Below are 144,179 nucleotides of genomic sequence, written 5' to 3'. Positions count from 1 at the left end.
CCTCGTTCTATGTTCTATTACATAAATTACAATTCAAAGTCATTGGCCGACATTCGAACGATAAATAAACCAAATGGAATTTCAAAAATATGTCAATCAAAAGAATATGTCTTACAGCAGTCAGTTTTGTACGAACTATTTTTCGATAGAGATGTTTTCGTAAAATTATTTTGAGTTTATTATCAATTTAGTTTGTAGATTTTATTTTTATATTTTTTATCACAGTGTTTTTGTAAGAAGTGCTAACCTAAGGTTTTAGATACAAATTATGCCAGAGTAAGTATTTTTTTACTAAAATCTTTTAGAACCAACTACTATTATACCTATAATAACTAAATATTTAATAACTAATTAATAATAACTAAATAAAATAATATGGCAATTATAAATTGAGATATTAACTACCATATCTCTTAAGTAGGTACGCAACGGGAATTATATGTAATAGATTGGACATAAGCAGGCGTTAATTTGCAGATTTCTATTATACACAATGAACATCGTCTTATTTGCTATAATCCGGAAAATCAGGAAAATCAGTACGGTACAATTCAAAATAAACTTCTGTAAAAAGACTCCAGTCCAAATAAAAAACCAATTTCAGAATCATACACTAACATATAATTTGTCGATTACGGAAACAATATACTTCCACTTTAAAGTCTTAAAAATAATTACTCTTTTACTAATAAGTATATTCCTTTCCCTTTTTCCTTTTAAAATCTCGCCAAATAATCCCAAACGCCCGATATCTGTCCTGTCCGCCACTTTCCGCGCCATCTTTTTGCTCTCTCCTTTTTCTTTTTTATCCCCGCGTCGGCTTAGTCGCCAGTCCTTCCAACTTTCCAACGTGGCAGCACCGTCTTATCAAATATTAATACTCCAAATCCATGACTAAGTTCTTTTATAATTTCTAGATTCATTTTATAGATATCATCTCGTATTGTATATCATCTCGTATTGATAATCTAGCTTAGAATGGCATTTATCTTTGACGAAAATTCAAGTAACCTTACACTTCTCCAATTTTTATGTGCTTCATACTCTTAGGTAGGTACTCTTCCCTGCAGGTCCTCCATCTCTCTATGCACGTAGTCCATTATTAATAATTCATTTCTCCTTAGAATGCTAAGGTGTCAGAGCGAAACGTGCGTAGAGGGAAGTTGCCAAAAATCTGTTTGATGTGGCGTATAAAGATCGAAGAAATTATAAATTGCACCCTACAAATTCTCCTGCTTTTCGCGGAATTTAGCAAGCACCACGCCACGATGCTCCAGTGCGGTTTGGCGTGAACGTTGTTTAATGTTGTCAGGTGTGTTCAGTGCCCCACGGCGGCGCCGTGCGCTCGCTCGGCGGGCGTCAAGTGCGGCCTACAAGATGGCAAGCCAATGGATGGCAAGCAAGAGCAGCCGTGCCCATGTCGTTCCTGCTGCTGCGGCAAGTCGCCACTGGTTAAAACGGTATAACATAATTAACGCCACGTTATGGCAGTTTTTTTATTTTTCCACTATAAGTTGGCCCATGTCTGCAATCTCTCCTTCTCTATCCCCAATAACCAGTGATGATGATAAAATAAAAGAGATACCAACCCTCTAGTTAGTCGCCTAAAAATTTGCTATCTAATGCAAAAATTCAGATTGGTCTGGTGGTTCGAGGCATGAGCGCATTCTAACAAATACACTTCTATTCCCATATAAATCCCGTAAGGAGTAATTTTTTGAAATTGCGCTTTTCATTGCAAAATATATTTTTCAAATCAAATTGGTAGTTCTTGAAGTTAATGTGTTCAACAAAAACAAACAACGTCTACTTTCGGCTTAGTTATCGGCATATATATTTACTAGCCGCTGCCCGCGACTTCTTCCGCGTTTGTTTTTGTTTTTAAAGCATAATAAAAGTTTATGAGACATATGTGGCATTCATAGCAGCAAAAAAAGTCGATTGCGCTAAATAAACATTGCTATCTGGAGTCAGTAAATGGATTTGACCCACTTTGGAGGTATGAAGGTTTTAATTATAACTGTCTCTCTTACTGATGTGAACGTTGCAGGACGTTGTTTCTTGCATGCCATGTTTTTAGGGGAAAGTATTCCACTTACAATCTAGATGAGTTATAAGCTTGGTAAATTTTTACTTTTAAAAAACTTTATTACCTCAATTTTTTAGTGTTACAAGCAACCAAAGATACCGGATTCGTATGCCCCGCGCCGATGCTACATGAAACCGTCCGCCCCTATAGAGTCATGCACCACGTACAAGCTCTCGTATCTCCCCGTTGACGGATGCAAGAACCTACGAGGAGAGCCAAGGAAACCGCCTCCGAACCTCGTGCCAAGCTGTGAGCCCATGGAGTCCAGTACTGTGCAGAAGGTGTGGTTACTGCTACTTCATTAACAAGGCTCCAATTTTTGTTGACCTCCCTGGTGCAGCGGTGAGCACTGCTCAAGTTGGAGGTCCAAGGTTCGATTCCCGGCAGGGGAGATTTAATAAATTTAATAAATGTATGTTAAACTTTTTAAGCTTAGCTTAGTTAGTGCTTTGCTTGTAAGGAAATGATTGTCATCACTGCACATTCATTTAATTATGATATTAACGTGATTTTAATTATTATTGAAACCCGATCAGGGCTTTCCGAACACTGGTAAGCATTCATAGTCCAGCACTCGTAATTATTCAGATACAATAGATCGTGAGAGCAGTTAATGCAGCTGCTAGAGTCCGTTTGTTTAAGCCATGCTAAGGCGCCGTAGTGACGTACCCACGTCAGAGGTCCATAGCCTTCGTGGAATACTCCGTACTAGGGAAGAAAGCTAAATCGCTAAAGACAATTGACAAAAGGCCTTTGAGTGTAAAAATCTCTAAAATGACATCGGACCAGCGTCATTTGGCATGTTTAAGTTGTGAATGCAACATGCTTTATGTTTGACCCTTTTCTTTTGTATTCCAGCTGTCCTTTCTAGCCAATCCAGTGTGCGTAACGCAGCCCATCCGTCCCTGCCACCACGACATGTGGGGTCAGGGACCGATGCAGAACCTGACCACGCAGCGACACGACTACGTGCCGAAGCCGTGTGTACTGCGTGAAAACTTTAAACCAACCCCGAAGTTTCACAGCGTTGATCAGCCCTTTGAAAGTAAGATCATGTGTGTCATAAACGGTTTAAAGTATGTACGTCTTCGAATTATTATTCTGAGATCGTTGAGGTTTTTCTACGTCTGTTTCTCTAGTTGTCTGGTGCCATATGCTCCATATGTAATATATATAGTCGAGTCTATAAAAGAGTATGTATGCAGGTATGTGTATGAGTTAGTATGAGTAAAACAATGATATGTACGGTATATGGATGATGAAAAACCTACGTTTAAAGACTTTAAGCTTACGACAGCGAAGCTGATACGAACTTAAAGGTAGTATTAAGCATTAAATATGAAAATGGGTTACTTCATTTAATAAACAATAAGTATGAATGACTGTGAATCACATCCAGTATTTCAACCTTTCAATTCAAAAGCCCAAAAAACCTTATTGCTTTTAATCAGAAATTACACAGTAAATATCTTATAGTTTTCAAATTATGGATACCTAAACAACACTCGCAGATATCCCAGATGAATACGAGTAACAAATAAAATAACAATCTAACGAGAGCTACTTTCCCGTTAATTATGATATTATTTCCAGACCGCACTGTGAACAAACTATCGTATTTGGCCCCCGAAAGGATTGAGGTCGTGAAGTCGTTTGCCCCGCACCGCTGTTACGAGCGACCCGCTGCTAAAATGGACGGCTGTACAACGCATAAAATGAGCTACATGCCAAATCAGGTATAATAAACATACGACCGTAAAACTTCATATTCCTTAGTGCCATAACTGTGTGTGTTGCAACTTGCCAGATTGATAGCTTATGGCTCCGATACGTAGTCGCTGGGTCTCATAAAGAGGCTCTTTTTCAAAGTCAAAAGGAATGGCGCGGGGTAAGAGCTATATTCGTTGTATTCCTTCGAGAGTAGATTCACAAAATAGCCAAAGTTATCGGCATACCTAATTGCGAAATTGAAGTGGCAATGGGCGGAGCACATAGCTCAGAGAACCGATGATATTTGAGGTCCAAAGGTGCTAGATTGGCGACTTTGCACCAGCTTGACCCTAAAAACCATCGGTATTATCATGACTAGATGACGGACAAACTACAAGACGCAAAGAGCCATTAGATGCAAGAAGCTAGAGAACTCTCTGTTGTAGAGACTACAAAATGCCCTATTCATGCAGTGGGTTCCATTGATTGGTATGTTCATAAGATAATCAATAGCAGGCTGAGGTCTACTAAAAACCTCAAAGTAACGAGACAAGTATGCTCTGAGTCACACATATCCTTAGCGACAGCGTAGCACAGCTTTAGTGGAAAAGCCACTTAAAGCTGCGAAAACCTATACTGTGGTTCAAGTGCAAGCGAAGTTAGCTCAGAGATCGATCTGTACGCGAAGAGTTTTATTGAAAGCAAGCACTGGAAGCTGTAAGAAAAATAGAATACCTAGAATTATACCTACCTACCTTACAAATAAGAAATATATCTATAAATCTATACATATTTTTGGCCACACCGGCACTCGTTTTTCTCGTACGCTCGAAGGTTGGCTGGTAGAAAGTTCATTAGCAGTAAGTCCGTCTTTTGTTAGCCGATTTCTGGTTGTATTGCACAACCAGAAATCTTCAATATTGCACAAACAAAAACAGAAAAAAAAATACAAACGCACATTGTTGGGCATAAAAAAACAAATCTGCCAATATTGGTTTATTGTGACACTACGCGTTCTTCGTTTGCGTTTATTACGGTTTTTTACACTCCTGTGGGAACAGCCTGTTTTCCTGGAACCAGAAAGTAGCCTATGTTACTCTCCGTTCTTTGCACGAACTCTTTGCCACAAACCAAGTTGATTGACTGCATAGTTAGGGCGTGAAGGAAGGACAACCGGCTTACTTGAGGGCACTGGTCTCCTAACACAATTAGAGGACCAATCCGCACTGGCGGATGGTATTTAAATGAAATCGAACGTACGTTGCGTCATTGTGATCAATAGGTCACCTCCTCAGCTTTGTGTTGCATGACAGAAATACCTATCCAGGAATACTGCAACGCTGGTTTTCAGTAGGGACCCAAATCCCTACTTCCCTACTAATATTATAAATGTCAATGTATGTTTGTTTGTTACGCTTTCACGCAAAAACTACTTAACCGATCCTCGTGAAACTTTGTAAACATATTCTTGGAAGCGTTAGAAGTAATATAGGATACTTTTTATCCCGTCATTAAGCTCGGTTCCTTTGGGAGAGCGGATGAAAGTATTTGACGATTTACACCATAACTCCGACAAATTATAACCGATATAAATAATTATTTTTGTATAGGTTAAAGTATGTGTTTAATTTTGCCCAAACTGTGGTTGGAGATAGAGGACAGCAAACCCCTCATTTAAGGTTTAGCGATACTGAATACTTTAATTTTTTTTAGAAATACAATTTAATGCCACATCAAAAAACAAAATCAAACGCAGACGAAGTCGCGGACAACAGCTAGTATATTATAAGTAGATACCATTCGAAAAAGTTTCTAATTACATATACTGAGTCGTAATGCACCGTTTTTTATTTCAAGATTTTACCAAAGGAACCCTTACCTTGGGCATGTAAAGGGCAGTACCAGAAGCCTTGCCAGAAATTAGAGCAGAATACTACTTACACGATGAGGTTAGTCCATTTGAAATAAGTTGTGTTATGAGATGTCTGTGTGTCTAGAGATCTAAGGCTCTGCGATAAAATAAAATAAATAAGAAATTTAAAAAAAAAAAACATAAAAACTAACACACACGCTTGGTATAAAAAACCAAAACTAATTAAATTAGTTTAGTTGATTTATAAAAGCGTGTTATTTTAGTTCGTCTCAAAGTATTATTTTTATTAGAGCAAAATGAATCGGTAACCAATTCACTGTAAAATTTGTTAATATTAGAGACATCGGCTAAAGATAATGGTCAGAAATTATAATTAACATAATTCCTGTCCTATCGACTATAGATGAAAGTTATGTTAATTAACGAAATTCTTATTTTGAAAATTTTATAATGGAATAATAATCTTGTAAAATTTTGTATTGTGATCGTATCTCGATATATCGACAAAGTTTGAACGAAATCAGACCGTTTGAAGTGGGCCAAAATCAAATTCAAAAGAGTCGGTTACAAAGATACAAACAAACATACAAGCTAATAAAAGCGTGTACAATTAGGTTATGCTCAGCAATGGGATGTTAATATGAACACTTTAAATTAGTTTTCTCTTAATTTAGTATTAACTATAAAAATAACTTAGAATATTTCAGACAACTATTTTTCATGAACAAAAATATATAAGTAAAGCTTCTTTTCAGTTTCCTAGATTCAAAGAACGACTGTCGACGACAGCCTATTATGCCTTCGAGCTGTAATAATCCTGTCACAGTATCTAAGAGATTTGAAACGCAGACAATATATAAAAACAGGTGAGTGAGCGTTTAGAAACGTTAGATACCTAATCCAGGAAAATAGTAAAAAATACTATCTAAAATTCGGACTTCCTCGGACGGATTTTTTTTTTGGCGTGAGGAAATGCTTTATTATTTGGTACTCTCCCTTCTGAAGGAGTATCACCCTCATCATCATCATTTCATGTACGCGATTGTAAATACTACACGGTCACTATAAATCAGAAGTAGGTATTCGATTTATAATTAACTAGCTGTCCCGGCGAATTTTTTTTTATGAATGTTTTATTTGAATACTTTCTATATTTTTATAGTTATAACAGGAGGTATCCTTGACAGTATAATGAAAGTATTTATTTAATTAAAAGTACCATTTTTCCTTTCTTAAATTACCCTTCCCATATGTGCATCGAGATTAGAGAAAAAAACAGAGAGATTAGAAGTTTACATTATCAACATTCAATTTATTATGTGTATAAATGTGTGGAGTGTGCGTTGTACGCGAGCACTATTTATTAAAATAAATATGAATTATATTCAAATTTGTATAATTGCATATGAATTTCACAAAGAAACTAACACAATAGACGACCACTGCAGGACATAGGTCTTTTGTAGAGAGTTCCCTCTTACCACGGTCTGTTGATATCATCTATTCACGTCTTTGGTACGTGGTAGACATGAGATCTGATAGCGTACGTATTACCTTCCTACGGGATGGAGTAGCCAGTGGGTTGCAAGCGCTCTTCTTTAGTCTCTTTATAATATTTTTTACTTCCACAGCTTTCTACCAGCCTCAGCACCCATTCCGGTGCCAGTGAAACCTGTGCCAAACCTTGTCCCGTCCACAGCTCAAATGGAAGGTGATACCGTGCACAAGGTACATAATTACCACACAGTTGAGCACCGATTTCTTTATTTATTTATTGAAACTCTTCATTTCTACACCAATACACAATTAGGAATATAAAGGACAAATAGGGAGAAACACAAAGACTGGAGTAGACTACAAGAGGCGGCCTTATCGCTTTGCCTTAGGATTAGGACAACAAGAGCGAGAACAAATAGATGGTGTAAAATTATTGTAAACATACATTCGCTGATCTGATTGCGCACTGATCGCTGTCAAAGCTGCAAGAACAGCGTCACTTCGTCGAAAACTTTGCTTTTTGAATATAAACGATATTTTGAAACTTCCTATCACAAAGTAATTTTCGCCCAAAGACGGATTTATTAGTTTTGCTAGTAGGTAAAAGTATAACCTCTACCAAGTCATCTTTCTATTTTGGGTTAAGCTGTCATGAAACCGCTCGACTTACTAAAAAATATCTGTACTGATATTGCAATTTTACAAAATCTTCATCCACCACTGCAGGACACTTATGAGAGGGTTTATGCCGTAGTCCACCACGCCGGCCCTAACTTCTTTGAGAACATTATGGAGATCTCTCAGGCATGCAGGTTTCCTCACGATGGTTTCCTTCGCCGTTGAAGCTAGTGATATTTTATTTTAATTTCTTAAAACGCCCATAACTAAGAAAAGTTAGAAGTGCGTGCTTGGATTCGAACTCGGCACCCAGAAAGTGAAAAAGCCCTTACCACTAGGCTATCACCGCTTCACTAAGCTATCATAGATATACTCGTAGTATATGGATAATCGAGAATAATCGAGAACAAACATACCATCAACCAAAGCTTCTTCAATTCGATCTACCGAACTCCCGCAATCTTATAGTCGGAATAACTGCATTCTTAACCCATTTTTTTCGGCGTAATAACGTGTAAATAAGTAGGTAGGTACACCGTACACTTATTAAATACCGTGTAAGTATGTATACAAATATTATAACGCAAGATAGATCGGCACTATCAACTAATCCTGTAGGACTATGAGACGCTGCACGAGTATGTACCGTATTTTATATCTATCTTGATAGATAGATTAATTTATCTACTTTTCTTTCTTTTCTTGCATTATATCGTCTTCTCACAAAGAAATAAGACGAGAAAATGTTAGACCTCTAGGTGCTAGTGCGAATTTCACGCTTGGTCAAATGTCATCATTAAAACCAGCCCTTATATTTTAATTTCCAGCTTTACTTCCTTCCCAACCCCGAGTGCGTCTCGCGTAAAAATCTCTAAAATTAAATTGGACTGGCTTCATTTGGCATGTTTAAGTTGTGAAGACCACATGCTTCATGTTTGATCCTTTTCTTTTGTATTCCAGCTGTCCTTTCTAGCCAATCCAGTGTGCGTAACGCAACCCATCCGTCCCTGCCACCACGACATGTGGGGCCAGGGGCCGATGCAGAACCTGACCACGCAGCGACACGACTATGTGCCCAAGCCCACCGCGATAAGAGAGTCATTTAAACCGCCACATAAGTTCCACAATGTTGAACAGCCTTTCGAAAGTAAGTTTTAGTTCTATAGAGAACCCCTTTTTCTCAAACATGCCAGGTATTTTGAAAATCATAATCTTCATTAAAAATCCATTCACTACAGGGCACGGGCCCCTCAAAAGTCATATGAGAAGATTTTTTGCCGTTATGTCCACATTGGGACAAGTACGGACTAGAGGACCTCAGAAGCTCAGGGATGCGGGTTTCAGCCAATTGCTCACAGGTCGCTTACTGGTTAAACGGGGGCACTAGAACATGTGTTACTAAAATGGCAAACCCTTTACAAGTTACATCGTAACCTTATTCTCACTCATTACCTACTTATTATATATAACGTCAGTTTTGCTGTAACCCGTGGGTACCGTGGCATAATGATTGATAGCTATATACCACATTAAGATATTCTGATTGTAACTTTATGTGCGGGAAGTTATAAAGAGAAAACTTTTTCCTAAATGTTTGACAGTTTGGTGTTTTAGTTTTGCAGCGAAATTTGATTGATTTATGTACTTTCATTCATTAGTTATCTTCATTCATTTTTCAATACAGATCGCACTGTAAACCGAATGTCATACCTCGACCCTGGTCGCCAAAGTCTACCAGAGTCCTATGCACCTAACAGGTGTTACGAGAAACCCGCAGGTAAGACCTAACTTGCTTAGTACCTACTTAGGGATTGTGGCCACAATGTATTCAAAGATTGCTTGATGCATCATAATATATCACACGTTTACAAAAAAAAGCATTAAACGTCGACCAACATTCCTGCCGACGCGGCGCGTTGGAAGAATCCTGACGTCATTTGGTGTAATAAAAACATTTAAGTAGTTGACATAACCTTGTAACGTCTGCGAAAGGTGCAAAAGTCATTTGTGGGATTGAGTATATGCTTTTATAGTAGGATTCCCAGGGTAATTTTGGACCTAGCAATGCACAAGTTTAAACAATGTGTTAAAACACATTTAATAAATCATGGTTACAATAGGATTGATGAATTTCTTAACTGCAAGGCTGCTTGGAAGCAGGTTCCGCTACCATATCTCACAAGATAGACAATTTTATAGATTGTAAGCTGTAAAATAATGTTAAAAAGTGCAATCTGATAAGTTTTTCGCCGGCTCTACGCGGTAGAAACTGCCTTCCGAACCGTTGAGTCACTACAAACAGACTGACTTGACGTTGCAAAAGTACCTAGTGCAAATCTAATTTTGAATTGTGAACAGCGCAGTATAAATTAAAAAATCATATTACTTAGGTTTACTTGTATAATATACTATATAGATATATTCAATTTAGCCCAATATTAGAAAATTTTGAGGTATAATATATGCATAGTAGGTACTTTATAAAAGACCATCTATTTTATGTACCTACTTTTTGTGATTTGTATATTCAAAAAAAGTATATTCATTATTTCATCTATACCTATCTAACTACCCTCTCTCATATTATCAGCTAAAATGGAAAGCGACACGATCCACAAGATGTCATTCCAGCCGGTCTGCGCCCCAGCGCCGCAGCGGCCACCCTGGGCTTGTAAGGGCCAATACCAGAAACCCTGTCAAAAGGTAAATCCAGTTACAGAAGATTTCACCCAGACCCAGTCACCTCCCGTTCTCTATTAATTTGATTATTAAGGTCATTTCTATTGTCCACAGTTGGAAGGCACGACAGTCTACCGCTCTTCCTTCCTACCTCCCGGTGAAGACTGCACCGAATATATGGACCCTTGCTCGTACGGCGATTGTAAACGTAAGTTGACATTTAGTAGCGACAGCGGTTTCTTTGACATTGTACGATCTCCCTGGCGCTTAAGTAAGCTCTGTACCTTAAAAACATTTAAGGTGGAGGTTTCGGGTTTTGATTGCCGGCAGGGGCAATTTGGGAATTTTTAATATCTGAATTTTCTGATGTCTGATCTGGGAAGCTTCAGCCGTGGCTGGTTACCACTACCGACGAAGACGTGCCGTTAAGCTATTTAGCGTTCCGTTATGATGTCGCGTGGTAACCGATTAGGTGTTTGGGTTTAATATAACTTTATAACCCCTGAAATTTGTTAGTCCGTTACCATCTTTGACTGCATCATCACTTAACAGCAGGTGAGATTTCAGTCAAGAGTTAAGTAATAGTGGAATAAAAGAAAATTAACTCTACTATTATTTTCCTTGCAGCTTGCGATTGCGTCTGTCCATCTACGTGCATAGCGACAGATCCCTGTGCCTGCACGTTCCCCAAAGCAGAGTGTTGCGGTTAACCATGTCATTATCACATTGGGAGTTCGAAATTCAAGTGATAAGTAAAAACAAGATGGCGTCGTAGCACGACGCGATAGCTACGACGCGTAATCTGTGGATTATTAAGATACTACTACGGGACTGCTGACAACGAGGTGTAGATAATGACCATTGAGTAAGCAAAGAAGGAGGACCTTTTATAACTACGAAAAGAGCGTGCTCATCTTAAGTATTAAGTCTATATCAAAATGGCGACGTACACTAGTGTATTCCATTGTTGCAATTTGCATATGGTTATATAAAACGTCATAAACAAGGTAACTTTGAAATTGACATAATTTCCATCAAAGACTAATCAGGCCTGTCTCCGTACTTAATTGGCCAGAACCATCTGTTGTACGCAAAATCGCTGGTTCCCGGCTGGGTTACTCCAGCCATCTGAACTCTTTCCAGAAGATAAGGCGCCCAGATCGGTAAGTGCTTCAGGTAGAAATGCTGAGTTGCCAAAGTTTGCTGAGCGGTTTTCTACTGCAGCGTTGAAATAACGTCTTATTTAGGTAGGTACTCTAGAAATCATATGATCAGGAATGATGGATACTTTAATGGCGAATGGGCACACTCAAGCTATGTGACTATAGTACATTCGGGCCGCTTCTTTGTATTTCTTATTTATTTTAATTAATCAACAAAACTGAAGCGTCGAACTGAAACGTGTCAAAGCACCAAAAGAATATATGAATTCCTATTTCACACAACTTTCCCGCATATCAGAATTTCAGTACGGTTTTGATAAAAGCCGATTAGTTATAGTCATATTTATCTACCTACAACGCTTTTTTTCATGATTTTTGAGCTGACTTGTAAAACTTGATATTTAAGAATTTATTAATATTCGATTTGCCTGTTTATTAGTGATATTTCGTAAATCTATTTTATTCACATATTTTTAACCAATAAACGTTTAGATAAATTTTACAAGTTATTTTAGTACAACCTACCTTCCACCTAATGAGTAGGACACCTAGAGCAATAACCTTTCGGAGTTTGTTTGAATTTAACTCAAGGTTTTTTAAAATTAATTATTAAAAACAAAACTAAACTGTGATAGCTTATTTAACTTTATTTACTAAAGTACATTAGTAACTTACTTTGTTTATTGACAATATTTACGCGTTTTACTTACTTACATTATTAACATAATTATATAATTTACTTACTTTATTTACTTAATCCCTTTATTAAATTAAATATATTATTTACTTATTAAAAAGTAGCACCTCAGAAGCAAGGAGAACCTCCTTATTAATATTATAATTACGTATTGTAGTAGTTTGTTTGTTTGTTTGTTTGTCCTGTCTTCAAGCGCTAACTACGCAACCAATCAACATGATTTTAGCATAGTTAGTTTAAAGGACGGAGGGTAACATAGGCTACTTTTTATCATGGGACAACAAACGGTTCCAGCGGGATTTGTATAAAACCGTTCCTATAAACGCGGTCGAATAACGCGGCCGACTGATAGTTAAAATAAAACAATTGCGCTAATAATGAACAACGTTTATTAAAAGTGTTAGTAAGTGGAAATGTGAAAAACTAATAATAAAGGTAAATGCACACTACATCGTGCGCCATAGACACACGGCCACACTTCAGTTGTGTATATAGGTACTAATAATAATTCATGCTACAACTAGAGTATTCATTAAGTTTTACCAGTAGAACCACTCCGACACCATAATATTTGTAGGTCGTATACCTATCGCAATCGGAAGTCGTTTTCGAGTATCAGAAACTGTAACGCCAGTTAAACAGATAATAACGAATCTTAAGTACAGAATAACATCACTTACAGCAGTATTATTTCAAACTTGACGTCTCTTAGTCTGATATATCATATCAAACTGTAATTATAAAATAACACTGTTTTAAGAGACTGTAGTAAGTTCACTGAATTCGTTTTCACATTATTCTTTCAACGCCAGCGCTCCTGGCGGAACGATTGCAAAATTAAATTTAGTAGTACAGAATTTGCGACTCTATACAAGTATCATTAGGTCCATTTTAATTTTACATTATAGTGTTTTATACTCGAAAACGTTTCGGAGCTTGTAAAAAGGACTCGGCGGCGAAGAGTGATTCATCCTACAAGGATGCATACAATTTGTAAATATATAAAAACGTAATTTTTTTTGCTTCTAGGTGTGCCAATTTCGCCAATGTCACGAATACTTGGAAGATCCACAAAGATTTCCAAAAAACATTTTGATAATCTATTGTACAGAAAAGTGACGTTTGACAGTAGTAAACTGTCGTGAGATACGTAATCACCCTGCGGATCATTAACTTCATGTTATCTGTACTAAGTGTGAGATTTCCTACCTAAGTTTACTTATTCAATCAGGTGAAGGTAATTACGATTTTTAATGTTATCAAAAGAGCGCCATCTAGTGTCAATACTGTTTCTCAACATTTTAACTAGATCCCTCAATACTTACCATATAAATCGTACTCAACTTTCACACAATCGAACAAGTAAACTTAGGTGGCAATTCTCACAGAACGCACTGTGTTACTAAGCTAAAAGGTCAATTTAGGCATTATATCTAGTTTACTTTTTGCAAGATAAACTTTGCAGAATATGCATTGAATTTTTGTAGATTAATATTTATTAAGTGATATTTAATTCAAATAAGCAGTCTTAATTGTATTAATATTTTAAGCAAAATCTGTAGTGTTACTCCCTAAAACTGGCTATCCATTCTCAAATAAACAAAATTTAACATAACACTCTTTTTTTTAAATGGTAACAATATAATATATCCTAAGCACAACTAAGGCATAGTCTCAACCTTAGAGAATAGCACAGCATTTTTAAAAGTGAATAATTAAAAACTAGCTAACTACCCTCATATAAAAAAGGCACAACTTTTCTATTTCTCTAACAGACATTCCTAACTACACAAAAACAAATAATTTATTAGAAATAAATGCAAATCTCAAATAAAAATCTGATACCTAAACAATTACTTCTGAATAAAAACCATATAAACTACTGTATTTTCTTAACATATGCCAATAAAAGCTACCTTTGTATCTATTACTAATACATAGATTGTTTTACATGGAATATCTTGTAACAACAATTGTAGTCATAACAGAACTTTTGTATAAACAAACAATTTTATCAACATTCTTGTACTGTGGTATATTATGACCAAAAAATTTTTACAGACTCGGAACAAAGTCAAACGATTTTATATTTAATGTTACAAGTCATATTTTAGTATTTAACATATAATCTCAACATAGTGTAAAACAAAGTTGCTTTCTGCATGTTTATCTGCTAACTCCTCCTCAACCATGCAAAAGATTTTGATGTGGTTTTCACCACTTTCATAATTTTAAACAGATGGTTTATGTAACTAATCCAGTTAAGTGTTTTCTTGCAAGTAGAAAATATTTTGCAACCAAGTCATTGAAAAATAAACTACTGTGTCAGCAGTTTCATACCTCTTTCTGTATTTAAGAATGGCAATTATGTAACAAATTTATATAGAGCTATAGACCACATCACTTAAAAAGAGCTCTTGATAAGTAGTTGTAGTCTCAAAAGTAGTAAGAATCACAGCATTTAGCCTATCCTTCATAATCAGACTCATTTACATAGAATTGTAAAATTCGATTTCTGTGCAGGTTGATCAGCAGAAAAGTATTTTTATGTGAAGCAGCCTCAGCTAGTAATATAGCCAATTATTCTAATCCAACAATTTTTTCAATAATACTGTGCCCTCATTTATTCATATTTCATACTAAATATTTGATATGGTCCTAGCAACCATTGCATAATAAAAAATTCACTAACCAACTTACAACATATCTCTAACATTTTCATTAGAACTCCTCTCCCAAATCTGACCTGATCTGTACAATCTGTAGATCTTATTGCTTACTAAGGTCTGCCCAAATTTAATCATGGCACCTTCAAATTTATGCTGGAACACTTGCATTTCAGTTTCATTGTAACCCTCTGGGTGGAACTTGTTATGATCTCTACAAACTGAGTACTTATGCGCTCCTAGTAACTCAAGAGGTATGTTTTTGCTATTTGTATTTAAATTAAAGAGATCTTCAAATGATGCAATAGTATCTAAATTCCTTATATTTATTGATACCTTTTCTTGCTGCATTGAGTAATAATGGGTCTTCTTCATTATATCTGGATAACCAATTTCAGCATTGTCATCATCCATTTGATTAAGGCAAAACACTAATGATTCGACAATATAAGTTCTTATGGATCTTGTTGGGTCAAAATCATCTAGCATAGCTTTAAGGTTGGTATGAACTCTAGGTACAAGGAACTCATCCCATGATAGAATAGCTACATGGCTGACTTTATTAGACTCTTCCTTATCATACCGAAAATGCCTGAACAGGCAGTCAAGCTCAATTGCATTTCTAACAATTTCATAAGACTTTGAAAACACAAAGGGATAGTTTAAAGGGAAAAATTGTATTTCCCATTGAGTTATGTCAGAAGGGAACAAATTGAGTCTTCTTATGACGTCTTCGGATATCATACTGTCATATATTGTGAAATAGTCAACACCAATAATGTGGTGAAATACAAGAAATTCAATAAATGAGTCCCTTGACACTATAGGCACATGATTAGGAATCACACAAACTGCTGGTTCTATATTGTTTATAAATCGAATGCTTCCACTTTCACGAGTCTTTCTCTTGGTGTTAACTTGTATAATTTTATTGATTGGTGCGTGCATTGGATTTATATTATAATCATTGATATAGAAGCTAACTCCTGTCGGTTTCCCCATGTTTTTGCCTAGAGAACACTCAAAAATGAATAAACGATGATCCTTAATAGGTTCAGATGCCAGTTTGTAATTAAATCTGCCCGCTTTAGGTTTGTTGCTATTTTCGAGCCAAACGTTGCATCGAAAGTTTGGTGCGACATTTGCTTTTCCAATGACTATAGTGTTAATAATGTGAGCGTTCAAAGGAGTTAATTTTTCGTACTTATAGTAAGACCGTAAGAATGAAGAATATGAATAAAAGTTTTCGTCGATTTGTTGAAATAAGGGCGGTGTTTCGCGCACCTCCATTGAAGAGTTACGAAGTATTTCTGACAGCATGGTGGCGTTAAACCCTGGCCCGCAGAACTCCACCTCAGACAAACCCGGCTTTCCAAAGAAGTTAAGCACTTCGAGTACATACCGGAGTCGGTAGTACTCGTGGCGATAAATGAGAAGAGTGATTATACTAATAAAACACACCACAACAAGGATCAGCTGATAGTACTTCCTCATGATGCTGCCGGTTGATTTCCGATGGGTCTTCATTTATGAATGCATTTATTAGGTCATTTATTAGGACAGTGTAATATAAATACTTTAACGACAGAACTTAAATTCGATAGAAATAATCACACATTTTGAAAAAAATTGAAAAATCGACCGTAAATCAAAACAACGATAAATTCAATTCAATCACAGATGCGTAATAAGTAGTATGGTCTAAGATAATAATTCCCAGACTATAGTCGTAAAAATGTAATAGGCCCGTTTTGACATTTGTGCAAGACCATAGAATGTAACTTGGAACGAAACTGAAAGAAACAATAAAATAAAAATCAATTACATACAGTGTTTTAAAAAATACGTAAATTTTTTTGGGACGTTAAATAATATGAAAGAATATATCGCGAGTATTCTTTTTGCGCTTACTTTATAGTAGCATGCAATTTATAATTCTTGCTAAACGTTCCGAAAACAGTTACGTTCTCAGTCTTTTTTTTTTTTATACTAGAGCTGTAACCATTTTTTTACTGAATATCGAAATTAAATATTGTGTAGTTATCTTTACTGCAAAGAATGAGTTTGGTCCTCAAAATGGGTTCTAAATAATGAGTCTGAGTTGATGTATCTGACCAAGCGGCACATGACTGAAGCGTCCCCGCGCGCACTGCCCAGTTTTTCGATCCTCATCTTGTAAAGTTGACTGTGCGCTCGTTTAAGTTTGATATATATTGTTTACTATTACGTTAACTATGGCTCTTCTATTTTGGACATTAATTTAAACATAGTGATTTGACTCGATTTTTGTGTTTGTTATTATATAGTACTAACTCTGTTTCAACATGTTGAAACGTGGACGTATAATCAACAGCCAGTCACGCGTATTGGTTGTGAAGTTAAAGGAATATTTTGAACGAACGAACACTTTACAATACATAATAATATCAATCAAGTACTGATACAAACTTAAATTGATTTATCGTGAGTATCGAGTCCCGAGTCTTATGGTTCCATAACTAGTTACGTCGCGATGACAAATGTCAAAACGGGCCTATTACATTTTTCAATTCAATTCTTGTTTATGGCTTTTGATTACATTTTTACGACTATAGTCCCACAAATGGAGGGTAGAGGTAAGGAGAGTCATCTGTGTATATGAAAAAGTGTCGTCAAAATGTATTAAATTAGGATGGCGCCACATTTGCATCAGGGTAACTCTTAAAAGAAGCGCCAAATATAAATATTGTTAGAGTAGGCTTGAAAAATAAACAAGGAAGTATGGAGATACAAGGAAGTAAGGTTATATTTACCACAATATTTTGTACAACGTAAATTGTTGAAATTCTCAATAATTAACTACTTTAGTCGATAATGACATTAAATTTTTTAACTCGGCATACTTCAATTCATCTACGATTGCTACATTCATACGATACCCTGTGCATCCACCAGCGCCATTGTGGAGGATTTTTGAACTGTTATTTAGCGCAACAACTGGACACTTTTTCAACTTTTCTTCCATATAAGATGACTCTCCTTACCTCTACCCTCCATAGTCCCACACATCCATGCGTCAAAACACAGATGAAGAAGAAATTATAATTATGATCTTCAGACCCATTTGACCCAAGACCTCGGAAATCACTATTTGCTAATGCCCGCTTACAGAAAGAAACTACCTAAATCGGATGCCGAATAATTTAAAGACAAGCCTAGAAAATAAACGTTTCACAAAGGTTTAGGTGATAAATAACGATGTTAATGCCTTAAAGTATTATTATATAATGCATCTAAAGCTACGACAAAGAAAAAGAAATTGTAATATATCGAAAGCCACAAAGATCCGGCTAGTTAGAGCACTGAAATTCCCCATATTTCTCTACGCTTCGGAGAAGTGGATTCTGAGCGAGACTGGGAAGAAAAGAATAGATAGATAGAGCTCTCCAGATGTGGTGCTGGAAGATAATGTTGGGAGTGACCTGTTCCGTTCCGAACATGTTCCGTACGAATTAAGCAATTCTCTACGAACTAAGCATCAAACAGCGCTTATATTTTGCAGTTCAAGCGCGAATTCTGTTTCTTTGGGCACATGACCAGGCGTAATGACGTTTCCATTGAGCGTCTTGTTGTTCAAGGGAAAGTAGAAGGTACCAAAGCACTTCAGATCGCAGATTGAAATTAGTAGGTAGTGCTTTCCTACTTTTTACTGCGGGTGACGACGATCAATCCCAAAAATTTTTGGATTTGATTGATTACTTATTTACGTCGGGGGAAATTGACGTCAATAATTGTAAAGCGTTTAAGAGTCCAAAATAAAATAATTATTTGATCAGTTGTTGATAGAATGGAACCATGCAATAAAATATATGAAGCAAATGAATTCGATTTTATTTTTATTCTAAGCATAGGTTAGTTTTAAAGCTGCATGCTTGTAAGTAATTCCGTGTTTACAATTTATATCCTCTTTGAATAATTATACTTGGACAGAAAACCACAGACTAAATAGCAAACGTACCTGCACGGGTTTTTGCTATTTTTTTCATAGATGCTCCTTTATCTGAGGTTTTTTCAGGCTTTTCCTGTAATCGTGCTGTCAAGTCTCGACTTTTCGATCAATAATATTTTGAAATTGGATGTTTTCTCGTTCCTGTTTTCTAATTATATTATTCTACAATGGATGTAACAGAAATCTTAAACGAGGAACATTTTCAAGCAGAGATAGCTAAAGCCGGCACAAAGTTAGTCATTGTGGACTTTTATGCGACATGGTATGTATAACTTGACTCCATTAAAATTTTTGAGTTTCGTACCACGTTCGTTCACCTTACCCAGTACCCTTTTATCATCTATTCTTGCTTAAACACTTCCAGGTGTCCACCATGTCAGAGTATTGCACCATTTTTTGCGAAGCTACCTGCAAAATTCCCTCAAGCAGTGTACCTCAAAGTGGATATAGATAAGTGCGAAGAAACTGCAAGAAATCAACATATAAATGTTATGCCCTCATTCATATTCTTCAGAAATGGAGTAAGTTTGTATCATTAAAAGGATTTTTATTGAAGTAGCAAGAGCATAACTGCTCTTTCTACTTAAATAAAAATCCTATATATATAAACTATAACTAGTACAAATGAAAATTTTATAAAAGCATGATAAATACAAATTGAAATGTAAACTAGGCAAAAAATATTAAGCTCTGTAGGCTCAGTTTTAAGATTTCTTAGTGTATGTTCCTGACTTGACCTGGGGGCATATTAACTACCCTTAATTTAATCAGTATGTCTGTTTTGTTTCTGAATAGTAATCCCTATTTTTGTTGTCAAGGTGTGTATAGTAAGAACCTTGATTTTTAATTGCAACATTTTTGGGCAGCTTGACTGTACATTGAAAAAGATTTCCTACTTTCATGTTTTACAATGAACACATTATTTTAATTTTGCATACCTTTAGGATTGGTTGAGAGTGGTCTTTAAAAAGCTGGGGTCTATTTTACAAGTAATGAATGAGGGGAATTTGTGTGCTGAGATTGAGGAAGGAAAATGACTGTTTCGTGACATTTTATGATTGAGGGTGGGAAATAATAAAAGTAATATATACTTTTGAAATGGAACCTTCAAAAGATTAGCAAATAATAATAATATAGTTTCCCCGTTGTCCGATGATTACTAATAAACAATTGATACAAAAAAAGCCTGAAAGTTTACTGCTATATTAATTTTAAGTAAAATTGATGAGCAAAAAAACGAGAACGAAATGAGTTATGGTACTATTTCATTTTATGATGTGAATGTTGCAAAAGAAAAAACATTTTCTAAATAAGAAAAAGGGGGTTGTACCAAAACATAACAACCCATTGCCATTTTAATTTGTTTTCAACATTGCAGCACACAATGAAAATGGTATGCATAGACAAACAAAATGTAAAGTAACATAATATCCTAAAGTGTCACATTAACAAGGGATTTGGAGGTAAAGATATGGAACAACAAGTAGTTTTCTCATGCTCCTAGTGACATGTAATGTTTTTTTTTTGTTTTGGCTGTGCCCTATTAGTCTAGTCGACAAGTTGAAAATGGTACAAAATAGAGATACTGCTCTTAACATTAAATTGGAGTTATTAACAAGTAAAGATGAAAAAAAAATTTTTGCATTAGGTTTTTTGCCAATATTTCATAAACTAATGATATTTTAAAATTCAAAAAAAGATTCTAAAAGAGGAGGAATTTTCCAATAAAAAACTCCCAACTCTCGGAACTCTATCTCCATTATTTATAATTTTTATTTAACAATGTAAATAGGTCTGCGCGCGACATTTTTAGATTTGGCGCGCGACATTTTTAGGTATGGCGCGCGGCGTCTAAAGCGAGTACGGCACGTTACTTAATTTATTTAAGGTATTGAATATTATTTTTTTAATTTGAAAAAATTATGGTGTGTTCTGAACACTATAAATAATCTATTTTTTTACAAATTTTTTTTGTTTTTGTTCAAGTAAAAAAAATATTATAAACAAAATGTAAATATATTACTATTATGGCACGATCTTGTTAATTATGAATGTAAGAAAAGACTCTACGAAGCGATTTTTTTTTATAAATATTATTTGAACATGTTTTGTCACTTACAATTAAGACGAGAAGTTTGAGAAAACATTTAATAAAACATGTTTATAAAATACAGGAAAATAAAAAAAAGCTTGCAATAATAATTTTAGAAAAATAAGTGCCTAGACCTAGTATTAATAAATTGCTGTAACTTGTAGATAATAATTGACAATATTGCTGGTTCAAATATCCAGTCGCTACTGAACAAAGTAAATGAGCATTATGGTACTGACGGATCTGGAGATGATGTTGCTGGTCATGTAAGTTATAGCCTCTACTTTGTTTTTCATAATATTATGTATTCATATCAGTCTTGTCTCTTGTAAGTCCAAAATTTTAAACATAACCTTATTAGAAACAATATTATACAATGAACAATAAAAGAGTTTGGGCAAGATTTGTTCATCAAATAGTAACATTCAACAGCTACTTCACTTGCAGTGATTGTAAGGTAGTAATAGCATATATATATATACAAATAAATAAATAAAAATAGTATATAGTAATTTCGACATGCACATCACAAGATATAAGATATAAGCTTAGTTTGGGGAATCAAGTAGTTTTAAATACAAGTCACTGTACATTTGAATAAGCTTATTTCCCTATTGCATAACTTAACACTTCTCCTAATTAAATTTAACACAATATTAAGATTTATGTGTATGATTAGGGGTCTGGGCATTAACACAGTACATTTATAAGCTAAATCAATATGGACAGAAGACCCGATTGATAAAATAATAACCTACAATTCACAGGAGTGTTAGGGTTGCCATTGTAATCCCTTCTTCCCTTCTTATATTATAAATGTCAATGTAAGTTTGTTTGTTACGCTTTCACGCAAAAACTCCTTAACCGATCCTCATGAAACTTTGTACACATATTCTTGGAAGCGTTAGAAGTAATATAGGATATTTTTTACCCCAACATTAAGCTTGGGTTCTTTGGGAGAGGGTATGAAAGTGTTTGACGATTTTACACCATAACTCCGACAAATTATAACCGATTTAAATACATTAGTACAAAATTATTTTTGTACTATAGAGGTTATAATATGTCTTTAATTTTGCCCAAACTGTGGTTGGAGATAGAGGACAGAAATCCTCAGCGGACAGCAGCAAACCCCTCATTTAAGGCTTAGCAATACTGAATACTTAAATTTTTTTCAGAACTATAACTATATTTAATGAAGACGCGGGCAACAGCTAGTACATACAATTCAAAAAGTTTTTGTATCTCAGCTAGTTAACAATGTAGGTAGTTAGATATTTTTTTGAGTTCCATACCCCATTGATGCCAACAGGCCCTTGGAGTATGGAACCCTTACTAAGACCTTACTGTCTGCTATCTGTCTGTCCGTCTGCAGCAGGCTGTTTCAAATTCAAATTCATTTATTTCAAGTAGGCCTACTTTATAAGCACTTTTGAAACGTCAAGTATGCATGTTTGTAGTGACTCTACCACTGGTTCGGAAAGCAGATTCTACCGAGAAGAGCCGGCAAGAAACCCAGTAGTTGCTCTTTTCCAACATCAACATTTACAATCATTTTTCTATCTTGCGGGAGATGAGAGTGAGGCTGGCTGCTTCCAATCTACCTTGTCATTGAGGAATTCATCAAATGTATAGTAACCTCGCTGTACTAGATGCGTTTTTACACATTTTTTAAATGTATGTATATTGGTAGGTCAAGTATTTTCTTAGGAATCATGTTGTAAAAGCGTATACTCAACCCCACAAAGGAGTTCTGCACCTTTCGCAGACGATATGCAGATATCACTAATTTATGTCCGTTTCTGGTAAGTCGATTGTTAATTTCATCTTTTTGTTTATAAAGAGCAATATTTTGTCTCACAAAGACTATATTATTATCGATATATTGCGAAGCTACTGTAAGAATACCTATTTGTTTAAAATTTTCACGAAGCGATTCGCGTGATCCAAGTTTATATATTGATCGTACGGCTCTTTTCTGTAGTATAAATATACTTACAATATCTGCAGCCTTTCCCCGCAGTAAGATCCCATAGGACATAATACTGTGAAAGTATGCGAAATAAACAAGCCTAGCTGTTTCAAAATCGGTACGCTGTCTAATTTTCCTGATTGGATATGGAGCTGAGCTGAGTTTACTCGCTAGGCTTTCTATATGGGTACCCCACTGTAGCTTACAATCCGCTTGAGTCACTCCTAGAAAAACAGTGGATTTTAAGTGTTTCTCCATTTATTATGATGTTTTTATCATTTTTTTTACGTTAGGCAAAACAAATTCCAAACACTTGGTTTTTTTTGCATTTAAAAGTTAGGTATTAACAGTAAACCAGTCTGACAAATGTGACGAAGCACGGTTTGCGTCGTCAAAATTATCTTTGTTTCTATCAGTCTTAACCTTATAATATATATTTTTTAACATTAAAATATATAATTTTTTTCTAAAAAATAGTTATTTTCGTTTCATTATATCAACCCGTTTCCAGATCATATCTCGTAAAAGATTTGTTTCGCTGACGTTTTAAAATCCGTCAATGGATCGTACCGCTTAAACATCTCAACATATTATGATGAAAACAAAGGATGTATAGTCAAAAAAATAAACGAAAATTGACAATAAACTATATTCGAGTAAATTTATTTATTAGATTGAGATCGCGTCCGCGTCTTTATTTTTTATAATGTTGGCAGTTCGTCGAAACTTTCTGATTATTAATCTGTATGTAAGTTATCCACAGACTAAAACCAGAAAACTCAAATCATGACATAAAATGAAAATGAATGATATTGACTTTTTCAATTTAGACACTTGTCACTGATCATGACTGATTAGTATTCCAGTTCAACGTTGTGTTTGTTGTATCCATAATTTCATGATAAAATAACAACTCTCATCATAGCATTGTACTACTATTAATATTTTCAGAGTAATAATAGTGTTACTGTAAGTGGTAGCAAAATGCCTCCAAACAAGGAAGATATTTTACGACAGTTTTGTGATGTTACCGGCGCAGACGACAACCGAAGTAAATTCTTCTTAGAATCTTCTAATTGGCAGCTAGACGTAAGTATCCTTTTAGTGATATTCGTTTTAACGTTTTACGACTTCATATAAAGGCCCACTGTTATTCTCCTTTTTTCCTCATTTTCGACTTATCACTTTGCAGTTTCAAACATCATTGTCACCTAATAGCTATAGTTAACTTACTAAATACATCTATATAGCATAAAAATACACCTAACTACACTATGCATACTTTGTAATGGTAGAATGACCATTGGAAATGTATTATACTATTATTTCAAAATGCAGAGTTTATCTATGAATCAAGAATTTTATGAAAGTAAATTTCAGATGATGCATTCATACAAAGTTGATAAAAGAGGTTCATATAAATATTGCTAATTAATTCATAACCTAGGTAGTTTCTCACTATATTAGATACTATTGAATTTGACGGCCGACTGGCGCAGTGGGCAGCGACCCTGCTTTCTGAGTCCAAGGCCGTGTGTTCGATTCCCACAACTGGAAAATGTTTGTGTGATGAGCATAAGTGTTTTTCAGTGTCTGGGTGTTTATATGTATTTTCTAAGTATTTTATGTATATATAATTCATAAAAATATTCATCAGTCATCTTAGTACCCATAACACAAGCTACGCTTACTTTGGGGCTAGGGGGCGATGTGTGTATTGTTGTAGTATATTTATTATTTATTTATTTAATTAAATCTCACATCATTTCCACAACCAGTCTATATACACTGATAAGTTTTGGTTATTAACTGATTAAATATTGTTCTTTGTTAAACCACTAAACGCGACGGCCAACCTAACATTAGAATGGCTGTTGTATGAGATTCTTTATTTATTATTTAATTGCTCTAGGTACTATGCATCTCTTAATAGGTACAATTATTTGAAAGATATTACATCAGTTTTCCAACACTACATGTGCCCTCCCAATATTTATGATAATTTATGTTACTTTGGGTATGTTAATCTTTCCTCTCATTCTCATATCAAGCATTTCTGCTCTGTACTGTTCTGATGGCTGAATTTGCATTAAAATCATTGGTCATTGTTATCCAAAGACAACATTACATTAGTTAGTTATCTATAAATGTATTTTAGGTGGCACTATCTAGCTTTTATGAGCACGGAAGTAATATGGAGGAGGCTAACACACAACCGTCATCAGCTCTCCCACAGCTGTCAGACAGTGATATGGAGTCCCCACCACAGTCACCCGGTCCACCTCAGAAGAAGGACAAAAAAAAGTCTGCCAACCCACAATTTGCGACTTTGGCCTCTTTGCAACAGGATAGTTCCAGCGATGAAGAAGGTGAGTTTATTGTTGTATAGTTTTGTTCAAACATAATATATTCCGTGCAGCTGGCCAACTGTACAGATAGAAAAGCATCTGAAGGAGTTTTATGTGAAAAAAGATGTTTTTATTACTAAAGATATGTGTATTAATCAGTAAAGGGTTTTAGGCATGAATATTATATGAATGTATATTGTTTGTATTATGATAACCAAAATAATTATCAACCTTTTGTACTTGACAAACATTATATAGAATATATTAAGAAAGTTATCGGTTAAAAGATCTGAAAGAATTGTGGGTTATTTTTTTTAAATTAAAACAATATATTGAATATATATATACCCTATTGAAAAGAATACTATAGGTACACATCAAATTAAATTTTAATTTGATAGTTTTGCAATTCGGACGGATAAATCAAAGAGAGGAAACTGTACTTAATATCTTTTGCTATACACCAACTTGTTCAAAAAAGAGTGACAAGGCCAATTCAGAAAAATCTAGAGAATCCAATATGAGGGAACTGAATGAGGCATTAGAAGAGATAAGAAGGTTGAAAAAAGAGATAGATAGACTGGCAAAAGAGAATTCAGAATTAAAAGAAGAGTTAGGAAGACTAAACGGCCAAGAATCAGGTCTGTGAATATGTATTCAATATAATCAATCATTTATTTATTTATTTGCCTTTCTACTGTCAGCGTATTATGACTTTTAGATTTCTGTAACAGATTGTGGATAACCAGCCTCTGCTTAGCATTTGAGAACAATTTATGATGTGAACGATTTAGTGGAAACCTTGGCTGTGTTATGGTTACCACAGAGATGCTGCATTGAATGCAAGTACATCACTCATCTTCAGTTAACCAATTTTGGTCAAAAAAAAAAACTCTGGAATGACCTCAGCAGAGTTTCTCAACAGATGGGCCTATGTATGAACATGGACAGACAAAAATTTGCACTGGAAATTGTAGACATATACCTAGGACTCACTATCTAGTAAGATAGGTCCAATTTCGAGAAACAGGTTAACTGCCAAATCCAACTCGGATGGGCACCGCGTCCGCTGCAAATACGTTCAGCGCCTGAAGACCTAAGTCTTCGAATAGTGCGTGTGGCCAGTGATGACTTACGGATCTGAAACGTGGTCGCTATCTGTGGGCCTCGTAAGAGAACTATCAATCAGTGGAATAGAAAGAGCTATGTTTGGAGTATCTCTACGTGATCAATCAGAAATGAGGAGATCCGTAGAAGAACTACAGTTTCCGACATAGCTCAACGAGTCGCGATGCTGAAGTGACAATAGGCTGAAGTCATATCAATATAGTCAATATTATTCACACACTTTCAATTTTTCTTTTGTTACAGGTGAAGCTTTCTATGCAGGTGGGTCAGAACGATCTGGACAACAGATATTAGGGCCACCGGGTAAAGGAAGGAAGGATATTATTTCAGAAATGTTCAAGAGCATTAGAGAGTGAGTAACATTAAGAAAACCCAGGGCATTGTCATACCTCAATTAATAATCACATCTAAAAGTCTTTTAATGTGACATTTTTCATGAATAATGATATTTCAGACGTGGTGCAGTTGCTTTTGATGAGGAGACATCTTCAACCAGTCGTGGTCGAGGAGGAGTGTTTGGTGGTGTTGGATACAGATTAGGTATAATTTTCTTTATACCGCTTTGAAGATTCCTATGTTGCCTTTAACTTTTCTTCAGGATTCAAACAGAACTTTAATTACTGTAGGGCTAGAATGCCGGCCATGAGATAATTATTTCTACCCGTTATTCGTATTTTTTGTATAGAAATTGGCAAGATAATGTGCAGACATAATCCTCTCGTCGCGAGCATGCTAGCCCCACTTGTCATTATCACTTGCACATGTTAAATGACGGTAACTAAGCTAGTATTGCTAAGTTCTATAAGTCAAGATCTATATCTCAATTTTATAAATCATTCATACTTCTCGCTTAATTTGAATGTTACTATCTGATTTTAACGAACTATCTTAGTCTATGACGTGTTGGGTGCACTATAAATCTAATAAGTAAACGAAATTTACATCTAGAAATAGCCTTTAAGTCTGATGAATTGGCACCATTATTAGCCGTGAGCGAATAAAGAATCTATACCACAGAGTATGTTTAGGTATAGAGTGTTCAAAATAGTTCTATCTGTGACACAGATCAACACAGTGTTTATATACTCATTGACATTGATTTTTCGATTTTCATACATATTTTAATTGATAGTGTTAGCACCGTTAAACCAGCTCAGAGACAGCTAGAGAGATTCCTAGAGTAGTATTTATATGGCAATTTGCTTCCAGGTCAAACATCGGACGACCATGAACAGGTTACTCCGGGGCGGCAAGGTGGGCAACAGGTAAGTCAAAAATTATTTAGGCTAAAATAAGTGTACTTTTTTTTATTTCACTACATATTAGCCCTTGACTACAATCTCATCTGGTGGTAAGTAATGATGCAGTCTATCTAATTTTAGCGGGCTAACCTGTTAGGGAGTAATACTACTCGTGAATGTGTGGCCCTAACTTTCAAACTTTCATCGTTTCTTTTTTAAATTATTGGATCATTAAACTCGTAACAATCAATGACATCATCATGAGAATAAGAGAAAGAGAAAGACACTGAATTGAGTAAAGTGGTCTTATATTTTTTATAAATGAAAAATAAAAAACCAAATAAATAATCTCACAACGTGAATGGACAGGTTACAGGTTATTTATGCAATTTTGTTTATGTATTTGTATTTAGCTATTTGAATGTAGATTTATAACAATTTTATACAACCTGTTCCTTCACGCTCATGTTGTAAAAGTTAGGGAAAGACAACCTTAGTATTAACTAAGGTTGTCTTTCCCTAACTTTTTAGTTATACACCCCCACATAAAGAGTTAACGTATTAGGGGGGCGTCCATAAATTACGTAAGGTGTTTTTTTTAATTTTCCCCACCTTCCCCCCCCCCCCTCTGGTGAGATGTCGTGAGATTTTATACAACTCCCTTCCCCATCCCCCAATCTCACGTGATATTTTTCAAAATGTGGGTACCTTACGTAAACGCGTTTGATTGTTATTGTAAAAAGATAAAACATATGGTATAAAACAAAAATATGGTGCTTTGACAATCATTAGAAGTATAACGTCTAAGTATGAATGAACTTATTTACTTTCGAACGAATTATTGAATGATCTTAATTGTATTACGATAGCATTTAAAATTAGATCTTAAGCATGTACAATCGAGATTAAATGGACCAAAACAGTATATATTTTTTTTTTAATAAAAAAAAAATTGCTTGTTATTTGCCGAGACCGCCCCTCTCTCGACGTAAGATTAAATGAGATTCGACTCGACCCCCTCCCCCCCTTAAAAATCGCACGTATTTTATGAACGCCCCCTTAAATTCAAATAAAATAATGGCCGTAAACTTTTTCTGCAAATTGTCAAAAAAAAAAAAAAATTGAATTCAAACCAAACTCATCATCAAAATCCCTTATTATTCTGCAGGACAACCAGCCGCGTTCAGTTCGCCTGCAGCTGTACCGCGAGGGTTTCTCCGTGGACGGCGGTGCTTTGCGCCAGTACTCCGACCCTGACAACGCGGAATTCCTCAACTGCATACGACGGGGGTACGTGGATATCATGATGCCAATACGATTTGTTATGTCATTCGGAGATAAGGCTAAGTGGCTTTGGCTTTACTTTCAGGGACCAGAGTTTTGTAAGAATAAAAATATAACACCCAACTAAGTTTGTTAGACCAGGATCTCGTAGCTTTAGTTTTAAGTTTACGAATATGGTCACCGCCGTCATCTCACTACCGTGCACTTCTCATGTAATGTACGCATTAAAAGTGCCACCTATGGGCCTACGTGAGTAAAGTATTATTGACTTTGACTTTGTGTCTAGTCTAAAGATAACAAATAAATTATTTTTCATTTTAAATTCTACATGTCACGCCATTTGATACCCATGTTGAGGGAGCTGTGAAAAAATAATGTAATCTGCCAGTTCATGGCAGCGGCCATCTTGGACCTATAGATAGATAAAATAACTTTATTGCAACAAAAGAATCCAAAGAAAAACAAAGACAAAAGTGCATAGTGTTAGGGTGCAGAGGTGGCCTTATCTCTTAAAGTGATCTTTTACAGGCAACCTAAGTATAAGAACCACTTGGTGTAACGGTGAAGAAAAACATAGTTAGGAAACCCTTCTTATTCTGATAACGACATTGTTATATTTGCAGGGAGATACCAGCGGAACTGTCGGGCCGTGGTGAAGTAAGACTGAGCCTGGAAGACAAGCGGCATGATGACTGCGCGCACGCCGCCGCGCCCAGACATCAGGCCTTCTCCGGCAAAGGACACTTGCTCGGAAGGTAAGTGCCACCCTTGCTTTGAGATTTCGTCATATATATGAGACTGACACATTTTTAATAAATTTAATTGTGTAGCAAAATTTCCGAGTAATGTACGTTTTTTAATTTAAGGAATTGTGTAAAACTGGGGAAATAATTAAACTTTTGATAACCATAAATTCATATTTGCCAGATATTTATGTTCATGACATTGAGTTGGTGGGTTTTTTGATAAAAATACGACTCCATTATCGATGCACCGCAGTCCCACATGGACTCGAGCGATGCAAAGATGCCTGCCGGTGTCTTAGACTTTTATCATATCACTTGCTTTGACGGTGTAGTAAAACATCTTGAGGTGACCTGCATGTCTGAGAGTTCTTCATAGAGTTCTCAAAGGTATGTGAAGTCTACCAATCCGCATCGGGCCAACGTGGTGGATAACGGCCTAGACCCTTCTCATTCTGATAGCAAACACGTATTGCATTTAAGATACGCATTGAGTATTGAATTGTACTTTTAGCACTTTATACTTAAGAACCCATAGCAGATCAAGGGCTTTTTAAAGAATTTGCTTCGGGCCCCGCGCTTTCTTAATCAGGCAATGTATATACCAACTCTTCTTCTTGGTTTTCAGCAATAAGCCGATAAACGTACTAATCCACATTTTACTGTACGCAGCCGGATGTTAGACCATATCTCTTTCACTGTTTGCGATATTAATCAGTGTGTTGGCCCGCAGTCCGACGCCTGCGACGGTGGGTGCAACGGTAGCGGTGGCGTCGTCGTCGGACGACCGCGCGGCCAACCAACGCGCCGCACAAGCCGCCGTCGCACTTGACGAGAGTAGCCCTCTAACCACCGTACAGGTATAACGTTTATTTCTTTATTAGCTTTCCAAGCGAAACAAACAGTACTATTACACATAAACCAAAGAAGTTTGCACAACTTAGTTATACATATGCGATAAAATTAACCACAATTGCTTAGGAATAAGTACCTACCAAGCGAAAATTATTCAAAAACGAAAAAGAAAGACAAAAACTTTAAAGCTTATAATTAATTACTCCTAATAGTGCCAATTTTGACATGAAAAATGTCCGTCTCACAATATTTGCTGTTGAACGCATTGCACGCATGAGAACTGTTAGAAAGTCTACGCAAAGAATATTACAGGTTTGCTGTGGGCTTCAACTTAGAACAGGGCGCGTTTGGAACCCTAGTAACTTTAGTTTTAAGTTTAAAAATGTAGTTACGCCATCATCTCACTACCGTGTACACGTTTCTGTTGTAATTTAAACATCATAAGTGCTACCTGTGGACCTACTTGCATGAAGATATTTTTGACTAAAATTATGGCAGTTTACCTACCGCCATAATTGTTGTATTCATTGTCAAGTCAACATCTCTTGAGAATGCCCCGGATTCGGAGCGAAACGTGCGTAGAGGGTACATTGCCGAGGATCTGTTTGGGATTGGAATATAATGATTGAAGAAATTATTAATTACAGCATACAGATTCTCGCGGAGTATAGAAAATTTAGCTTATTTTTTCGCAAATTTAGCTTAATTTAGCTTAATTTTTCGCAAATTTAGCTTAATTTAGCTTAATTTTTCGAATTCCGCAAAGTCCGTCTTTCATAGGGTTTTATCATCAATAGGGTTGTCACAACACTTAGAAAGTTTCGAATTCGTTTGTATGGAAAAATAAATGTGCCTCTTTTGGTTTAATATTTCTACAGGTGATTCCATATAAAATATACATAAGCATCCTTCATGACGGCCGATTGGCGCAGTGGGCAGCGACCCTGCTTTCTGAGTCCAAGGCCGTGGGTTCGATTCCCACAACTGGAAAACGTTTATGTGGTGGACATGAATGTTTTTCAGTGTCTGGGTGTTTATATGTATATAGTAAGTATTTATGTATTACTTTGTGAATGCGACGGATTAGCTAGAAAGCGGTTGGACTTCTTGGGAGTGGCTTATCAACAACCAGAGGATTACTGTGCCTCCAACCTAAAAGCTTCAATAAAACTTAGAGTGGATATTTGAAGCTATTTAGGGTGAGGGGATACAAGGACGGGGCGAGCACAAAAGATCCTGGAGGGTCGAAGTGCACCCGCTGAAGCGGGCCTCATTACAAGATAGATAGAAGTATTTATGTATATTATTCATAAAAATATTCATCAGTCATCTTAGTACCCATAACACAAGCTACGCTTACTTAGGGGCTAGATGGCGATGTGTGTATTGTCGTAGTATATTTCTTTATCCTTCAGTATTATTTCGTAATTCTGTTACACGTTGTGTATTCAAGTGTCAACTTTGCCCCGCAGTTTCGCCTGGTCGACGGCAGCCGTCTCACCGGTCGGTTCAACCACACCCACACGGTCGCCGACCTCATACAATACGTGTCCCGCGCCGAGCCGATCTACCAGCTTCAGCCGTTCACTCTGCTCACAAGCTTCCCGAGCAGCGAACTGACTGACCGCGCCGCCACCCTGGCGCAGGCCAACCTACTCAACACCACTCTGCTCCAGCGGCTCAAGTAATGCGAGCCTCCAAAAGCTGGTGTCACATTAATTATTACTATTACACATTCAATGTACTCTTCAGTTTCATATGTAACACGAAAATCCAATTTAAATAAAAACATATTTTTTTTTGTCAAAAATTATTGGAAATTTGAGCATTATTTTGACAACCTTCTTTAATTATCTCGAAATTTTTGTTGTGGCCAAATAAATGTGAGTAGTGCATGAAATTCCATATAATATGTCAAATTAATTACATAGTAAGCTCGTATCTGTCTTGTAATTTGAAAATGGAACGATCTTTTAATACGGAACATTGCAAAGTTGCTTGCAAATATAAAGCTGTTTATTGAAAAAAAAAAAAAAAACATCGCATAGGCCGCTGCAGTAATGTACTACATATATTTCTCAATCAAAAAACTCAGTGAGAACGTTAAATTCCTTATCTAATAGAATCAAAATATCTATAATCTAGAGTTGAGGTTAGTTATTCTCTATTATATTCTAATCTACATATAAATGCCGTAAAAATTGACCATTATTCTACGGGGTAAGGGCAAAATTTACATTACAATATGCATTTCGTAAAGTTGAGATTTGAATGCCATAGAGAATTAGTTTCGTATAGATAAGATCTGACCTGTTTTAGAGACCTTATTTATTACATTTCTATACTTAATTATAAATGTACTGTGTAGTGTGTATCAGGAAGAAAGCGTTAATTTAAAAGTAACTCTGTGTTTTCTAAACTTGGCTATTGGACATTATTGATAAAGTTACATAATTATTATCGTGTAAGATTCTCAATGTCTGCATGGCCTATCTCTAAGGATAATAAATAAGCTACCGATATTGAAAACTAATTAATTTTTTTTTTCTATATTGAAATATTTTCAGCTGATCTTTTTCCATTTATGATCGTAAAATAAACTAAAACTGATTCTTGTAAGAAGAAAGACATTATTATATTAGAAAACAAAAAAAATCTTTATTTTGGTTTTAGAGTATGTGCAGCTGCGACAAAATCGAATCTTGAGTCTAAATTCATATTTTGTAATTTTGTATCTCGAAATAATGAGTGAAAGTTAATTTAGCCATTTTTTATTTTCGTGTTTAAAATTGAATTTATTCCTTAAATCCGTGATTGTTACGCAGATTATGGAAGTAATGATTATAGTTGTGCAAATATATTATTTCTTAAATGTAATTTTTGTTTTATTCAATAAGTCCTCTCCAAATTTTCGTAAAGAAAATACGCGATGACAACCATGACATCAGCCGTATCTCAAATGAGGCGAATAACATGCCTTTTTCGCTACTGGACATATTCTAGACACGTCAGATACGTAATAATATTTGATATATTATGTACACAAAATCATTAAAGCTACTGTAGATATATCTTACTATGCACCGTATGTGCACCATGCGCCTTCATACGCTGATATGGAGATATTTTTTCTTATATTATATAATTTCTTACGTACGGTGTTAAAATAAAAAACGTATCTGTCTAGGTAAATGTTTATTTCTCATTCATCTAATCTAAATACACGCAGGTACTTAGCCCGCAAACTGATAGATCTTGTTAATAATTAACAAAAAAATATTAATAAGTACAGGGTCGGAATAAAACCTTAAAATACAGTAATTAATCAATAAGACAAGAGATAAATGAGCACATTTGAGCAATACATAGCAGTATTGTCGTTGCCACTATAAAGAAATCGAGGAGGGATTTCACTGCCTTGTTACATTTGGACGTTAAACTACTGTAGTGAAACGAAAAGCGTCAAAATTTCGATGTCTTTAGTTTGAAAATTCTTCTGTACTTTAGTATAAACGGCTAGGCTGACCGATTTTTCTTCCGTGTTTGGATTGTTTTAGATTCACAATGAGAATAAGTAGTGCAGCTGCGATCGAATTCTGGTTTACAATTTTATTTTTATGGCAGGACTTCTTCGGGGCCTGCTAGTTTTATTTACATATTTTCGTCATTAATTCTAATTTTGTCTACATCAATAAGTTGGAAACTTTTGATTTCGACTTTGAATCCATAGTGCCACTTTCAATTTCGATAAAGTTATCACTAACATAACTTTTTAAAGTATAAATTTAAAAATATTATGGTGAAGTCTAAAAGTCATGCTTTCCCTTTCATTGTCTTATCTGTGGAAAAGGATAGCACCATTAAACAACGGTAAGATTAGTAAATGCCTCCAGGCATAATGTTTCTGTTTTATGTTATTGTGCAATAAAGAATATAAACAAGCTATATTCGACATCTCGAAAACTTTAGATTATTTTCGTGAATTCCGTTAACGTTTTGTAGCTGCGATTTATGACAAAGCTTTGCGATGTTTGGAGAAACTATATCGAATTTCGTTTTCGATCATTTTGAAACTGTAAAACCTCGTAATGAGGGTGTGAAAATAGAAATCAGCGTTCGCTATTCGAAGATAGTAGTTAGAACGTCCAAATGTAAAATAGACAAACAATAATTAAAATTATAAATATAAAGATAGATTAAAGCTAACTAAAAATAACGTTTAAATATTGCCACGAAACTTAAATACTTAAGGGTCTAGGTTTAAGTACAAGATTATCACTAACATAAACCTACATAAACTTGTCAGAGACAAAAATACTGTGATACTCTTGCGAAAATATTTATTTACTGACTATTATTGAGACCTTTTGAATATTATCCATCAATGTGAAGCCCTTTTATTATATATGCGATGTTATACTTTGGAAAAATATTAATATTTACGAGGAAGAAAAAATGCTTTATTATAGAAAAATTTGTATGGGTTTTGACATTAGTTCGCATAACTTAAATTCTTCATTCTGAATAAAATTCTGAATGTTTGTTTCCAAATTTTATTCAAAAATGGAACTGTGAAAACGAATTTAAAATCCGACAGCCAAGTTCGAAGTTATAAGCATTCAATATTGCTGAATAGACATTACAAAACCGTGACGTAACGTCTATATATGACGTAATAGCGCCATACAAATTCCCATCAAGTGTGAAAGTCGCATAACTTCTCTTAGAAATTTAAAAGAACCTCGCACACTTCACTACCACGAAAATAGAAGTATAAATATATGTTTTTTCATAATATTCGGTATAGGGTAGATTATGTTACTGTGAAAAGCAAAATATGGATAATCAAAATTCATTTATTACTCACAATATATTTGTGTAAGTACTTTCAGACGTCAAGTTTGTCTGTATGCGATGAATGCCACTGGTTCGGAAGTTTTGATTTTTCTGCCGTTAAAGATTCTTAACCGTCTGTGGACGCTGCGGTCATTGGCTGTAAATGTGGTAGCATAGTGCGCGAAATCCTTAATCTCTTACTAAAATACGTATAATGGTGCTCGTTCTATCGTACAGAATCTCTAGCTTGACAGTTCTAAGTGCTGTCCTTTTTAGAATGTTTCAGTGGAAAAGGATAGAAACCTTTTCCACTGAAACATTCCACTGAGACCTGTCAATTTTTTTGTACGGCATAATTGGCACCAATGGTGACAATTATGCTGTAAAAAATCTCGTAACTAAATTGGCAGATCTAAAAGTAATTTTGTCCATATCACAAAGTTCCCCGTTAAAAAGGATGGCATTATTTTTAGACTTTTCAATTTAGTTATGGTAAGAGATTTATGTACAACGTAATTGGCACTATTAGATTATTTATACGATAAACTAATTGAGATTTTCATAAATTTATTCACTTTAAATTTATTTTCGAGAATGAAGATAAATAATCAACATTTAAATTAGTATCAACACCCCTATTCTCTAAAACAAGTATTTGTATCTTAGGGCCTCCAATTATCACAAACTTACAAACAAATGAGCACGAACACTCACAGATTCAGTTGGCACATCTTGTTTGTACATACTACCCACTTATCCAGTCGCGACAAATTAGGTCTTTATATTAAAGTCTGAGCACTTGAAAGCTTAAAACTGTGTAAACAAACATTTTCTCAGCCAATTTTCTGTTTCGCTCGAACATTTCGATATAGGTGTCAATTTGTCATTGAATACAATGCTATCCTTTTCTGAATAATTGTTAATAGGACAGCACTACTTTTAGACCTTTCAATTTAGTTTATTTACTAAATTTGTAGACATTAGAATTGACACCAAATTGACAACTTTTTTTTCAGGTTCAACTAATGTCAAAGCAGTTGACTGTTACGTGTTTACAAAGTTATAAGTATCTCAATGAACAGATTTTTTTGTGGTCTTAAGCTAAATGCAATAATATGTTTACTTGTCTAATAGCAAAAATACCCAACGAGTAGAAGTTTTTATCTTATAAGGAACGATACATACAATGCAATATCTCTGGGCCATTATTTAGCCGAACACAAAATTTAACTAAAATATGATTATTACATAAAGCCTATTAAATATATTTCATTTACGGCAAGAAAATAGCGATATTGCCTTTAACTTCGCCGTCTGACTAATTTGTTGACCGTAAATTATATATCAGACGATTTAGATAACAATTTTATTCAGCTAAACTGTTACTGATCAATTCGCTAACGTTTATCTATAAAACTGCCCAATTTTCTGACCGAAGTAAATACCGAGAGCAGAGAAAATTGACAAATGGGCTGGCTTTAAGTTATATAGCTGAACAAATTATGATTTTAAAGCTTTTAGTCAAACGGAGAAATTGACAACAAGTAACTATATTCTTAACGCGATTGAATAATAAATGTGATTATCTAACTTTGTCAATAAAATATATTTTATTTTATTTATAGTGCGCTCTGAAACCTCTACGTTTCGGAAAAATAGAACATTTATTTATTGTCATGATGTTGGTTGTCGTTTCGTATATCCCACCGACGCTATACAATACAAAATTAATTTAATTTTGAAATATCAAAACGTCTCTCTCTAATGAATAAATAGCGAGAAATGATGATGTAAAATTATTGCAATTTATATTTTTAATATTCAAATAATTTCACTACAATATAATTAATATCCATTCAAGACTAGCAAATGTCCACGCCAGAGCAAACAGATGTTTAGACTGACCATAACTTTATTTCTTTAATGCCCAGTCTTATCGAAATTTCTCTTATCATTATGTCACAACTTATCAAAAAACTCGATCTTATCCTCTTCCGCACAATTTTCACAACAATTAACGATTTTCATATTCCAGCTAACTCGAAAAAACTTTGTAATTGGCGTCTACGATCATTTTAGTTCTAGTAGACAAAGAAAGCAAAGTTATTGTTTATACTTTATTTACATCTTTGAGTTAAATAACAACCCTGGTAACATTTTCCCAATGAAGTAGGGGTTCCCAACCTTTTTTAAGCTAGCGGCGCACTTACACGTAAACCGGCGTCCGCGCCCTAACCTATATAGTTAAAATAGATAGAGGCTTGTTCAGCAGATGGGCGCAAAAAATAAAACATCCTCATTAAAATACATTTTGACAAAGAAATAAGCAAAATGCAACCACACCAACAATGGGATGGCGGAGCTAGGTGAACTTCACAAAATTTTTCAAAGTGACAACAAGCCTTGACACTTCTCTAAATGTATTTTCTACGGCGCCCAGGTTGGGAAGCCCTGCCCTAAAGTGTTCTTGGCCAGTATTTTGGCAAAAGTACCATAAAATCAGCCGACGACAATAATTTAAAAGTTTAACCAGGATCTGCTTAGTACTGCAAAGTATTGCCAGCTATTAAAATCAATGCGCAGTTATAAACGACTTTTTGACTCGACAAACAGAATAGAATAGAGCACAATTAGACGATTCATTAGCTTGAGCTTCATTTATTATTGCTTCAATTACGGATTCTGTTCATTCTTCACAATCAAATATTCACATTTAATGAACAGTCTAATTGCGATTAGATATAAACCTACATAATATATTCAAACATCAACATCAATATATATACATAGTACGAAAGGTGTCCTTAACGAGACAATAGTTTAAAATATCACCGCTCTCGAAGACTTAAACAGTTAAAAAGGATTACAGTAAATGCACGAAAAATAGTTGCAGTAGTTTTCATGAGTTGTTAACAACAATATCATCAATTTAGTGAGGAAAACAACAATCGCATGCAGATATTCCGTACAACAAAACGCGTAAATTGCTTATTTACGAATGAGCAGATCGCGAGAAATTTCGGCAATTTGCTCGTACGATTCTTCCGCAAACTACGTGTTAAAATATTCGTAGATGTGGGCGATCCCATAGTCTTTGCACGCACAGGATTTGCGTGCAGTACGTACAGTTGACACCCATTTCACATACAGTATTAACTACTTCAAATGACGGCGCAAAATCAAAACAAAACAGCCGTGCAATTCGCAGATGCTAGAAAAGCTGGAAGTCGCATCGGGACTAAAGCTGGTTTAAGTGTGAGAGGCTGCCATTTTTGCCTTTGAAAATTATTTGGAATGAGACGAATATCAGATCAGCATGTCTGCCAGACTCAAACATCAGAAACAATGCAACCCAGACACGACTTTTTGCGACTAAGAATAGTGTTTAGTTATGACTAGATTAAGATCTTCGCTCGTGTATGTTCTGAGACAGCCCTCTAACCCATTTAATCTCTAGTGAGATAGTAGTTCGTATTTTAGCAAAATGTGTAAGTGTTTATCATTAGCGGAATATCTGCAAGAAATCTTAGAATAAATGCACAAGACTAGCAATTGTATGTCATAATCATAATGTATTTGTTGTTTACAAATATAATCATTCAACAAGCTCTTAATACATCAAAAGGTTAATAGGTCAGTTGCAAACGTTGTGTTAACACCAAAGCGATCCTTACGGCATCCATAAACAATAGATAACGCAATCAGTGCCAAAAATGCCATTGTTATATTGCTTATATCAGTTTATAATAATTTGCACAGAAATTAACGGCAAAGATCAAAGATAGAGAAAGGAATAGACAAATGCATTTATTGACAAATTACGGCATAATTTGATCACGTCGCATACGAACAATTCTGCAAGTCTGCGTTTTAACGCAGCACTTTTAGCTCCTACCATTTTTTTGTTCTAACGTTCCCTTGTAAAAGTCTGTGAAATATTTTGGTAACAAATTGAGTATGCCAAGATGTACTCTGAATGCCAATACCAAGGTGTACAGCTCAAAACCACCATGTGTATAGAATGGAATTTTGAGAATTGAAATATGCCCCTTAAATGAAGCCAACCAAATCTTAATCATATCTTGATGGTTCTTTAAAACTCTTCATACAATCGTAAATGTTACAGGTACTATTCATTAAGTCGTTAGGACGTCTTCCCCTCTCCCCCTTAAGTCTTAGCGACGCCCGTAAATTGACTTCTATTTTTCTGCCCACAAAACTGTACTGTAACTGTAAATATTTAGGGTTTATTATTATGAGAAACAATTACGAATTTACTAAAAATTTGCTAAAGAATAAGTACTATATTTATATAGTAAAAAATACTGAACTTTTGGAATGTATTGAAAGCCTTAATTCCACAAAACATTCAATTGCCACTCTCAGTAGTATAAGAGTAAAATACATGATTATCGAATATAACATCCTATGACATACGTTAAGTGTCAAAATTTCAACATATTTACATATATTATTTAACAGTAACCTACATAATGATCGGTACGATCACATGACCATAATATTGTTAGGAATTTCATTTGATTTTTCATAATTCAGCAATGTATTGCAAACTGGTCATATATTTATAATTAAATTATTAAAAATGGAGGTCTAAGTAATCTTTCTAAAATGATATTATTGTATAGCCAGAGATTTTGATACAGTGCTGAAATCTTCATCACAAAAAAACTAAATAAACAAAAAATCACAATGGTTTCAGTTATTTTTCCTAATTTGACAGGTTTAAAAAGTAGTGCTATCGTTGATTCACAGGGAACACTGTAAAACAGAAAGTTCTCTTATTAGACCTGTCAATTAAGTTTAGTTTATATTTTTGTGTACAACAGAATTGGTACCATTTTATATCTCTATTTTGACTTTGGTCGATCTTATATACGAATAGTGTTGTTATTTCGGATAAACACATTTTAAAATAAACTGAGACCACTAAAATTAGTGGTCATAGTTCGTTTTCCTTTCCTTTCTTCTCTACAAGAAACTTTAAGAAAGGAATGCCTCTACAATTAGATCTGTGTGCCGAATAGTTTTAGTTTCAATCGGATAGTTGTAAGTGTAAATATAAAATAAAATAGTGTTTCTATGTTTATTAAAGTTCCGTGTGGTAGAAATATAATATACTCATTTTTTATAATATTTAACTCTTTAAAAACCGTAAATATTTTTTAGTATATAGTTTCTATATTTTTATTTATATATCTATATTTGCGGCGTTAAAATATGATGCACACAAATTCTAAAACTAATGTGTATTCGATTAAAAATTATATTCATATAATATTAGGTAATAATATAATAGTAGGTAGATAGTATATTGAAATAGACCTTACCTTGTCATTAGGTAGGTTAGGTACATTATCACGAAGCTAAAATTATTTATAGTGTAGATTTCTAATATTCTTATACATTATGCTTTTTACGCTTGAATTCGCAAGAAATAAACGAATTTTAACCTCGTCAAAAATCATCCCCTTAAAGAGAATTAAAAGTATTCTACGTTGAAGCGCGCTTGATTAGAAGGTAAGCGAGTTATATGGTTAAAATTACCTCCAGTTTATAGTAAAACTAAATGTGAGTTTTCTACGTATTAAGAACATGAAATGTATCTTTATCAGGGTAGATAAGGATTCTTCAGTTGCATGAGGATTAAAGCTTTTGCAGTTTATCGCAAAATTACAACCAGGGTGAAAACAAAGTGGAAACTAATGAACAAACAAAAAAGTTTTATTTTATTGATTAGTATGACACAAAATCTATTTATATTTAATTAATTATATCGTAATTAAATAACCTTAATATCCTTAGATATGAATACCAAGTTAGCGTCCATTTATTTATATAAGACGCGTAAATAATTTTCATTTGTTTCAAACCCCTATTCTACGTCAAACTTCAATTGTATATTCAACAAGATACTATTTACAATAATTTCATCAAACATTAATTGTCATAACAATTTTCTTTAATATAATCCTAAAGTGTAAGTTAAGATTGTTCTAAATTTATTAGATCTAGGTCTACTTCAAAATATTAAAGACATTTAAAAATAATAATATGTGATGTTTATATGGGCCTTATTTATACTTTAAAATAAAGGAGGTAATACTGAAATAGCTACTTCGGTAGTAAGGTTTTGTACAAGTGGAAGATTCTTTTGATTTAGGTAAATGTGGAAATTTGTATATATAGACTGGCCATATAACTCAGTCGTGTTTACTATTAAAACTTCTATTCGATCTTAAGTAGAAGAGAACCTATAGCAGTTTTGTATTGTTATAGATTGTTATATTATGAATGTTAGATAGGACATAGAATCCAAGCTGCCTACGTTTTTTAAAATTGCCCACTATTCTAAGTATACGATACCATTTTAATAATTTTCGTAACATTCAATTAAGTTTTTTTTTCGACTTGACTAGGTACAGTATGATAAAGTATCATAGAATTTCGTAATTAAGGTTTATAATTGAATATAATAAGTAAAGATGTAGCTGCAAGTGTTTTAGGATTTTTAAACAATAAAGAGATAAATAGATGCCAATTTTAGCTGCAATTTGTGTTTTTAAGGTAAAGCTGCTTTATAACAATTTTAGAAAAATACCAATATCATATTATTTTAAAGTTGTTAAAATATAGTTGATTCAGTGAATATCAGCTGAGGAAAAATTAAACAAGTCTTTGTTTAAAATGATAAAAGACAGTAACATTAATAGATATTAACAGTACATGTAACACATTAACTGTAAAAAAAAAATTAGGATTAATTTGACCCTAATACTAGTTCGCATTATTTCAATGTATTCGTTGTTGTTCTTGGATTAAAAACACTTTCATTTTTGACAAGTGTCAGTATAATTCACCAGTATTGTCGAAACTGATCAAATTAACACCAATTTTATTGTATTAATATTATTTAATCGAATAGTTTTAAATGTAAATGTTTCTATAACAATGTAAGATTATTTAGATTTAAAATTTGTTTTTGTATTTGAATAATAATTACAAGTGATTAACTTATAAGTATTATATAACAATTTGAACGTCGACAAAGTTTTACACTTTCACTGCCATCGCTTAATAGTTTTTGTCATCTTTTTAAACGAGAAATAGCTATGTCGATATTTGTTTCTATTTATCATATAATCATTGGTTTAAACTATGATTTATATATAGCAATAGTAAATAAACGATTCTTAAATCGATTTTACATATCCCGGAGCCGTTTTTTTTTAAATTACGGTTAAATATACAGGTTAGATACAAATCGCAGGTAACTTTCACGCGATCGAGCAAAATCGCACACGACGTGCCACATATATGTACATAAACACCCACTTCCCCAAACGTCATCCAATAATAGTATAATTGTAAAGTCAAACTGCTTTGTAAAGAGTACCCCAATTCATCAATTATGGAAACTTCTTTCGCAATGTCGATTCGATTTGAAATAGCGTATAGATACTGCATGCATTTATGAATCAAGATGTCTGATAATTTAATTTGTTTTATATAAATACATTTTATCATGTGTGTTATATATGGGGGTAATCTATATCAAATACAAGGAGTACTTGATATATTGATATAGTTCTAGAATTATCGAAAATAATTACGACGATATTAAACTGTACAAAATCATTTGAAAAATCGATATAAATAAGTCATTCGGAAACAATTTTGCCAGTACTGGCAGCGGCGTGCACAGATTTTTTGGCGGCTCCACGTATGTATATACTCGTAGAAGCACAAAGTATAGATAGGCAGTGCCTATTCGCATCTAGTACACGCCACTGTCTACGAAATGCATCACAAAATAAAAATATTATTACAGATTACACAAATCAGCTGAACCCAAGATGAGAGGTGGTAGGAGACCTCGATCAATAATGTACTATAGTCGGAAAAATGTAATAGGCCCGTTTTGACATTTGTGCAAGACCATAGAATGTAACTTTGAACGAAACTGAAAGAAACAAAAAAATAAAAATCAATTACATACAGTGTTTTAAAAAATACGTAAATTTTTTTGGGACGATAAATAATATGAAAGAATATATCGCGAGTATTCTTTTTGCGCTTACTTCATAGTAGCATGCAATTTATAATTGTTGCGAAACGTTCCGAAAACAGTTACGTTCTCAGTCTTTTTTTTTTTTATACTAGAGCTGTAACCATTTTTTTACTGAATATCGAAATTAAATATTGTGTAGTTACCTTTACTGCAAAGAATGAGCTTGGTTCTCAAAATGGGTTCTAAATAATGAGTTTGAGATGATGTATCTGACCAAGCGGCACATGACTGAAGCGTCCCCGCGCGCACTGCGCAGTTTTTCGTTCCTCATCTTGTAAAGTTGACTGTGCGCTCGTTTAAGTTTGATATATATTGTTTACTATTACGTTAACTATGGCTCTTCTATTTTGGACATTAATTTAAACAGTGATTTGACTCGATTTTTGTGTTTGTTGTTATATAGTACTAACTCTGTTTCAACATGTTGAAAAGTGGACGTATAATCAACAGCCAGTCACGCGTATTGGTTGTGAAGTTAAAGGAATACTTTGAACGAACGAACACTTTAAAATACATAATAATATCAATCAAGTACTGATACAAACTTGAATTGATTTATCGTGAGTATCGAGTACAGAGTCTTATGGTTCCATAACTAGTTACGTCGCGATGACAAATGTCAAAACGGGCCTATTACATTTTTACGACTATAGATGTGAAGCATACAAAATGTCCAAAACAAAATGTTCAAATGATCTGTCATGTGTTTAAATATATTCAATATAGCTTTAATATTAGTAAATAATACATTATTCTTACTTAAACTAACATATTCCGTAACTTTTATTGCTTTTTCCGACGTTTCGTGAACAGTGCTTATTATAAGTGCTTATAAGACACATTGGTTATCTCATAAAAAAATTAACGTAAATAGTTAGTTTTTAGTGAGAAATCAAAAAGTCTAAAACTTTTGACTTAGCAATTGTTCATTGTAAAGTCAACAACTTCCGCGTATACAGTACATCGCGGAAGATCTGTTTGGTGTGGAGTATAAAGCTTGAAGAAATTATAAATCACACCGTACAGATTCTCCTGCATCTCGCGGATTATAGAAAATTAAGCTTAATTTTCATTCTTTTGTTTCATTCAGTTAAATAAGTTGATTGCATTGAAACGGATTGATTGCAACAGGGTTTTCTTTCAGGCCACCTTAGCGAACGGATTTTACCTTCGGATGTTATTTTTGAGTGAAAGTTTTTGACGGAATATATATAGCTGTATATCTAGTATATTATTGATCGAAGGCGGGAGGGGTAGGCGGGGTTTAAGATATCAGACACTCTCAGGACCTCGTGCTGGCACTGCGCGACCTTGCGTGTCAGAAGTATATGACCTCCTCCTCCGGCGCATGCGCGGGTGGTGCGGCCGACGGGGCGGGCGTCACGAGGGGCGTGTCCGGCGACCGCACCCGGAACTTGTCCGGAAGCTTGGGGTATGTGTTTGTTCTGTTCACAAAAAAAAACTGGCATTTTTAATCTATCTTATATTATATTTATTCTATACCTATGTTTATGTATGGCTATTGATTTTCGAATATATATGTATATGTAATTGCACTCTTGCAGCTTTTACTTCTGCCAGAGGTTGCCTGTAAGAGATTGCTTGCATGCCTACAATAAGGCCGCCTTCGCAATTCTTCTTCTTTTGTTTTTTCTTTATTTTATGTATATTTTGATGTTTGTGTGCAATAAAGTATTTCTTCTTCTTCTTCTTCTATCACAAAGTTTTATTTAAGTGGAGGTCCCGGATTCGCTGCCCCGCGGGGTCAATTTGAAAAGTTATAATTTTCTAATTTATTTTGGTCTCGGGAGTCTTCAGTTGTTGCTAGTTAGCAGCACCCTACCAGCAGACGTGCCGCAAGGCGATTTAGCGTTCCGGTAAGAAACCGCTTAGAAATTTATTAAGGGTATCTAAATCAAATCTGAACTTCTCCATTAAAATATTATATCACATTGATTTATAAAGCAATTAATCGTGTTCTATATACATTGTGGACTGTAGATTATGATTTTAAATTAAACTGATTGCTGCTTAACTAGGTTATTTATTTTGTTACAATTAATGTATTAAACGCACTTAGACCACCGATGCGTGAATGCTAATGCCCGCCACGTAAGACCCGCGGACCGGTTACGATGCATAGAAGTAGACATCGAACAAGTCATATTTTTCCTTCCGAGATGATGGTGAGACTGCAACTCAAGTTCCCTGTACGTAAATATATTACCTTGTAGCTTTATTGGTTACTTGCTGCTGCGAGGGTAGCGGAGCGGGGGAGCTGCCAGTGCGGGTGTGGTGTATCACTAGGCCTTGCGTCTGTGAACACAGACCAATCTATTATTTCATCTATTAAAATATTAATATTATAGACTTTCCAAAAGGCTAATACAAAGTTTCGACATAATCATATATAATTACGTCAGTGCACACTAATTATTAGTATAAGTTGCTGGTGCGAAAAAGAAACAAAAGCCACTTCGCGGCAAAGCACAGACTCTTGTTCAAGAGAGAGCACAAGTTCGATTTCACACGAAGTATTCGCGCTAAAGCACAGACTCCTATTGCACAAGTACGGCTTCACATGAAGTACGGCTTCACATGAAGTACGAAGCGACTTTCTCCATCTAGGTTTACTAATACAATCGCGTGAAAGTTAAATATATTTTATATGAAATTACTGGTGGATAAAACAGTATCGCAACTAGATGGCTATCTTTCAAATAAGTAAATGAGTTATAGGTAGAAAATCTGACACTATAAATTATTATATTGTCAGTTTTACCACCTATAATTCGTTTATTAATTTATATGCACACTGAAGAGTCGTTTGTATTAATACTTTGATCAATAATGCATTAGATTTCCAGTCTTATGCGCATATAACCTAACAGAAATAATGTCCAATTTTGTTTTTTAGTTATGTTTATCTTTAGAGTGTTTATAAAATATTTATTGAAATAATATTGTTTTTTCGGACGTTTAAAACGAAGACGAAATAACGAAAATAGGCTCTCTTAATCGCCCTTAATTAAAAACCATATTTTTTACGAACTACTGTATCTAGTATATTATTGATCAAAGCATAAATAACAGCACCTATAAACGCCTGGTAGTTATGTTATACTAGATTTGTCGGGATAAACCAATGCCACTGGTAGTTTCTCTAGTTATGCAGACCAAAGCCAAATTTGCCAATTAATTTTGGGTTGAAACCTTGGTCTCATTTATCAACATTAATCTGGTGAAAGCAATACCCGGTTAAGTTAGTTTTGAGCTTCTTCTTAGACTAGAGCCCGTTTGGAACCCTCTTAGCTTTAGTTTTAAGTTTACGAATGTAGTTATCGCTATGATATCGCTACATTATTTTGTGTAATGTACGAATCAAAGTGCCATCTATGTGCCAATTTAATTAAAGAAATATTAGACTCTGACTTTCAAAGAGAGAGACACAAAACAATTATATGATGCTGATAAATAAGAACATGCTGTTACACCAAAAGCCGAACAGACGAAATGGTTGTACATTAAATAAATAATCATAGTGTTTAGAGAAAGAGAGGAGTACCAAAAGCCACAATATTTACATATGCCTACTTTCACTACAGCCAATTACAATGCACTGGTGGAATACGAATGTAAGGACGATAGGTAAGGTAAAGGTAACGTCACGACCGTTGATCTTTTAACTCTATGGTGTCGTTGGATATGATGCGAAGGGGAATGGCAAGCTTACTTTCCCAACCTTACTGTTTTTAAAAAGTTTGTTAATCAGAAAAAATACGGTGGAAAAGAGCAATCTGCTGAATTTCTTAAAGGCTTTCTTACGGTACAGTTTGCCTTCAGTCATTACAAACAGACTGATCTGACGTTTCGGAAGTGCTTATAAAGTAGGTCTACTTTAAATAAATTAATTTTGCTTACTCCTGCGCAGGTAATACTATCTTAGATCAGATTTCGTATCGCGTCGTATTCGGATGGTAAAAAAGAGACCAAGGTGAATACACTTTGTTGAAGATCCGAAAATCTGTTTGTCACCCGATACAAAAAGCTTTGAGCAATGAAGTTACAATTTATGCTGAATACTAAACGATTCCTTTTATAAAGCTGTACGATTTGCAAGTTTAAAGTTTGCAATAAATCAACTTTTGTGCTTCTTGAACATTCACTGATTAACATTAATGTATCACTAAATTTTATATTCTCATTTGATTTGAAAAACGTAAGACATCCTTAAATCCATATTCCACCCGTAACGTCATCTTAACAAAGTAAGTATAGGCGATATAAACAATCTACAAACACCAATACTCGTATTTTACTTACATAAAGAAATCACATTTAGCTGTTAAAATACATTTGGATACTCCGCGTCCTGCAAAACAACCATTTATTCTGTTTCAGCATTGATTCACCCGGATATAAAGTATCTTTTCGATTAATCTTTCGTCGTTAGCACAAAGGCGGCCTGCCGAGTTATAATGGGGTATTGTTTTTGCTTTTTGGCCAGCAAATCCTACAGACTCTCACGGAAATGCTAAATAATTTATTCGTTGTTTTCGGTGGTAAACCAATTTCCAGCGTCGTAAAAAAAGGACATCTATCAGCGGACGGATTATAGTAAATTTGTTTGCTAGATTTCGGTGTATCCGTACAGTCTATACTACCTTATTGATTAATGATAGTACGGAACAAAGCGAACGAAGTCGAACGAAGACTAACGGAACAGCGAAAAGGTGCGGACAATTTAGCTTAGTTGCTACTCTGCAAGTCTAATTCCGATTCTCTAAGACCGATTGGCGCAGTGGGCAGCAGTGGCGTGAACTTTATACTCGCACAAACGCACTGCCTGCCCTAAACTGATATATAACTCGTATAGGAGGAGAATTTGAGCCGTTTTATGCAATTTTCCTGCTGTATGCTTGTCCAGGTTAGAAACCCAGTGCACGTCACTGGTTGGCAGCGACCCTGCTTTCTGAGTGCAAGGAAGTGGGATCGATTCCCGCAACTGATTTCCAGTTTGTGTCATGAACATGAATGTTTTTCTGTGTCTGGTTGCTGTATTTTATAAGTATTTATGTATATATATTAAAGAAAGCTGTGTTAGTTACACCATTTATAATACAAGAACGGCTGGACCAATTTTTATGATATTTAATTTTTTGGATTCCTCTTAGACCGGAATAGGATAGCAAGTATTAAAATCAAACATTCATAAAAAAAAATATCCGCAGTACGAAGTTCGCCGGGACAGCTAGTTATTCATAAAAATATTCATCAGTCATCTTAGTACCCATAACACAAGATACGCTTACTTTGGGGCTAGATGGCGATGTCGTATTGTCGTAGTATATTTATTTTTATTGTTATTATTTATGGCAAGTACAAAACTATCGCCTATGAACGGTGCAACACTTCGCAGGACATGCAAAAAACAAGTCCTAGAAAGTGCTGCCCTGTCCATCACCTAAGGCTTAAGTGTTAAGGCTAATAACCCAGCTCAGCGGCAGAAAAAAGGTTGCGGTAATTCTTCCCTTGACAAGATCTGTCACAAAAAGGTATACTGCCACTAACTGACAACCCTATTGAAGATAAAAGACCGACACGTGCATAGAACTAACGCTGCGCGTCGCGTACCTAATAAAGTGGCAGGACTCACTTGATTTTACTTTTGCGTGTGATGCTGTATCTGATTTATTTCAGTATAAACGACGGCAATGGTTCACTCAGAAACTATTAGCGTTTCGGTTTCACAGATAAGTCTCGGACATAGTAAATGTAACTCTTATGTAACTCTAAAGCCTCTGAAGTATTATTTCGGTTTTACGTAATGTACATCTGTAACTGACTTAGTACATGTACACGACTTAGTAGTGGAAGAATAATAAGGATATAAATAAATAAATAAATAAATAAATAAATAAATAAATAAATAAATAAATAAATAACCTTGAAAGAGCGCTGCATGAAGTTAAAAAAACTATATTTCATTTATTTAACAATAGCTCCTCCTTCGCGGTTATTAATTTTATAAATCCCGTAGGAAACGCTCGTTTTTCTGGGATAAAAAATAGTCAATTTAGTTACTCTCCGTCCTTTGAACTCTACGACAAAAATAAAGTTGATTTGTTGCCAATATTAATTACCATCCTTTTGCGTTTATAATATATATATATATATATATATACTTACTTTGAGGCTAGATGGCGTGTGTATTGTCTGTGTACGTGTGTTCACAGACAATACACACATATATATATATATACGTGTGTGTGTGTGTGTACACACGCCATCTAGCCTCAAAGTAAGCATAGCTTGTGTTATGGGTAATAAGACGACTGATGAATAATTATATGAATATTATACATAAATACTTATAATATATAGATAAACACCCAGACACTGAAAAACATTCATGTTCATCACACAAACATTGTCCAGTTGTGGGAATCGAACCCACGGCCTTGGCTCAGAAAGCAGGGTCGCTGCCCACTGCGCCAATCGGCCGTCATAATATTAGTGAGGATTGAAATTAGCGCAAAATTATAAAAATAATTGTCATTTAATAGAATGATATAGTAGAACCATTTGATAGCAAAAAAACATTTTTATGTACAGCAACGCAATGTTAAAGTTACATCGTCCATCACCACCTGTCAGAAACGCATTCCGTACACGGCTGGACTATAGGGCCAATGGTGCTTTAGGGGTGGGCTTACCTCGCAGGGCGACTCGTGTAAGCGGTGGTATCCCGGTGGTGGCTGCTGGCCCTTGCCGCTCGCCAGCTTCAACGGTAACTGTTGTTTCACCATTTGCTGATGGAGAACCAGTACTTAAAATTAATCAAAATGGAGAGAACTTCGAGTATGACATTGAGATCGGATCAGAAATGAGGTTATCCGTAGTAGAGATTAGCTCAACGAGCCGCGAAGCAGAAATTGCAAATGGGCTGTGAACATAGCAAGGAGAACCGATGGACGTTGGGGTACGAAGTAGCTGGTCGACCTCCAAAGAGTTGGACACACTAACATCAAACCAATCGCTGGGAGCACTAAAAACAAGCGGCCTAGGACTATGGTATAATCTCTACAAAAGTGGCACCAATCTATTAAAAATATTTAGTATATATCGGCACAGATTTTGGTAGACTAACATTTAACTAATATGGTGATAGCGTATTGGGTAGGAGCTCGACTTCACTTTCGGGGGGGGGGCGAGTTTGAATCCCAGTACACACTCTTACTTTTCTAACATATGTGCGTTTTAAGTAATTAAAATATAACTTGCTTCAACGGTGAAGGAAAACATCGTGAGGAAACCTGCATGCCTGAGTTATACATTACAATGTTCTCAAAGGTATGTGGAGTCTACCAATCCGCACTGGGCCAGCGCCTTAACCCCTTCTCATTGTAGGGGGGAGAACCTTGCTCTGTAGTGGGCCGGCAATGGGTTAATGTGATGTGAACCCAACTAAAAATCCACAAACAATGTTCCTAGTCTCATCAAGATACGGTAAAATTAACTAAGTCCAGACAAAAGTCGTCGCCCTAATATACTTTAACCCTTTAAAAGAAATAAGGATCTAAAAGGCATGCTTCATCAACCAAAGGTTGTCTGGAGGAGATCGCTTCAAGCCTTTGCGCATATATATTTATTTACCTTTTGTTTTGTTCAATTTGTTTTTTTTTTGCTGTATGTGCAATAAAAACTTTTTATCTATCTATTTATCTATCTAAAAGGTAAAAATAAACATTTACAATGGTTTTGGAATATATGTATTAGTGGATCAGTCACTTCTAAGGATACTTTATTGCAATAATTTATATGTTATGTGGCCATAACATAAGAAATATGATACCACTATTTATTTCAAGAGCAAATTATTGGTTGTGAAAACATCCTTAAAAATGGCTAAAGAACAAACTTGATATTTGGCAACCTTTAAGTATAAATTACTACCTTAAGTTAGACCATTTATCCGTTCGACTATTTATAGCATCCTGGGTCCGATTACTTTGTTAATTCGGATGACTTGGTACATTAAAAGTAATCCAACAAACAATTTACCTGAATGGCGGGTGCTCGAACGGTGGCCCGTGTCTCATTCTGCGCAGACAGCAGCTGTGGTGGGGGTAGAGCCGCCCCTCGGACGCTGCACGCACTGGTAGAAGATTCTGAGCCCGTTGAGCCCCGGTTATCTGGAATATAAGTCTCATTATGTTTTCTGTTATACGACGTAATTCAGACAGCTGAATTATTGCTACAAGTTTTTAGAAATAAACAACTTGCAATACACTAGGCTTCATAAAACTCGTTTAATTTGTATTATACAAAAGCATATAAAAAAATCCTATTATAATCCTAAACGGTTTCTTTCTTTTTAATAATTTTAAATGACAATGTGAGATGGTGTTAACAAAAAGAATACTTGGTTAAGTTCGTTGTAGGCTTCTTCTTAGATCAGGGCTCAAAGTTTACGAACGCAGTTATCACCATCGTCTCACTACCATGTAATTTTTTTTTATGTAATGTACGCATCAATAGGCCTATATGAAAAAATAAATATTTGACTTTAGCATTGTCTAGCGAAGCCGTACCTCAGACATACGGAAATGGTAAAATGAGATAAATGTATGTGCCTCATACAAATCTGGCTCGTTTAACTCTGACTGAGCTGTCAAAGTTTGCCTTACAGATCAACTATAACTAAGGATAGTTGATCCGGTGAATGACATCAATCGAAATCACACTTTGGATAGTTTAGATTTTTCGACTGTTCCGAGAAACTTAAAGTTTGTGACCAACATAACAAAATACCATAAGAATAATATCGGTCCAGCAAATTTTGAGGATAAGAAAATACAATATTTGATTTCAACACAATACATTTATATTTTGTTAGGGAGTAAAGACAGTTCGAACAATAAGTAAGAAATTTTTGGGAGATCAGGGTATTTAGATAAATAAGAGCACAGCGCATTGGTACTTAAAATAAATTTGAACTTATGAAACGAATATGTAAAAGTTTTATTTACTTCCTAGCCTTGGTATAATCGCGACTCATACAGTGAAATCTGCAGCTTTAAAATAAATATAACTCACTTCTCCATTTCGGCTCTTTTCTTCGGTTTGTATCGCTAACGCTGGAATCTGGTGATAATGTACCCACACTGGCTATTTCTTCTTGTGAACCACCTAAAAATAGTAAAAAAAATATTCAGACCCTTAATCAAACCATCCTAAACAAACAAATCAGTGAATGAATGGACAAAGGGCACAAGAAACCCATGGGTAAAGCCACAGAAAGTTCAGATAGATTCAAAACTTCTATTTGAAGCTACTTGTTTTTATATTTATGGATAATAGGTATTTTACTATCATCTACTGTGATCACCAACTCTCCCGCTGTGGTGATTATTGACATACCTTCCCCTTAAAAGAGATCAAATTTGCTATTAATTGATCAATGTACGTATGTTATCAATGTTATTTATATAAAATTAATGTACTTTTTTATCTCTTTATTTCAGTTTTGTTTTTTGTATAGTATTTTATGTGTTTGTTAAATGGCCCAACTTCCTAAAGCAAATACATAAAACAATCCGACGATTTCTGTTCATTGAGATAACGATACCATATCAATTTTAGATGCGAAGTTACTTGACTTACAAACTAAACCGGCCGTACACTTTAAACAAACACACATTTTTGCAACTACTAACCGTGCTGTTGAAGTCTCTCTAGCCGCCGGTATAACCTTTCTCGTTGCTGCTCCACATCTTTTTGTTGTTCTTCTAACTCCTGACGAGCCGCTTGGAGTTGCATACGTTCTGAAGAATAATAATTTTCTTTATAACAAGGAACACAGGTTAGGCTTCGGGGAAAATCTAGTTATAGTACATGCACCAAAACCATAGAACATGCATTCCAAGGTCATTCATTCTATCTTCAGAGCTAGATTTCACACACCATATCTACATACTCTATGACTGTTCTTATGCTTTCTGATTGACTGACACTATTAGCTAAAATATGCAATTTGAGTACGAGATAATAATAATAGTAAGATATAATTTCAGCTCGGTTTCTATCGCTGGTTCGTGCGGTTCTACAAAATGTATGACCTTGACCAGTTTTGTTATTTCTATACTTCGAAACAAATATTAAGCGATGAATGAAGACTGAAGACTGTATGAAGGTGCGGATCTTCTGCACAATTCCTGAGGGCTGAAAGAAATAAATTCTGTGTGCTAGGGAGTTAAATAATAGGCGTGTCTGTCTCTCCATGCCTCGGAGAGTTTGTTAAGCCGTCGACCTTGGTTATTTTATTTTATATTACTTTAATTGGAAATCCAACAGCTATAATTACAAAATACTTCACAGATTGGTTGACTTTAAACTAGTAACAACTTTTCACGGATAATAAGCATTAACTGCTGCTATGCCGTTATCATAAGTAAACACTTAGAATGTTTTGAATTAGTTTGTATGGAAAAATAAATATGCTTCTTTGGATTTAATATTTTTACAGGGTGATTCCTTATCATGAAATTCCTTCTATAAAGGATTCGAGGAATTCCATCACGCACAATATACAACGTGTAACGGAATTACGAAATGCTGTTATATCTTAATATATATAAATCTCCTGTCACGATGTTTGTCCGCGATGGACTCCTAAACTACTTAACCGATTTTGAATTAAATGGGCACACCGTGAGCAGTCTGGTCCAACTTAAGAGATAGGATAGCTTAGATCTTTAATTATAGTCGCAATTTTATTTTATTGCAAATTATTTGTCTATAATTAATTGACAGTCACATGTTATATATATATAGATACTACTATAATCATTTAAGGCTTAGCGATACTGAATACTTTAAAAACAATATCAAACGCAGACGAAGTCGCGGGCAACAGCTAGTAGTATATAAGTATATTATGCACCCTCCAAGCATCCAAGCTCCAAGCATTTCGTAATGGAATTCCTTGAATCCTTTATAGAAGGAATTCCATGATGATTAATACTTTTGTATGTATTTAGATTTCTTGATAAATATCCAGTAAACAGTGGTAATTTGTTTTGGAGGTGGGCGTGAATACTATAACAGTGATCATCGTTTCGTTCATTAGCGGTTAAGTTAAATAAATAAATAAATATACAACGAAAATACACATCGCCATCTTGCCCCAAAGTAAGCGTAGCTTGTGTTATGGGTACTAAGCAGTCATCTTAGTACCCATAACACAAGCATGAATATTTATATGCTTGCTATAATATCATAAGTATTTATGTGAATAATACACATAAATACTTATGATATACAGATAAACACCCAGACACTGAGAAACATTCATGTTCATCACACAAACATCTTCCAGTTGTGGGAATCGAACCAAAGCCATGGACTCAGAAAGCAGGGTCGCTGCCTACTGCGCCAGTCGGCCGTTGAAACGTGTTGTTTTTTTTGTATTTGTTTGTGAAATTGTTAACAAATAAATAGAAAAAAAAATCCAATGTTTATAACTTACCGTGTTCAAGGGCATCTCTATCGGCGGCCCTCTGCGCCTCCCAGTTGGCTCTCTCGGCGGTGAGCCTCGCTTGCGCGTGACGTAACTCTTCCAGCTGTGCGTCGTGAGCCCTCCCGGCGCCGCCCGCGCCCACCGACCGCCACGCGCACACTTGGGCCTCGAGACTGTGGGCAATTCATCATCAAAATTCAAAATTCAAAATTCGTTTATTTCAAGTAGACCCAATATAAGCATAAATATTTATATAAATATATATATTATTACATTTATTTAATTATTTATGTATATTATTTTTTCTTTATATCGAATTGCGATTTCCCGTCTCTCATTGCCTTATTCCATTAGTTAAGGTAGCCTGGAAGAGATTACTTTTAGTGATAGGGCCGCCTTTTGCATATAATTTATGTTAATGTAAGTGTTCCCTTGTGCGTTTCCTTTATTATGCAATTAAGTTGTTTAAATAAATAAATAAGAAGCCGGCAAGTAATTCTTAAACATTCTACTTGGTTTAAAAACTCGTGCCTTAATCGCATAGCATCTTCTCACCTGTGTATCGTAGTGAGCTGTTGCCACACGATGCAGGCGAGCGTGTATATCGCGTGCTGCAGTTTGAGCGCCGCGTCGGCCTCGTCTCGTCCCCGTGTCGGGTCGCTCGGTTCTACCTCGCGTGCCTCCGTCGGCGGGTCGGACGCAGACAGCCGGACTGCTACACCTGAGCGAAAACTAGGTATAGAGCTTGGGATAAAGGTTTGCTTGAGATGTGCTTCTACAGCCTACAAAATGGATTACGAAAGTTTGGTTATGCTTAGCACTGAAGGAAAGGAAATTCTTTTATTCTAAATATCGAAAGAAACAGTCTCCAGCGACTTCTGATAAGTTTGCGATAAAAAACTTACTTCCGCTTTTCCTAACAATATATCTCCTGATCCAATGAATCTACGCGCCCCGTCTGCCTTTTCAAAGGTATTCTAATGCAAAAAAGTTTTTGTAAATTAAGCTGATATATCTCGGATTTAGCATGTTCTGCCAAATAAATTTTTATCCCCTTTTAACACCTTCGGGGGTTAATTTTTTATAAATCATTAAATATGTTATTAACCTTTTTTTATGTTACATAAAATACCAATGTTCATCGGTATAACTTAAAAAAATTAACTTCCATATAAACTTCAATCACCTATTTAACCCTCTTAGGGGTTTAAACTGAAAAAGATTTTTTAGATATGATTGGTAGTTCTAGAGATTAGCGCGTTCAATGAAGAAAATAAACACTTCTTATTACTATCCAGGTTATTACTAGGTTGAGTAACTCACAAAAAACCTACAGTTTCAGTGCATTACCTCGATGCTGTTGCGCGTCGAAGCCAGCGAAGGTGTCGGCACGGCGGGGTAATGCAGGGCTCTGGTAGGTCGCGGAATGCCGCTCACCCGCAGAGCTGGTGCTTCGCCCGAGAGCGGCGCCGCTCGCGAGCTGCGCCCATCCGCTGCTTGAAGCTTCAAGAGCATCCTATAACCAGGATTACGAGGTGAGATTGCAGTCAAGGGCTGACGTGTAGTGTAATAAAAAATTAATACTTCAAAAAAACCTAATAAAAAGTATAAAAAAACCGAACTAATTACTCCCTTTTAGTTTAGTTAGAGCTATTATTTTTATTAGAGCAAAATTAATCGGTCACCCATTCTCAATAAAATTCGTTAAAATTAGAGAAATCGGCAGAAGACAATGGCTGGAAATAAAAATTAACATCATTCCTGCCTGCCTGATCTCGACTATAGATAATATATATAATAAATATATAAATATAATAAATAAAAATATTATTTTGCAAAATATGAATAATCGTATTCATTTAGAATGTATTTTCACCGGTCCGGTTATTCAGACTGTATGAACAGGGTCAAAATCAAGTCCAAAGGAGTGGGTTACAAATATAAAAACAATCATACGGGTGAAGCTAAATAAAGCGTGTAAAAAAAGAACGCACACATAGTCCTACACATACGACGTAGAAATGCGATTTACGTCCGTTTTCTATCGTCAATCTATCTTTAATGAAAAATAATCTGGTGATAAGTTGTTCAGTAAAGTTGTTATTTGTTAAAAAAAAGTATGGATTGTTTTTGAAAATAACAATGTTGCTAAGTAATAAATGTATAGATTACGGATAGATTGAATACAGAAAATGGACATTAAAGTCATGACAATTTTTTTTTAGCTTATTTTTATTTGAAAGTAGCTGTCGCTCAAGTTATTACGGTTCTGTACAAAGTCCATGAGAACAGTTTGTTTTCCTAGGATAAGCAGTAGCCTTTGTTACTCTCCGTCCTTTCAACTTGACAGCCGACTGGCGCAGTGGGCAGCGACCCTGCTTTCTGAGCCCAAGGCCGTGGATTCGATTCCCACGACTGGAAAATGTTTGTGTGATGAACATGAATGTTTTTCGGTGTCTGGATTTTTATCTGTATATTATAAATATTTATGTATAATGTATATTATTCATAAAGATATTCATCAGTCATCATAGTACCAATAACAGAAGCTACGCTTACTTTGGGGCCAGATGGCGATGTGTGTATTGTGGTAGTATATTTATTTAAAAGAATCCAGGTGATTGGTTGCTTATTTGAGGCGATGGAAGGACAAGCAAATAAACGTACTTTCGTATTTATAATAAATATGTGTATTGTCCTAATTTATTTATTTATTAATATTAATAAGGATAGGTCCAAATTCTCCATTTTCAACTAACATTGTATTGTAATGTGATAATGCAATAAAGTTTTTAAACTAATTAATTAAATAACTTCATTTCATAAAAACGGTCAAAAAGTACAGGACATAATAAACATAATTAAAAAAGCGAAAGGCAGTTTATGTATAAACGTAAAATAAAAATGCATACTTAAACATCACCCCGTAGACCCACAACTTGAGAATTCAAAATCGAATGAAATTAAAGGTATGTTACTAGAACAAGAATGGGTATCCTCAAAAGTGGTTTTACCTTGACAACTTTGCAGACTTCCTGCCACAGAGTGTGCGTGTCCGGGGACGGCGCCGCAAGACGCACGTAGTCCGGGAACACCAGACCGCCCGGGAACATTGATGACACTCCTACAACCGGATACGCAACATAAACAAACCAGACATCATCATAACCATATCAACCCATTACCGCAGCAGGGCTAAAAACAGGCAGGAGACAAAAACTAAAACCCCCGATTATATCGCCTGACATGGGATATAATTAATATGACTACCTGCTAAAGCACGGGAAAATGGAATTGGAGTAGTTTACCCCCGTTTATTATTACATATACAGTCAAACCTGGGTAAGTGAGAACTGGATAAGTGAGAAAACTCTATAAGTGAGAGTAATAGCCAGGACCCGTGATTTTAAGCTCCCAAAACCTCTATTAGCGAGAAACAGAAACCTTTGTAAGAGAGAGTCGTTATTCCCTCACGGACCTCCGTAAGTGAGACTGCTACTTATCTATACCTCTATAAGCGACAGTCGAGCAAGCAATTTTCGACAAAATTTATGAGTTAGAGAAAAACATTCAAAATACAAAAACAGAAACCCAAACGAAATTCACGGATTTTTTTAAATGTAAATAAGTTCTAAATAAAATAAAATTACATAGTGCATGAATATGTCTTGTTATTGCTGCGTACCTCTATAAGAGAGAAACGCTACCCATGTACCTGCATTAGCGAGAAACTCGGGTTAGTGAGAAACCTCTATAAGCGAGAATGAGATTGTGCTCCCTTGAACTCTCGCTTATCCAGGTTTGACTGTATATTATTTAAATTATTTCCACTTGTGCGCCAGTGAGCACTGAGAGTTGATAAAGCTGTGAGAGAAGATACATTTCTATCCTTTCCCACGGGATATAATTGTCTCCTGCCCATGCTAGCCGTATTGGGCACAGGAAGGGTTTGAGCCGTAGTCCACCACGCTGACCCAGTGCGTGTGGGTGGACTCCACACGCCTTTGAGAACATTGTAGAGACTTAGTAAAGTTAGTGATGTGCGTTGGGATTTCATTCGCCCACTCGAAAGTGAGGTCGAAGTTCTAACCACTAGGCCAAACCAAAGCAACGGCTGAAACCTTCCACCAGACCATATAATATAATAATTCCTAAATGGCCCTGCCGAGAATCGAACCCGTAACCTCCCACTAGACACTAGAAACATGTTATATAATCTTCCAATATATTCTTCAGGAGAGAATGTACACAAATAACTAATATACGTTATGCGATACACATTTGTATATTATGAAAATAAAGCTTCATTTGCCATGGTTCTTTCTTAACAATTATTCATTGTAAGATTCAACATCTCCTGAAGATGCTCCGGTTTCGGAGCGAAACGTGTGTAGAGGGTACATTGCCGAAGATCTGTTCGGTGTGGAGTATAAGGATTAAAGAAATTATAAATAACACCATAAAGATTCTCCTGCTTTTCGCGGAGTATAGCAAATTAAGCTTAATTTTCAAAACATTGTGGAATTCCGCATAGAAACGTCTGCTTCTTTCCGATATTTACACATTTGGAAACAAGTTTAGTCCCATATTGACTGAAGGCTGCATGAACAAAATAAAAAAAAAAGTACCAGTGTTGGGCACATCTAACGTTGACGAGCCAGTGTGTCCAACCATCTTCATATGCAACGCCATTTTCTCTTCAAGCAGCTGTGCATGCTCGCGGTCCTTAGCTCTTAAAGCCTCTAGTGGTACCGAAAAGAAGAAAAAAAAAACCAGATTAATTTAATTTATGATATCTAATTTATAATATTCGGATACCTATTGAGTTATGTCGGTGGATCGATTCGACGTAACATAAAATATTGCATAAAAGCGCTGACTATCCAAAAATTTTGGGGAACTCAAACTTTAGGGGAAATACCTGGACTGCATTTAATTGGTTCTTTTCCACTTAGTGGAGGAGAGGTTATACCTACCAACCTACTTTTTTTAATTAACATATTTTTTTATGGACTCTCACAGTTAAAGGTGTCAACAAGTAATAGTAATAAATAAATGTTTAAGTTATATAAAAAGTGCAACAGCGTCAAATGATATAAATAATCAAGATCACGACAAAGGATTTTTAATTATATATATAAATGACCACATCACTACTAGTGTTGCCCAAATTCAGTCTTGGTCTTGCAGTCTTGGTCTTGTTCTTGTGTTTTTGCAAGACCAAGACCAAGAACAAGACCGCGTATTTTTAGCAAGACCAAGACCAAGACTGACCGTGCAAGACTTGAGCAAGAACAAGACATAGCCTGCAAGACTCTTGCGTCTTGCAGCTAGGACTTAGCGCTATTTCACGGAGTAGTTAGGTGTAACAGTTCGGTGTATAGGTAGGTAGGTACGCTTAGGAATTCTATGAGACGCAAAAAAACTATATCAAAGAATATGAAAAACTGGACCTATGCGCATTACGACTAATACCATAAACATAGCGAATAAAAAAATATCTATTAAAATCAAACTGAGTGCATGCATAGTTATGTTTTAACCATCGGCACTTTGATAATGCGGCATCAAAGGTTTTGTACTTACTTCTCAAAGAAATTTGCCGCTTTTCGGAAGTACATGGTTATGATACACGCGCCGGCGGCTTCTTTTGAAATCTAAAACAATCGTTGCCGCCGCGCCGAAATCATAACATTTGACACTATTCATGCAAAATAATTTCGAATTTTAAGAGTACCTACAGGTGTTCCAAAGAATAAATAAGTTTCAGAGTGCTTAGAATGAAAATGAATACATTATACTGATCACGCAAGTAGTATTATGATTAGGATAAAATGGTGAGGATAGGTAGTAGATGTCATAATAATTCATTCTAGTAAGTAATTATAATATTGATTACTTATATGGTTTTAAACTAATTACTTAGGTACTATTATTGTACATTTCGTCATTATATTTCTTAAGTTTTTACAAGAAAAAATAGCAAAAAAGTGTTCGAATATCTCTGAGAGAGATGATGAGAGTAAGTATTTACTAGCTGTGCCCGCGACTTCGTCCACGAGGAATAGTAACTTTGGAGGTATAGTGACGTTCAGGATTTATTTATTTATTTTAAAACTTCTGTCATCAAACATACAAACGAACTCTTCAGCTTTATAATATTAGTATAGATGCACGCCAAAACATTCACTTATATGTAAAGAATAGTGATTGGCACTAATTCTTTACATATATTTTATTCACGGGTCGCGTCTGTACAAGTAGGTAATATTTAGTGTGTGTTTGTACGCCGCACGCGGCATCGTTCGATTTGCGGCGGCATCCTTTTCATAGAGCCGGCACGTGGCGAGGCGGCGCGGTAAAAAGCAAGGAAACGTACTATAAATGAAGGAATTATTTTAATTCCAGTCATTTCCAATTGAGCTGTGCTTCGATTCTAACTTAATAATTGTTTTTACTAATTCTCGTTGTTTTCTAAAAACGTATCACGTGTACAATTTAATATGAGTGACGAAGATTCAAATTATTCTAGTCCGAGTAACGAGAGTTTGAGTCACAGATCTAAAAGACCCAAAAGCAAATTTGAGGAGTTTTTCGAAATAATTCATGCATCCCAAACTGCCTTGTGTAAATTGTGACAACATAAAAAGATTGAAATAAAAATGAAAAACAGAAACACTTCAGGCTTAAGAAAACATCTAATGTCTTTCCACAAAAAGGAATCAGAAATATTTCTTCCTGTTAAACCAAAATTAAGTGGAGATATCACAAGCTTTTTAGTAACCGCTGGAAGAAGTGGACAGGTAAGAATATTTTTTTAACAGTTAAAAGAATTTTAACTCCGCGTAGCTATTCATGCGATACTTTCAAAAACGCCATTAACATACGTAAGTATTTTTGAGTTAGTGGTGTTTTCATCTAGGGGTGCGACATATTAAGTATGTAATTATCGTCTTAAATATTTTTTATAAACACCCATATTTTCATTTAATCGGCCAGTAACAACTAAGTACTTTATTTTGGTAAATTACAGTACAGTGCAACCTTAATATAACAAATATCAATTTAACGATTTTCTCGATTTAACAACAACAAACCTCCTCCTCTTATACGCTCAAACCTAGTATGTTTTAAATAATAACACAAGATTTATTGTTTTGTTTCAGTCGGAAAACAGCAGTGACAACATCACGACAGCTACAGTTGATTGGGTGGTGAAAAAATATCTTCCCTTCTCATTTTTCGATGACGAAGCTACACAAGTATATTTTCGACGTATTTGCCCTAATATGGTGTTTCCTAAAAGGTCTACACTTAGAAGGAAAGTCAAAGAGCGATTTGAAGAGCTCCAATTGAATCTCAAGGAACGACTTCAACCATTATCATCTAAAATGTCGTTTACCATTGATGGGTGGACGTCAATTGCTGGTAGGAGTTACTACGGGGTTACTATTCATTATATAGACAACGAATGGAAGTATCGATCTGTAGTTCTTGATTTTATACCATCACGCGGTCGACATACTGGGGAAGATATTGCAACGATTTTCCATGAATGTTTATTGGAATATGGCATAATTGATAAAATACAAGGTATCACGGTCGACAACGCAACTGCAAATACCAAATTTATGTATGAACTGGGCAAACAGCTGCCGCCACACTTTGATTCAGACAATCAACATTTCCGGTGCTTTGCTCACATTTTAAACCTTGGTGTACAAGATTTATTAAAGACCTTAGCATTACACTGTGAGTCTGACACTAACGCGCAAGATCAGCAGTACGAAGACTATGCAGACGAAACTGAGGATGAGGAAGATGAAGAATCTGCACCAAATATTGCTGACTCGCGTACATCTGTAACAAAGTTACGCAGTATTTCCAGTAAAATAAAAAGAAGTGAGATAGTGAAGAAGAAGTTTCAGTCTGCTTGTGAAGCAGCTGGCGTGCCATCAAATCTAAATGCCATTCTTGACTGTCCAACGAGATGGAATTCCACACATGATATGATTGGATTTGGTTTAAAAGTGAGAGCGGGCATTGACATATTGTGCAGTTCTGTCACCGAATTGAATGATTTTCAAATCACAGCTAATGAATGGCAGGTACTCGAAAAATTACATAAATTTCTAATAAACTTTAAACTTTTAAGTACAAAACTTGGTGGAGACAAATATGTTACGTTACCGCTAGTCATTGTATCATTTAATCTCTTGCTAGATAAAATTGAATCCATGGTAAAACAGTTAGATGAGAAACCTAATCGATCTGAAGTGGATGAAAGGCTCATTCTAGCTTTCCAAGCAGCTCGAGACAAAATGCTTAAACATTACAAGAAGAGCAACTGGATTTATTGTACTTCTTTAATTTTAGACCCAAGGCATAAGGCTCAGACTTTTGACCTGACAATGTGGGGGAAGCAACTTAAAACAGAAAGTCTGCGCAAGTTCAATGAACTTTATGAAGAATATAAAAGTCTACACTCACTGAACAAATCTCTGGAATTACCAGAAAAAGACAATAAAGTATGTGATGAAGATGAAGACGTAATAGACTTTGATAAACTCTATGAATGTCCCTCGACGTCATCTGGATCTTGTCTTCAAGGCTTAGTGATAGACGAGTTGGAGGAGTACCTGAGAAAACCAAGAACTGCCAGCTCGGAAGACATTTTAGATTGGTGGAGGACGCATGAGACAGAGTATCCGATTTTATCGAAAATGGCCCGTGATTTTCTCTCAATACCTGCAACTTCAGTACCTGCTGAGAGGTTATTTTCTAAAGCATCATTAGTAATTAGAAAACATAGAAATAGGTTAAGTGATGAGTCAGCCAGATGGTTACTTTGTATTAATTCTTGGTCAAAAGAATTGATATAAAGTATCATAACCTAATGATAAAGCTGTTGATTTGTGTTGTATTTTATTTTTTATTCAAATAAATGATAAATCGTAAAACTCTTTAATTAAATTTCTTATAAGTTGAGGGTTCAATCTCTTTCTAGACAGATAAGTATTGTTCTTTAAAATACAGTCAAGTTATTGTAATTAATTTGTTTTTTTACATGTTTTAGCAAATGTAAGCTTATAAATCATAAATGTTTATTAAGAAACAGTTACTTCCATGGAAAACGACATATAGGTCAGTTGATTTTTCGAATTTCTTATCAAATCTTCAGTTATTTATTAATCTGCTTGATCTTTACTATGGCTATGTTAATTCAAGCTCACAATGTTCCAATTCTAATACGTTTTTCTAAGATTTAAAGTAAACTTTAATAAATAGTAATAGACTAATAGGTAATTGCAAGACTTGCAAGACTCTTGCTGCAAGACCAAGACCAAGACCAAGACTGGGAGCGCAAGACCAAAACCAAGACCAAGACCAGGTGTATTGGCGCAAGACCAAGACCAAGACTGGCTAAGTCTCGTCTTGTTCTTGCATTTGGGCAACACTAATCACTACTCACTACAAGGTTTATTAATGCTTATATCCTTCAAAAAATGGTGTCACTTGTAATCAAACCACTAGTAACTAAACAGATGTTATATAATAAATAGGAATATAAATAAATGTATTGAAATAACAAAATATATATAACACGCCATTTCACACCACATTAAGCTACGCCACGCAGAAACGAATTTTTAAATTCTCTCTAATGATGTGATTCGTTCAGCGAATCGTAGCTTTGTACGACGTGGTATCACGTAGGGTAGTGGGCTATAATTAGCAATGCGAAGAAATATGAAAGTGTTTGTAATTGTGCGTTGTAAAGTCAAGAGTGCCAATTCTTTTGTACTCAAATCTCTAACTTAAACTGTTAAATTGACGTATCCCAAAATAGTGTTATCCTTTTCTACAAACAATAGTAGAATCGGACTTCTATTAGGTGTTTATAAATAATGAAATTATTAAAAGTTTATAAATAAAACCATAATCTTATCTATATCCTTTTATTTATCCAAAAACAAGTTAGAAAACAGCCGACGTCACGTCTGCGATCGTTGTAAGTGAACCTCGAATTAAAAATAATAACTATTACAAATTATTTTAGCATAGGCAAATTTGAAGCGTTCATACACATATCTTAGTATAAATATTAATTGTTTCAAGTTACGAACACGCTACATATATAAAAAAATCTATATTATAAATTATTTTAATGCTGTCCGATTACCTATTCAAAGAACGCACTACTTTAAGACTTGTTTACTACGTTCAAATTAGAGATTTTTGTATAACCGAACTGACACCGATATCTTTTGAGGATTTCTGATGATGCTACGGGACGAAACGTGCGTAGCGAGATAATATTAAAGAAACAGTAGTGATGCGTATAAAAAATTAAACACATAGTAAATACATACATTATACATAGGAAAAATTACATAAATAAAATGTTACCCGAGTATCCTATGTCTCTAGAATGCTAGTTATTTGTATGCAAGTTTTTCCCAATATTCAAAGCTATATAGATTTTGTCAAGGACTAAAGTATTCTCCATGTCCAATAATAGGATGCTGATCGTTGCTTTGGATGATACTTTCATGTTTTTTTTATATCATACTATAAGTTATAAGTAACACACCACACAAGTGTTGGTAAGTGATGATGCAGTCTAAGATGGTAGAGGGCTAACCTGTTAGGAGTATAACCGGTTATATTATATAATTATATTATTACAATCCAGGGATATTATTTACAATCTTTACTTCATCGATCGCGCTTTACAGGTCGAGATAGCAATATTAGGAACAGATTTTATTCAAATACGGCGTGCGTATATTCCTTATTCAAATCATAATCGCCCCTAGGGACTCCAGTACAACATTACTTACCCGCTAAGCCTCCTATAGGCTTAAATTGACGTACTTGACCTTTCAATACTAGGCTATTGAATAAGGCATTTCCGAGCGAGTGGTGTGAAAAATCCCCAGAGGGTTACCAGACCGATATAAATTTAGTAAATAAGTAAATCGGATTAGGTTACAAATGGGAAACCATGCTGTCATGCGTACGAGAACCGAATTTACAAATAAATCTACCTTCGATATGCCACCATGGTGTTTCGTCTGTGCAAAAATAATGATAATTATGTTAGGGACCTCGCACACTACGCGGCCAACGTAGCTTAGGATAACCCGCAGTGTCTACGTTAAGTCCCATGTTAGACGACCAAGGTATCTGCAACGTAGTGCGCGAAGTCCCTATAGGTTACTTGTATGTACTTGTAAACAAAAGGTACCAAAAGTTTTTTGATGGTCCATTGTTCGGACAAAACTGTAGACAAGCATTACTTTTTTCTAATTTTGCATTTAAATTATTCTATTTAAGGTTCTACTATCGTTAAATAAAAGAAATTAAAATAATAACCTTCCGCGATGAATCTATTTAAGGTTCTACTATCGTTAAATAAAAGAAATTAAAATAATAACCTTCCTCGATGAATGGACTGACAAACCGTGAGATTGTTAGAATGCGAATGAGATTTCTGTGCTCAAAACAAGCTTTATAAATGACTTATAGAGTATTAATCTATGGTTGCTGGGATACAATTTTAGATGCTAAGCCATATAAAATTGTATCCCGTTTCACATTAGGATTGTACAATTTATTGTGGCCTTAACCATTAGATAGTAAAAAATTGGTAGTATAGTACCAAAATAGCAGTAATATATAAAGCAATATAAATAATCTTAATTATAAATTTTAATTTTAATTTAATATTACTTATCAATCTGTTATAATAGCTTAATTCATACTTACTTTATTAGTTTTTAGTTAAATACTTATTTATGTTTTAATTTTTTTTTTTTATTTGATCGGAGATAAAAAGATAATCCTGTATACACCTATAATTGTTTATTGTAATGGCACTAGACAGAATTTGTAATTCTAACACATAAATTATTTTTTTTATGAATGTAGTTAGAATTAATTGCTGGTGTGGTTAATTGCTTATGAATAAATAAAAACAAGTCTAAAGTTGATAACACCCTACCAGGCTCAGCTTAAAATTGGGCTAAAGTTTGCACATTGCTCAAGTTAGCCTAAAGTTGATAGTTTACTAACAAATTGGGCTAAGGTTGATAGCATACCACCAAAATTTACTTAAAGTACATAACATACTGCTGCAAGAGCCACAAGGGCAAACCAAATCGCTATTGTAATGAAATCTGAAAAATTATACGTGCTTTCTACTTGTCATTTAAATTAAAAGTGTATTAATCCTAAATTAATATCCTAAAATAAAATAATAAAAAAATATTTTAACGAATTTTCAATACGAGTTTACCTCTATCTTTACGGTGTTCGACAGTTTTTAATACGCAACCTAAAGCTACTTGTTTTATAGACGTACTTTCTGCAATACAGATGACTATTTTAATTAATATTCGCTTGCGGAGTAAAACAGTACTTGCCAAAATCAATAAAAACTCGTTCTAAGTGAGGTCGCACACAAGTGCTACATGCTAAATGCACGCAAAATTAATGACGCTTTAATAACTAGGCCAACAAAACCTTAGCTCCTAAGTTCATGAAAAACAATTTTAATCCATCGCACGCGCCAATTTTTTTCTTAATTGATTATTTAATCGAAAATCAAGAACTAGATTGTCAGCCCCATCGTTTCCTATATGAAAATCAATAACAATAATTCTTCTTATCTTAACTTCTTCTAATAGCAATCTGGCTGCCATCTGAATAAGGTGCAGCCAAGATATTTTGCCAAATCCCCATCCCATAAACATATATTTGAACTTAAATATTAAATGGTACCTCATTAATCTATAGGATGTCTTCTTCTTTTATCACAGATTTCAAACTTAGGTGATCGCTCCCGTTTCATAAAAACTCTCTTCGCGCGCGCTAAGTTTGAGTTCGACGCAGTAACGCAGTTGTTGTCTTACCCAAATTGCAAACCGCTAACAATGTTTGATGGGCGCGTGCTTGCACGTATATATACGAGCGATAATTGTGACGAGCTTCAAACATGTCAACAAATGTATACTTTGTGTGCGTATATACGGGAGAGTATTGCGGCGCATCTGAAATACGGCACCATAATTCTCGTAAAACAAATGTATGTACAGCGTGCGGCCGAACGAAGTAACTCGTAAACATTATTTTAATTAACTGGCAACGAATGATGAAATTTATGAAAAAAATATAAAAATAACTCAACTTGATTAGTATAGTATACTCTACGTTCAATGAAATAGGGTTGAAAATATTGCGTACCGGTAATCAGTCTTATATTCTCATGCCTTGCCTCCAACTGCCGCTGCCTCTCTTCGGCAGTCGTCGTCGCAACCCCTGCCTCAGATTCCTCCACCTCCTCTGGACAACTTTGTACCGCACCTCTAGAAAATGTCAAAATAATAGTATTTCATTCGCATTGTTTGTTTGCTTGCTTGTTTTTATTCGTATATATTACAAACAATTTCCTAACAGGTACTGAAAATTCTTTAATCATTATTAATTAACAGACAATTACAATAACCCGGTTTTCGAAGTTAAACATTCTAACCACTAAACCAACGCGTCAGCTATAATTTCTAATGTCGTATGTACCTGACGTACCTGATGGCATGAATCCAAACGCCGATGTCTTTAGGCCGATGTACCCGTAGTTCGAACATCTCCGGCTCGGGGGGTCCGTTACATATCAGGTACAGACCTCGGCCTTCCGCGCCCGCCTTCTCTCGCACCAAGAGTTTCCATAGCGATACTACACCAGTCTGAAATTAAAAAAAATGTTGAAGGACTAAAAATGTACTGAATGAGCTACACGCGGCGCACCTCTGTATTTTCTACGGCGCCCAGGTTTGGAGTCCCTGCTATAAGAGATACATACGTTATGATTAACTACAGCCGGATCTCCTACCTTACTTTAGAACTTTTGTAGCTATAGATTAGGTAAACTTTTTAAAAAAAACATCATCTAGTAAAAGTAATCCGAAACGACAATTGCAAATGACAAGTTTAATTTTTTTTTAATTTTAAGGCTGTTTCTTTGGGTGTATTCTTTGTCTCCCAAGAATTGAGGCAAAATAAAATAAATAAATAATCCATTGAATCTCAAGAAACATATGTTTATTATTTGTTATGTTCGAATACTGGGTTGTTATTTGTTATGTTAACAAATAATAAACATATGTTTCTTGAGATTCAATGGCTTATTTATTTATTTAATTTTGTCTCAATTTTTGAAAGAGAAGGAATAGATCAAAGAATGAATTAACGTTATTTGGGTACCCATCTTCCGGTGAGGCCTCCTCCATCTTGCCCCAATTTAACAGAGGCAAAAAGAATATAAAAAAGGCACTATTCAAATCGGTTGTATCGGTACCTTATTATCGGGCGTGAAGAAGGTGTATTTGTTGTTGTTGTCGTGCAGGAAGAACAGCACGTCCGTCAACACTATCACTAAAAGCGTCTGCATTTTACTCCGTCCTTGCATCAACGTTGCCACGCCTTCGAACCTGTGAGTGATGCTGTTATTAGTACTGAAATTTGTTAAAAAATGACTGTAAAAAAAAAGTGTGTTATTATGAATGTTGTATGTGTGTATGTGTATATCTAAGTTTCTTTATTACACAAGAACTTCAAACATAGACGCTAGCTAATTAATTGAAAAAAAAACTAAAAACTAGCGCCATTTTCAAATTAGAAATATCGTTCAGGGTTCGAAATGTTTTCTTTAATGTCATACTTGTTTTGTCTGTGTTTTTATTATATAGTTTTTTAACTGTTTGAAAAAGTTTTAAGTTGTATGAAAAAGGTTTTTTGAATTAGATAGTAATTTAACTATGATCGGTTATAACAGTTAAAAGACAGGTAAGAAAAAATTGACTACGTATAAGGATGTCACCGTTTACAGCATTTTGCACTTGCATTTTCTTTTCTTATACGCATGGCTGTAATTTGAAACGTCCTCCCGAGTGTTTCGTAATTCTTAAAACCTGGGTATCTTTAAAACGAGAGTGAACAGGTATCTTCTATATCTACGCTTTCCATCAGGTGAGATTGTGGTCAAGCGCTTGTCTATTTACGTTGAAAAAAAAACTCGGAGTGAGTACGGGCGCGCAAGCAAAGCCGCACCGTCCTACCGCAGGCGTAGATGGCAAAGGGGGAAACCACGCACACTTCCGCAACGCAAAAATCGTTGCCCTGTCATGCAGCGGAGTCCACTCATTATATACTTTATTGCGACTTTATTGATTTTACTGAAATGGCGACGGAAAAAACAAATATGCGTTTCTGAGGACACTATCTTATTAAAGAACTCACGTGAGACTCCTATTGCCTTGCAATATGTCACTCTTCTTGAACTTGCGCCCCCGAAAGTTGGCGAAAGATTTGGCGTCAATGCGATGGTAGATTTCTAGCTTCCTGTCTTCTCTCTCCTTAGCTGCCACTTGATTGTCTACGTCGACTAGTATTTCCTGAACAAATTCAAACATAACAAAATCTTTAATTTAAATTATTTACAAGATTTCTTTACAATATAATCGGCACTATTTGTTCTATCCAGAGCGAGGGTGGTCTAATAAGAAAGAACTTCCATTCATCTAAAAAAAACAAGAAAAAACTAAGGAAATACATATATACTTTTTTATGCCCTTATGCCCGGTAATCAAACCACATTTTAAAATGGTGTTTTTTTTTTATAATAATTTAAAAGGAACTTTGTGTCAGTAGAGTCCCTATCTGCATAAAATTGAAATTAAATAGCCTAAGTTTTAAATCCTCTGAGCTGGAAAAAAACCATTATGTTTATACATATATCGATTAGCTGTGAATTTTTAGACTGAAATATTTTTCTTTTGTTCTGAAGGCAAACTTACCTTAACACCGCAAAGTGCTTTTTGCAACAATTCTCTCTCGCCAACGTCTTCGCCCGCGGTCTTGAGTAGTGGTTCCAACAGCAGTGGATATTTGGTTAGCCTTTGTGCCACGAACAATACGCATTCGGGTACGCCCTAGAAAAACAATAAATATTGGTAATTTTTTTTAGTAATCTTTTTATTTGCAAGCCACTTCGAAATTTAAATAAAACCTTCGATAAGTTACCTCCTTGGTTGCCATGTGTCGGAGTAAAAGATTTTTCCATTTTTAAATTACACGAAAAATATGGAATAAAATGTTAGGATGCAAAACCACGACAGATACAACTTTTGCCGGCCCCAGCTCGTATGTATTTGGCCAGTGCAACAATTTCGATTTATCTTGAAGATGGTCATAAAATACTCAAATTTTCAAGCTTTTTTGAGAAAGACATATTATTAGAAGCTTCAGACATTGTGTTAAGGAAAATTCATCTCATAGTGTTAAAAGGTATTTAATTTTATTTTCATCTCCACCTACTGGGCAAGCGTGGTGGACTACGGCCTAAACTTTTCTCACTGTTTGAGGAGGCCAGAGACCTGTGGGCCGTGTTATGGGTTGATATGATGATGATGATGTTTTTTTTAACTGATGATTTACCTTTTTCCTGAGAAGCGGGTTCTGTTGGCACTTTCGTATAAATCGTGCCAGCCGCGGTTCCCTCGCACAGCACTCTTTGAACACCTCAACCGCATCTCGATGCCGCGCGCAGAATTCGCCTGTACACGACAATACAATTTACTTACTAATCCTGTAAAAATAGTTTATATTATTTTTATTCGAAATTCAAAATGGCCGGTGTGCCAATAGTGGGTTAATTATTATGTGTACATCTTGTGTTTTATAAGCGGGATTCGTCCTAGGTGCAATTCGGCAATTTTCAATTTTTAATTTTCTCTTTTTTGATCTAGTTAGGTAGCATTGGCATTGACTAGTTACAACTCTACTGTCAAATGCGCGTCACCAAGCTATTTCGCGATATAAGGGTAGGTACATACCCTTACTTAATAATAATAATAAATGTCTTTATTGTGTCTCGTTTACAACGGATTCTTATAATCTAAGGAACGGTAACAACTGTGTTAGTTAGAAACTGTGTTACAGCTATTAACTTACAAACTACTAGCCCACTTTTTAGACTGCATCATCAATTACCATCAGGTGAGATTACAGTCAAGTTGCTAGTATGTATGAATTACTCAAAAGTTATCTTTGCAAAAACACATCAGTACGTTGCGCTGTCATCGTATGAACCGATAGACGTCCATGGCTGAACATCGTTCTTTTGTAGGGAGTTCCAAATGCAGCGGTTCCCAGTGACGCGCTTGATTTAATCTGTCTACCTCGTTGGGAGTCGACCAAAATTGCGATTACCGATGCAAGGTCGCCATTCCAGCACCTTGGAACCCCAACGTCTATCCGTTCGTTTTTATGAAAGTCTCAGAGCCCATAAATTTTCTTCGCAGAAAACACAAGTTGCTCTGTTGCCTGCGTCAAAGAAGGACAAACTAACAAATCCAGAATTGATTACTTATGCAGGATAGAAAAACGATTGTAAATTGCTGATTTAGAAGAAGAGCAACTGCTGGGTGCCGGCTTCTTCTCGGTAGAATCTGTTGTCCGAACCGGTACAAACAGACAGACTTAACGTTATATGAGGCCAACATGAAATACATTTTTGAACTCACCATACGCGGCCTTGAGTCTATAATGCGCCGGAGGTGCGAAGGTATCGGCTAGTATATCAGCAATAGTGTGCACGCGAGGAGCCGTCCTCTGCCTAGCCCGTAGTCGCGCGAGCAGCGCCGCGTGTAAAGCCCACAGCTCATCCAGTCGCGGAAACATTCGCGCGACCTGCGAATCTGAGACGACCGCTAACCGCGCCATGCCGTCTACGAACATCTGTATGAAATAAATAAAACTTTTATTCGTTGAACAGAAGGACATTAACTTTAAAAAAAGCCTCATTCTTTATCATCGTCAGCCTATTTAATGTCCCAATACGGTATTGTCTGTCGGATTAGAGTTACGACACAAATTTATCTAACACGTATTAAAGATCAATCATGACAACTTTAACTTGCTTTCCGAGGCGTGCAGGAAACTAGAAGGCTAGATTTTAATCTCCATATCAGTATCGTGATTACTTAATTCAATAGGTTAATTTTCATAACTAAGTCAATTAATTCTGCACCATCTTCATTAATTGAATATGGCCAACATATTATTAAATTGTACTAAATTCCGATCCGCTTTCTTATCATTGATTTTATTTGTATACTAATTTGTATTTAAGTTTAAATAAAATCAGAAATTTTGATAAAGATATCAAAACAATCCTCAATATAGGGTACTGGAATAACTTTAAAAAATTACCTTTTGCATTAGCCGTATCGTGAGGCAATGATGTTTTTCTGTTAATATTAGTTCGTATATATGTTCCTGCCTCTTTGTTTCTCTATCGCCGATTGACCTTCAAAAACGTAATTATACATTAATAAAGCTTGCTGGTTTCTTGGTCCTTCGAGCCGGATCAAAGACCAGATCTTACAACTTTCATGGTAGTTAAATTTAAACTTACTTAGCAAGGCCCTTAGGCGCCCCAGCTGCCCAAGTGTCCGGTTCCAATGCACCTAGACCTAATAATACCGCTTCATCGCCAAGTTGATCCGAAGTCAAGTACACTTCTGGCCATTCTGACGCGCCTGCGTCGTCTGATGCACTAAAATTTGAATTAATTGTTGAGAAATGAGCGAATACAAATTGAATTTGGAACTTTTGGAAACATTCAAGCTAACGTAATTTTTTGTACACCATATCAAGTTCAGATAAACAAAAAAAAGAACAAACACTTATAGAATGTAGTTGGATACAAAAGGCGGCCTGGCCTTATCGCTAAGTAGCGATCTCTGCCAGGCAACCTTATTATTAGAAAAACTAAAAAGAAAAGCGAAAAGGATTTAGTAGTTGTCACAATAAATACTTACTTGCTTTGGTCGTGTTTGTGGTCTGACCCGTCCTTTTCGTCGTTATAAATGTGGCTCGTGCTACAATAAACATATAAGAATATATAGTAATATAGAAATATAATTGTGTCCTAAAATATTCCAATATGAAAACACAGAATAATAGTTTATTATATTATTCCAACATACATAATGGAGCTAATTCGGTTGTATACTAGACAAGTCTAAAAATATATGTAAAAAGTATATCGCTCTCAATTCTATGATTTTTTATATGCCCACCGATGGGGGTTTACATTCATTGCTCTTAAATGGGTACCAATAAGATTAGGTTGGCTTTTGTTAATTCGTTATTTAACTACAGTTATTTAACTACATGTTATATTGTAATATAACTGGCGTTTATGCAATTCCGATCTTAAGATAAATATACAAACGAATTTTTCTTTTGTCATTCCTTTTTTTTTTTTGACAACCTCTTAAATAATTCTAAGCCAAAACATGCGTTCAAGAACGAAAAAGTCGAAATGAGGAAAAATATAATTCTATTTTAGTTTCTCAGAATATTAAAATCGTAGTAATTTTAATCGGTAGATACCATCAGTAGTTCTCATTATAATTACAGTATATTTAAAAGTTTATAAAATATTCCTTTCTCTTATTATTTTGTGTTTACCATATAAATCAGTGGACAACAAGAAATGCAAGACGGGGCAAGATTCAATAGACGATACAAACATTTTTTTTTTTTACAAACAAATTATCATAATTTTATTACAGGATCGTTGTGTACTGAACCCGAATACTGAAACTGTTAATGTAAGTAAAGTGTAAGTAAAATCACACATCACTTTATTCAATGTTTCAGTATTGGGCCGTAAATGATACAAAATTAAATTGGAACTTAATAACTATCAGCAAAGCCTAAATAATAAAAAGAAGCATTTGATAGACGCCCACAATATAAAAAACAAAAATACATCATGCAAATTTGGAAATACAATAAATACTGTGTTGTAACAAACTATTTTATAATAATTAACTTAAAATTAATTAAAAGACATAATTGATTATAGCTCTTCTAAATCAAATATTTTTTAGTAAGAACTGCACAAAATTCTATGGTTTATTAAAGTAGTTGGAAAAATATGTTTCGATACATTTGTTTGTAAAATCGTTACAAAATCAGCATAGTCAACACTTCATATCGGACTAAACCTAGCGGTAGTCTTTTCAAAGTGCACATAAAAGTTTGGAGTAAATAAACCCAATTTTAGAGGAACTACCTTATAAAAAACGCATCACTATTAAAACCGCCTCGCCTAATGCTCGGACTTCAATCCTGCAATATTCATTTTATTCCTAACCCATTAGAACTTATTACATAACAAAGTAATCTCTAAGTATTAAATTAGTATGGTATATATTTTTATGTAGGTACAGGTAAGTGTGTTGTTTTTATTACATGTAATGTTACATAAATAAATAATAACACTCTCTGGTTTGTAGGACAGTCTGTAATACATCCAAAAATATCGTTACCTTTACTGAAAAATAAATTCTTGTTAACTAAACGTAATAAAATAAACAAAATTTCAAACAGTCAATCACATCTACGACAACAACATCATAATCATCGAGAAAGTTCAAACTACCTTCAATAGACAGAAAGATACACAAGTAAGGCAAGTGGATGACTCAAGTTACAATCTAGAAGTCTTTTCGAATAGGTATGTGCGATGACCTGATGACAAACAACTTTATGTCATGCGAGCAGACATTAGAGGCACTTGGAAAACAAAACTGAAATGGCACCAAATAGTTACCATAATCTAAACACAGGCTTATTTTTTTTTTGTTGCATGAATTTCCTTTACATGCCTCCGCTTTATTCTCCTTAATCTGTAAGTTTCAGCGATTTTTTTGAGATCCCTTACGAAACAATTTCTCCCGCAAAATCAGTCTATCGTCACCCATTACAGGTCACGGGTCTCCTCTTAGTATAAGAAGGGTTAAGTCTATCACACTGGCCAAGTGCGGATTGGTATTCTTCACACGCCCTTGAGAACATTATGGAGAACTCCGGGGCATGCACGATTCATCACGATGTTTTTCTTCATCGTTGAAACAAGTATTAATGCTAAAAACGCACGGATCTCCGAAAAGTTAGAAGCCGAAGCCTTACTCACAAGGCTATCACCGCTTCAGACAAACTTATAAATTCGTCCCATTTAGATATTATGAACTACCCAATTTATGAACAAGCACCTCTAACAGCCTCCTCAGCAAGACTGAACAACGAATCAGATACAAACATGACAACTGCAACCTGTCAGAACAACGAGTCGAGATGACGAAGAGAAAGAACGAGACGATGGTTCGTGCGATGGGAGATTTAGAAAGAGACAGCGCTATTTTAACGGATTTTAATCGCGTATTGATTCACTGAAACGTACACATAAATATAATAAGACTTTTAAGTTGAATAGTTTAACTGAAACTCAATAGTTCTTTATTCAACAAATTTAGTTCATATTATACTTATCAATTTTGCCGCATTATTGTTAGGTGATGATGTAAATAGATTAGATTTCTTTTTAAAACAGTTTTAGTTAAGTAGATGAATTGAAGACGAAGTAAGAATAATTGATAGTGGAAAAATCTGTTCAAATCTTCACTTAACTAGCCTTTACTTAGATCTTAGCGATGCAAATAATTATCCTTTTCTCGGTCAAAACCACTCCATAAAATTCAGGTTATTTTTATTTTGTTGACAATTTTTGTGATTGAGAACCTTATACTTAATTAATCAATCAATCAAAGTGTCCGCGATGAAAATACGCTAAAACAGGCGCGCACAATTTACGTGGGTCGATGTTCGCACTTACTGCACGCCGAGCTTGGTCGCCACACGCCGCCACGGGGAGTAACAGCCGCTCGACTGCTTCTTGCTACACCAACACCAACACGTACATACATGGACGTTCAACCCCAAAGTGTTTAAGCGCATTGAATAAGGTGTATTTTTCATCGGATTTGGTACGTAATAGTTAGCTATTTGAAAAATGACCTTGAAAATAATAACTTTAATAGAGTTTGGAAAAAGCAGAACACATTAATGTATCCTATATCAATCAAGCTGAATCGCTGTAGACTACTATTCAATTCGTAGTAGGTCTGTAATTAAATAGTTTAAGAGCTAACAATATTTAATAAGTTCGTTGTTTTAATTGGAAATTAGTTCGTACTTGCCTATGTGTACAATGCACACAATTTTTTTCCTATTAATTTTTAAAGAATAGCACTTGAACGCATTTGTACTCTAGCCATCAAGAGGGAATCTACAGTCGTACAGGCTTGCCTTGAAGATGCCTATTAACAGTTAATATTTTGAGTTGTTGGATAAAACTGTTGCTGTTGCTGCTGTTGGCTGGGCCTTCCAGATTTTTACGTTGGGTTTAAGATACATGGAAGATGGGATATCAACTATACTTACGATGCCTTGTGATTCAAGGTTAAAATGTAAATGTGGAGTTTAATCTAATAGTTTCTGAACAAGCCCTTCGAAATGGTTAGTATCTAACTAGTATTCAAACATCACAAGGTCATCGAATTAAAACAATCAAGGAATATCAATATCATCAATTTTTTCCTTAAGTGTCAAGATTAGTGTTTTTAAATTACTATGTACATGAATTTATAAGACACCTCAATCCATTCACATTGCCAAATGTTTTTAAGAAGACTATACTTAAACCCCAAAACCAACAAAACGATAGAGACAGCACAAACAAAAACTAAAAAGATGAACTGAACCGCGCGAAATCAATACAAAGAAACCATACAAAACAAAAGACAAACTAGCGATAATACAAAAGCAAATATCGTTAAAGTGTGGAAGGACATCAAGTGTAAATCAATATAAAGTGATATTCATGAAAAAATCAGTGTCACATACTTGTGTATCTTCTTATAATCAAATAGTAAATAAATAACGAGAAAGAATAACAACTAAAGTTGGGCAGTGACGTACTAAAGAGTTCTTTGGCAAATCTGAAATATTTTTTTGCTCGATAGTCCGCATATTTATTGCACGCAAACAATTTTTAAATGCATCACACAGCAGACAATGGCGTCTTCTCAGTATCTCCGGATCACCCCGTCGCTTCAGGAACGTTGCAATGAAAGAATAAAGCAGCAAAACATATGCCATACAAATCATACACAAAATGCTGTACGTAAAAAATCAGCAAAAATTTTTAAACTCATTCCTATCTGGTATACATTCATCCGACTCAATTAACACGCAGGTTATTAATTTTAATATTTTAATGATGTCTGGCTCACTTACCTATTTGAGTTTTGTGACTGACCGGATACGGAACTCCGTTTGCTGCTTTTACCGCTGGCGCTCAGAGATTTTCCTACGGAGGTCTGATTAAAAGAAAAATTGCGCTTAAATTTATGATAATTTTGGTATAATAATGAAAATTTTACTTCCCTAATATCTATGTTAGAACATAAATAATTAGGAGCACGACATTATCATGAGCTTAAAAAATTTCATACTGCTCATAATCCCCCTTCTCTTGCATCAATGCAGGTTTATGTAACGAACTCATAATCTTCAGATATCGAACTCTAGTTGAGCCTGTTTCTCGCAATATATTATTGCAACAGACAAACTAGTATAGAAAATAGGTGAACTTTGTAACGGCCTATAAAAAAATTAAATAAAATCGGCTAGATGCGAGCTGGACTTGCAAACTAAGGGTTTCGTACCAATGTTTAATATGAATCACTATTACAGTATTGAGAGCAAAACTCCAAAAATCGTGTTCCTTGTATGGGACAAGATAAATTAAAGAGTCCCATTTAATGTGTAACTTTTTATTTCTTTTTATTGTTCGTTGTTAAAGTGACAATAGAAACGCATATTCTTTGAAAATTTCAACTCTCTACCTTTACGATTTATGACTCAGCCTGCTACCAGAAAGACTCACGGACCGACTGTGACACCCACCAAGGGTGTACAGAACCCTAGATAAAAATGGACGTATTTTTGTGTTATGTTGTTGCAGAAATATTTTTGAATTTTCATTAGTTTTACATACTCTCTAAAGTATGTCATATATCCATTTGTCGACTTGAGAACGTCGGAGCATTGCCTACCCAGCGAAATTCAATCATTTTCTCCATCTCAACTAAGCTAACGTTAACACAATTAATACATTATGCACCTTAGAAGATTTAGGCTTGTTGCATTCCACGATGTAGTCTTTGCAAATGTTCTGATGCACCGTCATGGTACAATCTGGAAGGAAAATACAGTATTAAGATCTATACGAGCTTCTCTAGAGGAATTGTGGGAAAGTGGTCAGATACAGAACAATCATGGACAAAATAACGTGTGCTTGAACACACAAGAAGCAAGGTGTTTTGCCTTGGTGGTTTTATGCCCGATATTAATCCCTACTAATATTATAATGTGAATGTAAGTTTGTTTGTTACGCTTTCACGCAAAAACTACTTAACCGATCCTCATGAAACTTTGTACACATATTCTTGGAAGTGTTAGGAGTAATATAGGATACTTTTTATCCCGACATTAAGCTCGGTTCCTTTGGGAGAGGGGTTGAGTGTTTGACGATTTTACACCATAACTCCGACAAATTATAACCGATTTAAATAATTATTTTTGTACTATAGAGGCTATAATATTTGTTTAATTTTGCCCAAACTGTGGTTGGAGACAGAGGACAGAACTCCTCAGCGGACATCATCAAACCCCTCATTTAAGGCTTAGCGATACTACATACTTTAATTTTTTTTAGATCTACAACTAAATTTAATGCCACATAAAAAAACAAAATCAAACGCAGACGAAGTCGCGGGCAACAGCTAGTATTAAATAAATATTCAATCAGTCAAGTAGCGCGACAAGGATTAAGAAAAGGATAGCACTATAAAATTTTATCTTCGATGTGAAGATCTCGGATTAGGTTAATTAATTATATTAATTGGACATTAAACAACATAATATTTTTTGGGTACAATTTCAATCTACGTGCACAATAGTCAAATCTGAAAATAGTCTGACATGATTTTAATACCAGTACTAGAAATCTGAATCACAAAGACCTACAATATTCTATATTTTATTATTTTGAATAGATAACTTTCTGTGTGAATGAACTGTGATAATGTTTTTTGGGAATTTTATCAATTTTAGGTACAATTTTTTTTCTGATATTCTTTAACCAAGTAATACTCTAGATGGATTTTGATAGGCAAATCGAAAAACTAGCTCTTTTGGTTATACTTACTCTCACAATACAAAGCAGGTTTGTCTGCCAGTTCTCGGGCGCACCAATCACAGTGCGCGCCCGTAACCGCAGCTTGCCACGCGTGGGCGGCTTTGCGTGACTTGTCCTGCAGAATACGACGTCAAAACATTCACTTACGCAATATCAATAAATCCAGAAGTCAAAGTAAAAACTTTCTTTATTCAAATATTTGCAAACTTTTATATACAATACATACAAACTTTTCTATTCATCAGCATCTTACTGAATCCGTGATAACTGCAGTATATAAAATTTAGTTCGTAGGTAACGAATGTACCTACAAACTAAAGCTACGAGAAGCCCAAAAAAAACTTAGCCGTATAATATTAGGCAAAGCGGATCCCCTCATTAATTAGACAATAAATTGCTATGCCATAACTAGGTATGTACCTAGTGTACATACCTAGTTATGGCATAGCAATTTATTCAATATACACAAAATAAAATATTTATAATTTTCATAGTGTTTACTTAAAAATGTCGTTAAATAACAGCTAGTTTGCTTGCTTGCTTACATTGGAATGCTTTCCGGTCGGCGAACACTTTTAGTTAAAATACACTATTTGAGTACGGACGGTACGGACTACCGTTAAACTGCCAATAACAATAAGTGTTTGATGATTTCCGTTACAAATGAATTTTTTTTTTAAAAATTCCACTTGGATTTTTTCTGTATGCACACAATAATATTCAGTCTCACCTTAAACTATAATCTTATATTTATAGACGATAAAATGTGACCAAAAATTATATGAATAGATTGGAAAAGTAAAAAACACACCTTTTTCTTCCTAAAGAATAAACTGCCTCTTTTCCGTCGTTTCTCAGCGTGGTGTTCGTACGCCGCTCTGTTCACAATTGAAAATATACTATATTACTAACGCCTTAGAAACTATTTCACTTACATTTCATATAATCACTCACCACATGCAATAATCGTAAAAACGAACACTAAACAGACTAAGCGAAGCAATGTGCTTTTAAACATGCACAAAAATATAAGATTTGAATTTGTTATAAAAGTTGTTTTTTGATATAATATATAAATATGTGAGATAAAAATTAAACCGTAACTTAATATCTCAATTAGCTTTAACTCTTATATATTCTGGGGATGTTTCGGACAACAATCAAGCGCACTCACCGCTAACACTAAGAAAAAACTTTAAAGTTAAGTAGACGGTTCTATTGACCGTCAATAACCTTAGTATTTAAATCTGGCCTTAACAATTAAGTGTTTTCTCAGTATTCGCCCGTTACCGTTTCAAAATCCACTAGCATCCACGGTAGTACCAATCTTACAGTGCCGTCTCAAACCATTCGCTAAAACCCAGAGCGAGACGTAAAAAATAAAGTGACTTACCATTTTTGAAAACGTTATTGTGAAATTTTACCTTATTTCTATAATCGCAAAGTTAAAGTCGATCCATGGCTTTAAGAATACCACGCGATGCAACTCGAAGTTTTATTTTTAAGCTTTGAGTTTACTTACCGAACAGCTGAGAAATGTGCATTAAGAAGGTCTTCCGGTGGGTAGTTACTATCCTACCGACAACCGTTTCGCGTCCGGTACGATGACGCGTAAAAACCGATCAGGGGTATGAGTTTAATATAACTGCCATACCCCGTACATTACTAGCCCGTTACCAAATTAAACTGCATCATAACTTACCATCAGGTGAGATTGCGATCAAGGGTAAACTTAAACTTAAAAATACTTTAGCAAAATGCACTTTATTTATAGATAACGTCAACTTTAACTTACTTTTACAAGAACGCTGAGAATAGAAACTCGTACTACTCGTACTCGAAATAGGGCGAGAAGGATGATACTCACCATCCGGAAATCCCTTTTGTCTTGATGCCATTGCAAAATGTCGTTTAATTCTATCGCGATAAGGTCGACTCACTGTTCCAAGAACGCCAAGCGATGCAACCCGAGGTGTTCCTGGTGGGTATTGTTCCGTCTGCTAATACCCTGAGTGGCCGCGCCCGCACTCGCGGCTGAGGCGTCTTCGTCACTTTCCGTCTCGCTCGCACCTCCCGTGGATAAGCTAACACCGAGCGGGACGTACAATATGTGCGTGCGCGTATATATTTTGATTGGAACAACATTCAAAATGTATACGGTTAAGTGTTAAAATTATTATTTTTATTTAATTTATAATTACTACTTTAGTATTTAATTATTTTATTTTAGTGATCTTGTACATGCAGTCAAAGTAGGCAGGTTATGATAAAAAGAGAGAGCCTTAGAGAAAACACAAAAACGATTGGTAGTGTACCTACGCTGCGAATGCCAAATTATGCGTGTTATCTCGACCTTTGACCTAGATAATTATGACATCTTGTAGCAAAAAATAATGTCTAAATTTATGAAAAGGTTTGCAGACTTGGCAGTAAATCGCGTTTCCGGATCAAAATTAATAAAATAAAATTATTCACTTTTAAAATTTACATTTAGCAGAAAATACCAAAATTTAACTTTGTATTAGGTCGCTTTTATCTAGATAAAGATTTTTGGTTAAATATTACTTAGGGGTACCATTAAGAAATAGCCCAGATATGCCCAGTCTCCTTTAAGTATCCCAATCAGACCTTGTCATGGTTGGAAACATATTCAAATACTTGAAGCCTTGTTTGGAGTATGGGGTTAGATAGGGGGGGTTCACTTCGCTTAAGTTCTTTCATCTCTTTGTCAAAGCTCTGACACAGATTAGATTATGCGGTCAATGCTGCAATCATAGCGTTCAGATATCATATTTATTTGTTTATTATTTATGTACCATAAATTGTGATGGTGAACATAAGATACATGAAACTGTACAAAGGAAGTGTTCATATTGGCGTAGTATACCTATGAGATTACTATACGTGTACTATGTAGATTTTTTTTACCGTGAATGAATTGCAATGAGACGCTGAAATTGTAGTAAATTGAAACACCTTTCGTATATGTCAAATATTGCTTTAATATCTTCTTTTTATTTTGCCTGCCCATCCTGGTTGCACGCCACACAAAGTGCTTTTCTCATATAAGCTAAGCCAAACTGTGCAAAACAACGAAATACACTGACCATAAACATGCACATCATTTTAGTTAAGTAATTCAATAAAAAACACCATGCACAAAAAATATTAAATTCTTTGAGATTGTCTTATAGGACAGATTAGTTATTCATTTTATCAACAGATAAATTAACTGGTAATAAGAATCTCAATAGTTATTATATTCTCAAAAATGGTGCTTTTCAAATAAATGTAATAAGTTTAAACTATAATAGAATAACAGTTATTTATCTGAGTTCAGTCGATATTTTGAAAGAGACCCAGTTAGACGGATTGCAGTGGTAGGGAAAATAATATTGAGCTATTATTTTGACTTTTTTATTCATAATATAGTGTGATGCTAAAATCTACACGATTCCCTTCGATTCATTCATTTGGTTACAAACAGTCTATGGAAATTATTTTTTTAAATTCCTTTACAGTGTAATTGATAATGCAGTCCAAATGGCAGCGGGCTTTCAGGGGTATGGCATTCTCATTATACTAATACCTCCAATCGAACAGAAACGCTATATCGCTTGTCGGTACGTCTTAGTCAATAGAGTCTACAGTTTGAATTGAATACCCGTAGGCAGTGTTGGGTGATCTTTCTATTTAACTGGACTCAGTGACATATATACCGTTTTATAGACGGCGGAACTAACGTGAATTTTCGTTGGAGACTTCCCGACTAGTTTCGTCTCGGCTCGGATTACACGCATCACTGTCTGCCGTGCCGCGTCGTGAAAACAAGCTCATGACTTCGAACCCCGAATGGTTCTGTAACCAGTCGGGCAATCTCCGACGAAAGTTCGCGTTAATTCAGCCGTCAATTAAACAGTAAAAACTTTACATGTTATTTTATTATAGTTAAAGCATTTAACTAATATAGTTAATTTTAGTTATTAGTGATGGTGCAGCCAGACTCACGCGTTAGCGGTGGGTGGAGGTTGAGCCGGGTGCACTGCCGCCACTATGCTGGGGGTTGAAACTGACTTCTGTAGCGGCAATCGCGGCAGCAGCCTCGCTGTGTTGCTGCTGCTGGTGGGGGGCTCGCCGGCTGCCGCGCGTAGTGCCGCTGTTACCTTCTCGAAATCCTTCTGTCGAATATAGCAAAGTGTCCAAACTTATATTATTGGACGGCCGATTGGCGCAGTAGGCAGCGACCCTTCTTTCCGAGACCAAGGCTGTGGGTTCGATTCCGACTGTTGGAAAATGTTTGTGTGATGAACATGAAAGTTTTTCAGTGTCAGGGTGTTTGTATGAATATTATAAGTATTTAATATACGATATATATACTACGACAATACACACATCGCCATCTAGCCCAAAGTAAGCGTAACTTGTGTTATGGGTACTAAGATAGCTGATAATTTATGTATCCTATTCATAAAAATATTCATCAGTCATCTTAGTACCCATAACACAAGCTACGCTTACTTTGGGCCTAGATGGCGATATGTGTATTGTCGTAGTATAGTATAATAATATTAATATTAAGTATGTCAGAGAATATGTCAGTTTGTTAGTAAATAACAAGCAATATGAACCTAACCTTACAGTTTCCCTGGTGGTCGATCTCCAGAGAGATTTTCCAACTTCGCGAGAGATCCTTTAGTGCATAAGTGTGCGCGCGAACACAGCTGCACTCTCAACTACTCTTATAGTAGTATGGGACGGGCGATCAGCTACGAAGGTCCGGCAACTTTACGTGCTCTCCGAGGCACGGGTATGACGAGAATGCGACAGGCGTAAATCTCTCTCGATCTTTGCTGTCAAACGACACTTTTGCATACAAAAAAAAATACAAAAGTGATATTTGACAGCATAGATTGCGCTATTTACGTCTGTCGTGAGATACGTAATCACCCTGCCACACTAGGCCATTGTGGTGGACTTCGGCCTAAATCCTTCTTATTCTAGGAGAACCTTGTTCCGTAGTGAGCCGATAATGGTTTTATTAAGATGATGATGATGATTTGGATGTTACTCACAGCGAAGTCGTTGTCGTTTAGCGAATGCGTGGAATGTCGAACCGGCCGCGGAGCCTCGCCTTCCGATTCCATCGACGAGAGCGATGCGCTATGACCATTGAGCGCGCTGAAAAGTCAATTGTAATAATCGCAGAGCTGCATGCCTTTCGCTATTCTATAAGACGATTATATTATAAAGAGGAGAGATCTCTTCAAAATTGTAATATTATAGTCCTTTTGAATATTGTAATATTATAGTATATAATAATACAGGTTGAAATAAAAAAATAGCGGAAATACCATATTAGATAAATAAAGTTGGAGAAAATCCAGCTCTCAAAGAGATTTACTTGCGAAATGTGCATAAAATATTTTTTTATTTTTTTTGTTAAACGATCGACCAGCGTTTGACGATCATCAAGCCTATAAGAAAGCAACGTGAGAAGCCTATTTACTCTTGTCTTGGAGGTACTTAAGTTTTATGTGGAAGGAAACACAGTTGCCGAAAGGCACATCCTAGCGGTGCGTATCAGAAACATGGAAAAAAATAATTTTCGTGCGTGTTCGTAGAATATTAACCACATAGGGTTGCCACCGCTCACGGCGCCTCGTTGTTCTGTGGTAGAACAGGATTGTAAAATTCCTAAGCACACACACTTAAGTAAAGTATTTTATTACATACTCACCAATATAAGATATGAGGTACGCATTTGGTTGTATAATTATTATAATTACTTTACTTTACTTGTACATGTTCGCCTCACTCGCACTCGCGACTTGAGTTCTATAAAATGTTTTCACTGAAGAAGCGTAGAAAGATTACAGATGTCATTTTTCTTGCAAAATTAATGAAAGGCCTAATTGATGTGCCTGAGTTGCTTGAGCGTTTAAAATTCGTAGTTCCACGTGAAAGTAGCCGCCTCCAAAACCGTAAGACTTTTTGCTTGCCAAAAACCAGAACTAATCTTGGCCAACATAGTCCTATGTATCGAATGCAATTTCTTGCAAATTGCTTTCGTGATAGTATAGATATCTTCAGCGATAACATACCTAGTATTAAGCTTAAGTTAAGAAAAGGGTTATTTATGGCTTATGTAATTTTATTTCCACAATATTTTGTTTTTCTTTTCTTAGTAATTTATATATTTTTTTTGTTATATTATTCTAAATTAGTTTTTCTAGCTGTTTGCAGCAGCCTTATGTACCCAACGGATTTGCATTCTATGTTCGCATCGAGAAGGCACAATTGTATACACATGCCAAATGTCCTATAGTTTATATTAGAGTAAGCAGTTGATTGTCAGTTTTGCGAACTAAATAAAAAAATAATAAAAAAAAAATAATAAAAAAAAATAAAAAAAAAAAAAAACATGTACCTACCTGTGATAAATAAATAAAATTAATATTTTGGTAGTACTAAGTAGAATAAGGTGTACTCTAATTCATAAGATTGTTAATAAAGGCTAATATTATTATAATTAATTGAATTAAAAATATATATTTGTTAAAAAAAAAAAAGTATATCCTGTAAAAAAATATCTAAACCTTCTCGCGGAATAAGGCTGTCCCTTCAAAGATTAGCGCGCACAACTTTGATTTATAATACGTAGTAACCACTTTAAGTAGGCCATTTGTAAGTATTCATTTACAAATGTACACAATTTATATTTACAACATTATTAACGGTATTTAACATATAATAGAAACCCTTCAACCGTGTCCATTCGGACGTGGGTATAACAACCTCGGCGTCATACCTGCGTTGTCGCTGAGCATCGTGCAAGCGGGCGGTTGGCTCCAGGGCAGCCCAGGAACTCCTTCTACCTTCATCTCGCCTGTCCCAAATGCCCCACTGACGAGATTCACCTGAAACAAAAAAAAAACAATCATGCTTTGAAATTTGAGGATCGAAATTGCAGAGCTTGCTGTTCGAGCAGCGCCCAGCAAAAGTCATATGAAAATCCATCTCTCGTCTTTAAGCGGCCAAATAAATTATATAGTTAACTCATACACAACGTGTTACCGAATTACAAAATAATTTTGAAGGAGACATAATATACTATACTTCATAAGGAATCACAGTGTAAAAATATTAAATTAAAAAAGCATATATATTTTTTCATGCAAATGAATTCAAAAGAGTTTACTTCTGACAACCCTATTGAAGATAAAAGACCGCCACGCGCATAGTACCTACGCTACGTTGGGCGTACCTAATTCTTATGATTTTAATTTTGCATGTCTTGTTAGTGCTGTATCTGATTTCATTCAGTAAAAACTTTGGCAGCGGTTTAGTCAAAAACTATTATAGGTTTTCGGTTTCACAGGTAAGTCTCGGACACAGTACATAATATAACTGTTTATTTATCTAACAAAACAAACACTAACACTAACATAATAAAGTTTACGGGGCGAAACGTGCGTAGATGTTACATTGCCGAAGATCTGTTTGATGTAGACTGTAGAGTATAAGGATTGAGGAAATTATAAATTACACCATAGTACAGATTATCCTGCTTTTTGCGGAATATAGCACATTAAGTTTAATTTTCTTAATATATTATGGATATCCGCAAAGTAACGCCTGCTTCTGTCCGATATTTTTTTCATCTGTCAAGTGTTAGTTTACGAGTCCCCTAAACTTTACGATCCGCCGTATCGGTGACGGTAGACGGCGCTTAACGTCGTAAGACATCACATAAGAGTTCGTGAAACGGTTTTTCTTCTCTAGCAATCACCTAGGCATCTGATTAAGGCGTTCCCAAAGGTTAGTGCAAACGGGCATCAACTTACCACTGCCTTTGCGACTTTGCGGGTAAAAGTCCAAATGTGTTGGCGAAGAGCATTCCTGCTCGACCACTCCATCTTTGCACAGCGACGGACACGATGTGCTGAGTCGACTGGTGCCGGTTGCCTGAAAAAAGGTTTAGTAATAAGTAAGGTGACTTTTTTTGTTTATACAGACAGGCGTGCTGTTCTTAATTCAAATTTGAAATTCAGGTTCTTATCAGTGGCGTGCATAGACGGAGATGATATAAAATGAACAATATCAACTGTCAAAATCAAAATGTACTGAAGTCCGAGTTAAAAAAAAAACTTAAGGATAGGCATTGGAAGATTTATAAAAAGCCTACCCTCAAGTATTTATACTGGATATTTTGTTCATTTTATATTATCTCCCTCTATGCACGCCACTGGTTATTATTATATATGTAAATACGTACCAGTAATGGTAGAGGTGCGGCTCGCATACGCTGTACCGCTGCATGCAACCTTCGTAACTGCTGCAAACTATCGTCGAGAACGCCCGGGCTGTGCGGTGTTACACTTATTGTGGGCACCTGGAACAGTTGCAATCATAAATACAGCTCTTCTTGAGGACCTCGCTGGCGCAACGGTGAGCGCTGTAAAATTTAAACAGGAATACCCAGGTGCGATTCCTCGTAGGCGCAATTTGGGAATTTATAATTTCTGATCTTTTTCTGGTCTGGTCTGGCGGGAGGCTTTAACCGTGGCTGGTTACCACCCTACCGACAAAGACGTGCCGCTAAGCGATTTAGTGTTCCGGTGCGATGTCGCGTACAAACCGATTAGGGTTATGACTACCATATTCCCTAACAGGTTAGCCCGCTACCATCTTAGACTGCATGATCATTAACTACCAGGTGAGATTGCAATCAAGAACTAACTTTTAGTAGAATAAACCTTCCACTTGCAAGCTCATATCATCAACATCCTCAGCTTAGCTGATCATTCTAAAGTGAGGATAAAATAACATACACTAGTATTTAGTTGCATAGTTCTTTATGGAGAAAAAAGTAACGTTATTCTTTACTTTGACTAAATGTTTAGCAGGTGTACCTACAGCTCCGATTGAGTAAACGTTTCTAGACGGAAAATATGACTAAGTTATTTAACAAAAATAGGCAACTAAGAAAACCTTTTAGTTGTTATATTAAAAATTAAAAATACTTTATAATATAATGCCAAAATAAAAATAAAAAATACTTTATAATATAATATAAATGTCGAGCAAGTGATATTTTTATTACTTAAAAACGCACATAACTTAGAAAAGTTGGAGGTACGGGCAGGGATTCGAAATCGGTCCCAAGAAAGTGAAGTCGAGTTCCTGCCCACTGGGCTATCACCGATTCAACCTCCCATGCCCGTACATATACCTCCGGGCTATTACTGAGTTTTTTTTGTCTCAAAACCCAATACCTAACAATTTTTGTTGGCCTCATGATCCATAGACAAGGGATGGATTCTTACATGCTTACATTTGAATTTTTTTGAATTTTAACCACTGAATAAATGAGTAGACTAAGGAAGAGCGTAGTCATTAAGGCAATCGAAATTGAATCTGAATTCATTAGACCAGAAGACAAAACAGCTTAAGTCAGACCAGAACCAACATAGTTCTCTATTTAATACGTGTCATGTGTGGAGATATTTGTACCTGTGCCCTGGCGGCTGCCATTGTTGGTGCTGTTGCGGCCACGTGCTCCGTCACTTCGTCCTCGCTGCTGTCAGATCGCGAGTCCGAACTGCCGCCGCCTTCGTCTGCAAGAATAAAACAACACTCATTACTATATACATACTATAATATTATTAATATGAAAGTATGTTTGTTTGTCCTTCCTGCACGCCCTGACTAAGCCACCAATCAACTTGATTTTTGACAAGTTAGTTAAAAGCAGTGGCGTGCACAAGGTTTCTTACCAGGGTATTCATAAGGCAGGAAAATTGCATAAAATGGCAAAAATCCTCCTCCATTACGTGTTATATATCAATTTTAGGGTTTAAGCAAGTATGAAGTGCACGCCACTGGTTGAGCAATATAGAATGTAACAAGTTAATAGTAATTATTAAACACAATATAGTTTACACAAGGGTCCCAAAATGGAACACTGTTCTGTATTCATAAACGGTGAATTATTCCTTATAGCAGTTTTTCAAAAATTTACCATTCGTGCTTAGCCGCGGATAAAGCTAGTGATTAACAAATATAACCCCAATTTTTATTAACGGCAAACAAACGATTCCCGTGGAATCGGCCAGATGACATTAAGTTGACCAGGTAAGGTGGTGGTGTTTTGCATGAACTAAGTTTGACTGGTAGATAATTCTTAACACCTTCTGTACACTTACAGTACTTTTTTACGTACAGTGCTTTTTTCTTGGTTTAAACACAAGTGGCTTAAATCTGCAGGATTATAAACCTGTGTGAGGTGGTGCGGTCTTGGAAAGGTCCTGTTCGGAAGTGGACGCTTGGAGGCGTTTATGATTTAAAAACCTCAGACATAAACCATCTGGGTCATGAGGATCCTTAAGTATTTCAGCAACAAAGTACATTGTTCATATTCTTAGGAGGTTTACGCCCCTTCCAAAAGGTCACTGGGGTTTTTATTTTATTTCGTAGTCAATGAATAACCTTTTTTTACATTCTAAAGACTATTTCCATTCATTCACCCATATAAGATAGTAATCTTTTTTTTTTAAGTTGCAATAATTAAAGTTATTTCTAGTTGATTCATCAACGGTCCGATATCACACACATCGGCAAAAAGTAAGATCTCAAAGACTCAGTCAGTTTCGTTGGTCGTATAAAATCGATACATGTGATTTCACGATGCTTTATATTTAGCATCGCATATGGCACGACATCGTCCCGAAGAGTGCTTTTAATGGACTCCGGTCACTTTAAGCGGCAACAGAGTTTGTTATGACGCAGAGATATTTATTTAGACACATAAAATGAGTACGGTTTTATACATATACTGTTCCAAACGATGACATCTAATAGTAAATCTTTAAACCTGACAAGCGAAAATAAGTTAAAAAAGGATGCCAAACTTTTAATTTAAATACCTCACTCATTCTCATACGGCCTAAACCCTTTTCATTGTGGTTTCCTCCCACAATGCCAATGAGTTCAAGCCTTAGCCAACCACGCTGGCACAGTGCGGATTGGTGGACTCAACACACCTTTAAAAACATTATGGAGAACCCTCGTGCATGCAGGTTTTCGCGAGGTGTTTTCTTTCAACGTTGAAGCTAGTGTTATTTTAATTACTTTATCGCAAATAACGTATAAAAGTTAAAGGTGCGTTCTGGAATTCGAACTCGGCTTCCCGAAAGTGAAGCCGAAGTCCTAGCCACTGGCCTATCACCGCTTCCAGCACAGTACCTAGCATTAAGTAGCGAACTTCTAGTAATACAGGATATCTCAAAAAAGATAAAAACTTGACAAATTATATCAGAAGTGGGATATCTCAAGGAAAGATAGATAGAATAACTTTATTACAACAAAACATAAACAAACAATACAAAGAACACACAAAGACCAAAGTACATAGTGTTAGGGTGCAAAGGCGGCCTTACCACTTAAAGTGATCTTTTGCAGGCAACCTAAGTGTAAGAAGCTTTTAGTAAAACGGACAGTGGATGTTGCACAAAGTAAAGATATAGAAGTAAACATGCATAAATAAAAATACATAGCTAGTAAATTTAAATAAAAAAATACACAAATATTTAATACCTATAAATATTAAAATACATAACATAATATAAACGTAGATATAACAATGATATATTAAAAATAGCGAAAATATTGTACAGAGAGTGAGAAACAGACGAATAATAAATCCAGCTTGATATCCGATCGCATCAAAAGCTCAAAGTTATCTAGCGCTATCGCGCGGAAAGAGCAGTGGAAACTGGAAACGGATATTAACTCCAGCCAACCGCGTGAGAGGATACAGCGAAGATATTGAGATTAAACTTTTAGAAGCATTGAATAATTTGATATCGACATCACAGAAATAAATATTGGATAAAAGCAGGCGGTTACTTTACGGAATTCCATGATATATTATGGAAATTAAGCTTAATTTGCTTTACTATACGTGGAGTAATCATTGTAACTGTTTACTTATGACAACCCTATTGAAGATAAAAGACCGACACGCGCATAGTACTTACGCTACGCGACGCGTACTTAATGAAGTGTCAGGAGTCACATGATTTTAATTTTGCATGTGATAATGCAATATTTAAAATGTGTTTAGTTTACTAAACTATTTGTAATGATAAATTATTAAATAATTATTTTAATGCAATTTACAAACAAGTTGTTGTGAATATATATATCACATAACTGTGATACTATTGCAATATCGCGACATACGCACTCCATGGATATGGGTTATTTCTTGATACACGAATTTATTCATTCTTTTTCTATATTATTGTTACGACATTCATTTGCGAATGATAGGCAAATTCCAATTAATCCGACAAATAACATCGATCCTTATTCTGCTTTTAGAATAATAATTGTATCTAACAGTACATATAGGTTATTTGAATATACTAACTTAATTAAGATTTTAATTATACTAGCTATCGCTAATTAAAACAGAACACTGATAACGCGTCAATCTCGGCCTCGTAATCGACCCTCCATTGCTCTGTAATCCACTTAGCCTAAGAAAGCTTAGCGAATTATTTGGGTAATGGACGGTTAATAGCTATTAAACAAGCATTGTGTCGACCAAAATATGTTAGACGTTATTTTCAAATTTATCTGGTGGCTCTCATAAACTCTTTATATGTACTCGAGTAAACTCGGATTGCTAATGTTTTTTTTTATCATCGAACATCGGCCGCCTCTGTCTAGCTTTAATCTATCCGATCCACAGTAACTCTAAGCAATATTCAAAGAAAAATGATAGTCAAAGGCTGAAGACAAAAATTACACGGTCCAGGACCGTGGATTTTGGAAGATCCGAAAATGGAATTGTAATGAGGATGCTCCGGTGTCAAAACGAAAGAGAGTGCATTTTGGAAGATCATGTGCATTTTAATGAGGATGCTCCGGTGTCAAAACGAAAGAGAGTGCATTTTAGAAGATCATGTGCATTTTAATGAGGATGCTCCGGGGTCAAAACGAAAGAGAGTGCATTTAAGAAGATCATGTGCATTTTAATGAGGATGCTCCGGTGTCAAAACGAAAGAGAGTGCATTTTGGAAGATCATGTGCATTTTGGAAATGCATTTTGTCAAATTAAGCTTAACGTTAATTGTAAACAAATACATAATCAAACATTCAGTCATCATTAACTCCACTGGTCATCATTAACTCCACAGTCCACTGGACTAAAGACCTCTCACAACGGGAGGTTTTTCCCATAATCACCACGCTGCGATTGCACTACAAGCTAGCCCTTGACTGCATTCCCACCTGGTTACCAAGAAGTGAAAATGAGTCTATGATGGTAGGGGGCTAACCGGTTTGGGAGTGTGGCAGTTATATTTAACCCGTACCCTTAATCGATTTTAATGTGACATCATACCGGAACGCTAAATCGCTTAGCGACACCTTTTTGTCGGTAGGGTGGTAACTAGTAAATTCGGAAATAATACATTTCCAAATCTCCCCTGCCGGGAATCGAACCCTGCGCTTCGCCAGGGAGGTCGACAAGTGGTGATGATCGCCTTATTCGCTGTAGTATCACAAAAGATGCTGCTGCCTGTGCTATAAGTCGCCGAGTCGACCGGTGGTAACGACAGTACTCAAAAAAATCAAAATAGAAAAAAACATTCATTTCCAGTTTATAAGCACTTTTGAAACGTCAAGTCAGTCTGTTTGTAGTGACTCTACCACAGGTTCGGAAGGCAGATTTCACCGAGAAGAGCCGGCAAGAAACTCAGAAAAAAACTTTTAAAACATCATTTTACAGTTTAAAATCTTTTAAATTTTCGATCTTGTGAGAAATGAGAGGAGCCTTGTCCTTAAGAAATTCATCAATTGTATAGTAACCACGATTTATTAAACGTGTTTTAACACATTGCTAACATTCAGTGCAAATGAGTGAAGAAATAAACAGTAGGAAGCAAAATATTATAAGCACATTATCTATGTCAATATGTGTTGACCGCCTGAGCTCTCAGCACATAAAAGCTTTACACACTCTAGTTCCACATTGTACTCAGCCTTTAGATAAACGAATCGCGTACACTGAATAGATCTCTACATAAGTCTCGTCGTGTTTACACATGCCTTGGTTTCTTGACAAGGGTTCAAAGGATACAGTTGTGTTCAAGTACCTACATTAAGACTATTCAAATGCGACCTCGCTCAACTCTCTTTTTATTAACAACTAAGAAATTTTTGTTAAGCTATTTTTATGTTACAAAATGTCATTCCATTTCATCAGTGTTTTTTTTTAACTATTATATTAAGTACTTTTCTTAAATATAGTTTAACGGGTACATACCACGAACACGAAAGCGGGTAGTCAGATTCTGCCCTTGACATCCAACTTGACATCTCGTACCTACGCAGTCCGATCGAGACCACGATCCATGCAACTGGGTCGAAATATCGACAAATCCAAAAATATTATCGTGGATGTACCCGTTGAGATGTATTTAAGAAATGTTGGTTAACCACGAAAATCTTTAAGTACTGACTATTTTTTATTTATCAATGCATAAATTAACTCTTTGAACATCTGCCATATTACAGATAAACGTTGCAAAAAGGTTATATAAGAACTAGTTCTTCTTTAGAATGTGTGATGTCTTCTTTCTTTCGAATGATTACTGATGAACAAAAGAAAGAAATCATTGTTCAAAATTCATCTATTTCAAGTTGACCTAATACCTCAAGTCTGTCTGTTTGTAGTGACTGTACCACCGGTTCGGAAGGTAGATTCTACCGAAACGAAGCCCGCAAGAATAGTTGACCTAGTCCCCAAATGTACAAACGTTTATTAGTTAAAACCCCTAAGCCTTAACATGGATACAAACTTAATCCTATTTCCGTACCTCGACTAACGAAAATTTGCACATCTTTAAAAATATTTTAAGTATTTAAGTATTCTTAAATCGAAAAAAGGTGACTTATTTTTGAAAGAGAATATTATCAGAGAACTTCTCACACCATGAGACAGAATAAAATTGCCTCCACTTTATGACTATAACATGTTTTTTCAAAATATATTTTAACTGCTCTGCTAAGTAGGTAGGTACAGCTTGTTAAGTCTCTAAGCTAAGCCGCGAAATACTAAAACCTACTAGCTCGCAACCTTAATCAGTTTACCAGTAACAGACAATATACATACTGCGAGTTATAGAACGATAATAGTATGTAAGTTTTCTCCCCGACCAAGCTCTGCGCATGCATGAGAAGATTGTGAATATCTTGATATACATATATTGCATCGGAGTTTCCGGTATACTAAGTGTTTGAGGTATGTATAACCAAGTGCGAGCGTCAAGGCAAAAAAAGTCAAATTCAGACAAAATCGATTCGATACACTTGTTTACATAATTACCCGTGAAGCTTATAAAAACGTTAATACAATTAACTTTGACTTTGTAAAGTCTCTAATTAAATATATCCGTTGTTGAAGAGCAAATTTCATTAAAGACCCGTTCTGCTTGTTGAGAAGAGTCAAGGTAATAATTTCCAGCACAAGGGATTAAATGTTTCAAAGGGAATTTTATAGAGCGGACGGAAAGTAATTGTTGTACCCTGTTCGTAACTATAAAGATAAGTAGTTAAGTAGGTAACTAATAATTCTATTCAAAGTACTAAAATATAATTAAACTACGTTAAGGCACTGTTAAAAGGTTCTAAGGCAAGTAATGTTTGATAATATCAATTACATAAGCCATTCTTATTGCCAAAACAGCTACCAGGGCTACATCTATTATGAAGAGATGTGAAACCACCAGCTAAGAACATAGGATGTATAATGCTAAATGCAACCCATTACCAGCCCACTACAGGGCACGGGTCTCCTCCCACAATGAGAAGGGCTTAAGGCCGTAGTCCACCACGGCCCTGTGCGGATTGGTGGAGTTCACACACCTTTGAGAACATTATGGACAACTCTCAGGTATGCAGGTTTCCTCACGATGTTTCGTACTAGGAAAACAGAAAAATAAGTTTCATTTGAACATAAAGACTGCTAAATTTGGAGATAAATACATCAAAAAACTAAATTGCCCTGTATGTTTGAAAGAAAATACTAGGATAAACCATCGAGGGAGTTCCATCCCGCGGAAAAATACAGGCATTAAAATCAAGTGTTTAACTATCTCTTTTAGTTGGTATGAAATGAACGTTTTTACGTGAGACGCAAGTGCGAACATGAAATGCATTGTAATGAAAATTACAAGAGAACACATTTCGTCCGATTGTTCTCAAGATAAATATATTTTCTTATGGGAACGCAATGGGAATCTTGCAACACGATCTAGGCTATTGCGTTTCAACATAGGTTCAACGCAGTCGGTTAAGCTTGGTCGAGCATAGATCCTTAAACGAGATAAAGTATATGTATCTCACAAGTTTAAATCTCAATTAAATTGTAGTTTTTAATTTTCAGTTTGTTTTGTTAGTTATATGTATGCAAGCAGATGACCCCTGAACAGTAATTGGAAACCCATCGCCTATAAACAGATAAACTTTCACAAGGTATGCGAAGGACACGTCCTGCAAAAGGGACACCCTAATCACCTAGCGGTACGAAATTTACTTTGTTCATACATCCTTTCAAAATACTTAAAAATCAGTCGACCGTTTATTTATTTATTTATTTACTATTATTAGGTACACAAAACAGGTAATAACTAAAAGTAGATCTAAATATAAGTAATTACAAATTTTGTTCTAAGCAACAACCCAATGTATTTGTACACAACTTGGAATTAAATTAAACAAAAAGTAAAGATAAAACTAAAGTTGAAACAAAAAAGAACCAATATATATATATATAATTTCCCTAAAGATTACGTGGAACGTGCTTAATTATTTGATTTTTAAAAAAAATAAATAATTAAAAGCGACCAGAAAAGACGTGAGTTTTTGATACGTATATATCTCTGTATAATAAGAAACTTTTACTTCGATTACAGTACCTGTACTATAGAAATTCTACTATTCTTTCTTTCGCCACTATATTTGTTTCCAGTTTGCTGAGTGCGATTTTCATCTATTCGATCGCGTAAACGTTAACTATGATTTGTATGGCTTCGAAAGAACTCCATAATTCCTCACTTCACTCCTCCATCTCTGGTCCCTAGATGCCATAGAAATCATAGTTAACTTTTACGCGATCGAATAGACGAAAAATCTCGCACTCAGCACACAAACATAAAAGAGCGAGCGAAAGAGAAGATTTGTTTAGTGTTGAGTATAAGGATTGAAGAAATTATAAATTACACCATACAGATTCTCCTGCTTTTCGCGGAGTATAGCAAATTACGCTTAATTTTCATAATATATCATGGAACTCCGGAAAGTAACGCCTGCTTCTATCCAATTAATTTACAACTAGTCAATTTCAACGATCCACTACATTCCGGTCGATCGAACACGGTTGAAACTCCATTGTAAAATATTCGTAGCACGTGTATTATAAACTGAGAGTCGAGCTCGACTTCCCCCGGGACCGGTGGCGTCCCCGGAAGCAGATAACCTCATGCGGTATCCGCGCCGCAGTGTTTCAATTTCCCCCCTAGTGCCTCTCACCTTGTAACATTGTTTCAATTTACAAGACCTAGTTGCAGTGTATACAAAATTTAAAGAAAAGTTGTTTTATTCTATCCAAACTAATATTGTCATTGTGAAAGTGAGTCAGTTCGTTGGTTTGGTACCTATATTTAAGGAAACCACTGAAACCGACCTTAATGAAATTTGCAACACATTATACAACGTGAAAATAAAAACCGAAATAAGATTTTCACAGGCTTTAGAGGTTCATTATGTACTGGCTCTGAGACTCATCTGTGAAACCGAAAACCTAATAGATTTGAGTAAACTACTGCTATTATAGTTTTTACTGAAACAAATCAAATACATCCCTAACTTCACATGCAAAATTAAAACCCTAAAAAATAAATATGCTTCTTTTGATTTAATATTTAAACGGGGTGACTCCTTATGAAATATACTTATGTTATGGATCCTTCAATTTTATTTCGTAATTCTGTTACAAGTGGTATATAGCTCTCATGCTTGAGAAGGACTTATTTATGACAATTTTAGAAAAAAAAAATTTAATTCTCGGAGGATTAAAAAAAAAAAAACAAAAAAAAGCGAAGCCGCGGGCAGTAGCTTGGATTAATTATAATGACTGCCTGTGGCGGATCTATGATCTAAAACCCTCTCTCCTATGAGCGAAGAAACCTGTGGCTAGGAGTAAGACGTTAATGGGTATGTTTGAATTATAATAATTTATATTTAACAATAATACACAACGTGTAAATGAAAACCGAAATAATACTTCGAAAGCTTTAGAGGTACGTTATTTACTGTCTCTGAGACTTATCTGCGTGACCGAAACCATTGCCATAGTTTTTACTGAAAGATATAAAATATCAAAGGTATTTAAATACGACTACGACAATACATACATCACCATCTAGCCCCAAAGTAAGCGTAGCTTGTGTTATGGGTAGATGCTAAGAAGACTGATGAATATTATACATAAATACTTGTAAAATACAGATAAACACCCAGACACTGAAAAACATTCATGTTCATCACAGAAACATTTTCCATTTTTGGCTTTCAGTTCAAAATAAGAATAATGTTTTAGTGAAAAAAGGAATGTTTCAAGAACTAAAACACGTACGACGTAAAAATACGCCTTTACCTTATTTAATTGGAACAGTTAATTGCCATGTTTATAGATCATATTATCTTAATTAACAGCATAACATGCTATGTTTATGTAAACTAGATATTATTAGAATGGAATGGCTCGGACCATTTTCACGAGAAAATCATAAACGTTCACACATTCGCTTCTATAGGTTCCGCTCTTCGATCAATAATGTACTAGATATGCCGAAACAAAAATGTAGTAAAAAAAGTAGTTTTTATTTTCACTGATAGTTATCGGTTTTGTTTAAAAATATTTAATACTACTTAATTTTCGGCCGCGTCTATTTTGCCTTATTTTTCAAGGACTCCGGAAGGCAAACTATTTATTTGCTAAAATTTTACCAAGATAAGTAGATAATCGATCAAGCTAAGCATGACTAACGAAAGCTGTTTTATAAAATCCTCTTTTGCAACATTTGGAAAATTTCATAAAGATCGGTTCAACGGTTGTGACGAACATAAGTAGCAAACAAACAAATAGACATAATATAATTATAGTATGGATAATTTATAGCTTGCACTTCGTTTTCTGAAATGAGATATTCTGTCACTTGTATTATTTTTCAGACTTTAACAACTTATTGGCTTTTTCATTGGCAATATAGCGAAAAGAAGCTCCCAATTCGTTAATGAATTTTTCACGGACACTTGATGTCTGTATGTTATCTGCACATCTAGTATTATATTGATCAAAGATTCCGCTAAATAAAAAGCGCGAGCAATTTATGTACTTAACTAATAAAAGAATTTTATGATCAACTCTCTAATAATATAACAAATAAGCTCATCCCAGCTTAGAGCCTCCGCGCTGCTCCAATGTAAGTTGGCGGGATTTAAAATTTTTTGTCACATATTGTTATTCTTAACAGCAATAAAAAAAAATCTCGTCTTCGGGCATCGGAGACTAGAATACAAAAAAATCCGCGGCACACAGAACATAACACAAAAAAAATAAAATTATTTTGTTTTCAAAACATAAGTTTTCAACCTGCTGTTGGACCGTTATCACTAAAATAATACTCATCAATTCACGAAGCGCCCCAACGGCAACCAAAATAATCATTAAAGCCATTTTAAATGTCACATTACGTAACCCAAGCACAAAGGCGCAACAAGTAAACTAAAGCTAACCGAACTCTACATTCTACAAGTATCTATACTTACCTACCCTTAGACCAGTTGCAGTGGCACTACATTTTACAAGCGACGGCCACTAATTCAATTACCTTTTATCACACAAAAGAGTACGCATTTAAAGAAAAACACGCATCGCGAAATAAAAACAAAAAATACACGAAAAACAATAAATCACGGGTAGTTAGGAAACTAAATGTAGACCGCGTTCGATTTTTAAATAAACATTTGTGTTACTTTATTTAAAGGGAAACGCGTGTGGAATTCGAAATTCGAAGTATTATTTTGACAGTGGCCGCCGAGGCAGCTGCCTAGCCTTTGGAACAGGGCTAGGCTCTTTGCACATGCGCGAAATCGATCCAGCCACAGCGGCAAAGGCTGAACTATTCAACAGCCTCAGTTACCCCAGAGATATGGTTAGATGTGGTCATGATGAATACATAAAAGGAAAATTCCCCGTTTATGCTATTAAAAATTCAAGGCAATGCTCGTCGAACATGTAAAGGGCTACTCTTCAAATCGATGATGGATGCTCATCTAAGTATAGGCTTCGGAACTGTAATCTTAGAATTTTATGCTGCATCGATCATGTAAAGGTCAAGGTTTTTAAAATTTAAATTTGGAAACTATACTTACTCACAAGCAATTTATTACCTTATTATTAACCGTTATGACGTAATGCGGGATTTATATTGATTTTATTAAAAGGGAGACTATGTCTCTACCAGCCTGGGAAAATAATGTTAAAGTCGGTTTGATTTATGCTATCAATCCAATAATAGTTGTCTCAATAAATGACAGTTATTTTTATGTCACAGAGAAAAGGTATAAATATTTTAAGATAAAGATATATTGTATATGTATGTTGAGATATAGCACATATCGAAGCCATCGATTATTTATTAATAAATCACAGTCACCTACATTTTATAAAATCGCACGTAAGACCGCTACCAACGGACATCACTTCAAAATCACACACTCCATGTTTCAGTAATGGATTGTGATCAATCGAGTTCCTTTTCCCATACTACTACCATGATATATTATGTAGTGGTGGCTAAGTGATTATATGCAACGCCAGGATTTTAACCTGCGACCTGAGCGCTTTACCAACTAGCTACGGCTCTCCTACCTTCGATGCCGAAATCAGTATATATATATATACTAGCTGTTGCCCGCGACTTCGTCTGCGTTTGTTTTTTGATGTGGCATTAAATTTAGTTGTAGTTCTAAAAAAAAATTTAAGTATTCAGTATCGCTAAGCCTTAAATGAGGGGTTTGCTACTGTCCGCTGAGGAGTTCTGTCCTCTTTCTCCAACCAGTTTGGGCAAAATGAAACACATACCTGTACAGTTGGTTATAATTTGTCGGAGTTAGGGTGTTAAATCGTCAAACCCTCATCCCCTCTCCCAAAGGAACCGAACTTAATGTCGGGATAAAAAGTATCCTATATTACTTCTAACACTTCCAAGAGTATGTGTACAAAGTTTCATGAGCATCGGTCAAGTAATTTTTGCGTGAAAGCGTAACAAACAAACTTACATTGACATTTATAATATTAGTAGGGATGCCTTTTCCATTAGCCTTATAGCGAATGTTATGTTATGTGTTTTATATGCATTTTAAATTTATAAAATTGATTATTTTTCCGACCCAAATATCGACCAATAGAATTGCACCATTCGACGTCACGTGGTACAACCTACATGGTATTATACTGATAATTTTTTGAAAATTTTCTCTGGTAGTTGCTATATATATTTTGCTATATTTATTCATTATGAAATTCTTATTTGTTAACTGTACATTTCGTCTCATGGTGCAATTCTATTGGCCGACATTTGGGACGGAAAAATAATCCCCCGAATACCACACGAGCTTCAAAATTATCTGGCATTTCCCTCAAGGTTCCCTGCAAACAAATAAAGTCGTCAAGTTTTTCAGGAAAAATCACTCGCGCGTCGCGCTCTTGTGGTATTATAAGTGATAATTCCTCCGAGTGTATGTAAAAACACTAATAAAAATTATAAAATTATATGTAACTAGCTTTTACCCGCGATTTCATACTCGTAAAAGTATTCACAGTAATGTTATATTGGGCCACCTCTTAAAGCTGTTGTTGTGGCTTAACTGTGATATTTAGATATATCTTCGACTTATATCGCAGACTTCTTGTAGGTAATAATGAGTACTTTATTCATGTAGATACACCATGTTTATGTAACGTCAATAGGTATCATATATGTATCTCAGAACACGACAAATAATGGAATTAATGGGGAAAATTTGGCCACTTTGGGTTACCGTGTTACAATTTTCTTAAGGATCTGTATATTTTTTGAAATAAATTATACTATACATCTTGACGGCCGATTGGCGCAGTGGGCAGCGACCCTGCTTTCTGAGTCCAAGGCCGTGGGTTCGATTCCCACAACTGGAAAATGTTGGTGTGATGAACATGAATGTTTTTCAGTGTCTGGGTGTTTATCTGTATATTATAAGTATTTATGTGTATTATATTCATAAAAAAATATTCATCAGCTATCTCAGTACCCATAACACAAGCTACGCTTACTTTAGGGCTAGATGGCGATGTGTGTGTATTGTCGTTGTTTATTTTTATTTTATCTCATACGCTCATATAATCAATTCCCTATGCCTATGGTTACATGAGCGTACAGAAATTTTGAACGTGATATTATGTGAATAGCATAGATTTTAATTATCTGATGCCGATATGTACATTGTACCTACCTAAGGATGACATTATATGAATAACTAGCGGTACGCTGCGACTTCATCCGCGTACAACTTCTGCATTTTCACTTATAAACAACAACAATCTCCTTGTAAACTCCTTGGCCTATGCTGCTCTGGTATATATGTTCATAGACAAAGTTAATCACTTAACAAGAGTTTATATTTTCATCAACATTTTTGAAGATTACATTAATAAAGCCTTTCGTGAGACTGGCCCTGTCTCAAACTATTGATTTTAATAATCATGTTTGGTAATTTATTACATATATGTTATATAATAGTGCAATATATTAAACTTTGACTTGGTTGCGAGACTCGTTCGCGGACCATTGATTTTTAACAGACTTCTTTAAAAACGGAGGAGGTTATCAATTCTAACCCGTTATCTATAGACGGATAATCAAAGTTCTTTTTTTTAATTCGAAACCCCTTTTCGAATTAAAAAAAACTCTAACTCTTACCTAAGTACTTCATTTACTCCGAAATTATAACATTTAATGAATTTCTTAATGACTAGGTTGCTTGGCAGCATCCGGCTGAGCTTTCATCTCTCATAAGATAGAAAAATGAATGTTAAAATGTAAAATGTAAATTTTTGAAGTTGGAAAAGAGCAACTGCTGAGTTTCTTGCTGGCTTCTTCTCCGTAGAATCTGCCTTCCGAACCGGTGGTAGAGTCACTACAAACAGACAGACTTGACGTTTCAAAAGTGCTTATATTAGGCCTAATTGAAATAAATGAATTTTGAATGGTCCCATTTAAATTTCACATACAACTGATGAAGTGTTTCGGCGACAGGCAACGGAACTCTTCAATAAATAACAGCAAAACAACCAGGGCTTCTGCTACCGCATGATTATGATTTGTTTACGCCATCACACTACATAATATCACGTCTATATGCATTCAAAGAGGTTATCGCTTTTCCTATCAAAGTTAATAGTAGTTGCATATTTTTTCGCATCAGGAAGCTAGTTGTAGCACATAGTATTCAAGCTTGATTCATACAACAGAATATATTTATATTTTAATTAATTGGTATTGATATGGCAAGTCAGTTATTTTTTTGTTAAAATATGCTAAGAATGTTAACATTTTCTCAGAACCTAACCAGTGCTTGCCTATTATTCTGATTTGATAAGCTGCCAGTTTTTTATATAATATATTGCTGTTTAAGCGTGAACTCGTATCGTAACAGGGCAATAGGTCAATAGGCAAAACTCTATCTATGCTAAAGATTATCATCTGATATAATTGAATGGGAGTAGAATTGACAGCTTGACATATTGTCTTGGCTTGAATAACAATGGTGGAACGTTATAATGGATGTTGATACACGATTGATTGTGATCTAACATTTATTCCGTTAGCAGAAAATCCTAAATGTTAGATCATTTATGCCAGTTTTCACTAAAATTAGGCATCGCATAAATCGAATGCAACATGTTTTAGACGATGTCTATAAAACAAAGTTGTTTCACCAACTCTTAGGTGATAACAATTTGTGAACGGTTGAGGCCTTGGAATCTCCTTCGATTAGGCGTTACTTATTTAAGCATTGCCTTGTTCGTTGTTAGTGAAAATGGGCATTAGTGCGTTCCTAGTGCTAGCTTTGAAGTTAACAAGCTTCTTTCATGAATCTGATTTTATGTGGAGTTGTCAAATCAATAATACTAGGCTCCCTATTGGGCTATCACCGCTTATAATACACACTAATAATACACCGATGAGTAAAATATAGTACGTAATATCTGATTAAATTAGCTGGTAATTTAACGCTGAAATAATTTTCAGGGATTAAAATGAACTGCAAATTATTCTAATCTGGTAACTTAATCCCAGCCAGTGCACGAATAGACACTTATAAACAATCTTTTCCGAAAAAAATAAAAAATAAAAATTTAGCCCTAAGTATCTTCCTATTATTACTTAGTAAGTAATTACAACTGCATTTAAGCTAAAAATAATCAAAAACCCGATGAGGTGAAGGCACTGAAGCTGAAATACAAGGTTTCTTAGTTTAGCTTCAGAAGCTTGTAGTAAAATAATTATTTAAGATTTCATGTATGCCCCATCCTATTAATTAGAAAACCTTTAACTACATTTTTTAGACTTAAGAAGTAAACATTATTGTTATTATTGTTAGGTCACAACTGTGAACGGAAGTGTTACGGAAGACGCAGTTCCCAACAGTGGTACTGGTATTTTAAAAAACCAATTCAAAAAAATAATATATATACATACTACGACAATACACACATCGCCACCTAGCCACAAAGTAAGCGTAGCTTGTGTTATGGGTACTAAGATGCCTGATGAATATTTTGTATGTATAATATACATAAATACTTATAATATACATATAACCACCCAGACACTGAAAAACATTCATGTTCATCACACAAACATTTGCCACACAATTTTACATAGTTAGAACTTAAAACTTACCTAAGTACTACATTCAATCTCTGATCTAGTGTTGAGAATTGTTGACTGCCTTACGTATCGCGGTTAGCACGTTCATATACAGATCACGACTTCATAGGTTCGATTCTTCGGTCGGGGCGTAAATCGTAACGTAGTACTTTATGGGTTTTTGTGTTAAGAAATTTTCAAAACCAGCCCGTATTTTGGAAAGTCGTAGTACCTTTCCATCACCGTGCCTGAGAGAGCACATTAAGCAGTCGGATCAGGTTATAATCACTAATACATTATAATCGTTTAAGTCCACCAACCCGCATTGGAGCAACATGGTGGGTATGTAATGCGGCTCCCGCAAAGAGTATACTGAGAATACTGAGGACATGCGTAACGAATGATATTAAATTCCGATATGTGACTAAATTTCACATCACAAGATTGCATTAAGAAGATAATCGGTACTAGCTAGGTTTAAAAGTTATCGCAGTCTTTATGTGATGTTTGCTTTCCTTGCACTTTAGATATGACTAACTAAAGTTATAGATTATCCAAAGAGACTTGAAGTTTTGGGGATTAATTTTTACCCAAAGCAATTCGTTTCGTGCTCGCTGCAGATGTATACGAAGAAATATGTTTTGTTATTAAAGTATGACCTTCAGTAATATGATTTCCTGGTCGTTCACACCGATTAAGCGTAACCAACACGTACGTTACTGATGTAGTCATAGCTAAGAACAAACTTGATATCACTTACTTTCATCATATCAACCCATTACCGGCCCACTATAGTACTACGGCCTAAAATCTTCTGATTCTAAGAGGAGAAACCCATACCCTATAGTGGGCTGGTAATGAGTTGATAATGCTGATAACATTTTCCATCCAGCCCCCAATAAGCAATGATATAAGGGCACTATATTTTAGAGTCCCTGCATGGAATTTAAGACTTGGACTTTCCCTAAAACCAAAGAGCTACAATAAAATTCCTTAAGAGTGGATTGTCGTATAAACAGGAAGAGGTTTTTCAGAAAAGTTCTACTTACTAATTCTCCTTACTAGTTTTCTAATCATCATGGCTTTCTTATATTTATTTACCTAACCTAAACCAATCCACACCGCTTGTCTACATGTATTAAAATAGCAAGTGTTGCCAAGGACGTGATTGTACTGCCGACCCTGGAGGCTAAAATCGCAATGTTTTTTTTAATTTTATTATTGGTTATAGATCAGCGATTTACCACAATCTCAACTGATACAAAGTGCAGATGTGTTCTAAGATGGGACGTGGTGAATGATGCCTAGAAGATGCCTATTAACTCTTGTTTTAAAGATACCCAGGACGTAAGAGTAAGGAAACACAGAACTCGGGAGGGCGTGAATCGTGAACGAGATCGAAAAATTTTCGAGCACACTCCCCGAAGTAAAGATGATCTTCCAGAACGCGCTAGACACCGTGAATGCAGATTCGAGACTTAAAAAGCCGGACGCTCAAGACCGGGCAGTTGGCTAGACTATGCCAGAAAGAGGACCACATTTAGTCGGATAAAGCTTAGTCGAAGGTGGAACCAACTTGATGGATGGACGTATCCAGCGTACAAAACGCACATCTCTCGAGTGGAAATCCTACAGACCAAACCATATATATAATAAATAGATCTAACCCAGTTTTGAAAAACTAGAGGTTGCAACACAATGAAACAGCTTTTGCGCTTCCGCATCCCGTTATGGAGGTATCAAAAGGTACAGATCCTTTAGCTACCAAGGCGAATCGTGCGGTGCGATATAAGGACATGAGACGTATATGGGCCGTTAGTAGCAAAGCCTCCATAAACCGCGTAAACTTTATAGTTTTACTACTCTTTCGAAAATCAAATATGGAATTAACCAAATTCGCAATTACCTACCTGAGACAATGGCAATAAATCCATCGCCTACAAGAGAGAGTTTCAATCATAAAAATAAAGAAAGAAATCATTTCATCATCACGAGATCAAAATCCACTGGGGGCATCACTTGGGTTAGTTAAAGCTTTGAGGTGGAGTAAGATGTCTTCTAATATAATGACCATCAGAACTACTAACGATCCGATACGATACGAAGATCGTAGTTTTAGAAGCAATCATTTAAAGGCGGAGCCATATTTTTGAAATACTCTTCCTCTTCTCACTACTTCTACTCAAGCCTCTTCACACTCAAGCGCTCACTGTGAAACTTGTATGTGGTAGTTTTACGTATTTTTCGCGCTTCACCCTCGCTACCTCCGCGCCTTTTGTTATCCGATTTTAGTTGGTTAAAGGCAACGCGCCTCTTCAACCAGACAGTTCTTACCACGAAAAAAAACTTCGCTCCGTAAATTTTCCCGTAATCTACATTTACAATTAGGGCCTTGCGTAGCGTCCGGTTTCTGTTAAGCGATTCTGGTGGTAGAAAATAATACGACTTGAAGTAACTTAACGCACTTTTAAAATATATGAAACTAGTAGATGGTTCGTTTGAAAATAGTTATGTTTTAGTCCTCTTCAGTTCTGGGGCTTTTCTTTTATTCCACTACAATTAAGAACTTTACTCCAATCTCACCAGTGATGATGCAGTCTAAGATGGTAACGAGCTAACTTGTAAGGTGGTATAACAGTTACACCGAACCCCTAATCGATTTATACGCGACATCAAAAAATTCAAAATTCATTTATTTCATGTAGTAGGCCTTTATAAGCACTTTTGAAACGTCAAGTATGTCTGTTTGTAGTGACTCGACCATCGTACTGGAACGCTAAATCTCTTGGTGGCATGACTTTGACCAGACCAAAGAAAATTCAAAAATTGACGGAAATCGAACCAGTTTTGTTCATGATCAATAAAACAGTCTCTTGTACGTAGGAGTTTCTGAATACCACTCACACCTATACAATCGCCCATAAGCCCCAAAATCTAAGTCGCGCCGTAAAGATCACGCTCAACGGCATTTAGACAGATAACCATTCAGCCTGTCCGTTAAGTGACGGAGGTTTGATAAATGTGGCATTTGAAGAATGTGCTCTATTGTTCCATGACCAATCTATTGACTTACCGGTACATCTGTTTGTTAGTATTCAACTTAAAATAGAATAATTTATTGTTATAATGCCTTGGTTTGATCACCAGACGTAGCCTTCACCTATTTTCTATTACTGACTTGAATATTTACTGTATTGTGTGTACACTTCCTCTAAATTTAGCAAGCCGAGTGAAAACTCAACGGTAAATAGTTTATGAAACCCTTGCCCAAGGTTATAAAAGACTAATGCAAAGTTAAAGATATCATATGAACCCCATTACCAGCCTACTACAGGGCACGGGTCTCCCCTCAGAATGAGAACGGTTTAGGCCGTCTTCCACCACTGGCCAAGTGCGGATTGGTAGACTTCACTGATGTTTTCCCTTCACTGTTTAAAATAAATATTTATTTATTTATTAGTACTCCAACAGCGTTACAAATAATTTTGGGTATAGGTTTATCTTATTACTAAAATAAGGCTAAATCTAGCTTACAAATATAAACTGTGACAATAAAGCAATAGGTGCAAGTACTACATATACAAAACAATCAGTTACGATATTCACAACAGCATGAATGAGTGTGAGTGGGTGTGAGTGTGCGTAAGTGTTTTATGCAAGTGATATTTTTTATTTTTTTTAATAAAACATAACTCTGAAAAGTTAGTGGTACATGCCTGGACTTGAACTCTGTCTCCACACCGCTTGCAAAGGTGGAGATAGGGGTCATTAAAATTACTTAAAAGAGGAGACAAGGTAACAAAGATTTATCACTGACATCAGGTGTAAGCAATGAATGTCAGTGCAGTTTCTATGATATCCCTAACTACATTAGCATGCTATCATCTTATCATCCAGATTGCAGTCAAGGGCTAATATAGTATGATCATTTAAAAAAAAAACAATTATTTGTGGCATAGCTAAGAGAATATGTTTAAAAATAGTGCTTTCTACAAACATAGTGTGAAAAAGATGGCACTGCTTTTATACCTATCAGTTTAGTTCAGTTCAATGATTTTTGTCCCGATTCTGCAACCATATTAATTGACAGTGGCAGGCTGAGTTTGCAGTGAAAGACAAATAAACAAATTGTTTACCTGAAGATATAAGTCCCACATTTTCTTTTGATGGCACATTCATTGTCACGCAGAAGCTGAAAAAAAAAAAAAGCTAGTAAGTTATGTGCACTTTAAGAAATAAAAATATCTCTTGCTTCAATGGTGAAGGAACAGATCGTGAGGAAAACTGCATGCCTGAGAGTTCTCCATAATTTTCTCAAAGTTGTATGTAGTCCACCAATCCACACTGGGGCAGCTTGGTGGACAATAGACTAACTCTTCTCTTCTTATTGTGGGAGCACCTGTGCCTTCGACCAAGCCATATTTGAAAATTTATTTTATATAAAAATATAACAAAATTCAAAAAGAAAGTGGACTGTAACAATTAATATTAGAAGTAAAAATAAACTTGTAGTGCAGTTAACTAGGCTGCATAAAATAAATAATTCATTTAAGGGTAATTGTATATCATTTTTTAACAAATCACCAGATGAAATCCTTGAGATGTCTCTTAATAAGTCCAAAATTTATATAAAATGTAAGCTTACAGAAAAAGTCTATTATAATATTAAAAATTACATGTATGATTAAAAAGCATATGGGTATGAATTGCTGTAACTAAACATTAAGTTGAATGTGAGATGGTGACAACAAAAAAAAAGCCTGGCTTAATTTGTTGTGGGCTCTTAGAGCAGGGTGCATTTGAAACCCTCCTAGCCTTAGTTTTAAAAACACCAATGCAGCTATCACCATCACTAACATTAGTGGTAACATGTTAAATGTATGAACGCTTCATAAGTGCCTGTGCCTGCCATAAGGTCTACATGAATAAAACATTTTTATATTTTGAATTTTGAATTTTTGATGATGATGGCAATAGTTTCATTCATGTTATTCATTGCATTCTGGATATATTATACACAAATTCACTATATTTTGTTTGCTATGTAAATCAAAATTGGGTAAAATGAAATATCATTGCAGAAAAGTTACAATCATAATTAAAAACTTTGCAGGCATTTTTGATAAATAATTAAGTGGTGCCATAGCAGAAAGCATAGGGAAATTAATTATCCTGCCTGTATCACCAAACAAAGAGCTCAGGTTTGAATCCCATCAGTTTTCAATTTTTATTTGAACCAAACCAGGCACAGCATAAATAGGTATTTCTACGAAATTTCATACCAATGATAAAAAATTTGTTAAAAGTTAAATAATAATATTTATAACGTTTATTCTACACACTGTCAATCCAAGCTTACTGCATGTAATTTAAGCTGATAAAAATCCAACATTATCTGTGTTTATTAGATAACAGTAATTTTTAAAACTTTTGAGTACTTGCATAGTTTAAATTAGCTTAACTTTTCAAAAGAGTCTGAACGGGAAAGTTTAAATTTAATTTATATATATATGTATATATTTAAAAAATAAATATTCAAAACTTACTTGAACTAAAGGTAGACCATAAGTCACCGACTCAACACATCACGTACAGTCGTATGAAATATCTTACGCAAGGTGTATTGGGTACTTGGTATTTTCTCAGTACTTCAGTTACCCGGAAAGTTTTAAACAATGGGATCTAATTTTAATGCGAAATTACACTTTCACATTGGGGCAAACCGATCCACATACGAGTAGCCACCTACACAAAACAATAAACAGTTATTCACAACGAAACATCACAAAAAACTTCACTTAAACTACTTTTCGTATTGTTTTTTCGAAACCTACTAGGACAACTGCTAAACCTATGCTATAAACACTTTATTTCATCACTTTTAAAGCTAGTTAAAGTTTTAAATAACTTCCAAAACTTTAAACAAATGTCGACGACTTCAATTCCTCAATTTGACTGAGTGAAGTGAGACGTGAGTGACAAGGACAACTTCAACTAGAAGATAACCGAATGAAATCATTTTGCTAAGCAAAATTAAAACTTACTGTCAATACAAATAAATAATTATTTAATGTGCGTGTGGGCCATACTTGTTACATTCCATGGTTGTGTCACAAAAAACTGGCAATCCAAAACTTAACTTTTTAATAAAACATTAAACTTATTGTTCTCATTTTCACACATAGTTTAATTATTAATAAATTAAGCCGAATATTTTAATAGTAATTATTGGTAATAAATGCAAACGATGTAATAACTATAATAATATTAGCATACAATAAATTTTTTGTTTTGGCAAGTTTATAAATTTTTGTAGTTTTATGTATGGGTTCTAGTCTTTCTGGAAATCAAAATTCTGTTTTTATTGGAAGATAAAAGATAATGGTGCTTAAGAATTAATAGCGCTAAAATGGGTTTTAAATTAACTTAGATCTTAAAATTTCTGTCTTTGACTATCTATCCGGTAGGAGTAATAATATTTTGTGACTTATACCAGCTATTACTACTTTTAATAAAGCTGCAGAGTTAAAAAAATACAGTTATTTTGTTTGGTTTAACCAAAGATCGTTTTCATTTCATTGAAGAAAGAAGAAGATTACTTACTAAAAGGATTTGAGCACGAGTCGGCCAGTAAGGAAAAGAGACCTGGCAAAACTGAATAGCAATGGCGTAGAATAGCGGATGCAAGTTTTTAAGGAGCGTATAAGATAAATTGTTTGTTACGAGATTCTATGGTGAACGTACACCATCACATCTCGTAGACCCTGTTGGCCATCTCTAGTGGTATCGCAACCGTTTGCAACTAAAGGATGGTGGCTGTTCCCTTGTGTCAAATCGAGATACTCTCGCGGCAGTGCGTTTTAGCCTGAAATGTATTCGCGAATCGTCTGCGGCGGCATGGTAAGTCCTTGGTGTTCTAACGCCCGCTGATCACTAAAGTCAAGTCCAGAAGTGAGACTCCATCAGCCAGTGGCGAGAAAACGATCGGCGGTCTAGCGGTACTAGGTCTAGGTCTAGTCTAGGTAATATAATAGCTGTTGTATACAGCGAGCGCAAATGGTTTGGCGCGATATCCCTCAGGAGCTGGGATGCGAACAATAGACGGGGCTCTCTAGGCGCAAGTCTCTGGAGATGACCTGGTTACGCAGGAAGCGTGAGGCTCCGTAGATTATGCGTATAACTAGCGACATTTTTATTATTTTCCTACAAGTTAGCCCTTGACTGCAATCTCACCAGGGTAATTTTCGGTTGCACCTGCCTCAGCACGGCAACAGGAAATAGAAGAAGTTTACTCCCGTTTATTATTTTAATTTTTACGTAGGTAAAAAGGTGCAAGGTGCGCGATTGCTCGGGGAGTTGATAAAGCTGTGGGATAAGCTTGATCACAAACTCACTTGTTGGAAAAGGCAGATGTGGCCTAAGATGGGACGCTCTTACATAGAATTTGCCTATACACTCCTTTTTTAAAGATACCCAGGTTAAAAATAAAATATTATCCTTCTTCCGGGGAGAAAAATGTCTGCTCCCTTAAAATAGGCACATAGATGGCACTTTTGATATAGCAGTGAGTAGTAGCAGTGAGTAGTGAAGGCGATAACTACATTCTAAAACTTAAAACTAAAGCTACGAGGGTTCTAAACGCGCCCTGGCATAAGAAGAAGCCCACAACAAATTTAGCCAGGTGTTCTTTTTGTTATTACCATCTAACATTGTCATATGAAAATATTTAAGAAGCAACCAGGTTAGAGCAATTGTTCACACCCAAGGTTTATTATAGTTTGCGTAATCCTTTAATACTATAATAGGCCTTTTCTATAAGCTATCGCTAGAAGCTTCCAAAAAAACTCAACCGGTAATTTAAATGAATTGCGCACTAGACCAGAGCAGAGAAAAAGCGGTATTTATAAATTCTCAAATAGCAAATTCAACCGCAGATTAAAACCGGTTCTACTAACTACTTATAAGACAGGGCAGACAGCGCTCACCATTTAGTCAGGAAGGTCGTTAAAAGTGCTGCGCCGCAAATAACGGACTGACGAAAGTGGTTTTAATAAACACCCCTTCCAGGATCCCACACTTCAAAAAACTGAAGATGTCATAGAAAAATAAATATAGTTAGAGGAGACAGAAAAACCAAGATGTCAGTTGTAAAAAAACTATAATTTCTTAAACAATGTAGTGACTGAAAGTTTTTCTTTTACATATTATTTTCATTCATTAGAACAAATACAATCCTTTGGTTATTAAGGTAACATGCTAAAACTATTAATACTTAATTTCATAGAGAGTTACCTACTTACATCTAAATTATACTTTAGTCTATGTTTACTTAATTATAGGTACAACGATAGCAAATTCCAGATTTCTTCATGCAAAAACGCCTAAGTTACATCCTCAGACTCGTCTGAATTTAAAGGGAAATTCAAAAACACTTTAAAGAGTCACTAATTTTATAGTTTTTATATCATTGAGATGCCAATTTCATATTATTATAATTGAATTCCCTCCCACGCCATAAAATAAGTATGTGTAGAAAACGATATTTGAAATTTATTTTAAAATTGTCTAAAAAAACAATAATTTTATTTAGGTAATTTATAAAAGTCACAAGCCCACAAACATAATAATCCAAACCATCATTGAAATATTAACATGTGATTTAACAATAGATCTTAGTTAATTTAGTATATAAACTTCCAAATTATCGTTAATATTTGCACCACGTTTGCGAGCAGTTAAAGTTTGCAAAAGTATCTACGTTACCAGTTTCAAATATGGTGACTAATTGCTTTTGGGTATGCTGCCAAAATGAGCAACTGACAAATATGCATCTTCAGTTTTAAGTCTTATAATATTTTAAAATATACATCACACTATAAATAAAACATTTATGAATTATGTAATGATAATATGTAGGTACGTGCCCATTGAAAAATGTTTTCTAATTCAAAAATAAACAACTTATAGATACCTACTTAAAGTTATACCTATATTAGCACCAAAAACAAGCACCAATTATTTTTGAACGATGCATTACTCTTAATCAAACATTCGCAACTTCCGAACCAGAACTAAAAGTTATCCAATAGCTATCTTGCATAAATTATAGTTCACGTTATAGCCACTAAACGGCTTTAATAGCGTTTGAAATTCTTCGTGCTGATTGGATTAAAATACGAGTACCATACATTCCTCAAATTAATTGGTGCTAATGCGGCTATACACCAGTCTTTACGCGAAATAAATCGATAAGTCTAAAAGTACTCTCACTATCCTTTTCACAATGTTCTCGACGAAAAAGGAGAGCACTATTTAAAGACTTGTCAATATTTATTGTAATGATTTAAAGATTCGTGTGCAACCGAAACATTCTATTAAGACTGAAAATTCTATTGCTCAGTTGACTTCACAGAGCTACATCCTTATACTTAGTCAGATCATCAGACTCGTTGCCAACCGAATTATGACTGTTTCTTATCCCATAGAAAACTCTTTCTCTCGATCCGCTAAAGTGATAAGGGTCATGTCTCAAGTTGCCATATGGATCACTTTGGAAGAACCTCGGGTCGTAATCTGGAGGGTACACCCTCGGATCGTACATGTACGGCCTGTATGGATAACCCATTTCGCTTTTGCAATCCACCCTTTCTTCGAAATCGTAACCTTTTGAAGGATATTCATCTGTGTTGAACGCGCCTACAACGGAATGTCTCCTCTTATAGGGGTTGTCGGCGAATGGACCGGTCCTGGGACCGACCCATGTGCCGAAGTTCTGTGGGGGCGCGAAGGATTTGGGGTATCCGCGAAGGCTTGCGGCGTACTGCCTGTCGGCGAGGTGTTGCCAGTACGCAGGAGGAGGTTGCGGTAGCATTATCGGTGGATAGCCCATGTTCATGGATTGCCGTGATGCTAAGTGACGTCGGAGGTCCGGCATTGATCCAGTTTTTCCTGGAAAATAAGAACAATGATGACAAAAATTTTGGAGATATTTACTGTACTGTAAGTAAATACCTACCGGAAAACCGAAATATGTAGTTTTTTTTAATCGGTTCTTCTGGATGTAGTTGTCAGTTTATTTTATTCAATCTATTAATCACTTTTAGTAACCCCTTTGTATGAATTACACACCTCTAACCTTTTTAAGTTAAGTGCGTTTTTAGCGATTAAAATATAACTTGCTTCACGATGAAGGAAACATCGTGAGGAAACCTGAATGCCTGAGAGTTCTCCATAATATTCTCAAAGGTGTGTGGAGTCCACCAATCCGCAGTGGGGCAGCGTGGTGGACTAAGGCTTTAGCTCCTTCTCATTGTGGGAGGAGACCCGTGCCCTGCAGTGATATGATGATGATGGCAATGATGATGAATTGATGATGTAATGCACTTGAAAATTATAAAAATTATAATCGGTAATGTCTTTATTTTTAATTGAAAATGATATTACCATTGTCAGCCATGAAGCCATCGTTTGTAAATGCACTGGGCGTATCTGCCACAAAATGGCTGGCATCAAACTCGCTGCCGCTTACTGCTGCCGGATTGCCGTATTCACCTTTCCTGGGAGAACATAAGAGAGAATAACTGTTACTGCTAATTCGGTCGTCCACAAACAATAAACTTAACTTACGTTACGGCCAAATGGCGCAATGGCCAGCAACCCTGTTTTCTGAGTCCGTGGGTTCGATTCCTAAAGCTGGAATAATGTTTGTGTGATGAAGATGAATATTTTTCAGTGTCCAGATGTTTATATGACTATTTATGTATATTATTCATTAAAATATCCAACAGTAATCTTAGTATAACACAAGCTACCCTTACTATGGGGCTAGTTGGACTGACTGATGGATGAACATAAAAAATGATAACTGTAACAACGTTGTAATGGTAGATAATATTTGAGTTTATGTTTTTCACCTTATGAATTGAACTTTTTGCACAAAACAAATAAGTATATAAAAAATAACCAAGCCTGATCCTTTATTTCAGAACATTTATTTCAAGAGCGTCTTTTAGATTTTAGAGCTAACATTTTTTACGCCATTCTACAATAATATGAAAAATTGTAGGTAATTCAAAATGCTAATTTAATATCGTGCACATTATTCTACTAGTCAATCCCTTTTATTTGATACCCACATCAAGCAAGTAGTGAAAAACAAAATGTAACTCCTCATTTTGTGGTGATGGCCATCTTGGATTTCAACTTTTCATGTCAAAAATTGTGTTTTATTACATGGGCTTGACTTATAGTATTCTATAAGTCAAGCCCTTTCGTTTGATACCCATATTGAGCGAGTTGTAAAAAAAATAAGTAAACAGCCATTTCGTAGCGGCAGCTCCATCATGGACCGATTTTTATCAAACATAGCTAAGAACTTCACCTTTTAAAAATAAACAACAAAATCGAAATCAATTCATCCGTTTGGTCGCTACTATGCCAAATAGATACACAGCCACAAATACACACACACAGAAACACATTTAAGACACATCCTAGCCTCAGTCAATTGCGTTGTCCTCAACGACCCACAAACCTATTGTTTTAAATTAAAATATGCACTTCTTTGCAACCAGGGGAGTTGCACTCCTACGTAAGTCACACACACACACGGTCATGTTAAAGTAAGCCCCGTCGTTTTTGCGTCGTAGGTTAGAAAAAAAGCGCAACATATCCATTCCATGTGTGTTGCCACTGCTATGAACAAAATAGCATATGAACATCACGCGTTGTAATATTTCAAATCTTAATCTAAAGCAACAAAGACTGTATTTCATTGGAATTTGCAATCATTTCAAGTCATTATTGGATTAAACTTTGCTGCGCTTACGAATATTGTATATGCAACTTGGAAGTTGTACCTAGCTTCCCGTAATGCGTATGCAGATTGCACCAGCACCACACCGCATACTATTGCCGGCAACCGCGCCACGTAGCAAGCCAGTTCAGCACCGCCGTACACTCCTTGCAGACCCTGTATCACAGAATATATTATCACTTATATTACTACTTGGGCCTCATAACAAGGCTCAGAGTCACTCAGCGGGCGATAGAAAGAGCTATTGCCGACATAGCTCAACGAGGCGCAAAGCTAAGGTGGCAATGGGCGCGGCCAGTGGCGTGCATAGAGGGTATGCGATATAAAATGAAGAAAATCTCCTGTACGAGTTATAAAAAACATAAGGAAAGGCATTGTAAGAGTTATAAAAAGCCTACTCTTATGTATTTATAACTCGTACTGGCGTTTTTCTTTATTTCATATCATCTGCGTACCCTGTGCATACCCTCTATGCAGGCCACTGGGCGGGGCATATAGTTTGGAGAACCGACGGACGTCGGCGTCCCAAGGAGTTAGAAAGGAGACCCCGCACCGGTAAAGTGCAGCGTTGGTCGTACCCCAACGAGGTGGACATAAGACATCAAACGAGTCGCTCGGAGCCGCTGGAAACAAGCGGCCCAGATTCGTGGATTTTGAAACGCCTATACAAAACACCTATCCAGTGTGAACATAAATCGGCTGAAGGGATGCTAATGATGAAACCTTTTATATTACCTATATCTTGGAAACAAAGGTACTTAACACGTTCAGGTCTGGGTGTATCACACCAAACATATAAGTTTGTTGTCGCTTGCAATACTTTTTTTCGGATTCAGATTCGGTTGCCTTGCTAATTATCTCTTTGGCAGGGTGGTTTATAGACCACAGGTGGCCATGTGACGATTTGCACCGTAAACTGTTCATGTTGTCCCGTTGTGAACGTATAATTCTTGAATAGAAGCCAAAAAAGTTAACACGAACAGAAAATCTATCCATATACTCGGTACTAATAATTATTAATTTTACTCGTAAGCGAAATTGGTTGTTGCTTAGTTCGGCTTAACTGTGGCACCGAATACTTATATAAACCAAGACACAGTTCGAATCCTGGAAACGCCTGAAGACGCCAATAGGATATTGAATAACCTTGGCCATTAAAAGGGCCAATGCTGCCAGCATCTTGGGTATAGATACTGTGCCTCGTTGCGGTGGTATCGAAGAAGATTTAGAATTTATTAAGGTTATTTTTGTCTATTAATATTTTAATTTTAGCCAATCAAACTAAGGTGTAGCAGGTTTATATGCGTATACATTTATTGGAACTAATTTAAATGATAATTAAATTACCTTATCAGAGCGTTTTTATTGATTGTGGCAGGAAAAAACAATTGTGAACTAACTAATGAAGCCAGTTAATAGACTAGTCGCTGTGATTATTCAATTAACTCGAGGCAAAATGCCTGCTCTACATAATATCTATTAGGCCTATCAATGATATGAAACGATAACAACTTTTGTAATAAGCAGTTGCTTATTTAAATATATTTCTAAGGGCTTAAGTTATGTGAATTTTAATAAATTAAATATCATTTGCTTTAAAGATGAATGAAAACGTCGTGTGGAAACATTCATACCTAAAAGTTTAGCCATGTCGTGGACTACGGACTAAGCCCTTTCTATTCAGGGAGGAGACCCACCCTGCATTGGAATAGCGTGGTGAGTCTAAACCCATAAACTCTCTCCCACGAAAGAAGAGATCTTTGCCTATCAGTGGGGCATCATGATGAAGAAATTAGGTTTATTAACACGCCCTGAAAAACACACTTCAGTTTAATAATAGGCATCACATTTACCAAATCATGTGGTAATTATTAGTATAAATCACATTACCGTAACATAAATCAATCAAAAGGGGGTTTCACCGGTTATTAGTTTTGAATGTAATCCTAATGAACACAAGCTTGTAACACTAATTAGTAGAAAAAAAAAATCCTGTTTATTAAAGGCTTATTGTGTGAAACTGGGGCACAAGCTTGCAATAGTAGTTGGTTGCCAAAACGGCCCGGCAACCATGCATTTTGGCAACCACGTTTTCGAAAAACGAACGTCAACCCTTAGATTTCGATAGCCATAGGCCTTAGGCCTTAATCAGTCAGCCGTCAACTAATTAACTAATTTTCCTATTAAACCAATGTTGTCAATGATTTAAATTCTAATGTCAGCCACCTATCAAGAGATAACATCTTGGATAAATTAACAAAGTCATTCGCAACTTAAAATATAATTCAAAAACAGTTTTCCTGATCGATTTCGGCTACGGTCGTCAGTCTCCAGAGAGTTTTTCCAACTGTGAGAAAGATGTAGCGTGTGCGTAGTCTCGCTCGGTTCTCGTAGTCCGATGGACTGGCAAAACCGACAAAACCGGAAAGGCGCAGGACTGACTCTCAGAGTCAGTCCTGCCCCGGAGAGCCCTCCGGGGCCCGGAGCTGAATAACCGCCTATTGTTAACTCCGGACTGGACTTACCTACTAAGAATTTCTCGATAGAGAATCCCAATCCTATTTATTGGCTCGACCTGGGGATTCAAACCAACGAGGCAGTTTATCGGTTTAAAATGTGTAGGGCTTAAGAAAGCGATTTAATGAGGTTCCTTATAACCTATACTAGTGACTTACCCAATGACTTATAGACATGTAGAAGACTAGAGCACATTCTGGTATTAAGACTAGGATAACTGCTATCAGCCAGGCCAATAGGTAGGTGTTGTTTTTCTGCAAATAAGAAAACGAAACATTTATCAGCATTATCTGTCTTCTTCTCGAGGTTTTGATGTGATCTGCAGTGTAGCCTCTTCGAAATCCAGTCTGTACCGTGGATTGAAAAGCGCCAAGTCTTTGCAAGCCTCGAAGATCCCTCTTGGTCAGTGGCGTGCATAGAGGGTAAAAATGTGTAAAAATGAAACGTGAATAAAGTGAAAAAATCTCCAGTACGAGTTTTAAGAAGTTTACTTGTTTGTTATTACGAATTATTTGGACGGCCGATTGGCGCAGTTTGCAGCGACACGGCTTTCTGAGTCAAAGGCCGTGAGTTCAATTCCCACAACTGGAAAATGTTTGTGTGATGAGCATGAATGTTTTTCAGTGTCTGGGTGTTTATATGTATATTATAAGTATTTATGTATATAATTCATAAAAATATTCATCAGTAGTCATCTCAGTACCCACTACCCATAACGCAAGCTACGCTTACTTTGGGGCGATGTTTGCGTTGTCGTAGTATATAAATTATAATAGTATATAAAATTAATACGTGTAATAATAATAAACGAGAGTTTTAAGAAACCTAAGAAAAGGCAATTTAAGAGTTAGAAAAAGCCTACTCTTAAGTAAGAGAATGTCTTTCTTGACATTTTCTTCATTTTATAGCATCTGCATACCCTCTATGCATGCCACTGCTCTTGGTCCAAGTTTATAAACAAAACTTTGATCAAGAGGGAGATGGACAGATAGTCATTTCTTTATTGGTGCCAAGTCTGTTGTTCTCACTCAGGGGAGCATTACTTTTAAATGTGGCCATTTAGTTTAGAATTTTCTGAACATCAGAATTTGAACCATTGTAAAACAATAAATGATGAAATTATTATAAAGTAAACAATATAAAATAAAACCATTTTATTTTTACGACACTGTTAAATATACAATAGAAAGGAAGCGTGTAAAGAATTGCTTTATGGACTCAAGTTATGAAATTATTATTAAGGTCATGCCATAATGGTGACGTGAGAGAAAACACCATGAACCGGGCGTACAGTAACAACTTACATTAACAATACCGAAATTCTAGAATTTAATCACGATTTACACTAGGAAACGAATTCCAAACTTTTTGGAATTCTTTTGCCTACCGCCTTTTGTGTAGCTCTGAAGCAAAACGTAAGTAGGTAAGTAGTTATTGATGGACAAACAAACGTCATTCATGAACTACTTGACAGCTCTTCGTCTTTAGCTAAACGCTATTAGGTACAGTTGGTGGGACTCATGGGAGGATAATGATAAGGATTTTTTTAATTACATTACAATTTACTGGTTATCGGGCAACCTCATTTATATTCAATGCGAGAACGGTACAAACCATAGGGGTGCTATTTCTATGATACTTACATAAATAAAATCTCTATTGCACGTAACGCAAGTAAAAAGACAAAAATAAAAGATATACCAAATACGAAACTACAAAAAAATGATCTCCTCCTTAATAGAAGAATCAAATTACGGAAAACGGGATTATAAACTTTATTGACTCTTTCGTTTTATATTTATTTAGAATATTGGTAACAACATAAACTTTACTATAACTTATGTACCATCGGTATGACTGATTAGAATAAATAGAGAGGATATAGTTTGGCGTAATGTAGGAAAACCCACTCGCTGTCGCTGTCTTAAACTATTATCTAGGCTTTTTAATTAAAAAAAACAAATTTATTTATTTAAAGCATTTTGAAACGACAGCTATGTATGTTTGTAGTGACTCTACCACCTGTTCGGAAGACATAATATTCAGTCGACAAAAAACTCCGCGGTTTCTCTTTTGCAACATAATTTAACAATCATTGTTCTATCTTGTATTGTGTGAGATTAAATCGGAGAGGCTTGCTTTCAGGCAGCCCGGTCTCTTACAGCGAATATATTAATAAACATTAATAAAGATTAATGGTCATATTGGCCAGGTACAAACTATCCTTTTCGCAATTTTCCCTGTAAAAATAATATCAATAGCAATAGGGGCTAGAGAATATGAGATAGCTCACCGAAATGAGTCCGTGCACCAGGGTGACGGTGGCAGCGATGACGACGCAGTAGCATATCATGAGAAGCACCGAGGGAATCGGCAAACCGCTCTGTGACTCCACCACCCACACTATCTCGTAGATTAGGGCTATAGCGTATGCCACCTGAAATTGTTATATGAACTTTATTATCAATAAGTATAACTTAGTGGGTAAGGTTTCATAATTCCTTTCGGGGGGACAGACCAAAGAAAACATCGTGAGGAAACCCGCATACCTTTACGTTCTCCATAATATTCCCAAGGGCGGGTTGTTGATGATGATGACGAAGATAATTCATCGTAATCACCATCATCACTTCTACCGATTGACACTCACTGCTGGATATAGGTCTTTTGTAGGGAGTTCTAAAATCCACGGTCCTGGGTCGCTTGTTTCCAACGGCTCCCAGCGACTTGTTTGATGTGGTATATCCTTGGCAGCACGTCTTTGTCGATAGGGTAGTAAGTTAATTACCAACAGGTGTGATCTAGCCTGCAAAACCTTAGGGACTTGTCGTGAGATCAATGTTTTATGTATAATGTATATAAGTGTAAATGTGAAATTTAATATCTGCTGCAGCTGAGGGGGCGCCATCTGATAGCGGAAGGACGGTAAGGCACAATTTGGGTAGCATATAGCAATTTATTATATCCCAATCATATTTTGAAATTGTATTTTGTTGAAATACGGGATCAAAATAGGGCATGTTATATGAGGTGGGTTCGTCAAATACGGTGTCAAGTCCCTTATATATGAGATGCGGTATCGAATCCGATAAGATGAGTACAAGAGCAGCTTTTATTCAGATTCCTACAAATTATCGCTATTGTGATCGAAAGCATCTACGAGATAATCATACAAAGTGCGAAGTTGCGTAACACTTGCTTACAAGATCACATCTTCAACATAATATATTATTCATAATACTACGATCCAGTTAACACTCGCATACAAAATCTGTTATCTCAGTTATTACGCATTCCGATTCGCCGCTTGCAGTTTCGACATCTCGTGAGATAACTTGGCTCTTGGCCTTACTTAGGCCCCCTTCTATTTTATATTAAACAATGTTGGGTTTCTGTAGTCTAGATTATCCTGAATTCATAATAAGAGTTATGTCGGTATTAAGATTCAGTTTCAAAGCTGTGATAGCCTTGTCGTAACGGCTTCGATTTCAGTTTCGGGGAACCGAGTTCGATTCCCAGCACACACACCTCACTTCACTGAGTTATAGTGCGTTTTAAGCAAATTATCACTTGCTTCAACGTTGAAGGAAAACATCTTTCGGAAACCTTCATGCCTGAGAGTTCTATGTTCTCAAAGGCTTGTGGAGTCCACCAGTCCTCACTGGGCCATGGGCCTGGTGGACTACGGCTAAGTCTTCTTCTGAGTCCAAGGCCGTGGGTTCGATTCTCACAACTGGAAAATGTTTGTGTGATGAACATGGATGTTTTTCGTGTCCGGGTGTTTATATATTCATCAGTCATCTTAGTACCCATAACACAAGCTACGCTTACTTTGGGGCTAGATGGAATGTGTGAATTGTCGTAGTATATATAAAAATGTTTGAAAATTTCGGAGGCAATCAATTTGAATTTGAATAACATCCTACGTAAATAACGATACCTTACTTATTATCCCTAGAAAGTGTTTTAACTCGGGGGAAATAAGAAAATACACGCGGAAGAAGTCGCAACGGAAAGTTAAATAAAAATCAAACCATGCTGGTAAAGAAAAGAAAGTAGTGAATCGATTACATACCAAAGCATACGCCGCGACGAACCCCGATGCAGCCGTGACACTACAGCAGAATATCTTGTTGACCGCTGGCTTCATACGCAATTTCGGCGCGGCATCCGAAGAGTCGCTCAAGTCATTGTTGACTGACATAGTGGTTATATTATCGACCTTCATATATAACGAGCTAGATTTTTAATCTTCCTTACAATAAGCTGTTTTGGCTTCGTTGCCGATATTTTTTATTTCAGATTAGTCATGACTGCACTTTCTGTTATGTTCATAAAGATAGGAGTTCTTAGTCTGTTTTAAGGAACATCCCTTCCAATTTTAATAAAACCTGTTAGATTTTTTATCTGTTTGCATATAAGCTTCTGAACTCTTTCATTTGGTTATACAAAATTGGAATAGAACCTAATGTAATGTTGGACTATTGGAACTGGGCCTTTTCAAGTGCTATCGAAGAGTCAGTTACCAGCGTCGTCTCATTTTCCTTCATTATTCTGAAACAAAGTAATTTTTAAGTTAAAGAATCTCACTAAAGAAGAAGAAAAAAAAAAGTAGTCCATCTTCATACTTATAACTAGCAGTGAGGTAACAACTTAACTCAATCGGGACATCATAAATAAAGAACAAGTACGGTAATTTTAAATAGAACACGCTTGTCTAATATATCTGATTATGAGCTGTATGACGATGTAGTTACGGGCAAGTGTGATGAAAAGTTAATTCCTTAAGCATCCAATTTGGATAGTTACCTCGGGAATACGCACTATGTTTGGAATAGTTGAATTTAAATTAAGTTAAAGATCTTTAACGGTTCTTTAGCAAGTCCCAGCTCGTCTTAAATCTAATTGCTTAATTAACATATTCAGTCTGTTTACTCAAAAAAACTGTCAGTCAGTTACTTCTGCATTCTTTTAACAACTCCTAACTCCCTTCCGTGTTTCGTGGTATTGACTTCATGGGAGTCTGCCGCTGAATATTAACTGTGGGAACAATGTATGAGAAAGTCTAAACTAACACTTAATAACAATCAATGTAAATTACTTTTGTTCGAAAAACTACTAGGAAAAATTCTTTGGTAGAAAAAACTAATAGCATCTTACGTTTCCGACGATGTGAGTGTTTACGTTTTAACAGTTGTGTCTACACAAGTGTTGACCTGCTTTTGTTTGGGGTCCTATAATATCCATCGTGGATCCTGGCTTCCTATTTTAAGTAAATATTGTAATACATTCAAAACGTATAATTTTAAAGCTCCAGTTATATCATTATTTTCAGCCCACTCATGTAGGATGCCCCATTACATATTTAAGGTATTATTTATTTTAAACTAGCGGATGCCCGCGACTTGGCGTTGCATTTCTGACTTCTTGTGAGTACGTACTATTTTACCTGTACCTTTCTATGATTTACTTGAAACTTCTCGAATCATTACTATTTGGCAAATTACAAATCATAGACTAAATATGATTCTCCTGTATAACCTATACCTATTACTATAAAGTTTTATCAAAATCAGCTCAGACTCGACAGAGCAACAAACATTCATCCATCCATTCTTACAAACTTACTCATTTACAATATTAGATTTGATTTGAAGTGATCTATTGTTTTTAGGTATATGTATTAAAATGAGTGAAAAAAACATATACAGTTTAAGGGCCAGCACACATATTTTTGTATCTTTATTTCACTATCTTTACTTTACGGAAATTACGTAACGGCTACTAACTTAAATCATCGTTAAAAGCCCGCACTGGAACAGTGTGGTTGGTCTTGGTCAATGCTCTTAAATGCTCTCTCCAAAGAAAGAGCAAGCCTGTACCCACCAGTAGAACAAAAAGTGGAACACAAAGAGGCATACGCTGATTATACTTTTAACAACACATAGCATAAACATATGGAATTTTAAAACCTACTTGTACGTAATAAGTTACGGGCCAGTAGGTTTACTTATTATCTACCTAACGGGAAAACTGTGAACTACGAAATATAAGTATTAACGTTATAAAACCGGGCTAGGTTCGAGGCACTAGGGACTACAGGACATAAAACAATATCTTCATATAGTATTAAAATTTTTATGTATACGTTAAAAATTACCAAAACCTAAGGATCCTGTACTTAATATGTTTCTTATTTGTTTGTTATAGCGACAATGGAAATAAACATTCTATGTTCATTGTCCGTTCTATGAAAAACAAATTATAACTGTCTGGATATATTGCGGTTCATGAGACAGATGGACGGATGGACGGATGGACGGATGGACGGATGGACAGACGGACAGAAGAGGCTTAGTTATAACTCCCGTTGGCACTCTACGGGTCTATTACATCAACTCATTACAGTTCTACTGCAGGGCCCTGATGCCACAATGAGAAAGATATTAGGCCGTAGATCACGCTGGTCCAGGGTGGATTGGTGGTCTTCGGAAACCTTCGAGAACATTATACAGATCTATCAGGCATATAGATTTCCTCACGACGTTTTCTTTACTTAAAACGCACACAACATGGAAAAGCAAAGTTAGAGGTGCGTGCTGGTATTCGAACTGAGTCCCCCCGAAAGTAAAGCTGAAGTTCTAACCACAAGCCTATCACCGCTTTTCGATACCGCGGTTCGGGTACGGGACCCTAAAACCCAGATATTTTTCCATAGCGTTTCCTCGCGAGTTAATTGTACACACGCAAAAACTACGTAATTAATAGCATTCCTTAGTAGCAAAACAGCTTAGCTTTGAAGCTGGCTCTGTAGTCACATTAGTCTGTAGAGATTGTGGATATATTAATTTCGTATGATGGTTTGTCCTATTTTCACGCAGCAATATTAATGTGATTTTTTTAAAGGGAGTATTTAGATATGAGTTATTGAAGTAGTTAGTAGGGATTTTTGCGACACAGCTGGTAGTAGAACTATCGCCATGTTTATTTCTGCCGCAAGCAGGATTGCAGCTGTGTTCCGGTTTGAAGGTTTTGGTTGCCTAATCACAGACAAATGAGGATTAACATTGAAACGGTGATAGCGCATTGGCACTCTGCCCCCCGAAAGTGAAGTCGAGCTTGTAGCTAAACTTCACTTTCGGGGGGCAGAGTTCAAATTCCAGCTCGCACCACTAACTTTTCTAAGTTATGTGCGTTTAAAGTAATTAAAATATCATTTGCTTCAACGGTGTAACATCGTGAGGAAACCATGCAGGTTTCCTCACTGCCTGAGAGTTCTTCATAATGTTTTCAAAGGTGTTTGGAGTCCACCAATCTGCCCTGGGTAAGCGTGTTGGACTACGGCCCTTACCCCCTCTCATTGTAGGAGGAAACCCGTGCTCTGTAGTAGGACGGTAATGGGTTTATGTGACCTTACCTTAATCGAGACTACTCTGAAACTTTGTTTTAATTACCTTAAATCATTTCTGTAGCGGGACAATAATTTCTCCACGTAATAGATATCGTTACGCTGGTTCGCTCAAGAATATTCGGAATATTAATATCCATTTACCGGTAATTTTCGCCAAGAAAAGTGTGTCAATGTCGGATGCGAACATTGTTTTCGGTAGTGATAACATCGGATTGATTTGCATTGTTTTTGATAGTAGATTTAAACCATGTAGAGTAGAAACTCAATGTCTTCTATTGTATTCTGATTCTATTTATTCAAAATAATTTTAGTAATTTGTGGAAAGATGTGGGGCTTGAGCTAGATCTATTTTATTTTTAGCTTATTTGTTATTTTTGTGCACTGCCTGTTGTCTCTAATAAATAAAATTAAAGGGTCTGGCAATATTGAAAATATTTAGATTAATTCGATAGAAACAGGCTTTATTTTGCAAATTCCATGATAAATTATGAAAATTAAGCTTAATTTGCTATACTCTGCGAAAAGCATAAGAATAGAATTTATTTTTAAATATTTCTCTCCGTAAGAAGCATCTTTGTACTAGAGGAATATTCTAAAAAAAGAATTAACGAATTCCGTTCAGCTGATCTGGAGATTTGCGCTAAGCAACACATTCAGCGATTCATTTTTATATTATATATAGTATATATAATTTAGTATAAAAATGAACGTATAGATAAATTTTATGGTCTTTGGATCGATCAGCTATAATAATTTAAGTCGAGAACTAAAAGTGAAATGGCATAGAAAATTGTGTAAATAGAAAATATGAAAGTTAGAAATATTATTCTTCTTGTTACCTTTTGATAGAAAATAGGTGAGCTAAGTATTTTCCCAATGCATTTCCGCACTCAACTCTCTATATAGTAAGAGTCACGTAGAAAGACAACTGGCGATCGACTGTATAGTAAGAGCAGCAGCGTGCACTTCATACATGCTTAAAAGCACAGCTTACCCTTAAATTGATATATAACTCGTATAGCAGGAGAATTTTGCTATTTTTTGCAATTTTCCTGCCTTATGCACACCCTGGTAAGAAACCCAGTGCACGCCACTGAGTAAGAGTCACGTAAAAAGACAACTGCGCAGTGGATTATTTGTTTTTCAACCGACTTAAATAGCGGAGGTTCTCAATTCGACTGTGTTTTTTTCCGCAATTACTCCGGCAATTTTATATTATTAATTATACAGAGCTGTCATATTGTATCCTCAGAGGGGGTCCTAAGTATATTAATTTGGTGAAGATCTATATGAGGGATCCTGGAAAAATCGAGGGAACTCTCCAAGTATTAAAGGCTCGCATACTGTGATTTGAGTATTTTTCATATAACTTGAGCATTTTCTTTCGAAAAGTACCATTTAGTTACGTCAAACTGATGATCAAGACCAAGGATGGTAACCGAAACTATACAATACTAAGTATTACACTATTTTCGCTTCGATTAAAGTAGGTGATCAATTAACGCTCGTCACAATAAAGGAGCAGATGGTGAAATCCCGGGAGAACTCCTCAACCAATAACGCGCGGCTTCAGGAAAATAAATATTTTGAAAAAGGTTATAAGCAGTTGACATTTGGCTATTATAACATAGAAATAATTACAAACCTACCCACTTATTACTAAATACTTGCCTACACTATAAAATATTTTGAAATAAAAAAAAAACCGACTTCAACATACGCCCAGGAACTTAAAAGAAAAACAAATCTGCTACTTAGGGTTCTTATTTTGATTTTTTTTTCTTTATTAATAAACCAACGAACAATATATTTTTTTTTCTATGGAAATAATAATTACAAACTAAAATTATTTTTTACAATAAATATAAGCCGTCTAACTGTTCACTTATGGGCATGGTAAAAATGCTGGCGCTATTGCCCCTTGAATTGCTAGACTTAGCCGTTGGGCTAAATAAGCCCTCCTAGCTTTAGTTTTAAGTTAACGAATACGGTTATCACCATCACTAACATTAGTGTAACATGTTAATTGTATGAACGCTTCATAAGTGCCTGTAATAAGGTTTACATGAATAAAATATTTTTGAATTTTGAATTTTGAATTAAGCGCCAGATCTTGGGTCACAATACGACCACCTGAAAAGTATATGCCTTTTAAAACAAAAAATAATTTTTCAAAACGGTTCAGGCGTCTTCGAGTAATCGTAATACATAAAAAAACCTCCTCCTTTTGAAGTCAGTTAAAAAGGCATTACATTTTACTTGGCACTGACTTCAAACTGTATATTTATTTCTTGCTTTTTAGTTGCTTGACAAAGTCGGTTTGCTTTTCAATATAATTTTTACCTATCGTAATAAATAAATAAATAAATATACGACGACAATACACTCATCGCCATCTAGCCCCAAAGTAAGCGTAGATTGTGTTCTGGGTACTAAGATGACTGATGAATATTTTTATGAATAACATACATAAATACAAACAATTCATGCTCATCACACAAACAGTTTCCAGTAGTGGGAATCGAACCCACGGCCTTGGGCTCAGAAAGCCTGCTTTCTGAGCCCAAGGCCAAAGGTGCGTGCCAAAGCCGTCGCTGCAAACTGCGCCAATCGGCCGTCTGCGTACCGGTAATAGTATGTTTATGATATAGTACTTTTTGAGAAACTGGACTAGCTGGCCTATTCGAATTTACTTTTCCATTTCCGAAGAGCTTTTTTTTATTTTTCCATTATTATGAAGTGATTAACGCAAGAACATTGGGGTTCGCAGAAAAACTTTGGTTATTGTAACTCAGAGTTTTCTCTTCATATTTAAAGCAAGTATTGTTGAAAAAAGGAAATTTAGAAATTATCTATTTCAAATCGTAGTTTTGAGGTAAGCGGGTGATGAAAGAGTCATCCTTTACTAAGTAAAAAATAGCAACACTATTGGTTATTATTTTCTAGACTGTCTGCTGTCTATAGTAACTTTCTACTAACCTGAATAATCAACCTAAATAAGATAACAATTGAGTCCACTTTACAAAAACATCGCTTTTACAGTTAGAACTACTTCCTCTCTTTCGTAATATGGTAAAAGGGACGTGAGCAGAATCCTATGCGGTGGTTTTGGGTTCATTGAAATTGTGTCTGAGTTCTAATCGTGATTAGAATCGGAGTTACGTTTTACGGTTATGATTTATAAGTCCTATGACAAACTTATTAAGTGACCGGTTTTGCCAGGCTTAAAAAAAAAACATTAGTGTCTGTCTGTGCCGATAGAAACAAAACTAAGTAATTTATGAATCTTATCGTCGAGCTATTAGATTATTGTTTTGTATTATTTTTGGTTTATAAAAAAGTGTACAAAAAAAAAACGCTTTCATCGCGCCCAACTAACTTGTTTGATTGTGTAAAATGTGTTCGCCTCGGAGAGCTTCTTAAGTCTTCGGTCACGACAATCCGCTTAAGAGCATCGGATAGGGTTTATGCTCTGCATACCTCTCTCCTACGAGATCTCTCTCAGCAACTCATCCAGCAGTGTTGTATTAATATAATTTTGTCTGGTGGGAGGCTTCGGCCTCGGCTAGTTACCACCCTACCTGCAAAGACGTGCCGCTTAGCTATTAAGCGTTACGATGTCGCGTAGAAACAGATTAGGGGTATGGGTTAAATATACCTGTCATACTCTCAATAACAGGTTAGCCCGCTACCATCTTAGACTGCATCATCACTTACCATCAGGTGGAATTGCAGTCAAGGGCTAACTTGTAGTGTAATAGTGTAATAAAAAAAAAACTACGATGATTATATTCAAGCATTTTCTGGATACAATTAGCGTTTTTTATCACGTTCTTATGGCCACTAAACAGCGAAGATAACGTGCAGAATGCAAATACGTAACTGAACGTAACATACGATTTAATCGATGTTATTTAACAATAAGTAATTAGTAGTTTTGTTCATACCCGATAAGTACCTAGTCGAAGGTTGCTATGTATAAAAGGTTTCCAACCTTTTGGTATGGGGTTTGTTTTTCAGCTCAAGCTGGAAAACGGGACGTACTTATTTAGGCTTCAGTTGCCTTGTTTAGGTATTTGTAGTAAGGGAGCGTTCATAAAATACGTGAGATTTTTAAGGGGGAAAATTACTACTAATCTTGGAGATTCATTATAATTATTAATCTAACGTTGGAGAGAGTGGGGTCTCGGCAAATATCACGCAATTTTTATTTTCCTGCTTGAAACAAAAAAAATTATACTATTTTGGTCCATTGGTCTTTTTATAATAACAATCCAACGCGTTAACGTAAGAAACCCACATTTTGATGTGGGGATGGGGGAGGGGGTCGAATAAAATATTACGACATCTCACAAGGAGGGAGGCACAGAAAATTTAAAAAAACACCTCACGTAATTTATGGACGCCCCGCCCCCTATGTGTACCTTTTTACATAAAGCTGAAGCGTTTGTTTGTTGATTTTTGTCTGATGGCCGGCTTTGGCCGTGGCTAGTTACCACCCTACCGACAGAAACGTGCCGCTAAGCTATTTAGTTTTCCAGTGCGATGTCGCGTAGAAATCGATTAGGGATATGACTACCATACTCCAGGTAAGCCACTTTAGACTGCATCGTCACTTGAGCTCTCACACACACATTATAGTGAAAAAATTAAAATTAAAAAAGTTTCCAGTGTTGAATAGCCCATTTATCGAGGAAGGCTATAGGCAATAAATATCATCACGTTGAGACCAATAGGATCATAGCCCCAATGAAGAATGTTTCAAAAACGGGGTTTTTTTCCTTTTAAGCGCTTCCGCTGTGTGCATTGCGTAAACGGTTAAAATTTCGATAAAAACATGTTGGTATGACAACGTTGTTTCCCTTTAGAAATTCTAAAAATAGTCCGCGACAGCATCTGTCTATCTTTTAAAGTTGACTTATATGTGGAAGAAGTCGGGAGGGACCGCTAGTTTCATATCCCTGCGACATATACTTTAATGAAGTGTGTATTGGAAAAAGCGACAAAAACTAGTTTTTATGCGCAATCGTTTGATACGGGTAAATTTCCATTTATACTTAAATACAGATATGCAAATACGATGTTTTTTGCTCATAATGATATGTAGATTTGACTGTAGGTTTCGCTTATTACGGTAAATTCCGTATTTGCAACGTTCTGTTTTAAGTTTTCTGTACTGAAAATATGTAAACACACATATATGAAACAAACTACCTAATTAATAATTCAAATGAATATCTACCATTCGTAATTGCCTCAGAACACTATTGAACATCTTGATGTAATATTATTATAAATATAGAGTAATAATTATTGATAACGACTAAGACACCGGGAGGTATCTTTGTATCGTTCGAATCCATGTAGGACTGAAGTGTATCGAAAATGCACCCGTATTTATATCAAAATACCCACCAACTCAATGTCATGAACATTGGTTGTTGATCAAATATTTATAGTTATCAAAAGTTTAATTATTTACCTACTTTATAAAATTACTGAAACATTATACAGTAAGTCCAGTATTGCCAGTGAAAATCAAAGTCAAAGTCAAATATTACTTAATTCAAATAAGCACATAGATGGCACTTGGATGCGTTGATTGCATACAAAATGTGTACATATTAGTGAGCAGTGATGGCGATAAATAACTACATTCGTAAACTTAAAACTAAACCTACGAGGGTTCTAAACGCGCCCTGGTCTAAGAAGAAGTCCACAATTAACTTAGCCGGGTGTTCTTTTTGTTATATCAACTGACATTGTCATTAAATCATATAGAAAATAATGTCTATGAGTGATACGGCTCACCGCGAGATTCATCCAATGCAAGATAGAAACATGATTGTTAAATTGTAAAATGTTGATTTTAAAAAAGAACAACTGCCAAGTTTTGTTGGTTCCTTTACGGTAGAGTCATTGCAAACAAACAAACGTGAAGTTTTAAAAGAGCCTGGAAAGCGAGCCTTTTATAATAAAACTTAGGTACATATCTCCTTCTGCGAAGTATCTCTGACTAGTAAAGGTTGGCAGTGAGATTCATAGTTTTTCGAGAGGCGAAACAATTCTGCTGCACTCGAGATTCCAGTCCACTTCCTGATGTAAAGTCAAAGTAAAATAATTCTTTATTCAAATAGATACATATTTAAAACTTTGAAGCATTTATTACATAATAAATAGGGGTAAACTTCTCCTATTCCCTGTTCCCGTGTTTTAGCAGGTGGAAAATATAATCGGGGGATATAAGTGTTGTCTCCTGCCCGTGCTACCCCTGCAGATATTCGACTTCTCTGACCTTGGTGATGTGTAAAAGTTCGCAATTTTTGTTGACGCGTGGCAGAATTCCACATTGAGGCTTGGACTATTGAAGACCTTGGGAAACGTATACTCGAAGAATCAGTTGAGATGCTGACAATCTGACGCATCTTCTTTAGGTGCCTTTCCAACTATTGAAGGTTTGCGATCAGTTTTTGATCCTTCGCCTTTTCCCTCGCCAGGCTAAACTGCTGGGCGGCATTCGCGATCCCAGTCCACTCTCTAATGTTGCGCAACCAAGACTTCCCCTTGCGACCAGTGCGTCTCGTTTCAGCAACTTTGCCCATCAATATCAGTTGCAGTAGCCTGTATCTGTCATGCCGAAGCACATGCCCTAGATAAGCAACTTTTTTCTTATTGACGATCTTCTAAAGTTCGTGCTAACAACCAACTCGTCTTCAGCTGGAATCAAAATTAGGAAGTCATTTTGAGTCCAGCTGAATTTTAGCATGCGTCGATAGGCCCACATCTCGAATGCTTCTAGACTTTTCCTGAGATCCTCATTGATGGTCCAGTATTTGCATAGATAAAGAAGTATTGGCGATACGTAACAAACGCATGTTGGCCATTAATTGGACTCACAGATATAGGAAAAGTGAATAGTTGAATAACTCAGCATTCTAATCGACTGAGTCAACTCAATTTACATTACAAAACCATATTGTGACAAAGAACAAGTTGTGAATGGATATTTTAAGAACAATATTTTTCACTCGTATGTAGGCAGGTATCTACACGTTACTCACAAAGGTTTTAAAACCTGCTTCAGTCTTGCGTTGAGGCCACGTATTGTATTTTTTTTTGTTTTGTATGTAATCTGTCTTCTGACCTCTTACTGTTTTTGTTAGAAGTTTTTTTAGTTTCTATGGTCGAACAAGGTCCCTATTTTTTCGTCTGTCTGTCCGTTAATCTGTTTGTTACAGTCGGCTAACATAAAAAGCGAGAGTCCATAAATATAAGCTGTAGGTGCGTGACCTCGAGCACTATTATAGTAGGTTGGTACCGGCAAGGTACCCACTCGTACCTACTACACAGAAGTCCAATGTCAGTTTGCATACCTATCGGATTGATTTTAACTTTTTTACTATCCTATTGGAAGTTTTAGAAGTACTCTATTACGGGCTTTGCAAACTTATTTTATCTGTGGCGCCCTTGGAAAGTTGCCATATTTTTGCGACGCCTTCAAACGCCTTGTCCTTCTTGCCATACGTTGATCTACTTGTTGTAGTTCTATCCTAGTAACAATTTTACAGAAAAACTCCAAAGTTTCTTAGACGTTTGGAACCCTCCTAGCTTTAGGTTTAAATATATGTATGAACTATAAATGCTTCATTATCAAATGTTTTACAATACTAAAACTACAATCAGACTTTCCCAGACATAGGTACTTATCAGCTGCAGGGCTAGCACAGGCAAGAGATAAAAATCATATCCCCTGATTATATCCTCTGACAAGGGATAAAATTAACGTCCCCCCTGCTAAAGTAAGGAAACATGAAATCGAAAAAGTTTACCCCCGTTTATTATTACACATATATTATTTGGATATTACTTCCACTTGTGCGACAATGATCTAAGAGTTGATAAAGCTATGGGAGAAGATAAATTTTAATCCTTTCCCCGGGTAGATAATTGTCTTCTGTCCATGTTGTTATTAACGTACCGTTAATCCTGTGATAATCATATTAATTATGTAACTTCAAAATTATTTCAAAGTCTGACAGACTAACTTACGTATCTACATACGATTATATACGTTACTATTTCCTGGGTGATTAATATCACCATTATGGTAAATTACTAGAAAAAAGAAGTGGGTAAACGATCCATACATAAAAAGAATTAACGCTATTACATTACATAGTAGCTTGTAAAATAAGACGATGTAGAATTATGTAATACCTTTTATTTTTTGTTATAAGTAGTTTTTTTTATTCTTCTACAAGGTTGGCTACCCTGTAGAAGAATGCTCACGTAGTTAAAAGTTATGGTGTAGTCTAAAATGGCCTAAAAACTTGTTGGGGGCACTTAAGAACAACACCCCTAATAGGTTGCCACGCGACATCTTACCGAAACGCTAATTCAAAGCGGCACGTCTTTGTCGGACCAGACCAGACCAGAGGAAATTCTGAAATTATGAATTTCCAAATATCCCGACTGGTAGTCGAACCCAAGACCTCCAACGTAAAACCACAGCGCTCACCGCTACGCCAAAGAGGTCGCCTTAGCCTCACGGAATTTTAATTTTTCCTGTCTTCCTGAAACAACTGAAACTATTCTTTGTCAATGTCTTTGTTGTCTTAAGTTTTCTTATTAATATAGTAGTAGTGAAGATACACCCTTTTCAAACACCCTGTATACATAGGGAGGGCCAACCTAAAATTTTTGTTATATTTGAGTAGTTGAAGTTTCCTCTATAGATTTATTGTAAAATACATCTATAAGCGATAGATTATGTGATGGAGATTGTTAAAACCGAATTGATTTTTAATAAAACAATATCGCAATCAATATTAATAGCTTCGTTGGACTGAATGTCGAGTCATAATAATTAAAAATTATAATCGACACCGTGAATCATCAAAATAACAATGGAACTATATAAAGTGCTATGAGATTGCGATTGCCCATTCGTTGTTAATGATTTTAGAGCCTGTGTCATTATATTTTATAAGTACCTAATGGGTCTATGCTTCAGGCATATGTGTATCACCACCTCATTCAATTAAGTAAATAAATAAATATACTACGACAATACACACATCGCCATCTCTAGCCCCAAAGTAAGCGTAGCTTGTGTTATGGGACTAAGAAAACTGATAAATATTTTTACGAATATAATACTCATAAATACTTATAATATGCAGACAACACCCAGACACTGAAAAACATTCATGTTCAACACACAAACATTTTTCCAGTTATGGGTATCGAAAACACGGCCTAAAAGCCACAGATGCAGAAAGCAGGGTGGGTCGCTGTGCGCCAACCGGCTGTCCAAATGTTAAGAATCATTTCTGGAATAACACTGACATCCACGCCCTTCAGATCGGAACACAGTGGCTCTCATTATTTATAAACTCGGCTATGTATCTATTACGTACACAATGACTTTAGTTTACTTACTTACTATGTAATGAATAAATTATTACCCGTGCAGAATAATTTTCCTTTACATTATGAAAGCGTATCTATTATGGGCAAGATATTATAACATCACGTTAAATAACATCTGAAAAATGATGGATTTCTTGTTACAATATACTAGCGAACAGTCCCGGCTTCGCACTGGTATATATAAATAAAACTGTTTTTTTGTGACTTGAATTAAAATGTTAGAATTATGCTATCACTGTCTTTTTTGGAGGTTTTATTAAGCTCTAGAACTTTTCTTACAACTCAATCATATATGTCTCTACTCTCTCATCGTCGAGGCAGCGTTCTTAAGACAGGTTTTCGTTAGCCGGTTTTTTTTCCAACTTAGTATACAGATTCGATTACCACGAAATGTATAATAGTCTTTTCATTATTTTTAAGGCATTATGACATTCACAACTAAAAAACAATCTATTGGTAAAATAATTTTCTAAATTGGTTTAGTAGCACCACAGAGCTCGCCTGTAACGGGACCGAATGTAGAGAAACTTTTAATAAACACGAAATAAAGTTATATTACCTATTAAACCCACTCAGGAGTGAAAAACTAGTTAAACGATCGCTTTTTCAGAAATTAGGTTATCAAAAGCAAATCTGACTCTTCCAGTAGTTACTAGTTAGTAGAATAGTAGAGTTCTAAAAATCGTTTGTTTCTTTGTTTAAATGCGCTAATGTGGGATAAAATATATCTCCGGGTTTTAATCTATACCATTTTAAATCGGCTTACAAAAAAAGGAAGTTGTCAATTCGGTTGTATTGTTTTTTTTTTATGTTTGTTAGCTCAGAAGTCAGTCTGTCATTTACTAAATGATTTATTATATTTTTTTTTGTTTGAAACGGTATTCTTCCCCTGTGGTCCCATTTTCATCAGGTCAAGATCTTTTGAAGGGATCCTGGGAACTCTTCAAATATTATTGACATTTTACTTGGCACCTTCTTTAAAATCTTGTAGAAAACATTTACTTCCTGCCTTTCAAGTAGTTTTTTTGACAATTTTTTTTAGCGATACTGTTTAGCGTATTGGGCGTGAAAAACTTATAATAATAAAGATTATAATAAATATTAGACGTTATTGATATTAGTATGTTATTCTGTTTTCTGAATTACGTTTATAAAATGTTAAATCGGTTCAATATTTAGCACGCTTTTTCTATAAGTTTGTTATGTAATGGAATTTCTGAACGTAACTTTAATCCTCTTTAAAAGTCAGATTGCTCGAACACTTATCAATTCTATGCTATGCTAATGCTAAATAGGATTTTCTGTCCCATTATACTGATCACAATCTTCAGGATTAGCCTACTTTTTGGTACGTTTTCATAAGCGGGGTTATCTTTTTCAATTATTAATTATTTATTTACACTCCTTTTCATTGTCGTATCCTTATACCTAATTTCATTCGGTTTCAAAGAAAGATTTTTATCTTTAATTGCTTGCCTTAGTTACTCATATTAACCTTGAAATATTTTGCGTAATTGATAAATAATTAACGCAAAATTAATAGCACTTTTGGTAGGTAAATGACGTAAGTAGGTACCTACTTGATAGCCATGATTTTACTATAAAAACTGTCGTGCTTTAAGCGTTTAACACAGTTTCCGCGGCCTCAATTTCCTACGCACCACACATTACCCTCTTTTTGGTTTACCCAATCACGTCAAATTCTCAGGTCAAGTTATTTGGATGACGAGGTGCGAGCACCGAAACAAAAGAACCGCTTCTCACATTTAATAATACAGACTGTGCTTATATAATAACTAAAGTTTTGCTTATCCAAGTAAGTATCGACAATATTGTAAAGTTTAAACTGTCGAGGGCGAAATTCATTTTGCTTGGAATAGAACACTAGAAACAAACTGGATAGAAACAAAATATGCTATATAATGGCTTTATCATATATTTGAGTTGGCAAATAAGCTTGTGTTCTCAGCTCCAAGGTCATGCACACCTGAATATCTGAGATTGATTCACTTAATACATACAATTAGCCTTCCTGAGAAATAGAGACTTGGCCAGTGATAAACATACGGACAACGAAATTATCTATGGAATCACTTAATTATCCATCCAGGGTTTTTCCTTCAACGCCGTCGAAGTCTGAATTTAAAAGGCTCGCCTACCCAATAGGTTTATTTGAAAAGTACGGGTATAAGGTAGGCAGAGACGGTCACAGCAATTTTGAACACAGTAAGTGTAAAGCAGAAAAATTTCATAAAATGGAAAATTCCTACTCCAATACGAGTCATATAATAGGTTAAGCAGTGCTTTTGTGCAAGTATGAATTGCACGCGACTGAAGAAAGCGTAATAAAAAACATGACTTTCTTAGTTAGACTGGATAAGATATACATACCTTATTTTTCGCTCAATCTAATTATCGTGTTAAAATTTAACTGTAATTGGTACTAAATAAAGATTTCTCAGATTGAAAACTGCCTACTATTCACACGCAAGGACGAAACCTACGAGTGTTACCTACCATAGTTTCTAAAAGATCTCGGCGAGAAGGCAGGTAAAATTATGTTACATAATAAAACCTAATATACTCCTGTAACATTATCATTATGTAAACCGATGAAATCTACAAGACATAGGAACTTATTACCTAGATTTTGGAGGGTCCAGCGCCTATTTTGATGTTATCTGACCATCCATGGCCTCAAAAATAAACGTGGTAAATAACCTTGGTATAAATTACCAATGTTTTTTCACGCTTTGATAGTTGAAAGATGCTGTCAGTTAAGGGATGGCATAATATTCCTACGTTATGCCACATTTAGTATTAATAAGACCCCTTAGAGTGTAAATCTATCTATGTCTCTAGGTTTCCAATGCGAGAACGACAGCCAAACCTTGTGACCCTAACTTCCATAAAATGTTGGTCGTTTGAATCTTCCAGCGGGAGTTTACCACCCTATGTCACCTATGTGGGAATAGCTTAAAACTGTAGGCATATTATTATCTTTTTGTTCGCGTGTTCGTTTCCACAGATGTCTCGTGATAGATGAAGCTGTTCGTGACTCAGAAGCGGTCCGGTCCCGTAAGGCAATAAAACTCGTGTTATGTCATCTTTGATATTTAACTGTTAGCTATTTACACAGAACAGTTACCAGTTTTCCACCTGTTGTGTGTAACGCAAGCGTAGAGGTTTATGTTAGCTTAGACGGCTAAGAATAATAGTTGCACGAGACTTTTCTAGCCATATTAGTTAGTTACCTACATACTCTTTTTTCCCGTTTCTCGCGTTATGAATTAAGCACATTCTTTGTAAGTCCTTTTTCCATCAAACTGAAAAATTTCGTTTGAATCTGCTACAAAAGTTTAATATTATATTATTAAAAGGTAAAACCCTATAATCAATCATTATTACAAATACATACACAAATATATAAACATACGAGTACGATTCGCAAATGACGGTCAGTCATTAAAAAGTGTCCGAGAAAAATAAGTATTAACTAGGTATATATAAGCCTACATCTTTGCTAAGGGTTTCTTAGCTAGGTACCTATCAATCATGAAAAAAGCACGAAGGCCGCACTTAGCACTTTAGGTCGCATTTAAGTTTGCAATGTCCGAAAGCGAATCCGGAAAAGAAAACCATCAGACTGTTTTACTGTTAGATTTTGCCTAGACTGCAAATCTAGTACATAATAATTGATCGAAGGTTAAAATAGATTCATCCATTTTAGATTTAGTCCGGACAAAATTTAACTCAGACGCAAAATCTCCGACTATTACGTACCTACCCATCTTACCACTTCAAATTATTTGACATAAAACCCCTTACTATGAATCATTGTGGAAGTTACAAACTACCAAATTTATCACAAGTGTGCAATCCGGTACATTCCTACTCTCCAAACCCAAATCGCTATACTCAATCGTTCCGGAAAAGGCGTTAAAAAGAACCTTAGATAGTGTCTTCCGGTAATCACAAATTTAGGAAGGTAAGGTAGGGTAATACCGCAGTTACTTACGTATAAAAAAACCGGCAGACTGTTGAAGTTATACTTCTTTTGGCGCGATGGAGAAAATTGATGAGAGTGAATTTTTACGATGCGCTCGCACACCTACACCTGTATTCTACATCGTAAATTTAGTTCTAGGAGGCATGAAAATCGATAACTATGTTCAAATTGTATATTCTAGTATTTTTATATTTAGAACACGCGTTTCGTAACAGTACAGACAGTGTGAATAAATAAATATTATTACTTTAATAAAACCTTTTTTATTTAAATAAAATCTTTTTGACTAATTTTAATATTTATCGTTAATCACTACTGCATTTTAGTAATTTTTTTTCCATACCTACCGCGGTGGGTGTACTTAACACCCACTCTTTTTTTTCGCAAAGGGCCAACCGTGCTGTTCATAGTGGAAATGCACCCAACATTCTTGGCACCATTCCACGCGGACGTGACTTGTATAGTAATTCGTTGAGGTTTATTATTATGATGCCTATGTATTTATGAGTTTTAATGTAACATAGCTCCAGGTATCTTAGTTAGGTTACCTATCTTGTCATCATCATTGTCAACTTATTACCAGTCCAGCACAGGTCTCCTACCAAATGACAAGGGTTTAGATGTAATCCATTACGCTGGTCAAGTGCGGATCGTGCTGTCAGACATGCAGGTTTCCTTACGTTTTCCTTCACCGAAGATTTTTGCTCTTACTTAAAATAACCCCGAAAAGTTAGAGGTTCAATTTAAGTTCCCATCCCCAGCATGGCTAGGATGGGCAGGAGACAATTATACCACCGGGGAAAGGATACAAAATTATCTTCTCCCACAGCTATATTAACTCACGGACAGCTATATTAACATACAGCACGGAAATAATATCCGAATAATATAAGTGTAACTAGCGGACCCCAGCGCCATCTGTCGGGCTAATTTGTGAATCTAAACCATCCAGGGTGCCACCCAAACGCATACCAAAAAATTCATTCAAATCGGTCCAGCCGTTTAGGAGGAGTTCAGTGACATACACACGCACACAAGAAATATATATATAAAGACTAGCGGACCCCAGCGCCATCTGTCGGGCTGATTTGTGAATCTAAACCATTCAGGGTGCCACCCAAACGCATACCGAAAAATTCATTCAAATCGGTCCGGCCGTTTAGGAGGAGTTCAGTGACATACACACGCACACAAGAAATATATATATAAAGATAATAAACGGGGATGAACTTCTCCTATTCCATATTTCCGTGCTTTAGCGGGTGGACACTTTAATATCCCTTGTCAGGGGACATAATTTTTGTCTCCTGCCCGTGCTAGCCCTGAGGGTGGTGCCAAACCACATCCAAACCACAAGGCTAACACCGCTTTTACCTATCTAAGTATGTAATAACTCATGCTGCTCAAACATCATCATCTAACGCCGTGGACTAGGTATGGCCACTGTCCAGTTAGGTCAAATTCCATCGAACGTGAGACTCTATCTGTTCCAGCAGATATACTGTAACATATACCTACATATATATCGCCAGCTATAAAACTCCGACTTGCTAGATCAAAATTATTTTAAATCATTCAAGGAAGTACCTACCTATTCTTAATATACTCTTTTTACCTTAATTACTTACCTACCTACTTGTAAATGTAGTTCATTAAAATTATGCATAAAAAATATTACATTTCATAATAACAATAGCCCACGTCCAATTTGGTCCCGAAGGACCATTTCGCAAGTGTTAAAAGTATTCGTATTTATTTACCCATTTTGTAATTACATTATTTAGTACACAGAAGGTACAAAACACTAACCTTTAGCAAATAGGTTTGTTTCATCCTCACAAGATACACTTAACTTTTGTAATAAAATATGTTTAGAAACAGTAAACTGCACTTTTTATTTAATAAGGAAGAAAACGAAATCCGATTTAAGTTTCGAACGTATCTAGACACGAAACGCATGCGCTTGCGCAGAGCCTTCGCGCAGTACTGGCCTCTGATTGGTGATTATCAAACCGCGGGAATGCACATGTCAATGTTTTCCGAACGGGTTTGTACTTTGTAGCGGCCAGCCGCCAGTACTTGTATGCAAATATAAAAATGGCGTAATCACAAAAGCATTATTTATTATCTTTTCCAAGCTGGATCGATTAACTGTAAAATTTTTATTAAGTGTTATTTGAATGGCGCGTCTACGTCTGATAGTTTCATAGATATTGCAGCCATTATAATAAATTATAACGACTTTTACTTTCTAGTTGCGCTAGGACTTAACGCCTAGCGAATCAATGAAACTTATTCAGAAAACCTTGAAGTTATTTTATCTTCGGTATATGGGTATTACTTTGCGTTGCATTGCCCGCAACTTTGTCCGCGTACGATTTGGATTTGGAATAGTAAGATGTACCTACATAATATTTTCTCATCGTGGCACGGGAGCATCCATGAATACTTCCTCACGATAATAATAAAAGTATACCCAATAGATCATTTCCTCTCACAGAACTTACTTTATGCTTCTGTAAGCGGAAACAAGCGATAAAAACACATAAATACCCTTCAAGTTTAAGTACCAATAAGTAGCCAACTGCGTACTAATGTTTGTCATTACAACTGAACGGAAATCCTTGAAACTAAAAGATTCCCACATTGTCAGGCGAAAAGCAGGTCACAGACGCTGAGTTGTGTTTACTACTAGCTCTGCTCACGGCTTCAGCCGCGTGTAGTACATATCTTAAACGAACGTATGTTAAATAAGTAAAAAGAAATAGTGCAGCAGCTATAAAAAACACAAATCTATACCACAATTATATTCAACCTATTGCCGGAACACTACAGGGCCCGGGCCCCTCTCAGAATGAGGAGGGTGTAGGCCGTAGTCAAACACGCTGACCGAGTGCGGATTGGTAGACTTCACACGCATTTGGGAACGTGATGGACAACTCTCAGGCATGCATGTTTCTGTTTCTCACGAAGTTTTCTTAAACCCGAACAGAGAACAACGTTAGTCACGAAGATAGCTTGCTTGGACGAAGACATGGGGCCAGTTAACCCCGGTAAACCAAAAGTTTCTCTCATACAAAAAACCGAAAGAAGTTGTCGCTAACAGCTATAACAGAATATAGATCAATATCATTTACGGTAAAAAAATCCAAAAACCGAGCTATCACTCTATTATTTATTCCGTAATCCGTGCTACATTAATAAGATTCAAGAAATTGTGAATTCTCACATGTAAAATTAAGAAAAGAAATTAATAATTTTAATTTAAGTTATTCAGAAAAGCATTTTTTAGATACCTAATACTACTCTACGAGGATGGCAATTGTCTATTTTTTCGACCTCGACATTATTAGGAATATTTATAATGTACCTAAATAATTCGAACTTTACATTTTCGCTGCTGAAATCAAAATCTCAGACTCACTTCAGCAAGTTGTAGCGCTGGATTTCTGAAGAACTAAGAACCTAAGGATGGGGGACGCAATGTACCAAAAGTTCCGTCATCGAAAAATCAAGTTGGCAGATATTAATAGCAGGAAAAAATATCGCGCTTCGTGGGAAAATCGCTGTGATTCATGCTGTCTGTCATGGTGTGGAAGGCAAATGGTTGTTTTAACCTTCTAACTAAACATGGGAATACGAAGATAGACATAAATAATGTAAGATAACAACTACAA

At 35.6% G+C, this 144,179-nt stretch overlaps 5 protein-coding genes across 11 annotated transcripts; 2 read left to right on the top strand and 3 right to left on the bottom strand.

The window, feature by feature from the left end:
- Positions 1-1,298: 1,298 nt before the first annotated feature.
- LOC120635166 (stabilizer of axonemal microtubules 2) lies at positions 1,299-12,097 on the top strand (the record flags this gene model as incomplete). Its single annotated transcript, XM_039906126.1, has 12 exons — positions 1,299-1,460; positions 2,167-2,370; positions 2,948-3,134; positions 3,683-3,825; positions 5,657-5,748; positions 6,428-6,538; positions 7,304-7,400; positions 8,748-8,934; positions 9,472-9,564; positions 10,378-10,490; positions 10,581-10,674; positions 11,094-12,097. Coding segments are annotated over 12 exons (1,566 nt in total), but the record flags the coding sequence as incomplete, so codon positions are not given.
- Positions 12,098-12,698: 601 nt separating this feature from the next.
- LOC120623714 lies at positions 12,699-16,688 on the bottom strand. The gene has a single exon (XM_039889902.1). It carries the CDS (start codon positions 16,517-16,519, stop codon positions 15,023-15,025), a length of 1,497 nt encoding a protein of 498 aa, XP_039745836.1. The 5' UTR covers positions 16,520-16,688; the 3' UTR covers positions 12,699-15,022.
- Positions 16,689-19,053: 2,365 nt separating this feature from the next.
- LOC120623766 (NSFL1 cofactor p47) lies at positions 19,054-32,724 on the top strand. 3 transcript variants are annotated; one of them, XM_039889988.1, is made up of 12 exons: positions 19,054-19,242; positions 19,345-19,501; positions 21,237-21,338; positions 23,996-24,133; positions 25,203-25,413; positions 26,764-26,872; positions 26,975-27,060; positions 27,730-27,785; positions 28,930-29,051; positions 29,669-29,800; positions 30,522-30,648; positions 32,116-32,724. In XM_039889988.1, exons 1-12 carry the CDS (start codon positions 19,148-19,150, stop codon positions 32,329-32,331), a joined length of 1,551 nt encoding a protein of 516 aa, XP_039745922.1. In that variant the 5' UTR covers positions 19,054-19,147; the 3' UTR covers positions 32,332-32,724. The 3 variants fall into 3 exon arrangements, with proteins under 3 accessions (XP_039745922.1, XP_039745930.1, XP_039745939.1); XM_039889996.1 differs by lacking the exon at positions 21,237-21,338; XM_039890005.1 differs by lacking the exons at positions 19,054-19,242; positions 19,345-19,501 and adding an exon at positions 20,783-20,868.
- An 11,994-nt stretch (positions 32,725-44,718) lies between these two features.
- On the bottom strand, positions 44,719-111,253 carry LOC120625839 (rho guanine nucleotide exchange factor 28). Of its 5 annotated transcripts, XM_039893081.1 has the most exons (35): positions 111,153-111,253; positions 110,865-111,063; positions 109,455-109,510; positions 89,783-89,886; positions 88,545-88,661; positions 88,114-88,234; positions 87,078-87,186; positions 85,342-85,447; positions 84,278-84,447; positions 82,210-82,353; positions 81,081-81,147; positions 80,279-80,384; positions 79,193-79,266; positions 78,304-78,386; positions 73,974-74,033; positions 73,568-73,708; positions 73,363-73,459; positions 72,675-72,888; positions 71,587-71,705; positions 70,947-71,081; positions 70,390-70,544; positions 69,449-69,581; positions 68,671-68,837; positions 68,338-68,459; positions 59,718-59,831; positions 58,104-58,213; positions 56,440-56,605; positions 55,645-55,810; positions 55,099-55,262; positions 53,288-53,395; positions 52,668-52,760; positions 51,633-51,763; positions 50,285-50,380; positions 45,796-45,884; positions 44,719-45,013 (listed from the first exon to the last, which is right to left on the bottom strand). In XM_039893081.1, exons 3-35 carry the CDS (start codon positions 109,495-109,497, stop codon positions 44,887-44,889), a joined length of 3,951 nt encoding a protein of 1,316 aa, XP_039749015.1. In that variant the 5' UTR covers positions 109,498-109,510; positions 110,865-111,063; positions 111,153-111,253; the 3' UTR covers positions 44,719-44,886. The 5 variants fall into 5 exon arrangements, with proteins under 5 accessions (XP_039749015.1, XP_039749031.1, XP_039749021.1 ...); XM_039893097.1 differs by having other exon boundaries at positions 68,680-68,837; positions 110,865-111,253; XM_039893087.1 differs by having other exon boundaries at positions 84,278-84,444; positions 110,865-111,253.
- Positions 111,254-113,459: 2,206 nt separating this feature from the next.
- On the bottom strand, positions 113,460-142,477 carry LOC120624770. The gene is made up of 7 exons (XM_039891501.1): positions 142,312-142,477; positions 123,726-124,204; positions 121,944-122,087; positions 119,809-119,904; positions 117,177-117,289; positions 115,762-115,874; positions 113,460-115,266 (listed from the first exon to the last, which is right to left on the bottom strand). The coding sequence occupies exons 2-7, from the start codon at positions 123,876-123,878 to the stop codon at positions 114,725-114,727; spliced, it is 1,161 nt and encodes a 386-aa protein (XP_039747435.1). The 5' UTR covers positions 123,879-124,204; positions 142,312-142,477; the 3' UTR covers positions 113,460-114,724.
- Positions 142,478-144,179: the final 1,702 nt, after the last annotated feature.

Source organism: Pararge aegeria, chromosome 1, assembly GCF_905163445.1.
Source record: "Pararge aegeria chromosome 1, ilParAegt1.1, whole genome shotgun sequence".
In the NCBI taxonomy this organism is placed as follows: domain Eukaryota; kingdom Metazoa; phylum Arthropoda; class Insecta; order Lepidoptera; family Nymphalidae; genus Pararge; species Pararge aegeria.
This window is presented reverse-complemented; position numbering and strand designations above follow the sequence as displayed.

Bases quoted from the DNA above. Each gene is read 5' to 3' on its own strand.
- LOC120623714 (XM_039889902.1), bottom strand. From the start codon at position 16,519: ATGAAGACCCATCGGAAATCAACCGGCAGCATCATGAGGAAGTACTAT.
- LOC120623766 (XM_039889988.1), top strand. From the start codon at position 19,148: ATGGATGTAACAGAAATCTTAAACGAGGAACATTTTCAAGCAGAGATA. The intron at 25,414-26,763 runs GTGAGTTTATTG...CTTTTGTTACAG, and splicing joins TAGTTCCAGCGATGAAGAAG to GTGAAGCTTTCTATGCAGGT. The intron at 30,649-32,115 runs GTATAACGTTTA...TTTGCCCCGCAG, and splicing joins GCCCTCTAACCACCGTACAG to TTTCGCCTGGTCGACGGCAG.
- LOC120625839 (XM_039893081.1), bottom strand. From the start codon at position 109,497: ATGAATGTGCCATCAAAAGAAAATGTGGGACTTATATCTTCAG. The intron at 85,448-87,077 runs GTATGACGCCGA...TTGACTTTTCAG, and splicing joins GATGCTCAGCGACAACGCAG to CGCGCTCAATGGTCATAGCG. The intron at 52,761-53,287 runs GTTAGTAGTTGC...TACTATTTTTAG, and splicing joins AGAGAGACTTCAACAGCACG to GTGGTTCACAAGAAGAAATA.
- LOC120624770 (XM_039891501.1), bottom strand. From the start codon at position 123,878: ATGAAGGTCGATAATATAACCACTATGTCAGTCAACAATGACTTGAGC. The intron at 122,088-123,725 runs GTATGTAATCGA...TAACAATTTCAG, and splicing joins TCGTCGCGGCGTATGCTTTG to GTGGCATACGCTATAGCCCT. The intron at 115,875-117,176 runs GTACAACTTCCA...ATGTTCTCCCAG, and splicing joins TACGCATTACGGGAAGCTAG to GAAAGGTGAATACGGCAATC.